Consider the following 144179-nt stretch of genomic DNA (forward strand, 5'->3'; position numbering starts at 1 on the left):
TTCTGCTGTTCCATCCATCTTTGTTCAAAGTAGTAACAAGAGAACTGAAAAGGGTTCAGGGAAGGGTGAGAAACATGATTGTAGCAAAGGAAAACTCTCATATCAAGGGAGATTGATAAGTTTGGAGTTGTTTCCCTTAGAGATGAGACAAATAAAAAGCAGACATAAAAAAGGAGACAAAATAATAAATACTCTAGAAGGACTTATCCACACACCCCTTGTGATCTGCTAAAGGACCTTTAGAGGTCCATGACAATGTAATCAAATTAAGCTGCAGCTACCTGCTTCTCCCTGCTGGCTGGCTGTACAGTCGGACTTTCTGCCCTGTGTTTCTTTTGTCTTTTGGGGTATGAAGGCTGAAAACCATTAGTATAGGGAAGGTAAGTTGGGGGCAGCTGCTGTCCCTGTTTCCCATCCATGAAAATAGGGGTAGTCACAGAAAGTCAGAGAATGTTCCAAACCAGAGAAAAGGGAGATACTTTCCCACCTAATACACAAACATCCACAGAGCCAGACAATAAATAACATTTGAAGAGACTGTGTTTTGTAACAAGACTTTCCTGCGTTATAAGAGTTCCTGGTAAAGCAGGTGTGCATGCTGGGGGAGGCTGCATGCTGGTTTCTCCATCCTGTGAACCAGGCTGGGTGTTCTGACAAGTGGTAATTAGAGGTCTACAACCTTCCCAGCCTCTTGCTGTAAATCTGCTCCTGGTTACTGCTAACAGGTATGCGTGTTTTCAACAGTTTACATCAATTGGGGTTTGGGAAGAATCTTAATGACACACATTTGTTATGCCACCTCTGCTTAATGCAGGGGATCTCATAATATCTAATGCCACCTGTCTGTCTGCTGTTGGGGTGGGACAAGGTGGGATGGACCATGGCTGCAGCTCCTGTGCTTCCTCCCGGGTCTGCATCTACCAGCACCCGTGCCATACAGCCACCCTAAATCCATACAATGAATTTCTTCCCCAATAGGGAAATAGCTCCTACCTTGACTCCAAAACCAACTATGTGTTGTCCAGAATAGAAGCTTTTGCAAATAATTTCATTTTAGGGAGGGGTCAGTGCTTTTAAAAGGGGTCCTCCTGTGCTGTTTCAGGCTCCATCCTTTCTTAATTACGTCTCATTCCTATGGCTGAGAAGACCACCCAAAACTGATTTTCAGATCAGTTAGGGCCTAATGTAACACGAAAGTCATCAAAGTTTGAAAGCCATAAATGGAAATAGGCTAAAATTGCATGACATGTATTGAACTTTTCTAGCAGCTCACTGTTTTCACTAAATGAGGGAGGGAGTGCTCTGCACGCTGCCATTCCCACCTTCACCTTCTGCCTACTGCTGGTGTTTGCCTTGAGCTCTGCTGAGCTGATGTGACTCGCCATGTGGGTGAAAACATAACATGACAAAACCAAGGAATATAATCTGCTGGGATGGTGACCTGAACTGTCTGATAGCAGTTGAAGCGAGTGATGACTGGATGCTGTTTTTAGTTGCAAGACACCCAGCTTAGGGTTTGGGGTTGGGATTTTTCTTCATGAGATAATTGAAAATCTTTTATATATCTGTCTTCTACAACCACTTGGATAAGCAGGTAGGTGATATGGCATTGTGTGATGCAACTTTCCCAGATGCAATTAGTCCAGTCTCCCTGTTTAAAATATGCATCAGTCCCAAAGGAGCACACACAGCCCAGCGCAGGCTGACTGTACCTGCTGGCTGGGGCACTCACCCAGGCTGGTAGAGGTCTAGGCTTCTGCTTCTGTGTGAGCGTTTCAATATTATACAGTAAGCTGCTTTTATTTGGATGAGCAGTTTGATAATTAATGAACTGATTAAGAATCTCTTGCTCTGTTGGCACTGCTTGCTTTCCAAGAATAGAGTCTGGACTTGCTCACTCTTTTACAGCTAGGAGTACCCTGTTTCATGCTACAGGATTATAACACGCAGCTGCAGCTGGGAAACAGGAGACTTGCCCTCTGCTGTTTTCACTGCTGAAGGAAGAGTTTATTTCTGTTAATCACCTCTCGCTTACCAAAAGCCTGTGCCAGCAGGTGGGAAGATGCCTTGCTGGTCCTGAGGGATGCACAAAGACAGGAAGGGAATGTGCTTCCCAGGGAAAGGCAAGGCTGAGATGTCTGAGGGTTCAGCCACACTGGGGAGTTAGCTGCCTGAGTCAAGCCATTACCCCGCATCATCTGAGCCGTGAGAGTCAACCTAGCATGTGTACGTACCCCGTGGTCAGTGTGGAAAGCAGTATCTCACAGAGGGATGAAAGTGGGTCAGAGTAAATGCTGTTTCTCACACATTTGCAGTAGACTGGCAGCAGAAACATGTAATAATTTACCACGGTTCAGTTGGTGTTTGGTAACGCTGGGCATGATGGTGAGATAGCATGAGACAGGTCCTAAAAACATGCCACCTCGTGCCTTTGTATTTCATAGGAAACAACCATCATAATGATCTCTGAGGACTCACTCAAACAAGTTCTCTAGCAGTTGATGATAGCGTTTGCCTTCCACAGTAAATTCAATTCTGTGTCAGTGTACGTCATTCTATGAATTTTTCATTTTTTGCTGCATGGCTTCAGCAGCAGAAGGGATGGAGAGTGCCACATCCTCAGCTTTTGCTCAGTGGTCCGCTAACAGCACACCTGGGCTTGTAACCCCACAAGCCCCAGGAATGGTAAAAATGCATCTCTCATATGGGCACTCCAGCGGGTCCCTTGCTGCCCAGCAAACACCCGCAGAGGTAGCTGCAGAGAGAAACACAGCCATTTGGGGACGGAAGGGCCAGGGCAGGTGCTGGGTCATCGGGACCCACTTGCAGGGACCAAGCCCTGGAGATGACAGTGGATCCTGCTCGCAGTCTTCTGAGAGATTTGAGTCTCTGGGGGTTTTCTTTTTAACTTCTCTTTCTTCCTTAGAGAGTCTTTGAATTCCAGGAGTTTATTCTTGTTGTAACAGAAAGGGATTTACACTGATCATTCTTGTTAACAGCTGCTAATGGGAATTTTATTCTTAAATCTCCTGTGTTTTGAAGTACCATTTCGTTTTCAAAGCAAACTCAAATTTATAAGCATTCATGGGAAGAAAAAAACTACCAGACTAGCCTCTGCACTGCTTAGCTGATGTTATACAGCCTTCTCTGATTAGCTTTTAAAAATTATTTTTAGCTTAAATATGTGTAGAGCCCTAGACACAGACCTTTATGGTGCTTATCACTTCAAACACACTATCAACAACCTCCCCCTAAAAAGAACAGAATGTAGGTGTGTAAGGGACTCCCTTTTTTCCTCCTGCAGAGAGTCTTTTAATATAAAAAGGCTCAGCTGCAGTGATTCCCCAAGCTGCTTCAGCCTGACTCCAGCCATGGCTGAGAGTACAGGTGAGCTCCCTGCAAAAACTGGGGCACCCCCCAAGTTCAAAGTGAAGCAGCTGAAGCTGGATGGGATGCACTCTGCAGACACACTTCCTTTAATTATTTTTCAAATTCCCTCTACTATATTATTTTACTGTATTTCTGTTCTATTTTTCTTCTCATTTTTCTGACCCAATTAATGTCGTTTCACTTGAAATGGTTTGTACAGTCATTAGAGGGGATTTGGGGAGAGATAGCAGCTGTAAAGTAGATGCTGGGATGCTTTATCTGATAGGCCTCTGTGACTCCCCCTCTTAGTGTTCCAAGAGGCCTTTGTACATGCTAACCTGACTTAGGTGAGTTTATCTAAGGAATTTAAGCAGTCCTAAAGATCTCGGTTTATGGGGGGTTGGGTGGATTTGAGAGCTTGTGTGAAAATTGAGTGTATATGTGGACAAAAATAATAGTAGAAGACTATGTAAAGGAATTGCCTTTCTAACACCCAGACAAAAATAACAGGTTTGTGTAACCTAAAGCAGATAGGATGAGCTTTCTGATGACTGAATGTAGGAATGCTTACTTAGGCCCCAAATTATCAGGTTGCCAGTTTTTTTTCAATTTTAATGTATGTGAAGAAGCAAAAGCTCATTTTCAAAGTCAAGTGTAGAAGTAATAACGTCATGCAACAACTACAATATTTTTTCAGGTGAACTTCTGAAATTTAGTGTTTGTATATTTTAATTTTTTTAAAGCTATAACTAAGAATTTGTAAGTTTTCCATCCTAACCTCTGGCTCACATCTATTGAGCTGATGTCTTGCATATTTCTTTTCTAGAATAAAAGTCACTTGTTTTTAGACTAAGCAAAATTTTCTCAAGGAGTCTTCAGTAGGAAAATGATAGAAAACATGGCATAATCGTCTTCATATCTTGAGATCTGCCCAACTTGGAAGATTCCTAAACCACTCTTCAGAATAGAGATGTAAAAAATTATAAAGGTATCTGGCAAATTATTTTTATAATGGCATTAGAAAACTGCCCTGCATTGCTGCAAGTGAGAAGCGAGGGCTATTTTACCACTCCTGCCGTACCAGCCAACCTCTATTATTGTGTCTGAAGAACACAAAAGAGGAAAGACAAGTGTAACTATTTGTATTTTATTAACATCCAGAGTGGGTTGCCTTTTCATGTTAATAGGCTTTTAATGATTTTGCACGGGAGAATGTCCTGTTTAAAGAAAGAGGGAACAGCTGATAAGTTCAAATATAGGAAAAATAATTTAACGTAACTCATGTAGCATGGCAGCATATTGAAATTTATAATGTGCTGCCTCAGTTGTGAAATGCCCTCATCTTTATTCCACTCCATACAGTTTAGTAGACAGCTGAAAGACTGTTGCTAATAACTGTTTATCTTTAATACCTTCACTAACAGCATTATTTTGCAGACCATTTTCAACTCACGCTGCATTTTTAGAAATAGACCCTATATTATATCACATCATAATGGCCTCTATCCCAGAGGGCAGAAATAAGCTGCTTAAATAACTTCATTATTGCCTTTGTGAATAGTTATATGGGCAATATGGAGACTTACAGCTTGTTGGACGATGGGGCTGGATTGCTGAAGTGTGGGCAGGCAGCCGTGTCTGCTCACTATTAACAGGAGCTGTGGGTCCCTGGCAGGGGGGTTTCCTTGCATACCCCTGGGGAACAGCTGCCAGCAGGACCTGCCCCACTGCCATTAGCACTGCCTCATTTGGGAATGCATTGATGGTTGACGCCAGGTTTGCGTCTGACATATAGGCAATTCTGAACTTTATTAAAGCTGCCTTTCACTTGAGCTAAAGGGAGGAAAGATTGAGAGCTGAGAGGGGGCTAAATTCACTAAAAAGGAAGCACCTAAAATCAGAAGCATGATAGATAAATGAGTACAGAAAAAATAATTCAGTTCCTGCCTTGCTCCTGTTCACCCTGTCTTTTGAAAGTGCAGTGAAACTCCATACTGCACATTTAGATGAAGAGCAGAGTGGTATGTGACTTACGGGCTTTACCTTACACAAGGAGGAATTGCTCTCCTAATCCATCAGACAGGTAAATTGCATTGCATTTAGCCAGTAAAAGGTGGATATTGGAGGAAACGGCCCATTAAATTACCATTTACTAGTCCTAGAGAGATGTTTCTGAAGAAATAGATCACAAAGGTGTGAAAGAGCAACCAATCTTTCCTGATTTTGAGTTTGGAAAAAAGACAGGAGCACCAGGCTCTGGGTGAGTCACACAGCTTAGCATAAGTCCCTTTAAAATCTTCTTATTCATTACCGCACAGATGAGAGACACGTGTGCTACACATGTTGTGCATTACGTGCAAGGGGTATCCTGGATGCTGGAGGGGACTTTTCCACAACTGAACCCCAAAAGTGCCCCCTGGTAAGCAGGGTCAGACCCAAGGACAGAGGAGAGGCTATCCCCACCCTAGAACAACCTGTGGCAAGTGCATGTGCTCTCAGGCACCCTTTCATGAGCCCTAGAAATGAAGCGGGGTTCTCCACTCTTTACGCCTATTCTTGTTTTTGTGTGTGTTTCAAATCCTAGCACAGGCTGGGTGAAGTGTGTGCGAAGGCACTGGGCGAGTCATTGCAGGAGGGCCAGAGCTGGGCTGGCAGCACAGGGCTGAGAGGTTTTGGTCCCGGGACTGCCCCGGTCCTCCAACCCTCTTGGCCTCTCCCCTGCTCCTTCTGGAACTGCTTAGTTCACCAGCACAACAGAAGACTAATCAAGCAGATTTTCCAGTTGTAGAAAAAAGAAAAACAGAATTTGGATTCTGGTTTGGGGACTCAGCCTCAGGCTGCTTCTCCCAGATGACATTGCACACTGTGCAACTGAGGGTTGTTGCAGATGAGGGTGTTGTGTGTGGGGCTAGGGCTGTCTGTCTCTGGGGACTTCAGCAGAAATCCTGCCTTCTCAAGAGAAAAAAAGATGTTTTTTTTCTTTTTCCAATTTATTCCACTTTGCTCCCACCAACAGATTTATGTTTGAGGTTTCCCTTTTGATGAACTGGTATTTTTTCCTGAAGAAAAACAGGTATTGTTGAAAAAACTCCCAGTCAGCTGTGTCCAGGATGATTGAAAAACTTCCCAGAGAGCTGGTCCTGTTAGCAGTCCAGCATGTGGTTAAAAAACCAGCTTGCAAACACGGTCCTCGGGACTGGAACAAACCTTCAGAAAGAGTTCAGAGGTGTTGCAGGTACAGTAGGTGAGCAGAGGGAAGGGAAACCCAAGAGACCAGGCTCCCACTGTCTGACAGGGAAAACTGGGGGTTCTGATGGGTTTCTGTGTCAGAGTGAGAGCAGGGAAGGGCAAATTCCAGTGCTGGGACTTGCGGCTCTGATCCTGCACATGAACGGATGCTGGCCATAAGCTGGTGATGATGAATTTGAAAGATGGGACCTTAAGTTCATAAATAAATAAATAAATAAGAGAAAATTGAAAGCTTAACTTGGGATGGCCATATCTCATGGAAAGAAATCTGGTCACTGCAGCACTCCCCTTCTGCTTTTCATCATATAAAAATGCAAGTGGCTAGTGCCATGGCTGGCTGAAGCACTGATCCCAAACCTCATCCTCAATGTGCCTTTAGGAGGAGTGGGAGCTGGCAGCCCACTCCCTCTGCAGGCACCCATACTGCTCTTCCCCACGGCAGGACCACGCTTTGCCCTGGGGCTTCCTAAAGCAGTGAGCATACTTGTGCTAGTATTAGTAAAACTGCTCTGGTTTTACAATGAAGAAAACAGGTTTTAAAGTAAATCCAGTCTTCAAAAAGCAATGCAAATCAGTACTTCATTTCATGCAGTGTCGTACATCTCATTTTATTTCTAAGCTAAAACATCAGTAACAAATGTAAACTATCAGAATATCAGAAATATCAGAAAATATTGGATACCATTGTAACTGATGTAAATATCCAAGGGTTTTTTTAAAAAAAAAAAATGCAAGATTCTTTGTGTATTGTTCTTTGTCCTATTTACAATCCTGAAAATTTGTTCAGTCACATTTGGTACATACCTAAGATCCAGATCCAAAAGCACGTAGAAGTCTTAACTAAAAATTCCTCTAACACATAAGTTTGCAAACTAGAATCTTAAAAACCACCTAGCATTTATGTAGTTTTTTTACTGACTGATACAAAACCGATGGAACTTTTTCCATCCTTCTACAAATTATAATAAACATTTAAAGTACTGATCAGGTTTTCATAAAACCTCCCAGCAAGGATCAAAACCAAACACAGGTCTTGACAGATACAGAGTGCTGAAAATCAGCCTAAAAGGGAAATGAAAACAATCTTAAAACCAACTGTTTGACAACTAATATTTTCAGTCCTAGCCGGTATCAGCTTATCTTAAAGCATATATTAATGTCACTAATGGGAAAGGGTCACATAAAATCTGGATTTTTTAATTTCAGTCTAACTGCATGACAAAGCTAGGAAAAGTTAGGCCTCTGGTATTACCTGCTCAATGTTATAGACTTAGATGTATTTTAGCAGCAATACTTCGGTCTTAGGGCTTTGTAGAATTATGTTAATTTTCACAGCATGAGATCTGTAGATCATATGAACATAGATATATATATTTGCTCATTTATGCACTTTCTATGGAGGCAATATCTTTAATTCTTTTTTTTTTTGTCATCACAAAGCTGATTAATCTAAATTGAATCTGCTAATGCAAAATATTTTTTTTTTTCTATTAACACACACAAATCCTTGCAGAGAGGTTCTTGGCTAAAGTACGGTGTTTCTGGTCCAAGCTGGGAGGAAAGACAAGGAGGAGGAGGGAAAAGAGGAGCAGGGAGGAAGATTTCTTCTCTTGCTCCCACCATGAGTGAGTGTCCGGGGGCCATCCTAGGATACTGAAGGCTTTGACTCAAACCAGAATTCCTTGGCTTCAAACTTAGCAGGACTGTGCCCAAATACTGGATGGTAGCTAGGATAAGAGTTAGCTGGGAATGACTCTCTGAGTTTCTTCTAATGAAATCTTTTTATACTGTCATTTTAGATAATTACACATTGGCATAGGGACCTCAGTCTGCTTTCCCCAAAACCCAGGTGCAAATGCTTTACTCCAGCCTTTTCCAGACTTAAATCTGTTTGTGGAAAACTTCCCAAGGTCTTTGGTTTGCCTTAGGTTGTAGAATATAAAGCAATTTGGACTCTTAGAAATCCTCTGGGGAGGGAAAATATTTCCCATTCAGCTCTAGGAAAAAACAGTTTTTTTCTTTTTTACTCAGTGTTAAAGGTACCTAAGAGATGGATAATGCATTCCTTAAAGTTGCCTTTTCATGGAGCAACTGATGTACAAATGTTAGCAGATTAAACAGACTGGTCTTGCTGTATTCGAAAGCGCTGCAGACAGCAGGCATGTAAATAGATTGAAAAGAAAAAAAATGCTGGGAAATGCTTCCCATGAAATTAATTAGGTGTTTAAATAGGAGGAGTTGATTTCTGTAAAACCAAGAGTGCTTTTTAATCTTCCAGAGAGTTTTAGAGATTCAGTCCTCAAGTGGAAGAAGTCCTAGAGGACAGCCCTAATGTGTTGGTAAGCAAAGGACACGGACAAGTGAATAGGAAGGCAATATCTGTTTTATAAATACATAGAGACAGCTTCATCTCTGTAATGTATTCATCATGCAGCAGTAAAAGCATTTTGCCCCCATGTCTTGAGAAACATTCAAGTTTTACTGTTATTGCAGTGTGTTGCATATCCTGCTTGGTGTTACTGCACACTCAACACATCTTTTGGGCTTGCAATTGGGGTGTTGGGGGTGTATTTCTTTATGTTTAAATAATCACTGGCCAGATTTTCAAGGAGTGTCAATATGTCTGGCTGCGATGGAGTCAATGTGACCAAACTCCTTTATATCAGTTAAGGATCTGGTCCTGTGTGCTTAAAAATCGCCTAATGAAGGAAGGACCCATCTACCTACTAAGATGTTTTGTGACCTACTTCTGCAGCTCTCCTCCTCATTCGGGAAGGCTCTGCTGGGCTTCTGCTTCTTCATCTCCTTGGTCTCCCCCAAATCACTCACAAAAGCAAATTCCACCAGAGAGAGAGACAGCTGCTTCTGCATATATTAATAATACACAGCTCTATAAATGATTAATAAAAGACACCACTGACTTTGAGTTATGGTGTAGTAATTCACACTTAGCTATTTAGATGGCTCTCAGCCTTCATCCTGGCATTGCACGAGGCACCTGGGATGAATGATTACCCTGTCATACAGACTGTTGTTTCTTGTTGCTTAAATTGAGCACTGCACATATCAGATGGGATCATACAGCTGATTATGGCACATGAGAGAGACCTTGCCCACCACATGGATGGTCAAAATCAAAATGATCAATTTTTCAAATTGCTTAGCAATGCATCTATGGGAACACTGCTAACCACAGACTGCAAGGGCTCTGTCTTTTGGCGTGCTGGGAACCTAGAGCTGGTCCAAAGAGGTGTTTAAACTTGTGATCGTATTTAATCACATGTGCAGACATTTTGGTGGATCCTATGATGTGCCTAGTGCAGAGTGAGGTCCTGCTGCTCCTCTGGTGATGGATGTGGTCATGTTGTCTTTTTCCAGCTGTTCACTCTACAGGAAGTCACTGCACTTTCTCTATTCTGTGGTGTTTGTATTTGTGTGAGATCTATTCCTAAAAAGGGAATACTTCATTTTTAAAAAGCTTTGCAAAGATGAGATTGTGGTTAAAAAAACCCCAAAACCCAAAAAATTGAGAAGCTAGGAGCTTAGTAAATTAAATTGTCCATCTGTGATAGAGAACAGAAGCAGAAATACAAACTTGCCTGGTCACCTGCAGACAACTGAGCCAGTTCCTGTTTACCTCCAGGTGATTCACCACATCCCAATGTCAATCAAAATGGATCAGAAGGATTATACCTGAAAAGTGACAGTTTTCCTCCATTAATTAAAAAGGGATCCTAGGGTGGCTTGCTCAGATATAGAGGTCTATGCTCCAGAGCCCTAAAACTTGGGGAGGTGAGGCTTAGCCTTTAAATCCCTGTTTTCCCCATCCTCTATCACATTCTGTTGGGGTGACAGTACACACAATGTTTATATGCTCTCCCCTTAGCACAGGCAAGTGAAAGGCCACAGTCATCACTAACATGCTGTTCATCAAATAATATTCAGTGATAAAATGCTGTAGTTAAAAAGTGACTGATGTGATCTTGTAGGGTTGTAAAATCCCCACAGAAACCTTGTCCCAGATGATGGTCTTCAAATGAGAGGTGTAAAATCTGGTTGGGTTGTCCCAGATGGAAGGATAAATTCCAAGTATTTAGATCCACAGTTGAAGCCTCCCTCTTCTTCAGAGAACAAAATGGGGCCTCAGGAAAGAGTTTGGTGCCTTTATGCTGGTTTCTGAGTGAAACAAACCTTTCAGGGGAAACAATGCTAATAGAGTCATCGCTTTGGCACATGAGCCCTGCTGGAAAGAAAGTCTGTTAATCCCCTCTATAGTCTCTCTATTTATACCCTTAGGCTGCACATAAACTGGCCAAGTACAAGAACAAAAGCTGACTAGAAATATCTCCTGTGACTGTTGTTCTCATGAGCTATTATCTCCTTTATTAAGGATCAGACTAAGAACAACCTCTGTTAAGGACAATCTTCTGCGGAGAAATGTGATTATCATGCTGATTTTGGTGAAACTTGGCCCTGTAGCTTGCCTCTCCTTCAGCCCTCACTGCCCATTTTTCTTATTGTGTTTTTAAGTGGTGGTGTCATCAGCCAGGCTGCAGGAATGTCCCTACCCCAGGCGTGTCCCTTGCTCGGGGAGTGAGCCCGAGGGCACCTGGGCTTGCACATGCACCAAGATGAGTATCAGCATAGAAGTACATTTGTCTTCCCAGCCATTACTTTAAGATATTCTTTAATATGATTTTTACAATAAAAAGGAAAAAAAAAATCTTGGACTACGTGTTTGTGTTACCTTAGAGATGGGGTCTTCTAGAGTAAGGCAAGGCATGGCGCTGTTCACCGGATCACTGGTGTCTTTTAATCGTGTTTCTTTACATACGATCATTTTTTAAATTAATGCATTTGATATTTCATTTGATTCTTTAATATATCTGTGATTTTAATATATTTTAATATATTTTAAAGTATAAAATAAATATATCAAGATTATATAAATATATTTCTATATAATAGATAAAATATATATTTATATATTGTGATTATCTTCTAACATATGTTATTATTATCTTCTCTGCGGTTTTTATTTCATGAAAATAAAAATCCATGCCAATGTCCTGTTTCACTATGACTGAATGGAGGCGTACCTTCTTGACCTGGAAGGCAGTACAGCCTTGGTTCTTTTGTGTCAGTCATATCCAAACAGGAAAATAAACCAAAGATGGCTTTTCTGACCTTTCTGCAAAGCACATTTCCAGAGACCTTTGGAGAACTCTGTGCTTCATGGAAATGCACTACCAATTGGGAAGATGCTTTGGAAATGTAGAGTGCAAACAACTCTAGTGGTTTTGCTGGAGAAAAAGGAGAGGCGGGGAATTCATCATACTTGGCTGTACTGAACATGAGCTTTCCTCTTTGGAAAGCTGTTTGTCTGCATTGAGAGTAGCTGTGATGTACCTTAGGTTCCTGCAGTTAGAATTGTTGAAAAGATTTGATTAGACTTAGCTGTAACAGTTTTACAAACTGTGACCAAATGTAATGTTTCCATTCACATATTAGAAGTATGACTGAGGATAAATCATTAGGTAATGTGGACTTAAGGACTCTATGAACTGATAGATGGAGATTCTTGAAGTAAAGTAGTAAATTACTTTTTCAGACTATGTGGTTACAATTATCTAACCCTTCCACTATTGGACAATCACTAATTTTATCTACAGGATACCCTGACCTTTCAAGTCATCTAAGGCCCGACAACAGGAATAAATGAAACCAATGCAAAGAGAGACACATTAATTTGTGGGATTTTTGTACTTGAGCTATGATACTCATTTGTGAAATGAAAGTAAGCTACTTTGGTAACAGCTTAATTATAGATAGGCCAGATGAAGTTGTTGGTATTTAAAGACAGAGGTTGTTTATATTTAAAGAGATGGAACTCCTGTCACAGTGGAAAGATAAAGCAAAAAAGGATAATGAGATAAAGAGTGGTAAGTGTTTAGGCTTATGTCTGAGGCTGACTGGGGCCAGATGTTGGACTTATATGTGGTGGTGCAGGATTCTTACAAGCAAGCTGCTGCTTTAGGATGTCAGCCTGAGAGAGCCCACCAGTGTGGGGCAGAGAACTGCCTGGATGCCTTCTTGACCATAAGCTACAAAGTGCAAGTATAGTCAGTCCTCATTTTTTTGCAAGACCAAGTGAAAAAGAGAAACAACGGGAGAAAACAAAGATTTGGGCATTTTTTCCCAAATCTGACTCATTCTGGGATTTGGAAGTGGGCCAGGTTGCACGGAGCTTTGAGCAACCTGGCCTAGTGGAAGGTGTCCCTGCCCCATGGCGGGGGTTTGGAACTAGATAATCTTTAAGGTCCCTTCCAACCCAAGTCATTATATTATATGATTCTGTGAATCAGGTATTTCTATTTTTTAGAAAAGCAAGACAAATCCAAGTATGTTTATTAGGTGTGCACAAATCAGGCAATCCTGAATCTGGAGAAGGAAAAAGCAATCCACATGAAAGTCAAAGTTGAAGCACCCTTATATCTTATTCCTGGGTGAAGAAGAGGGAAGTTGGAGAGAGCCTTTTGTCCACCATGCTGAGGACTGCCTCTTTGGGCTTGACTGTCTGAATCCACAGCTTGTCTCCTGCCCGTTAAAAGGTGAACGATCTCCAAGGAGGGTGTTGTACAGAGCCACTAACACTCATGTAGGAACTACAGTAGCAAATAGAGAAGGAGAACCAGTAGGAGTGTCCTGACTGATTATTGTAAGAACTACTTTCTCTATTAAAAAATCTATTTAAATATTTCATAAGTTTTTTCTTTTCCTGAGAATTCAGCTTTAACTGAAGAGGGATATCTGGAAAATGGAAGTGGTCTTCCTAGACCAGGTGTTTGCCAATGTTGTTAGCTTCTCTTTGTGAAGCCACTTCTGGGAATGGGCCTTCACAGGTCCTCCAGCATCTTCCTGGCCAAGCCTTGGTAGTCATTCAGCTTCCTCAGGGGGTTTGAATTCAGCTCCCTTTCTCTTTCCTTCTGGCCTTGGCTCTGCATTTTGAAGATGTGTACACTCAATTTAAGACATCACATATTGCTCACTCCTGCTCTAGCACAGACAGGGTTTAATATTAACTTTATTTACTCAACAATAAAAGTTGTATTTAATCTAAGATCTTTTAAATTTAATACTGATAAATTGAGCAATTTCTTAATGTATGCTCACATTCTGTCAGTCTATTACACGTATGCTGTACAAATGTGATGCACTGGCTTTGTAAACACACAAGACAAGGAGAAAAAAAGCATTTGCAAACCGTTACTTTTCTGTGAAGTAATGGAGCTGTGAGAACTGCAGTTCATCTCGTGCAAGACTGAGGGTGGCTGAGCTGATTGAATACATCCTTGTCCCTGAAAGGGCAGGTCTGATCCCCCAGCTTCTGCCTGTGTGCTCCCTCACCCCTTGCACTGGTTCTGGTGCTGTCTGGATCTGTAATAAGCCAGTTTGACTCACTGATCCAGAATAGAACAGAATAGGTAAAAATGCAGGTAATTTCTGCTGAGTTGGTGAGTTCAGTTATCTTCACAAAGGGCCTGAGGAATGCCGTACAGAAGTGCATGGTGAAGGTTGATGGAGAGGGGCACTGACCCTTTTGGTAGCAGGGATCTGTTAGACCTGCTCAGCTGCCTCTTTCACCTCCAGGACATGGGTCCATGAGAGTTTCAAGCAATCCAAGTGGGTCCTGCTGTCCTACCCTGCTGTGCCATGACACGATGCCCTGCTCTTTCCATGTACCAGCAATTGTGTCCATCTGGTCCCATGATGAGCTGGTTCAGTGTGCTAGACTGGCAGAAATATTCAATATTTGTATGGTTTTAGTTAGGTCTCTCCCAGTTTTGCATTCTGAGCTGGTTCTCCAGGATGTCAACTGAACACAAGTGATAGTGGAGGAATGTGCAGGAAAGCTTGCTTGGGGACATGGGAGGTGGTTGAACTATGACAGAGGTGGCTTAGATTAGTTGGAACTGTAGACTGCAGTGCTACAACATACCTGTTTCCTGCATTTCTGTTTCCCCTTTGCTTGGATGTATTTGAGGGGCACATTTACATTTTCTGTCTGACTGATTTTTCATCTGCACAAAGCCATATGTATACAATGGACCTAACTCTGATACCTGGTTTGCAAAAATCTCTCTTACTGACAGGATGCTGAGAGGAGCCTACAAGAAGGAGAATCTATCTAAAGAACAAAGGTGCATTAATAATTTTAATAAGTTCATACACAGACATGAAAAACAAAACTCGAATCTCCAACTCATGTTTGCTCATCAAAAATGACTGCAGCTCGTCCAATTAATTTGATGAGGTACAGAAATTAGCAAATAACTTCCCTTAGACTCTGATAAGGCTAAACTGGATTGTAAGAAATGGATGGAGCTGTATTTCCAGGCCCATCCATACATCAAGTCCAGCAGTGAGAAAAAGTTCCAGCGCTGTTCCCATATGTATCGTAGATCACACTTTAACTGCTTGCTACTTTGAGCATTCTTCTCATAGTAAGGGCCTCCGTACTTGATTGAGTTTGTAGTGCAGGTGATACCTTAGTGAGCTGTGCACACCTTCTGTGTGCCTGGGACTGCTAAAGGCCATTGGAGAGCTAGAGCAGTCATTGTCTTTGATTTAGTAGCAAAACCTGTTTTCATTACTTAGTCTCAAGTCCTGAGGACAGCCCAAATCCTCCAGCACTGGAGCTTTCAATAAGACATTGTTTGTTCTGCTGCACTGTCGATAAGATGTCATTACTTTAGCTGCAAGATAAGAAAGGATTTGTTAATGGCTTCTCTTGGGGAATGGTGACATTTTTTTTCCCCTTATAGATCACTGGGGAAAAAATATGGGAGCAGGCTGACAAGGAAAGAAAATCAGTTCGGCTTATTTTTTGTATTTATGCCTCCCAGTTAAAGCTTTAAGTTATGAAAAGCACAAGTGCAGCCTTTTTCTTTTATTTGTAGTCGCATGTGAAAACAGGGATATAATATGCAATGTGCATGTCATATATACCTTTGAAGAGACCAAAAAGATACTTTAGCATCTCTTTAAAAGAAAACTGCTGTGAGCTGTAACAGGTCTATAACCTATTGTTAATCTGGAAGTATGGTACTCCACAAGAGGCTGATCAGTTTTTGCTTTTCCCGGATCTAACTAAGTAGTTACTAATTAACAGCAGATATGACAAGAATTTTTCAGTCCTTGCTTTCGCATAGCTGTTAGTGCTGTAACCTGGGAGCTACATGGCTGGGGATGGAGCTGCTGTCGCCCTCGCCCGTGACCTCTGCCTCTGGCCGAAACCTCCTGCAAATACCCCTGTCTGGTGTCACCTCTGACCTCAATTGCACAGCAGGTTTCTGCAGGCTGCTGTCACAAAACTCCCTGGTTATTCTGGGGTTTCCAGAGACCAGGTGACATTTTGGCAGTCTCAGAAATAACAATGCCATATTCTTTGCAAAACCGCATTTAAGACAATGGTTAAGGGTCCGATTCTGCTAATTTTTAGCTGTCTGTATAATCTTCTATGTAGTTAAAAGTTATGAGCACCCAGAAGGCATGTCTGAACTTGAAAAATTCACTTGGCTTCAGGTGAAGCCTGAGCTCAAGGCACAATAGCTACCACTGAATAGGGATATTTAGAGGACCCAGACCAGGTGCCAAGACCAGCCCTGTCTGTTTGCAGTTGTGCAGGGGACTTTTAAAGGCACAGCCCTGCCCGTTCAGCTGGATAACCAGCTCAGGCAGGCAGGCAAGTCCCTTTTTTTTAACTCATTAAAATAATGGTGGGATGAGGGGCTGGGTTGCCTCTCTCACTGCCCCATCTCCCACTTCCCGCCCTGCAGGACCCTCTGCTGGGCTGGCCCTGCCACCACAGCCACCCGTGTGGCCACAGCCACCCATGCCAGCACAGCCACCCATTCCAGCACAGCCGCCCATGCCAGCACAGCTGCCCATGTCACTGCATTGGCCTGCTCGGCATGCAGCTGCACAAACAGAGGGGTTGGCATGAAGCAATCCCGGGGTGGCTGGGAGGAGGCAGAGCCCCTGCCTGCTTATGCTGGCAAGCCCACAGCAGTATTTTCATGGGACAAGTAACCTTAACCCCTGGCTCACCTCTTGGTAGCCAGGCTGCTCTTACCTCCATAAAACCCAAGAATGTGACAAACCAAAAGTGCCATCGGCCCTCAGTGGAGTGAATGGATGTTCAGGACTGAATGCCAGGCTGTGGGTATTGGTCACTATTCCCACTGACTTGCCAGGCTCCAGCAAGCGAAGATCCTGCAGTGCCCTTGCCACAACTCTGCTTATTCTGAGCAGCCAGACTGGTTTAGAAAATGACTGCATGAATAAGCACAATACAGCTGTAACAGGAGATCAAATGGGATCTCAGAGAATGGGGAGGTAAGGCGATAGCTGCAGATGGCTTTGGCTCCTAGCACAGCTTATTTAGCCATTTGTGGTGTGACTCCACTCAGAAGATCTTACATGGATACTACATGAATATCCATAAAAAAAAAAGATCCCTGATATGTGTTAATGCTGTCAGAGTTGGCTGTAATTTCTCTCCTGTTTCACAATTTAAGAATTTGAGTTTCTTTTTTTTTCCCCCTATAAACTCTCTCTTCATATGCTAGAGGTGACTTTTTGGTGTCCTGGCCTGTGCTCGCTGCATCATGGAACACATTGGGATTTTCTCTGTGGTCTGTGTGTTTTTTCTTATTTTCATTTATCCTCAGCATTTAGGAGGTTACCATAGCCTACATATTTATAGATAATAATATATCTTGATACAATTGGATGGAAAACTTTCTTTACTGAAAAAGAGCATCTTGCAGTGTGAGGCAGGCCAGGAGTTACGTCCTTGATAGTTGGCAGAACACTCATCAATGTGTACATTTGTGTGTGTGCTTGAAAGAGGATAGAGGATATGTGTTCACATGTGCCCTTCCATACCCCATGCTAGGACTGCCTGGAATAACCAGAGAATTGATGAATCCATTCTAAAAGCAAGAGAAGTGATTTAATTTCTTTGCGTCATCGCTGACTGATAAACTGTAACTTCAATCCCAGCAATTAGCATTGCTTTTACAGGATAGCTGTATCAGAGAATGCAATAAAAATTGTAGAAAGCAACTTTAAAAGGCTCTTGTTTTGATGCACTTCCAGCTTGTAAATAAAAACCACTTTCTTCAACTTTCCTGGAAAGACTATGCTACTATTATCAGCCTATTAAGATACATTATTTTCTTGTGGGGAAAGTATTGCCCCAAGCCATGTGGAGGTTATTTATGACTAACTACATCCATACTTTTCCAGTGTTTTGTGTACCTGTTACCATGGTTGAGGTCCATGTAAATGCAAATAAAAATAAAGCTTGTAGCCACAAGTGCTGCTCCCCTGTATAGGAAAAGCAGACTTATTTAGTAGACTGGAAATGACAGGTGGGCATACCACAGAAAAATCTAGAGTTGGTGTGAATTGCTGATATATTTGCTGACATCTCTGGTGATGTGCAGGTGGGGTGTACCAGGTAGGGCAGAGCACAGCTTGCTTTCACCCGGCTATCCAAAAGAAGCACAATTTATCTGCTCTGTGACAGAAAGAATTAAAACTAAGCAGGGACCACCAGAAGTAATATGCTACTTCGGCTACTTGTGTATTAAGCAGAAAAATACTAAAGCCTGTTCTTTGAAGGGTTTAAAATGTATCAGTGAATTTAAGAACACCATCCTCATATAGATTTGGCCTATATCCTTCTGCTTATAGGACAATGACCCTTATTATGCTTCATCACAAAGTTTCTTTTGTTCTTGCTCTGACAAAGCCAAATCAATGCAATAGTGGCAGAACAGCTTGGGTACTGGCATCAGTATGACACATAGCCCTTAGTCAGCAGAAAACAGGTTGGAAGTGGTAGGAACTCTGCTTCCACAATGATCATAAAGCTACTGAAAGCAGATCTTGGGAGTCCCTAAGGGAAATAAAACCAACACACCTCAATGCAAACAAGGTGTCTGTTTAAAATTATTCTTCAGCCTTCCTGTTCTCTAAATCTTAGGAAAGGATTTCCTTGAAGTAGAAAGAAAGAGTCAGAGCAGAAGCAGAAGAGAACTGATGGCTGGCTGGCTGGGAGAGACAGAGTGGACTGCCTGGAGGTGGGAGCAGCACAGACTCCATCCAGATGAAGAAATAAATGATGACTCTGAAACATAACACAGGGTTTATCATGACAGCAGTGAAAGGGTATAAAGACTTAAACTGTTTATTTGTATGAGAACATAATGGTCCTTGTCATCGACTTGGTGTTGAAAGGAATGACTTCCATCTAGAGGATGCAGAAAAAACAGGAGATAAATTTCAGTACTAGTAACAGTTTAATGGAAAAAGATTGAAAAAGAGGAGGAATATGGAAATTAGACAGGGATGACATTGTAAGAATTTAAATGTAGCATTTGGCAGCAGCACTATCGTTCATGGAAAAACAAACAATGCTAATCAACATCAGATGTATTGTTATTTTAAAATAGACTTTATTTAATGGCAATAAATATAAAGAAATCTTAATATTCAGAAACCAATAGCAAACATTCTTAGAAAAAATACAAAAAATACATTCTTACATTCTGAATTTTATCAACATACACAGTCTAAAACAGTGGCGATGGACTCTAATTTATGGTGCTTGTTAAGGCAATGAAATGGTCGCTGGTTTAAATTCACCCTGACTTCAAAAAATCTGTATGAAGTTAAGAGTCTGGCGTACGTATCAAGTGTAAAAAAGAGTAAAATTGATTCATAGTTTAAAACAAATGTTAATTTTCCCTTCAAGCAGATCTTTAAATATTACTAAAGTGACCTAGCCTAAAAAAAGGAAGTTACAAATACTCATATATTGGCAACTGCCCCCCCAGCATTTTGTTCTGATGCCTCTGCAGAGCTCCCTGTGTACAAGTAGAGCACGTTTCAGCAGTTGGAGGTAAAGGCTACAGAAACCGCACAGCTTAAATCAAAGAATTAAAATGCAATTATTAGGCACTCTGTTGGTTTTCCTCTTCTTTCTCATTCAGAACTATGTGGTGAATAACACTGTGTATATGGCAAAATGAACTGGATTCCCGATATAATGTTTTCTGAAATAAAATGTTACAGCTACCTTAACAAGGAGTGTGGCACTTCAGAAGGAAATCACTAGAGCAAAAAGTTGATGCCCACACAATACTCACTGCTCTCTTCAACCTAGCTCAGGTTTTGGCTTTCTGGACTAAGTGCCTGTTAGAAACCATTAGGTACATACCTAAAACCTGCCTCCTGGTTCAGTTTAAACCAAGAGGAGTCCAGTCCATGTGCCCCAAGACCAGTCTGTGATGGAAAGCACCGCCCAGAAGTAGGGACAACTGGAAGACTAGTTTCAAAAGCACGCTCTTGATCTGAACAAAAACGGTAATGTAGAAACACACTCGAACCTGATTAGGATTTTATTACGGGAGGAGTCCAAGTCATAGATACACAGGCTTTGTCGATGTAGCATGTTTTTTTTAAATCATTATTTTAAAGGAATGAACACAAACTCTCGGTGACACTGGGGGTCAACTTCCCCTTTAGGAGATGCTGCCAACTGATGTAAAAAGGGGCAACTGAGAGAGGCCACAGGAACCAAACAAGCAGCAGATGACCAGGCACTCCTGAAAATCAGCCTTAAATCTGCAACGCTCACAATATGACCCCAGGCAAGGCACTCAATTCCTTTGTTTCCTAGTCTCTTTACCTCTCAAAGAGGGCAATAAAAGCTTCCTTAAGACCAAATCATTACCTGAAATGGTCCATTTAGTGCTGCATTTCTTTTTTCCTTTATCACAGGATGTCTCCTTGCTTGCCCCAGCCTTCCAACACAGCACGTGAAAAGGTATTTAAGGCACACTGGCGCTGTGATTCCTGATGGGGGTATGAAAATGGCATCTCTCAGCTGAACACAACTGCAGATGGTGAAGGGCTAGTTCAAAACTAAAATCAAAAGCTCCAAGTCTGAAAGAATCTGACTGGCCTTTGTAACCAAACTAGTTTTGCACAGGAAAGTCCTGAGTACTTAACTAAAATTGTTCTGTGAAATAGTTCTTTGGACAAAAATTTGTTTTAAACTGAAGTTTGGTATACTATGTAGTGACAGGACCAGAGGCAATGGGCACAAACTTAAACACAGGACGTACCCTCTGAACATAAAGAAACACTTTTTCACTGTGAGGGTGACCAAGCACTGGCACAGGTTGCCCAGGGAGGTTGTGGGGTCTCCATCCTTGAAGATATTGAAAAGCCATCTGAACATGGTCCTGGGCAGCTGGCTCTGCTTGAGCAGGGGGTTGGACCAGGTGACATCCAGAAGTCCCTTCCAGCCCCAACCATCCTGTGACCCAGGGAAAAGGTCAAATCAGTAGGGGATATATTTTGATAAGAAATTCTGTCTTTAGAAACTTCTGAGTGTTTGTCCATCTGCCCAATTTATATTTGCTTCCTGGTAAATTAAAGACTTGTCACAATTCTGATAAATCAAAACAATTGGCAAAGGGTAGAATTCCCTGTGCAAAGAAGCACTGGTTCCATTGCTGCTCTGGTTGACTGTCATTTATTGTTATGGTCTATCTGTTTTTCTGTCCTGTGTGTTTTTTTGTCTTCAGGTGGTGTCTACACAAAGTTTTCTGGGCATTATAATAAGCTTTAGTCCTTCAGTGTCAGAAATGCAAGTGGTTCTCTGGAACCTGTGAGTCTCTTTCTTTCATCTTTCCTTGATTTCTGAACCAAGCTTTCCTCTCACATTCTTCCATGCAATCACACAAAGTCTTGCTGGGTGAAAGCTTGTGTATCATGACTGATGAAAGGACTTCCCTCATGTGTCTCCTGGTTTAAATGTTGCTGTTTCAAAGGACAGGCTTGAGGAACACAGCAGTCAGTATTTGGAAATTTTGCTACAGAATTCAGATGTTTGATTCCTCCTGATTACTAATGGGATAACATACATCTTATAAATGCTACTTAGTTTCTGCAAATGAACTTCTTAATATGCAAAAAAGCTATATGAATAATCTGCCTAAAAATTCTGCATATCATATTTAAGAAGAGTATGACATTACAAACACAAGAATAATCACCTGGTTTACAGAGTACAGGCATACTTTTGCTTTTTTCAACAAGATTTTGGTTTTCAGACTTTGTAGAAATTGGTCCACTAAAACTGTTCAAAAAAGAAAGCAAGTTAATAATCTGGAATATCACTGCTGCAGACACAAAGCAGAGCTCTACATACATGCTTATCTGTAATTCCCTAACTCCCAGCAGTTTGCAACTGGAGCCAAAATAGCCAAGCAGATCTGCAGCCTAATTTGAAGATGACTGATGGCTCTAGCGCATGCATCCACATCTCTAACATCCCTCCTAGTTATTTAAAGCTTCATAACATGGTTAAGGCATATTAAATGGTTTATTCTAATCTCCAGTTTCAATAGATTCATGGTCTATCTATCAGGGAAGAGCACAGTGCCTCTGGTGTCGGAGAAATGCAAAAAAGCCCTCCACAAATATTGATTTAGTACGTGAAAAGACTTTTGAACACTCATTACTGTTACAGGTAGGAGACCTTCAAGGCTATGGTCATTCAGAGCAGAATGGGCAAGTGAACAAATAAAAATACATTGACTGGGGAAAGATAAAATGCCTGAGTTTTCTAGTCACTTGGAGTGCTGTAAAGTCAGTTTGTATGCATTGATTTCAAAGGCAATTCTGTTTACACAGAGATTGATGAACAGGATGGGCTTACAGTCCTGCTGCTTCTTGTGATCCAAGTCCATGATTAATTGAAATATGTTGTTATCCATTTAAGTCTCAGTATGCATAGCTAATTCAGTGTAGCACACAACAGCGCTTGGTATGTCAATTCCAATGGCTTAACAACATCATTTTGAGTAGTATTTTCCATCTCTTTCCTTCATGTTTTGGCTTTTCCTCTTCATTTTATAGTTGGGGTTTGCATTAGCAAGTAATCAAAACTCCTTCAGAAGATGTGATGGCATTCTTACAAGAAATCATTGTTGTTCTTAAGGTTTTATTCAAGTCAAACAAGAGATCTAATAGCTGATGCCTAAATAAAGTGGAAAGCACTCTTATGTATTTGAGAATTAATCTTCATTGTCTTAAGATGATAAATAATTTTTATCTTCACATGTTAAAAAAATATGTCCTACTAGAGCTGTTAAAAAAATGCATAACTCTTATCTGAGTTGCAGTGGTTGCATTTGTCCAAGGGAAATACATAAATGAGCAGGTAACAGTTGCAAGAAACGGTGTTTAGTAAAGGGAAATAATCCAAAGTGTTTGGTTAGGTATTGGTAATATCTGGACAGGTATTAGTTGGCTAAATACTGTTATTCCATATAAAAAGTACTTATTCAGCTTTAGGTTGGAAAGTACTGTCTATTCCTTTGATAATTTTGTCAGCTATTTTCCCCATGGTTTTTTTCACAACTTTGAGATCGTTCTCATGCAAGAGTTTCTGCGTTAGATACTTCTCTCGTTTGACCTTGCTCTTGGTCTTTTGTGATACATCCGGAATTACATATGAAATAATAAACTTCACAAAGTATATGACATGCTGGGGAAGGTGAAAATGAAAAAATGTCAGTCAGGCTGAACAGGATGTTATTATTATAAATAAAATGTCATATTATCTTGTAAGACTCTGAGCTGGTTCTGTACCAGTATCTATCACAGTGGAACAGTATTTTAAAAAGCAAGACATCACTAATGAATAATTGTCTGATAAACAAGAAATTGTCATTTTCTAATCCTGATTTTAACAAGGACTTCTCTGCTTGTTTTGGGGAACCCTGGTACCCAGTGCTTCCCCCCTGCGTGGAAATATTGGTTACAGTTTCTTTTAATTGTTTTAGGTTTGTTCAAAGGACTCTGGGGCAATGGACATTTCTCTGCTGCAAGAACTCTGATCCAACCAGCTGCATGTTTCTGGTGACTTCAGTAGGCCCTGGATCAGGCCCTAGGTACATTTTATAATGAAATAGTACCTAATATTCTTCTCCTTTCACCTTGGACCAACTCCCATCTTTTGTAAGACCAGATTGTAGCTGCAGAGGAAGGAGCAATTGCTTTTTGATGCTCATCTAGAGACTCACTTCTTGCAGCAACTGTCTTTATAGACGTTACTCTGCTAATGCACATGTATTATGTATACGTATGCATGAGCCTGTGCACAAATTTTGTGTAAGTATATGTAAAAATATTTTGGTGTAACTGTCCCTTCTGATACTAAAAATAATTTTACAGTTCTTGAGAGAAGAATCTGCAAACACGTGGGGCAATACTCAGCTGATGCCATGACTTCAGAGACTTCTTATTCTAATGGTGCTACACTTAGTTTACATCTCACAAGCTCTTGCCCATGCTAGTACACATCACCAACTCTGATAGCTGTGCCTGGACAGAATGTCTTTGAAGGATTTTCTGCATGGAAGGAAGAGAAGTTTAAATAAGTAATGCTCAAACCCCCCTACACTTACCTCCATGACAATGATGAAAGCCAGCTTGGCTGCAATGACATGCCAGTAGTATATGTTATGCTCATATTGGAGCTGGTGACCAGGAGGGTAGCGAAGATCCCGGTATCTGAAAGCAATGTAGGAAAGTCAGGAACTAGTCTCAGGCATCTCTGCAGTACGGCACTGTGGCCAGAGGATGGAGCAAAACGTGTCCCTGCTTAACACATCCAGGAACAGTTAGCTACATGTAACTATAGTAATGGGTAAAATCATATCTGCAGAATAAACTATATTTACTTGAAATTTCCTTTTTTCAGCCACTGTATTAAGAATTACTTATAAAACTTTTAAAGTTCTTTTTTTTTGAAGAGTATTAATTATGAGAAAACCAAAGTAAGAATTTTCTGAGTAGCACAAACTCATCAGTAAATACTTCCACTCAGTTCTGACATTCAAAATATACTGAATTTTACTGTGTTTTAACATTTCTTACTAGATATTGATAACTGAATTAGATGATTTAGATATTAAAAAATATATTTATTTTTGTCATTGGAAAAAAATGGTTATTTGACACTTGCCTGCATGTTGTTAGGTTCCCAAACCAAGGGGAAAATGGCTTGCTTTCATTCTTGAAGTCTGATATATTGAAGACTGAAAGTGTACTGTTTATATACCCTTTCATAGTGTGACTGCTGTGACTCCCATAAGGAGGGACTGAAAAGGACCAGTAATAAACCAGACGAGGAATCATATCAGATGTAAAAGCAATGATCATAGCCTGCATTTCAGAAAAAGAAGACAAAAAAGCAGAGCAGTGTTTAAGAAATAGGCCTTAATATGCATGGCTTTGCCATATACTTAGTATCTCAAAAGTTACAGTATGAGCTAAAAATAGAAAATATGTGCTGTTCCTGTTAGTGGTTCCCTCTGTACATGAGCATGTAGTCACTCACGGGCAAAAAACAATCTCTTTCTGGAATGTGCACTCTACGGTTTTTAAATTACTCCAGCTCTGCTGGATGCCTTAAAAAAAGTTACAGTATAATACAGTTTTTCCCTCATGACCATACAGTGGAGGTCAGCAGCCAAACTCACCTTCAAGTACTCTAAGGTAACGTTCAGCAAATGTGCTTACTATCAGAGGTACTTATAAGATGCTTAAAGAAATCCTGCCTGATGAAAATCATGGAAACAATGGAATAGTTCTTCAGTAACAGAAAATTAAATTTCACCAGGAACCCTGAAGTTTGAGTAAAGGAATTAAATAAATGATATATATATAGCTGATCCATCTCTGACCCTAGAAACATCCCATTCTCTCTGAGGTGCTAGCCAGCCCAAATTAATCTTGGCAGTTGTTGCCTCATAAGTTTCAATGTCAGTACATGTGGAAACTGCTCTCGATGCCAAGATAATTTTTTTAGTAGCAGCTGTTTTTCATATGACATGACCATTTGTTTTTATCTTGCTCCCAAGAGAGTCCCTGTCCTACTCAGTCAGATAGTCACAAACTGGGTAGGAAATTGGATCTGTGGGTTTGTTGTGGTTCTTTGCTAAACTCATGAACTTCCCAAAACATCCTATTCTGGAGGACAGGTTAACTATGTTTAATACAATTTCCTCCTCTGCTATTGCAAATTCAAAGGTTCCCTGTGAGGAAGGCTTTCCACTGGCAAGATCTGGAGCTGAGTGCCTAAGCAAGAGGCTGCCTGGCCAGCTCATGACAACAGGTGCCTCTGGTGCCCAGCACCTAGGAAGGAGTGATGAGCTGCAGTCCAGGGCTGAAAGAGCAGCCTTTTGTCCCACAGCAGGGTAAAAACTGCTTGACAGCATGGATGGAAAGAACCAGGCAGAGACACTGAGGAGAAAGGTATGAAGTAGGAATCTAATGGGATCAGGGGGAAGAAAGTTTAGGCAAAAATGTATAAAAGGGGTGGAAAAAAGCCATAAGAAAGGTGTGGGACAGAGGACGGGGCAAAGTTAAGCAGCAATGGGTAACAAAGGAGAATAAGAGCTGGTTAATATTATTCTCCTTCATGCCAGTCTGTGATCCATGTAGTCTGTATTTCTTTACTTTCATGAGATGGGGCAAAAATTTTCCACCTTCGTGCAGCGTTCCCAGCAAGACAGCCCCAACCTGAGGAGGTATTTGTAACAGTTGTAGAAAAAAGGGAAGGGGAGAGAGTAGAAAGGGTGAAGAACACCTCTTCTACAGTTCCTCAAACAATGCTTTGGTGGCAGTGCTAGCTAAAACATCTACCGTCTCTCCTGCCTCTGCCCCTAGCAGTTCACTGCTGCCCTGTGCTGGCTCAGGTGTTCCTGCAGCTGGGCAGCAGATCAGATCGTGGCGCTGATCTGGCTGGGAACCCCCACTGGATCCATTCCCTGATCTGGTTCATTGTGTGTTTGCCAAAGTGCTGGTGCCAGCACAACACAAGAAACAGCAACATGGGGAAAAGACCGGGAAGGGAAAGGGCAGGGAGTTGAAAAGGGAGTTGAAATGGCAGGAAGTTGAAAAGGTTGCAAGACCCACCCGGCCTCAAGTAGCATCACTGCCAAATGATGAACACTATCCTAATGTCTTACCTTTTGAGCTGGCTTACTTTGAAGTATCTGAGAAGCTAAACTCTAGTTAAGACAAAGTTGCAGAAACGATATTTTTGAGACCAGGGTCCAAGATCTATATTTGATTCTTCAGAATATTGTTACAGTTGAGTTCAGTTGAGAGAAAGTTAATTTGACTGATAAGAAAGAAAGGCATCCTAAGACTAAAACAGACTAATTTAAAATCTTCAAGGATAAAAATTTTTTTTGTTTTGTACTGTACTCTGGCTTAAATCAAATGTAGTTGGCATGTGCTTTTAAAAACTGTTTTTAAGCATTACATGCCAGTGTGAAATGAAGTGAAAATTATGTGTTGTTTATATTTACATGCAGAGTAGGTGTTTTTGGCTGACAAGAAATATATATATTATCATGCCTTGCAGTTGCAGTGAGACAACCTCACACCTAAATTACTCTGTTTTTAAGTGAAGTACAAGCATAGAAAGTTTTAGTTAAATAAAATTTCTTTCTGTTCATTAGCTCATTCAATTAGACCATCAATGAACTAATAGCAACTGAACAGTAAGGCAAAAAAATCCCTTCTCCCTTTGGACCAAATGAGTTTGATGCTGCTTCTTTATTTTTTATTCAGAAAGATACTGAAATATGGTATTTACACAATTTAATATTTGCTCTTACTGAATATTTTTGCAAGGCCCCAGGTCTCTCATCATGCTAAATTTGAACCCTGTCTCACTCTCCTCCCTCTCTCAGAATGATCTCCAGATGTGCTCCAGAGAGCTGCAAGGACAGAAATATGAAAGCTAATCCTACGGTGTCCTTTCAAAGGAAAAACTTTTTTTCCTCCTGAATTATGGGCTGCATTTCAGAGTATTGCACCAGAGAACTACAAACAAATAGCACATTCTCTACTTCCCAAGCTCTACTGCACACAGTGTTCCATTTATACCATAACTAATTAAAATAAGTCTTCAAATCAACAACAGATGCTTTGGTATCATACAATAGCAAGTCCAGTGCCTGAGCAGCAAGTCTCAAAACTGATAGTTTTGTGCAAAAGTTGCTTGCAAGTTACTAGCAGATGTTACAAACGTAATGCATGAAGGAGAAGATGATATACTACCCAAGTCTAATCAGCTGTAATAGGTCACATAGAAGAGAAGAAACAGTTTCTGCATACGAAGGAAAAATCAAGGCAGGGATGGTAAAGGAAAGACTGATGACCTACACTAGGTCTCGGGTGTCAAACAAGAAAAAACATACTTAAAGGAAGAAAACTGCTTTTAGCATTTGCTCTGGTACATGGCTTTATAGCAAGAAATACTGATCTCTTTGAGGTCCTTACAACACCTGCAGCAGGGCCTTCTGAACCCGACAGTCTCTGGTGCTGTACCCCTTGCACACTAGTAGCCCCACTGATGTCAGTGGCAAATGCACTGCATTCACACTGACATTAACTGTATCTAGCATGTGAGACCTCCAAAAGAGTGACTCTAAAAGAAACATGCCTGCAGTTAATAGTCACATGAACATCAGGATTATTGACAGTGCCTGTCAAAGAGGACAGAGAGTAAAACCAAGCTGTAAATATAGTTTTGCACATCGAGGACTCCATGTTTTCAGTGATGCCTTGAGGTGTGTAGCATGTAAGGAGGAATTTGGAGTGAAAAAATTTGCAAAGCTCAGATTAGCCTCAGATGGGCTGTGACTGAGTAGTGACAGACACCTATTGCTGGGTCATTTTTCTGCAGAAAGCAGGGCATGAATACATTCCTAACATAAGCCTACACATGTCTGAGTCACTGCAAGGTCACCAAAGCCACTTTAACTCTGCCCTGATAATCGTAAGGACTATGACTAAGGTACTTGCAACAATATTTTAAAGTAATCTTAGGATGTCTATCCAACTTTTTATTTCATAGTGGTATTACAAGATCCAGCTGGATTGACTAGGAAAGACAGCTTATCCAATAGCATAACGTGTTTTTCTTCCAGGACACCAGAAACTTTTTTACCTTTTATTTTATAAGTTTTCTAGCAGCATCATTCAAAAGAGGATATTAATGCACCAATAATGTTGCCTCTACTCCTAGCTATGCTAGATGAAGCTATGCTTCATATGTGAATTTGCATTATCTGATGGGATTTGCATCATTTGCTATGAGAGTTATCATTAACAATTTTTTGCACAAGCACTAAACCACAAGAGCCCCAAAGCATCTCTGGTGCCACCTGATATTTCTAACAGTCTGAACATGTGTTACCAAAGTTGCTTTTTTTTTTTTTTTTTTTTTTTAAAAAATTCTAACACCAGATTTACTAGTAGGCCTTGGATGTTCACATGCCTATGGAACAGCTGGATTTATGTTTGCCTTGCCTCAGCAGAGCAGTGCAAAACAGATGGAGCATATGCTTGAGCTTGTTGTCTGTCTCCCAGATTCTCTTGTAAATTTTCCATCCTTGAGTTCTCTTTTTCTTCTGACATTTCTCTGTGCTTAATTCTCTGCCTTTATGTCATCCTGAGTCTCCTCTTTACATCCTAGTTATGTTTACCATACCTGTTGAATTGCTATAGTGCAAAATAAAGTTCCAAACAAGAATAATGGCCATCTTGGGAGACCTTCAAATACCTGAAAATACATCTGGTAGCTAAGGCTGACATAAAATTTTCCTGATCGCTGAAATCCACCCTGTGCTCCTATTTCTATATGGTACCACCCCCAGCCCTCAAAATAACAAAACCAAGCTACTGAGAAGATGATAACCCAATAGGCAGTCAGGTCATGGAAGTTCATCTATCCATTCTTCAAAACCAGCCTCATCCTTCCAGGGGAAAAACAGAGACTTCTTAAAGTGGGGGGAAAAAAGAGAGAGGAATATGCAGAGACACTCATCTGGGTGTGGGAGAAGAAGGTGCACATACTATCCCTATATTATTTCTGTAAAGCAGAACCCCTGGGGTTGAAAGCCCAGACCAGCCAAGCACCTAATGACTATAGAAGATGCTTGAGATAATGAAATGTAAGTTCATGTCCGTATTTAAATTTGAATTGCTCTTTCACTTGAAGTAAGTCCCCTAACTATCGAGTTAGTATCTATAGTAGAGTGTTCAGCTCCGCCCCTCTCCTCTTACCCTAAGTCCACCATTCTCCAAACAGGCAGAACCTCCTGTGAAAGCTTGGGCTAAGATGAACTCTTGTCTTCAAACTCAACTGTTTTCTCCAGCAACTCCTACTGAGGGCAATAAGGTACTGTTATTACAAGGACGAGGTCCTGGAGAAAGTGACTATCTTTCAGTGTGTCAGAAGGGATCCCTGATCTCACCAATAACAGTAGAAAATTATGACCTTGTTGAAAAAGGCTATTAACCATGGACAGTCTGTGGTGTTATTGTTCCTGCAGAGCAAACCAGTGGTCACTGCTCTTTTAAGAAAGGTCAGCAGTGAGAATTTTTTGAAAGATAATACATATTAGCTACCATTTAAGAATAAGCAACCAAATAATTCACAGTGGTAATGTCCAATAGGTTATTTTTCTCCCCACAATTAAGCCTATGTATAAGGTATTGGTGAATTAACGATATGGGAAATTTGAAAGGTCTGAATTTAACTGTTAGGAGTATATTCGTCAGGAAAAAAAAATTCTAAGTATTTTAAAGAAACTCTTTTAAAATGATTTTTAAATCCAACTGAAAACCAGATTAATTTGCAATTTCTCAGAAAATTAATTTTGATCTCTAAAGGTAAGTGCTGCAATTTTGATCACACATTGTATTTTCAAGTACATAAAAAAAGAAGCCGAATTCCTGTTTTAAGTGCAAGATTGCTTAAAGCCAAATTCACATATAAAGGCATGGACCGTAAGAATTGTAACAATTAGAAACAACAATCAGTTATAACTTAGCTAAACTGCAACCTATTTTTTTCAAAATTCATGCATTAGCTGTAGACTGTCCAGAAAGATCTCTGTACTATGTGCTATCATTTTAGGAAAGATGAGCTATAGTCTTCATGTGTAACAGATTTTTCTGAAGACTCTAGCAACTCTAAATAAAATTTCTTTTCTTTAGATATAATATTTCAGACAGTAGCCATATTCTGTTTCCAAAACATCTGGAAAGTAACTGAGAGCCTATTTCACAGGGGCTGAAGTCTTAAGGGACTGATGGTCGTAATTCATTTAGGATCATTTAAGTGCCTACATTGCCACACATGGCATTCCCACATTTGGATGTAACACCTGCAGTGAAGAAGGCATATTACCTTTTGCAGTTGTTGGCGCTGTACTTACATTGGTGACCACTGCCAGAATGGCTATGCCTTGCATGATGGGCTGCCAGGCACCAATGTCTTGTGCCTTCTGTGGAACCATGCGCCTGAACTGGGTCGTCAGCTTCCACGCATCCAACCGGATTTCCAACATGTTGTTAATAAGAGCCAAGAGAGGAGCCAGGGGGAATGACGCCACAAACAGAGTGACAAAGCCAAACTGTATAACTGCCAAAGGGAGAGATTACATACATCAATGAGGCTTTCACTTACTGAAGAAAGCATGCATGAGCATGTATACTTTATATACTCCAACTGTGGGAGAGGAAGACAAGGAAGGGTAGCTGAGTTCCTAGCAAACCTTCTGTATGACAAGACAGGAGCACAACAGTACTGAAAAAACCTGCTAGGTGAAGGGGACAGGAAAATGCTACAAGTCACAATACACCAAGAAGAACTATTCTGGGTATTTAAACATCCATTTCTTTCTTATGTCCTCATCATGAAGACCTGGAAATCTAATGATTATCTGTCTCAGTGATGTGCTGGAAAGCCTGAGCTAACAATTGTCTTACTAGTGTTCAGGTGCTGTGACAAGTACGCTGGCAATGCTGTGACAGAATGGATGGTGGCACCAAACCAGAGATCTGCCAGCTCCCAAGAGACAGCAACAAGACCTGATGACTACAGACCCCTGGCAGAGCAGTCTGACACAGGGCTCTGCTGTGCAACACCAGAACATGGCAGTGGCCTGCCTTCTGGACGCATTTCTCAGAGGATGGGTCAAAGAAGCAGCAGTACTCCTCCTTGTACAATCACGTGCTCTTTCCTAGTTATAAATTTGATTAAGGCTTAGCTGCTTAATAAAAACTTGCAAAGTTATCTGTAAGGGTTCATCAAAACTTGTCTTGGAAAACATTAATGTCTCCTCTGTCTATACACTTATTACACATCAATTGTTTGAAGATTTTCTTTAGAGCATGCTTGTATCCAGCACTGGTAGTGAATCCAAACTAAACTGCTACTTACCCATTTCAAGATACTCATAAAACAGTCCAAGTTTTCCAATGGGCTGCAGGTGGTAGTCCTGTTCCCAGCGTGGAACAACTTTTTCTGATCTAGCAGCTGCACAGTATCTTCCGATTAGATTCTTAACCCAACTATCAGCCAGGGAGAAAAAGACCACTAAGATTGGTAAAATAACCTAAAATGTTCAGTAAATGGAAAAAAATTGACATTTGTGCTGTTACAGCTTTGAAAAGTGGATTTAGTTATTCTTGAATTACTGAAAATTCCTTCAAACATGAGTATAATCTTCTGTTGCCCTACCCTGAAAGCAGTTATTTACAATCATAAATAAGAGTGTAAAATGGCAATGTATCAGAACCATAGTGATTTATACATACGTTGTACAGGTGAACGACCACATAAAATTCAAGGTAACAAAAAATTGAGTTAAATGTAAACCTGTGGTTAGACAGATTAATTCCTTCTGATCACAAAATCAATAGAATGGTTGAGGTTGGAAGGCACCTCTGGAGGTCATCTGACCCAACCCCTCCTTGCACAGGCAGGGCCACCTAGAGCCAGCTGCCCAGGACCATGTTCAGATGGCTTTTCAATATCTCCAAGGATGGAGACCCCACAACCTCTCTGGGCAATCTGTGCCAGTGCTTGGTCACCCTCACAGTAAAAAGGTGTTTTCTTTTGTTCAGAGGAAATGTCCTGTGCTTAAGTTTGTGCCCATTGCCTCTGGTCCTGGCACAGGGCATTAGTCACTCAGATTAGTCTGTCTCTCTCCTTTACTTGTGCTCTTCAGGTATCTGTACATATTGATGAGATCCCCCTTAGCCTTCTCTTCTCCAGGCTGAACAGTCCCAGCTCTCTCAGCCTCTGCTCATATGTGAAGTGCTCCAGTCCCTTAATCATCTTTGTGGCACTTTGCTGGACTTTCTGCAGTATGTCCATATCTCTCTTGTACTGGGGGGCCCAGGACTAGATACAGTACTCCAGGTGTGGCCTCCCCAGTGCTGAGTAGAGGGGAAGAATCACATCCCTCAACCTGCTGGCAACATTCCTTCTAATGCAGCTGAAGAGACCATTAGCCTTCTTTGCCATAACAGCACATTGCTGGATCAAGTTCAACTTGGTGTTCACCAGGACCCCCAGTTCCTTTTCTTCCAAGCTGCTTTCCAGCTGGGTGGCCCCCAGCAATACTGGTGCATGGAGTTGTTCTTCCCCAGGTGCAGCACTTTGCAATTTCCCTTGTTGAATTCCATGAGGTTCTTGTCAGCCCATTTCTCCAGCCTGTCGAAGTCCCTCTGGGTGGTAGTATAACCCTCTGACTTATCAGTTTGGTGTCATCTGCGAACTTGCTGAGGGTGCACTCTGTCCCCACAAACAGATCATTAATGATGATATTAAACAGGACGGGACCCAGTAGTGATCTCTGAGGTACACCGCTAGTGACTGGCCTCCAAGTAGACTTCATGCCACTGATCAGCACCCTCTGGGCCTGGCCATTCAGCTGGTTTTCAGTCCACCCCACTGTCTGCTCATCCAGCCCATACTTCAATAGCTTCTCTAGACTTCCCCATGCTGACTACTCCTGATGACTTTTTTGTCCTTCATGTGCCTGGAAATGGTTTCCAGGATTAGCTGCTCCTTCACCTTCCCAGGGATTGAGGTGAGGCTGATCTTCTCATCTGAAAGGCTTGCATGAGAATTTGAGAAAACTGATGAATTGGCTGTAGTCATTTTCATCAGTCAAAGAACCATATTCAAAAAAAGGCAAATGGGGGTGAATGTCTATCACAGAGAAAAAACCCAAAATGATTTTCTTTATACTTGCAGAGATGCAGAATGGGAGGGCAGTTAAGAACCATATCCAGAAGTGATACTTGGCATTTCAACACCTAAATGTTACTTGTCACCCTGGGAAGTGAATTAAAAATTCTGGTCAGATGAATATATTTCCTGTACATAGAAGGGGGAGTCAGTTGTCTAAGGCTGGAGCTGACATCTGCAGGCATGCTCAGCCTAGGGACGCTTACCCAGTAAAAGAAGACATTGAAAAGAAGGATGGGTCTACAGGTCCATCCTGCAACCAGCAGCATGTACGGATCACTGGATCCTGGAGGAACCATCTCAGCAGAGCATCCTAGCCTCAACCCTACACAGTATTTATGACACAATTTGAAGTGGTGTCACTGTGCAGCAAAAGAGCACAATTTGTGGGCTTGGAAGAACCACAGTCAGAGGGAATACAATGCTGTTGGCTAGTGCTTATGGCATTTAGGAGGGAATGAGCAAATTGGGAGTTCTGTACACTCCAAGCAACAGAACAGCCACCGATCGGCATAAAATAAAGAACAAGTCCTGGGACAAGGAACAGAGTCCTGGATAGTATCTTAATCCAAATTAAATGGAGGGCATTCGTGGTTAGCACTTTGCTTATTGTTCACATTAAAACATGACTTTCTAGAGGTTTGCTCCACTGGAAGAGAATGTATAGGCACTATGAATGCTAAATATGACTGTAAAACTAAATGAATTAAATTAGTAACTCATGCATGACTTTTAAAAGCCCAATGTAAAACAACAAATCATTCCACTCAATATTAAGCAACAGTATTTAGTTTAATATTTTCAGAGCTTCTATTGCCTCAGTTTTAAATATCCAACCTGAAACATGTTGAGTCTGATTTACAGAGGAAGGAAGCATTTCTGATTAGAACTAAATCAGTCTGAACGACAGAGACAGGAGCTCAGAGCTACCAGACTGAAAATATCCAAACTGTCTAAAAAGGCCGCAAAAGACTAGTCTTATTCTTTTAGAATACAATATGTGCCTATCAAATTTAGTGACCAAATGCCTGAATGCATCAAGCAAAAGCAGTATCTTTCAAATGTGAACGAACAGATTACTTAATAGTTTGAACTTACGGAAGCAGCACTTCTTGAATGTTGTTCCAGATTGCTTTACCTCCTACTATGATAGCAAGCTGAGTTGTGAGTTCAAGGAGACATCCTCCTGGATCACACTGAATGTTGGGAGAGACATGACAAATTTCGGAAGTTGGATAATTTTTCAGGCTGAAGCATTTAAAATGCTGCATACTTGGTTTATTATGATAACATTTCTTAAAGCAATACAAGAAGACTATTTAGGCAAACCTTTCCAATGAGGTATGCAAAAGCCAATTCCAGGCCACATATGGTCACGTATGATGGGTTGACAGGACACTAATGAAAGAGTGAAATACCAGGCGAAGTCATGCAGCTCTGTACTGTGCTGTCACCAGGTGAGGGTCACCCAGCAGAACAGGAATGCTTCTACCGATGTTCTCCCCTTCCCATGTGCCGATTCACAGATTGTTGGACCATGGGAAAAGAAGCTTGTCTGGGTACACACAATACATTTCTAAGCCCAACTGGTCTCATGTCATATTGTTGTATGTTAGGGGTTACTAAAGAGGCAATTGGCTTGGGAGACAGTCACTTTTTGAACCTTCATGTTAAGTATGTACAACTATGTTATATACTCCTAACTGCAGCAGAATACTTGGACTAATGGCTCCTGATGTTTAAAAACAAACACTATCGTACATTCTTACCTCTTCATTGCGATACTTTCCTAGCCAATACACTGGATTTCCAGGGTGACCTACAAATTTCCCCTTAAAGAAGGCTATGTAGAAGCATGAAGAATAGTAGTTGACAAACTGGAACAAGAACATCTTTGTGGTTAGACTGTTTTCATAATCAGTCTGTGTCCTTGGAAGCTCTGCAATTAAAATAAATAAATAAATTTTAAAAAGCCAACCTACAAGTTGCTTTAGAGCCTCAGCTTGCAAAGTATGTGTATGCCCTGTATTCTTCAATATGACTGAGAGTGTTATAAATTAGTTTGCACAAAATCCCCATATATACTGTAACCACTATGCTAATTCTAAAACTATATGGGTTTTAAAAAGGAAATAACTTGTTCCCTGACAATAAAGAAAAAGAACATGCAAAAATTCTGATAACTCAGGGAAAAAAAAGCACCCAAATCTAACACACTCAGGAAAGATGCAAATGTAACACTATGAACTGATGAAACAGTATTAAATGAAACTATATTAAAACACCACACTATTTCACACATCTAAAGTAAAATAGCTACTTTAATGTTGATGGCCTGGATATAAAGAATAATAATATTTGTGACTGTTTATCTATTTAATAACATGGGAATAGTATCTAGCTTTGGAACAGTGACCTTATTTCATTTATTTACAAGAAAATAGCTATTTTCCCCATAAACAAAAGCTAATGTAATTGAATGTGTTATGCGTTACTGATCTGTTTTCATAAAGCTTGGTTATTATAGTAATTTTCTTTGCTTTGTCTGTTTCACAAGCACAAAACTGTAAACAATTGATCTTTCATGCTGGTTATACAAGGAGTTTTCAGGCAAAGAGCTGAATATCATATTCTTTTGATATTGAGAAAATCTGTATTTGAAAATTTCTAGGTGGTATTGTGTGATTTGGTGGGAAAATTCTGAAATATGTGGTACAGGTGTTCATTTATTGGAATTCTTATTATACATATAAATGCTATTTTTTCTTGCTATTTCACCCCAAGTTTCTATCTGAGGTACAGCAGCAGCATACCAAAGTCAGTAATCAGGATTGCCACTTTTTCATAGACGATGTTGAGAACCATAATGACTATAAAGCTGATGAACGAAGCAGTTACTGAAGTGGCTGTCTGCGGAGTCAGGTACTTGCGGATTGCCTCCGTTCCATTAATGTGCTGTGACAACGTTGAAGAAAACACCAGGAAAACCGAGAGTCTGTAGACAATGATTCCAATAACTGAAGCAATAATCAAAAGAATCTGCCAAGGGAACGCAAGAAAGATGTTAATATTGAACCACTGGCTTTGGGAAAAAGTGAGTTTGAAATACTTTCTACAATAGGCAAAAGGAAACCTATTGTGTGCCTGTCATTCCATCACATAAGATGAGTGCAAGAGGATGCTCAAATAAGATAGAAGGCAATAAATTTAGAATCCATAAAAGAAATGTTTTTTTCATGCAGCATAGTCAATCTTCAGGAAAGAAAAGAGATGGTCTGATTTATGACTAATAACAAAGTTTGTACAGATGCGAGAGAATATAATGAGATGCATAATCAAATCTTACGCCTTGAGGCATGTGATGGAAGAAATCTCCCTCTTTTGACATTGGGCAATTGTCAGGATGGCAAATGTACTAGCAAGCCTGCAATGATTATGGAGGGGGCTGTACCTTCTCTTTCACATTATAATATTATAGACTACAGACCCCTCAAAGGAATAGACAAATTTTAAACCAAGTCATGTAATCTGCAAGAGTTGTAATAATGATCCATGTACCCCATCTTGCTTGCTATCTCCTCTCTTTCTGTTTCTCCTCCTGCTTTTATTTCTTGCTAGTTCTCTAGCTATTATTCAGATTGAGGTCCATAGAGCTGTGAATCTTTTTTTCGCTATCTCTTCAAATTGCCATGGAACCACCTACCTCCCCCTACCCTGCACGTAGTAAGAGTGCAGTAACACAAATGACAAACCCAGACCAAATCTTTTCCCTTCAACCTGAAGTCCTGCCTATTGAAATCCAACAGTAACCCAGTATTCTTTCCTTTGTGTTTCAGACGTGTTAACGTTGAGGCTCTCCTGGGCTGCCAGCCACCACTCTTATCTCTTGTCTGTCTCGAATCAGCTAGAATGAGGTCTTTTTCAGTTGCTGTTTGTGCTACAGGCGAGGAGGACATGCAGCATGCTGAACCACTGAGCTTTTCAAGGCGACCTCTTTGGGCATGCTCACCATGTTATATATTGTTTCATGGATGACTGGACTGCTTTCAAGTTTTAGTTGTAATTAAAGCAGCAGCTCTGGAAGATTAGAGAGCACCCAGCTTTGCTCTGTTAAGTGAAATGAAAAACCTGAAAGAGACCCAGGACTGTGAAACATGATGTTGAAGCAAACAGCTGGAACAAGTAGTATAGAAACTGGCAGTGAGGAGAGCATATAAACCAAAACCTTTCCCCTATTTCCCCCTCTCCCCCCCACCCAAAGCAAAGACATTTATCTTAAAATAATGAGTTAAAAAAAAAACGGACCACATTTGCAAGCATAACTCGTGAGCTACAGCTGCAGGATATTTTGATACATATTTTCTATTGACTGTGTGCTAATGAGTATTCTGTGACTACAGCTACCTTCTTCATGTGGGTCCATACCTGATGGGCTTGGTTTATGCATCAGGTGGAAATCCAACTGAACCTGTTCCATTGTTAGCTTCTGTTCGGTTCAGGAGGATTTTTTTTTAGACACTTACTAGAGAAGTGAATTCATGAGGTGAAAGAATAAGAGGAGAACTTTACCCAGAAGAAGACTGCACTTGTACAGAAAGTCATCCGTATGCACTTCCCACAGGCAGTGTATGGCACATGTTCTTCTTGCTGTAAAAGATTTTAAAAAAGATCAAGGATGCACTAAATATTTTCTTCATATTTTTTGGTGTGCTCCAATTAAACCCTTTATGATATTGAGGGCACAAAAAAGGAAAAAGTCCCTCGTTTTGTTTCCTTTCCTGCTTTGTTATCCTGGAAGTCACATTTATTCATAATTTCAAAAGTCTTGCCTGACTGCAGGTGTCTTCTTTTTCCTGCCAATTCTAAGATAAAAATGACTTCCATAGAGGCTGGGTGTCCTCAGCTCTTACTGAGTTCAGCTACAACAGGGTGCATAGTCCTTTTGAATGGACTCATCCTTCTTGGCTGATCATGGCATCCAAGGTCACTACCTTTCCAACCTCATTGGCCAAAATTAGTAAGCACTAAAATTTTGGTCCCTGATCTCTGTCTTTCTCAATTTATCCCATAGAAACAATGGGATGGCTTTCCCAAGGAAAATACCTACCTCAATATAGTGGTGTGAAAAATTCACTGAGTCTTTATAGGATCTCTGAGAATCAAAATCATTATGTTTTAGCACATTCCTCACTCTTTGAACTGTCTGAAAGGAACTTTCTAGCTATGACATCATACATTACAGGTAGCACAGGTTTATAAGCTTTTAAACAGAACCAGTTTTTTTGTAGTACAAGATATGAAAAGAAGATCTATCTAGATAGTTTAAACTATGGCAGTTAATTTTGAAACTTTTCAAGTGCCCTCTAATAAACATTAGCATAATGTGGACAGAATGTGAAAGCAATGCAAATGATCAGATAAACGCCATAGTAATATATTGACAGAGAATAATAAAGTGAAGCTGAGCTGGAGTGAGCTACAGAAGCTAAAGCTACTCAAAATGTATAATAAATAGAGATCTAAACTAAGATCTTCATAAATATTAATTCTATTTCATCGAAATGAGGATAATCCTTGTCCCTGTGAGCTTGCTGTTATTAATCGTAATTGCATCCACATGCATTTAGCAACAATACCTATTTATACATGTTTCAAACAGAAACATCTTTGGTTAAAAAAACAGTCTTGGCATGATATATAATGTAACATCTTTCCCTCTATTTCACCCTTTTTTCCTGATGCATTCTTAGGCAGAGATAGCAAATGCTCTGTGATCTTGGCCTCTGGCAGCAACACTGAATCATTTCTTGGGGGATTTAATAGAGTAGACTTAGTCTCCTAAGCTGGGGACAATGCCTACTTCTGTTTATTTATGACACAGGAACCTTAGCAGTGCAAGCTCCTCAAACAGACAACTACTTCAAGGTGCCTACGGTTAGATATAAATTCCCTCCCACGCATCTGTACTTTCTAAGTTCACTATTTCCAGGCTGGTTTATCAATTCTCCTTGAAGCACTGCTGATTTATATAACTCCAGACTAGATTCACCATTTTCATATTGTCCTCTCACAACATGTCTATTGCAGTAGCCATCACCAGTTATCAAAATATTCCTTACCTGTGTAATTTCATTCATTACTACATGAGTGCACTGAGCTTCATATTCTGGACGAACTTGTTCTTCTTGCTCTAAGTACTCAACTGTGTCCCATTCATACTCCAGTTCAGCTTGCCGTCGCTTCCAAAACTCCAAAAACAAAGTAACTATCCAGAAGATAGACAAAATGAGCAATACCATGTGAGTATTGGACACTGCTTGACCCCCTGGGCTATAACACGTGGCTCAGTGTTCCATATAGATTTCCACAGACATGGAATAAAAACCTTATTGGCTAATGTAATGGTGAAAATAACTGGATCTACTCCTTTATGCAATTATTGCTTTGGATACATAGGTACTTTAATAAGAGAAACCTGAGGTAAATGGTGGTGTAAGCACATGTTAAAGAATGTATATATATTTATTTGCTTTCTGCCTAAGGCTAGAATATGAGCACTTTGGATTTCATATTATAGACTGCTTTTGAAAAAGTTTATCATAGGATGTGTAAGAAAGCAAGCTGGTTGGATAGGTAAAGACAAAATGCTAGAGAGTGCAGGACTTCTAGAAAAGAAAAAGTCAGTATGCCAAGAATTGCCACAGGGAAAACCTCATTCATGTTTATTCAGTCTGCAATTTTTGTGTGGATAAATTAACAGTTTGCAGACTACAAGAAGCAATGATGGTTCAGGTAAAGCTGCTTGAACACATCTGTCTTTCCTCCTCTGCTAGCACAAATCTGAAGGGGCTGCAGCTCTTTTTGCATGGTATGGATCTTGGAAACTCTGGGCTGGGCCAGCAGTTTCCCTAGACTGGGTTCTTACAACTGGAAGCAGTGGGGTAGCAGGTACAGAGATGCCTAAGTGTTACTGGCTAGACATGAATCCAGCCAAATTCATTACCTTGTCCTGAGACATTATGCAGGTAGATCTGTCAGAAGAGGCAATGGTGGATCCAGCTGAGAAAGCTGGGAGGAGCTCAGGATGATGGGTGTCAGTACCATGCTGCCCAGTACACCCAGATGCTTTATTACTGAAGACAGTGCATCCTCAGATTAAATGAGTGGTGTGGCTCTGCAGTACGACCTCCAGGAGGAGTTAGTATCCCATCACTGCACTCCTCATTACTTCCATTGTCTGGGAGTAATTAACTCTCAAAATGTGGGGGTTTTTATTAGTTTGGCCCCTCATTCTGAATGATGAAACATCAGTGGCATGCAGTTATAAGTCCGAATATTAAAGGTTATTTCCAAAATCAGGTGTGGTCAATAAACCTCAAACCAAAGCATTTAAAACCCAGAAAACTTCATAGGCTGGGCTGTGAGATGACCTTGGCATCTGCACACAGGCAAAATCCCAGGAAACCCTCCTCCCCTGATTATCCAGGGGCCTCTTTCACCAGGACTTCTCCTCTACTTCACACTTAGAAGCACAAAGGCAAGTCGGCCAGATGATCACATCTGCCTTCTCTTGAAGAGCAAGGAGATTAGTCTTCCATGAACCTCGAACTGCTGCCCAACCCAAATCACAGGAAGCTACAGGCTACACAGGCTACTCCAGCTGCAAATCCAGTTGCGGATGGGGAGTCCAGAAGTGCAGGGCCTCCTGCTGTGATTGCCTCTGTGCTAATAGCAAAAGAAGGGCACATAACATGAGGACAGCTCTCTCAGCCCCAATACAAAGAAAATTTCTACTAGCTAAAATAAACCAGCAGCCAAGTTGTGTCTTTCAGAACAGGGAAGGAGCTGCTTCTGGATTTGACATTTTCCTTTTATTTTGAACCAGCATTATTTTTTAACCGTGGAAACAAATGAAGTTTCAGAATCAGGAGATCCAAGTGCTAATTCCACCTTGCGGTGTCCCCTGTCACACGTCCCTCAACGCTGCCAATCAGTATGGCCCAGGTATTCTGTGTCACCAAGAACTGAAAAGAAATGCCTCAGTTGGAGAATATTTGTTTGTTTAACTGATCTTGTTCAGGGACGGGATCCAGTGATGGCAGCAAATGAAGCGGAATCTGCTTCTTCAGGAGCTTTGCCAATCTAGTCTTGCTATCACAGGAGAAGTGGTAGAAGCACTGCTCTAGAGCTCTACTGTATAGAGGGTTAATTCCTGAGGCCAAATTCCCTGTTGTTTTATCGTGCTTTGAGATCTTTGAAGGGAATATACTAAAAAAAATACACAGGTATTAAAAAGTGTATTGATGATAATGATGCAGTAATATATCTAAAAATCTAATATTCTTTTAATTGTTTTGAACCAGGACGTCTACAAAAGTATTAGAGCAAGATGAAAATTACAGCTGGAATTGTACTAGGACCATGAGTCATTTGGATCCAGTACAATTTTGACGGAATTTCTGTAATACAATTCACCTCTTTATATAGTGGACTTCTGATAAAACTACTAATAGACCCTGCAGACATCACTATAACTATGCAGCTTAACTTTTGTAATTATTAGTCTTGGAACCATTCTTCAAAACAGGAAACACAATTTTAATTAGAAAGAAAACTGCAAGTAAATTAACTATTCAGATGTCAGGAGAAGATTACAATAGTATCAGATTTCTAATTTTCTTTTATTTAGAGAATTTCCTGATGGTATTTTGATTTTAGTGTATATTTTGAAATAAATATTATTTTCGAAATGATATGTTTCATCTTATATTTCTTAAAGCAGTAGCTATTTTGAAGCACTTTAGGTCATCATAGGATAATAAAAATACAAGATGTTTTACAAAGAAAGCAAATTATGTATTCTTGTTAGCCTACACACGAATTCAAAATGTTACATGAGTTATTTTCTCTACAGTACCCTGTATATAGACCTAACATATAACTTACTTTGGTAATTTCTGGATAAGACAGTGCAATAAAGAACAGTTAACAAAGTGGTTAATATGAAAAACCAAAACTGTTTCTGGGAAAATAAACCTTGCCTAATCCCTTAAATACAGCACCAAGTGGTTTCACCCATGGGAAACATCCTGGTTTCAGATACATTTTCTCTGCTAAAAGATAAATCTAGTGCTTGTAACTACTATACTTTTTACAATCAGTTTCCTAAATAAAGACAGGAGGAAAAAATTCCTGGGAAATACAATAAATGACTATTTTTCAATTGCCTTGCACAGTCACGCAGCTGTTAATAGGCACAGGCAGCTCCAAAACTCTGGAAAAAAAAGAGGTCCTCTGTCAGATATACTTAAGCATGTGGCTGGCTCCTGTTGGATGAACATGAAGCAGTTCTAATAACTTCTCTGGGACTTTTCTCCAAGTCAAAACAAAACAGACACTGAAGACCAACTTTTTAAGTTCTACAATTTTTCATTTTTTTATGATGCTAAAAAAAAGCTCCTGTGAATATATGTATCTTCTATGGAACTACCTACTGGTGAATTTCTGAGTGCTAGAAAATGAAGTCACTGCAAATTTATCCATGTTTTCTTGGCTGATGCTGGAGGCTTGGCCAAAATTAGATGACAAACCGCAGTTGTTGAAATTGACTTACCCCATATTCCCATAAATACTGCAAACACCAGTGTTCCAAAGCTATCAAATATACAGAGTTTCTGGAAAAATGGAAAAGAAAAAAAAGGCTTAAAATATAATTGACCATAGTTTTTCTTCTACACTGACCCAGAACAGAAGCTGCTTACTGAACATGTTGATTTTTAGCTTTTATGTAGTTTAATAAACAATCTTTATTGATAGAATTTACTCAAATTCTGTCAATGTACACCACCCTCCATTAAATTAAGAAAAATAAATGCAAAGCCCAGAATTAAAAATATAAGCCAAATATGCAGCAAGAGGGTAGTAAAATGGTATGCTACCAAACTTCCTTCCATCTGTTGCATAGGAAGAGGAAAAACAGTGCTTCTGGTCTGGGAACTCAGTATAGAGTTATGTATTTTTAATACAACCACAAAAAGGCAATGGACACATCTGGTTCTCATGAGCAGGATGACAGCAAATCAAGACAGTTTGTAAAAATACATTCTGATAAGATACTTCTGTGGTCACTATTTGACTTTTCTTTCCATCATAGCCTTTTCCCTGTATTCTTGTATCTTTTACCCTTTAAGTGCACGGAAGCAACACATTAAAGCTGAGCAAAATATTTTTGATGAATAGCTGAAAAACTGCAATTTTGGGAGTGACTGAATCTATGGAAAGGAATGACAAAAGGTTAACATTAGCCTAGTGGGAAAAGGTAATGGAGAAAGAAAGCGAGGTTCCTCTAGACAGGAACTCACAGCTATTGTCTGGCTGTGTCATGGCTAAGAGGACATGGCTGTGTCACAGCCTCTGTCATGGCCAATGTCAGCCGCTCCTTGTGCCCGTCTCCTCCTTGACAATGTGGGTCAAATTCAAGGCATGGATCCAGATAACTTCTTTTGAGAGGGAGGGGGCAGAACTTGGAAATGTCAAGACATGCTTTAAACATTTCCTTAGCAAAATTGATTTGGAGCTACTGAATCAAGACTTTAGTAATTTAATCTTTTTTTTCCCCCCAAAAGAAAGAAGTAGTCCCAAATGAAACCAAAGTGTTTAATTAAAAACCCACTTTAGTCCTGTATCAAATATTTGGCAGCTATCTAAAATAAAACAACCCATTTTTTTTCATCTTAGATCAAATTGGAGCAATTAATGTTGTTTTTACTTTTCAAAGTTCAGTTGCTGTATCAAAAGGAACAACTATTTGCACATTTCTAGCAATTCTGCAGGACATTAGTGGAGGAACATCATTTTATATGTAGTACTAGAGAGAATGCAACTAAAGATCAATAGTGTGTCTATAAACTGTAAATGTAGTTACCTTGGACGATTCACAAGTGATGGTGAGGTTCCAGTAGGTACATACTTTATCACACTGAGGGCACATTATGATATTACCTCCTATGTTGGGATCACATACTTCTTGGCTAAAAACAAAACTAGTCAGTCACTCACCAGCACTAAATTCTTTAGTCCTTTTTTGCATATGGGGACAATGCAATAATCTCAGGGAACTGAGAAATAATTTACCAGTGATCTGCTCTCAAGAATTCCCCCCACTACCCCGGCAACACATCCCCATTTCCATTCTTAGTCCTCATCTCAAAAATGGATGACATAGGAGGAAAATAATTTCCATCCCCTGTACGTGGTGGTAATTCTCAAAACTGCTCATATTAAAAAGATCGTCAAAGATCTCATACCCTTCAATAGGAAACTCACACTTGCATGCTCACACGTGCTATCATAGCAAGTCCAAGGGGAGAAGGAAGAGGACCACTGCCTACCAGAGCAAGGAATAGCTGCAGAACCAAAATGTCTACCTAGTCCCTGTGATCTAAAGAGGATCAGATTGGGAAACATGCAGAGGGGGGCTGCTAGGGTGATTCAAGGAATGGCAGAACTGTCTCCTAAGAGATTGCAGAAGAGTTGCCATCTAACTAGTACATACTAACCTAGTATGGTGGAGGTTGAAAGACAATGTAATTGCTTTCTCTGAATACATCAGTGGGGTATAACACCAGGGAGGGAGATCAGCTATTTCACTAAATTATAATACTGGCATAAAGCTAAATGGGTATAAATTGACCACAGGAGCGGAGCTCTGGAACAGCCCTTCAGAATGTTTTATAGATATAAACACCCTTCCAGAAGGGGGTATACTGTGTAATGGCCTGTAGATGATTTGGCACAATGACCCAGGCACTTTTTCCTGGGTTGTTGTGCCATGGTTGGATTTTGTCATGTTCTGATGAGAGAATCTCTGTCATGGCTATGACTGTCCTCCCTGGGCAGCTGAAGCTCCCTGTGCTGTTGCTCTTCCTCTTTTCTCTCAAAATAGAGGAAAGAAATTTTGGGGGTTTTAGCAAGGTCTTTGGATATCTCCTTTAAGGATTACCACAGTGAAAATTATGTGTTAGAGCAATTTGTATTGACTTCTGATTGTCACTCTTTGTGTTTCTATAGTAGGTGTGGTGAACTTAGTGCAAAATATAAATAAAATGATAAAATAACAAACTATCAGATGACTATTACTGTAACAGTCCATGGACATCCATTACTTTTCTTATCTCATATTTTATGCCTTTACCTTCAAATCCACAACCGTTGTTCTCAGGCCCTTTCATTTTGCCTCTTTTACTATGCAGTGCCTTTCAAACCCTGTACATTCCCCCTCTCTAGGGGACTGATCAAAATTGCACGTTATATTAAAATAGGCCTGATCAGGTACCTCCATGTGCAGTTGTTCTTTGTCAGGCATCCATACAAAAAACAGCCAGCTCCTACAACCGCAGCCACGATCAGCATATTAGTGTAAAAGCCCAGCCAAGCAAAGTAGATTCCAATTTTCTCTCCATAGTACTTCCTGTGGAGGGGAAAGTTTTTTTTTTTTCTGAAATGCAAGTAAATTCACATTTCTGTTTCAAATGGCTCTTAATTTCACACATTTTGTGCCAGCTCTTATTGTCATATTCCTCTGTTTTGAACTTTGGGATTGCAGGAGTATTGCAGTTGGGTATTTCTATCACTACCTTTGATACTTTTATAAGAGGATAGAAAGGGGAGAAAAAAAAGGGAAAAGAGAGAAAGATCATACCTCACAAAGAAAAATTTTAAGTGGTTGCCTTTTCATGAATTGGCTTATGAAACCAAGCTCAAAGTATGCTCCCATGTATGAGCTGATACAGGTGTATGTATCTGCCCTCAGAACTGAGCTGTGGTTCTTTGACATCCCCAAAACCAGACCTGTTATGCAAATTCCTAGTTCCCTCTGCATTAGTCCAGCCCCAGTCACACCAACCTGATGAAATCCAGGGGTTGCAGTTTGAAAATGTTTTTAGGATGAGCCCATTCTCTGTAGAGAAGATATCGTTCACTTGGGCAGTTGGGATCAGTCGACATGTGCCTAAAACTAGACTGCAAAACAGAAAGAGCATGAGAAGAAGATACGATTAATCTAACCAGCACAGATCAGCTCTTATCTCCGCAGACACTACGCCATGAAGCCAGAGCCTGGAACAGCCTTTTTGCCCAGTCTCACTGCAAGCCAGGAAAAGGAGCAAGAAGGCAGCTCTGGGAGTGCACCAGGATTCAGGATAGAAGGCTGTCAGATAGGCACTGAATACTAAAGCAAATGCTTTACACTTGTGAGCTGAAAATAACTGAGGCTCATTATGAACTTAAATCTAAGCACATGTCAGTGTCTTGGCACTTAGGCACAGAAAATAGAAAAGGATTCATTCTAATTAGAGCACAGGACTAAATTAAAATTGATTTTAAGTAGCTCTAACATGCTAACATGCTTTGCTTCAAAATAATATTGTACTGGAATGAGGGCTGGAAAGTCTGAGGGATAAATTCAGGGCTTCTAGTCTCTGTTTTAAATTTAAAAGAGAGTTCACATGGAGATAAACCTTGTGTTTTTTACTAGGTTGTTTGGAAACCTATTTCAATAAAGCTTATTTGAGGGAATTTTCCATTCTATCTATCCATCCACATCTATCTGTGATGCACAAGACAAGTGACATTTGTAGAAATCTATAGGCTACTTTTGATTTTCAGAGTAGCTGTGATGTATAATTTTAATTGTATAAAAAGACAGTCATTAATTACTAGGCATACTGAGTCCAAATTCCCCATGCCATGATAGAAATAGCCTGCAAGGCAGGTTTTAAATCTTTAAAAGGAAAACTTAAAAATGGATAGTCACGATGATATTAATTCTATCCTGTAAAGCTTTGGGTTACTTACAAGAAACATGATTTATCTTGATTCTGCCTTAAAGATTTCCTTGAAATCCTTGGAGACCTCCTGAATATTTTAAGCAGAGTCCACACAGCTGAAGCAGTTACCATTCCTGACCTCCCAGGTTCTTAGTGTCTTCTAAACAGAACACACCTCGGACACAGAATGGTGGCTCTGATATAGAGGAGGTGTGGGGGGATGGGTATATAATAGATATAATGCAGAAAATCAGCCCTCAGTCTTTGTTTACTGTATCCCATTTGCAGCCTCACATGGAATTTTTCCTTAGTAAAATACTATGAAATCTGATATTTTCTCCTTAATTTTCTTTTTCTCTGCTATTGCTAGCCTTTGTATGCAAAGCAATTTTCAGTATAACTTTATTATTTGAATTATATAATTTTAAAAGTTTTGGAAGTGTAGCTACAAAACCTAGATTTCTTATTATTGCAAGGTGAAAAATTCAACCCAGTTAAGCTTGGCCCTGACATCACTGACATTGACTGCATGACTCTGACATCACCTGTGAGGTGTCAGACTGGCTGGACAGAGCCTTCCTGCAGAAACCCAAGTTTCCCTGCATGTATGTCACAAAGTTTGGGAACTGTGGGAATGTTTCTCACTGTGTGAGACTGCCATGCATCCTAAGATGAGATTTGTAGTCTACATCTTTATTAACAATGATGGTATTTGATAGGAATTTTAATACTTTAAAATTGAATACTAAAAAAAGGGACAATATTAAAATTGATTTAGAACTGATGATACAGTGCATCATGGGAACTATCACTCAGGCCAGGCACTTTACTGAACTACATCTCCCAGAGAATATAAATTTAATACCTCCTAAACGAAATATATTGTTTTTCAGTTATGGAGCTACATTTTTAACCAACAGTACTTTGGAAGAAAATCTCTGTAGCCAAAATATGTCCTATTCTACTGTGTGGATATAATAACCAGTCAAGGAGTAAAGGCAATCAATAGTGCTTGTATCTTTTGCTATAAACCCCACAGATGTGGTTGAGACCTCTATTTAGTAACATATTTTAGTTACAAACACTGGACTTACGTCATGCAGGGGAAATGCTGCTTTGTAGATTCCAGTGTCCAGTAATTTGTTAATGCCAAACTTCTTCACATTGCTTTTGGTTGCATATTCCACACGGGACAGGATAAAATGAACCTGAAATTTATAAAATATTTTTGTGTCTCTTGCAACCTGAAAGTAATCATACACAGCTATACCTGCCTTAGCAGATAAATGAGTTAGGAAAGGGTAAGCAGTGCAGACAAAACTAATTGCACAGGGTATAGGAACCATTCAAATCCCTCCTTTAAATTCAGATGGAACAGAAATGGGACAAATGTAGGGAATGTTTTCCTTCTGGATTGTCCAGGCTGTTTCATAAATGACACAGGATTATTGCATCCCAAATACTTCTAATTTTTCAGGATGCTTTCATGAAGGAAATTGCACTGATTTGATTAAAGGAATCTTTTCTTTTTAAGATTAAATGCTAGAAAAACTCCATAGACTTACAATTCGGCTTCTAGTTGCAGGATTGAAAAATGTGAGTTTGTCTTGTATATAAAAGTTGGACAAATGTTCCTTTTGAAACGGGGCAGTGAAAAACTCTTGCTCAGGTTTGATGATATTTTCATTCACTCTGAAGAGTTTGCTAAACCAGTTGAAAGCTGAGTCTCGGGTTTTCAGGTCATTGGGTTGCAGAGGCAATTTGATGTGCATAACCTCGGCGTATGTGCACAGCACTTCCCAAGGTGCATGCACTTTCACAAAAATAAGTTTTTCATCCAAAACCTGAAATGGAAGAATATTAAAAATATGTGTGTAAGAAAATGAAAGCAAAGAACTTTTCATAATACTTCTTAAACTATCCAGAATTTTCTTTCTCTTTACAGCTCATAAATGACCTACTAAAAGTCGTGTTCGTTGTCCATCTTAGTAAAATATTATTAGCTTCTGTAAAAGCACTGACATGAGGTGGAAACACTCAGCATATAAAGGCATATAAAAAAAGACAGCTAAATGTTCTCTTAATGCTTAATGTTTACATCTCTGCAAAGTATTTTAGAAAGCAATTCAAGTTTAGCAACGCTTCCCCCATACGGGTTCATTAGAAGTGTTTGTACACGTAGCCTGGCATGGCAGCTGTGGCTTTGGAGCTGTCAGTGACGCCCCAGCAGCTCAAGTACAATCTCAGGGTGACGTGACTAGATGGAAGCAGGCTAGACACCCATGGGTGCTCCTGGGAAACATGAATTCCCAGCTTCATAGGGAGAATAGGGAGAGAGAAAGGGAAATCAGCTGAGACTGCTGAGAAAGACAGCACGGGGCACACTTGCTCCCAGTTGCACGTCTAAACCAGCACCAGTATGCAGTGGGAACCCTGACAGCCACTCTTGTCTCCTGTCTACACATCGACTGTAGACCTTCTATTGATGCCCTGCATTAGTGAGCCTCAGACACATAAAATTACATTATGCAGCTCATTGGCTCAGGAACATTGGTCAGATATCTGGTCTAGCCTGGGGAGAGTTCCAGTTTCAAAAGCTTTTCAGTCATGATCATGGCAGAACTACTGAAAACTGGAACATGTAAGTATAGCAAGAGGGCCATGTCAGACTTCCAGCAAGTGGTTACTTTCTTATGAATGTGAAAAGGCAGACTGCATCCTTGGACATACAGCGGGAGCCCTCACAGCAGAAATCAAATAGATACTGTGATGTCATGGATTCTGAGCCCAATTTGGGAGGTAGGGGCAAACCAACCTTTTCTGGAGCTCACTGTAGACTACCAAACAACAACAAATTTAGACTGGAAGTGATTATCCTGGATGGGGAGACCCAGACAGAGTGCTGCAGCCCTGTAGGGCAGGAAGGAAAGGGGCTCTGAGGGGCTCTAACCCTCCATGCAAAAGACAGCACCTCCGGCAGCTGCTATGCATTATCACAGTGCTCTTGAACTGCCTGCAGGAGACATTGGAGCCTAAAAATATACAAAACCTGATAGATATAACCACTTGCACCATGACAGGCCTTGTGAGCAGCAGGGTGACACGCAGGAGCCCTGTGCTGCTCTTCTGGCAGAGGCATTCTGCCCTGGACAGCCACTGGCTTCCCATACATCCTACACAGCCAGAGTAGGTGGAGAACCTCTCCTCAGAGTATAGTGAGTAATTTTAATTGACCTCTGTAATCTCTTAGCTTCCCATCTTTCATTTTGCAGAGGAAGGAATGTACACAAAGCTTAAAAGAGTTCACATCAGATCACAGAGACACTTCTGACAGAAAAAAGGTGGGCCTTTTTCTCCTGAGAGAAATGTTATAGTAAGTTCATATATCCAGCTTCCTTGTTCTCATAGGGCCAGCTTTGCTCTCAGACACGGCCATTCACACAGAAAAAAGCACTCACCGATCTTGTTGCTTCAAGTTGCAAGCCATTGTTTATCAGGTTTGATTCATATACTTGTCTCTTCCTCTGTTAAAAAGTTTTGAACACTGTAAGACATCTGCTCCAAAATTCAAAAATGCGTATGCATAAAAGAATGGAATTGCCTCCCAAAATGAAGAATCATTGGGTTGTTATCTCTATAGCCCACTTGACAGCTACTGTGATGATAGGTACAGTCTTACCTACTAATCCTGATCAGGTTTTTTGGTCTTATATGCAATATTACCCTCAAATGCAATTGTGGAGAATTCATTCTCTCAGTTTTTAGTGCATTACAGAAGTAAAAATGTGCCCCAAATTTTGAATTTTGAGAGCAACCACGCTGAAACTTGTAATCTTCTTCACATTTAGACACTAATTGAACTACTGACAGTAGCCTCCCTCCCCCCATTAATCTGCTCTTTAAAAAGTCTGCATGCCAAGGGCTTTCCATTCCACTTCCCTTCCAGTAACCTGTAACTTTATTCTTCTTTCACAATAACCATATGAGTTCACACAGTTGTTCAAACAGCCCTCTACATTTCAGTCCATAGCTGAGCATCCCCAAAGGAAGAAGCTGAGAGCTGTAGCACTCGTAGAGTCAGTGGTGCTATTCTAGGAGCTTTCAATGTCCCCAGAAGGACACGACAAGTTTTCCACAGCAAAGATGAAATTCATGGTTCATTTTAATTTCACTTCACAGTTACCAGCACTTGGCAGGTGGTGAGTTACAAAAAATCTGGAATGTCTTTGCAATCTTGAATTTCTTGAATTTGCTTCTCCACACACATGACCTCCCCCACTGCCAAACACCCAGAGACAAACAGCCCCTCTCCTCTCAAAATACAAAATATACAACTATATAAACAAAATATACAACTCCATAAGGGATCTATAAGAAATTTTGAAACTTCATGTGAAATAATAAAATTTAAAAGCTATCTGCATCAACTGGATAGTTCCCCAGTGAGCTGTTTTTTTATGTAAGTCAACGGTAGCCAGCTCTGCCTAGCCTACAGAGTGCATGTCAAAATATCAGCATGAGTAAGGGGGGGCAGCTGTAGGCAGCTGGGGATGGGGGGGAGGCTTCTGTGAGCAGTTTCTCAGAAAGACATGACATTAACGCACTGGGGACTGATGGCTTTATTCCTGAACCAGGCTAGGCTAGGCATACACCGAGGTTCTCGGAGTGTCTTGGTGATACTACTTTCTTACTCCCAGATTGCTTTCAAGTCACTGACCAATTTTTTTTGTTGTTTATATGCCCTGTGTTCTAAGGATTCTGCACCTACCACTACAGGAACTTAAAAGAAGAATGGCCTAATGGTTTCTGTGGCTTGGTTCTCTATAGCCAGACTAACTGCCTTAAGATCTATGTTTAAGATCCAGGCCTGTTGCTACTGTGGAGGACCAGAGTCAATGAATGACCCTTTAGATAAAATCTTAGGAACTTTGATAGGTACATGGAAAGTGGTCTTCAGGACTAGACCCAAGACCTACTTACTCTAGGGGGCAAAAACCAGATGCTTCAGCAAAAAGGGCAAAAATCTTCAGCATTTCCACAGGAACAGGTCAGTTGTATCTCTACATAAATTTCATCCAGTTCTTTAATATTTAAAGACTGTTGTAAGTCCCCAAAGCAGAAAAAAATATTTTCCCCAAACTCTAGCAAGTCTTGGAATTAATAATTATAAAACTGAATAATACTATAAACAGCCTACCCCATTTACACTTTGTTAGTTCTCAGCTGCAGCACCTGTGTGTGGCAATGGCCATGATGGACTGATTTCATAATTTGTTAAAAGGTATTTATTTTATCTGTTTCGGGTTTTCTGCCTTTTATTCCAGTGAATATCACCTTCTTCTCAGGTTAGGGACAGGAACAGCCAGATCTTTCAATCTGTTTTCTTCTTTCATCAATACTTACCACACTTCTCCTTATTCCTCTCTTCTCAGGATAAAACCACAATCCTGAACTTTGATAGCACTCTTCCTGGAGGTATCTCTCCATGTCCCATTAATCCACTTGCTTATTGGTGACAGTATAACGCTCTTTATATTTTTTAATTGTGTATATAACATGTGTATATATATATATATGTACTATGCACATTTATAATATATTGTATATATATAATCTAATACTTTCCATTATCTAGAATTTTGATGGTAGCTGAACCTGAAGAGAACACTTGTTTCCTACAACATCTAAGTTTCTTCCTTGTATTAACAGTGCTAACTTAGAATCTCAAATGTGAATGAGTTTTTTCTTTGCAGTAATATATTTCCTTGCGTTTTTCAGCATTTCAAAGGTAATAGTGCTCTCCATTCTCCTTCAAAGCTAAAGGTTCACAGTCGTCTTGGCTTCTGAGTAAACTACATAATGATTTCCTCAGCAATTTTTGTTATATCATAATTCAATCCCCTTACCAGATCATTAATGTATGTAGTACACAACACAGGAGTTGTTTGTTACTCCACTATTAACTCCTCTTCCATTTCATCCTACCTCTTTGCTTCTTACATATTCATGTGATTCTTTGTAAGGTGAATACGGAATCATGAAAATATTTCAACCTGAGTTTTGGTTTGTTTCAGCAAATAGAAAAGGCAGAGGGCTAAATACCTTTCATTTGTTCCTAAATAGCACAAAGATGGATGTAGGGCAATTCTCATTTGTGGAAGTCTATTTTTTTTTTTTCAGATTGCTTTAATAATTTATTATGGCAAGGAGTTCCCCAAATTAATTTTACCCTCAAAATCTTAGAGTAATGTTGACAATGCATTAATGCAAGTAGTGAGAAACAAAGCCCCCGGGAGGCTTTGCTAATTAGGGGCTTTGCTATTTTATATAAATGACTGAATTATGGATATGATATCTATGGAGGAGCTAGACTTCTACCCAGAGGAGTCTATAGTGGTTTTGCATTGATTGGGGAATACAGTATAAAGATATGATAGCTTATAAGCCTGGAAGGTGGACACTATCCGAAGTTTATTTTAGTATCTGGCATCTTGCTCAGCTACCTGCAAGGCTAAGTTTTAATAATAATGCAGTCATGGTAATGCTGCTGATTTAAACCTGACATAGATTTTGATGACTGAATGGCTAGCCAATAGACTAAGACACTGTGGGATGCATAACTATATACAATCTTAAGAAAGTGAAAGCACAGTATAAGTAAATGCCAAGTATTACAGGCATGTGGAAGGGTTACCTCTTGGGAGCTGCTTTTTCACCATAATGCTTTCAGTGTCGGGTGATTTTGCCAAGCTGAGGAGACTAGCAAGATTGTTGGTCTGGAAATTGGTAGCGGACCACTAGCAGTTTTTTTCTCAGTGTTTTGTAAATGGTAGGAAGCACTTGCTTTGATTACAGTGACAGAAGAATGACAACTCATATCATTTCATAGTTTCTTTTGTGCAAAAAGAAAAGTTCCCCACAGCAATATCCATGTGGCTTCAGGGGAAAAATCCTAACAAGGAAGGAAGGAGTGCTTGAATAGCCACCTCTGCCTTACCTGACAGCAACAGATAAATCACAGTCAATAAGAGAGAGAACATGGGGCCCAAAGCCTCCCCCATGGAAATCAGCTAAAGGGAGTGGAGAGGATTACACTATCAATATTAGCTGCCAACTCTCAGTTTCTCTGATGGTATTTGGAAGCCTTCCTGAAAGTCTCAGCTGTCAGCATCAGGAAATTAATTGATTGAGGAGCTCTGCTTCTGTAAGCTTCTTTTCCTTATGTTTGAAGATACTTATAAAAATGTGAAGCAGAATAGCTATAAAGGCTGACACAAAAAAAGTAAACCCAAAGAACTCCAAATACATATTTTCTGAGATACCCTCTGATTTTAAGCCAGCCTTGTGATTTTCTGAAACCTGATTCATGACCACACGGAACTGGCAATACTGCAATCTAGCCCTGCTCTCAACAGTGGCGTCTAGTCACCCTGTTTGGAAACACCCGTTTCTGGTCCTATGAATGTATGCAGTAACTTCAGAGTAACTCCCTCCTTCCATTCGTCTTCCCATCCTTCTGTCATCCTTCCATCCATTAGGCAATGAAGTAAAATTTGGGTTTGGGGTTGCCTCAGGAACAGAGATTTCAGTGAGCTCCTGCTTCAAAACCAATCCATCCAGCAGAGACCAGGGCAGGTGTGGTCACCCTCCCCCCACTGTCAAAGGTCTCTTTCATCCCTGTTACAGACCTCCTTGGCAGGTCAGCTGAGCACGCCATAGGCATGTAGAGCCTGCCATCTTCTACTGCCTCAAATCACTGCATAAAATGGCACCGAGGTACCCTTCTTTCTGTAAATCCAAGTATTGTTCTCTCACCGCAGGTATGACACATGCTAAACAACGGGAGAAGTACAATTAGTTTTTGAAAAGTTATCCAAGCTTTTTTTTTTGTTATCTAAAGTAAACAAGTCTAGAGGCAGGAACTGTTCATTGTTTGCTTATGAAGACAAAATTCTCTAGCCCTGCTGAAGTTCTCTGTGAGACCGTACTTAAAAAAAAGATGTATGTAATATTCTCTGTGAATTATAGTTTTCACTTAATTTGAAAAAAATGAAAAATCTGTCTATATCTGCGAAGCACAGATTACTTCATGGATGGAAATGAAGGTTTTGCCCACATTCCTACTTAAATTACTGACAGTCTTTCTGTTTATTTCTGTTGGGGGGAAGCAGATGGACTAGAATGACATTCTGCATCGATTTATTTTGAATTCACCTTTCTGGCACTGACCCCTTTAACTTTCAACAATGAGATCCTTGAGAACCCCAACAGATAAAACTGGCATTTTTGAGCATTCCTGGAAAGACTGATGATATTTAATTTCTATTCTGATGGTAACCTATGCTGACAAATAGGGTACATAAATTGTATGTTTAAAAAGCATGCTTTGGGCAGGAATTTCAATTGCTTGCAAGGTACAGTTTCTGGAATCTGCTCCTGACAGTTTGATTTTTGCTAGTGCTTGCAAAATTAATTGTATACCAACTTACAAAGCTTTGGAGTTCAAATTGAGTTGGATATATAAACCTTACCTGCTAACTTTTGGATCTGTAAATTATGTTAGAAACTTCATGAGGATGTCATTTCATTAATTTGACTTTGCCTCCTTTAAACCATATTTCAGAAACACATGAAAATGAGGGAAGCACAGCACCACTGCACATCTTCAAGAGCTCCAGATTCCCATATTTTTGTTCCTTCTATCCAAATCACCCCCATGTTTTTAGTTAAGTTATTTCCTTCTGTCCTCTGAGACGTTTTCCCAAGAAAACTGCTTATTAATATAAGTGAATGCTGGGTCATTTTCTCAGTTACACTCATGCAATTCATTTGAAAAAGGACAGAAAGCCATTCAAATCAAATATAACGATGGTCCCAGGACCCGATTCCTCTCTTGCTGCAGAAGAATAGATGGATCTGTGCCCCATTTCTCTGAATCCAGTAAATTGGATACCTAGGTTGAGGTCTAATTTTCAGATCCTTCTGACTAAATTCAGTAAGAATTTGGGAACTTTTCTACCCTCAGTATCATACAAAACGACCCAGTGCAGCACCCAAAACTTTTCACTTCAGAAATGTAGATCTATAGATGTCCACTAATAATTTAAATTTTGCCCCAAATTCCACATTATGCAATCAGGTGGGGTGCTCTGCACATCAGACAGAATTTGTCCCAGTGACTACACTCCTGGTCCCTACATTTCACAGACCTGTAACGTGGTACATGGCCACTGGAGACCCTGCTGCGGACCTCGGTGGGGTGAGGATTTCACCCTACAAGAACAGACTTCTCTGGAGCTGCTATTCTTGAATAAGCTGGAGTTTCCAAATTCTGTGAACAATAAAGCTCTGGATAATAGCACTATAAAACTGTCAGGGGAGTCAAAGAAAGAGTAGCGTGAGCAGAGAACCTATTCAGGCTTAAAGCACCTTGAATTACACAAGATACTGCTTATAAAATTTGGTATTTTCAGCTGATCATTGATCAGAGACAGGCAGAAATGTATGCAGTATTTAAAGCTGATAGTAAATGGCAATACTAATTTTTGTTGTATTTCATCACAAGGGTAGAAGTTATTTGTCCCAGAAAAAAACCCCAACCAAATAAACAATGGTGTCAGTAAAGACAAGCTATCAAGTAGGTTTTATGCCAGCACTGATGAAACCTGTAAGTATCTTGCACAGCAACGTCCCCACACCATTCTGGGAACTGTGGCAGGCCAAAATAGAATTATGTCCCTGGAATTCCAAGGATGCAAAACTGTACCATAAATGTCATATTCCTTTTCATCTCAGATGTAAGGTATATGTGCTTTGTTTCTTCTTTTCAAATATTCTATTCACATTTATTTCTTTGTTATTTCTCAGTTTCTCTCCTTTTACTCCTAGTATGAGTTTGAGGTAGGTCCCGAGCAGCGTCCCGCATCCCGCATGGGACGTGGTATAAGAGGAAAAATGTTACCAGTGCTGCCGATTCCTGCACAGTATTTGCTTAGGGAATAAAGATTTGCAGCACATTCAGCTTCCTCCACTTGCATAGCAAGTGAACTCAAGTGAGACAAAGGACCTCTCTGTCTTTGAGATGACTAAAGTGTTTGTGTGCTTGGAGGTGACCTGCACCTATCCCACCTTAAAAAGTTAGAAAGCTTACATCTATTCACATTTTAAAAGACTGTTCCTCCAACAGTAGATGCAGGAAACGTGTTTCTAAACTGATGACATCTGTATGTGAGTCATTAGAGAGAGGGAGGAAGTACTTCTGAGTTGCATCACAGGAATTTGGTTATGACCCTGTGACTCATTTCAGCTTATGTGACAGACTCATTTGAAGAAAATCCTCTCCTCATTCCCTCTTCTCCTTCTTCAACCTTTCATTGCCCTCTGATATTTTACCCTATGTGTAATGCTTTGTCTGATTCGTGGCCAGCTTTGGATTTTTTCATTAGTTCTCCAGCTCAGTGTCATCCCACTTGTATCCTTTGTTCTTGTCCTTGGAATTCCTCTGTAACTGCCACTTCTTCATCCTTGTCTCTTTCTATGCTTTCTACTTCCCTTTCCGCACCATATGTGTTCCCAGTATCAAAATTCTTGTCTATGCCTTCCACAGTACCTCTACAGCTTCAGATTCTCCCTGTCCATGGAGATCCCGGCTCTGAAAACTGCTATCAATCACCACTGTTTTCAGTTTCCTTCTGAAACATCCACGTCACCCCAGTCACATGTCTCAATCTCCTGGCCATGCTTCTGTCCGTACAGCCTGTGTTGGCTACTTTGCTGCCAGGTCACACAGCTGGCTCTTGTTCAGCTTGCTGTCCCCAAAGACCATGAGGGCCTCTTCCACAGAGCTGCTCCCCAGACACTCAGTCTTCACCTTATCTGATCATTCGTCTCATTCTTACATCTGTTGCACGCAGGTAGCCTGCTTCCTCTTCCTCAGCACACCACAGATTCAGTGTGGTTGCAGGTCTTTGTAGGACTGAGATCTTTGAAGGTAAACTTCTTCTGCAAGCATCTAGCACATTACCCACAGTCTCCTGGTCTAATTATTCATGGTTTCATTCTGGCTAATGTCCTAACATTAATGCTGCACTAAAAATACTACTCCATTTCTCACATTTAATTTCCATCACTGTTTGGAAAAGATGCTCATATTTTTAAGTACATTTGGGCAATGGCCAAATATTACAAACATAAATGTACAATGCTAATTGATAAAAACAATTGTTTCCAAAGGGGCAGCTTTTTGTTTCTAATTACCTCTTTCAATTAATTTTTATCACTGATCCTGTGATCATGTGTAATGCAACATCCACCCGCTGCAGGACTGCCTGTTAATCCCAATGACAACACTGTGTAATGAATATCAACCAATTCAGCTACAGGTCTTTTTACTCCTACTCTTCTCCTTCCTAACTGCAAATCATTATTTGTACATGAGCTGCTTTCAGCGATATCTTTGGCCTTGCCTGTCTCTACCAGAGGCTGCTGCTGGAACATGAAGAGTTGCTAAATCACAGAAGCAAGCAGGTGGGTGGGAGAGGGCAGATGCCAGGGGGCTATAATCCTGTGGATGGACATTTCTCAGGCAGTTCACAATTAAAATAGCTCAGTGGCATGGTTGAGTTTGTTTTTGTGGCCCTGGGTGCCATAATGAATGTAGTCCACTGATAGAACTACTTAAATAATTAACAAATAATAGTTAAAAATAATCTATGATTGTTGTTCATAGCTGCTAAGGAGCATCAAGCAGTCAATGGCTTGAGTCTGAAATTTTTTGCAAGGTCTCTAGGGAGGGTCAAGCTGTTGAAGTGTCAAGGGAAGGAGTAGTACAGGGAGAAATTCTGGTGGCAAAGTGACGTACAATTATTTCCCATAAACAACTTTGGTACTTTATTAGGCAGAATGTCGGCAACTATGTTCATAACTGTGATCTGGAGCACCTGGTTAGCTGCCTCCTTCAATGGGTTCCTCTGAATACCCTGATTTTAATACCAAAGTGCACTAGGGGTCTAATTCAATCACTGTAGGTACAGAAAATTGCCCTAGTCTGAATATCAGGGTGTCTAATTCTAACTGAGAACCTGATACGAGCATTTTTCTGCTCATATCTCCTGAAGGGTTCCCTCCTAGGACGATGCTCTGAGGTCACCCAGCACACACTGACAGACACGATGTGCAGTGCTCTGCCCATTTACACAGCACTCTGCTGGTTTGAGCTCAGTCCTGTTCCCTGTTCAGCTTGATGGGCTTTACTCTCCCAGCTCCCAAGAGTACTCCTAGGACAGGACAATGCAATTGCTGTTCTGGGTAAGGGCACTGTCCTTTCTGTCAACTGCTCTTAACGTCCAACAAATGATTCAGATTTATACCGATAATAACTTACCTTTTGCTTTTTATGATCACTTCTCTTATGAGTAATTTTTTTGCTTTCATCTTCATACACCAAAATGAAGTCAATTCTTCGCTGCCCATCGTTGAAGAACAAGGAGTCAGGCTTATTGTCAAAATCAGCCTGGAAGGCATGTAGGATAGGTTAATATGAAGAACTTTACTTGGTTCCTTACTTGCTTCCTGTTACACAGTATTTCAGCGAACAGAGAAATTCAACATGTCAGGCTCATATAACAAAAAGACCGAAGTGACAACAAAAGTAGCATGGAGTAGATTGGATTAAAAAAGGTTTGGAAGGTCTCTGCATGATATAAGAACATCAGAACTTTAACCCAATTTTGTAGTTAAAAATAGCATATTAGCTTTTGGCAATGGGAGGAGCATTGGGATGAATCACCATTCCTGAATAACACATCTGTCAAATAATTTGCATGCCATCATGGATACAGTGTTAGTCTGTCTTCAAGATAATGTTGTTGTGTGATGGGAGTCTCAGAATTAGTGCATTCCCATCTGTCCCCTTACCTGCCAGAAGTTTAAGCATCTCTGCAATTAAAAAAACCCCACAAACCAAAACCCCAGTAGTGTCATGCACCCTAATACCCAAACCTACCTTTGCCCAGAGAACAGAGAACATGCCCAGGCTGCAGATGAACTCTCAAAATGGACACATCTTATGTGGATTTATTTCTCTTTTAATTCACTACATCTCAGCAAGCAAAAAACTTTGTTGTATGCCACACATCCATCACATTACAATATATGCCAAAATCAAAAGGATTAATATATCCATAAGCCATTATCCAGTCCCCAGAGAAAAGTAGGATAGATTGTCATATCCACTAACATCTTAATGTGTTATTTCATGTGTGAAACAATACAGACACATTGATGACAGGGGAACCTGAATCCTCAAGTAATAATTTTGTAGTTTCTCAGAGTACTCTGAGGGCACTATCACATGTAATAACCCTTTCAGGTAATATATAGCTGTAATGTTATCAGAATTGTCATGTAATGTGCACCAAACTCCCAGGTACTTGGCCAAATCCATCCACGGAGTTAATAAGGGCAGTGCCACTGAAGTTGATAGATATCAAATGTCTGAGATGGAACTCAGCATTGCATTAGAGATGGTAAAATCTCCAAAGCTGGCAAGATTTCCATACAGAACCACTTGGCCCCCAGATGACTGGGCATGTAGGGTGGCCCAGGGCAGGATCAGGCCAGGCAAAATGACCCAGAATAATCTCTTGAACATGCTGTGCCTTTGAGGACACGGAAAAGATTCCCAGAGTCCTATCCTTAAAATTTCCCTGCCAGTGCAGACCAAACTTCATGAAGGATGTCAGGTCCAGTTTTGGGAGCTCTGGGATGTCTGGTCCACAGAAAGGCACATGGAAATGTGGTTATGGTGTCAGAGACCCCTTAAGTGCAGACCGAAATGGTTATTCTTTGACTGTGATAAAACTGAGAAGAATGCCAGTCTTCAGTCAGTAGCACCCCAGTTCCAGGGAGCATTCAGTGTTTTAGGAACCACATGTGTCAGTGTTTCCAAAACAAAATTTCCCAGGAGTTTTATTCTAAACCTCTCCCTGTAGACTATTTTGTTACTGTTTATTGGCTGAGTCAAAACAGCCAACCAAGATGTGTCTCCCCGTAATTATGACAAAATTTCCATATTTTAAATAAACTCAGGGGAGTTTAAACTCACTATTTTTTTAATGTTGTATGTGCAAAGGCTAGGACCTGCTGCAAAGAGGTCCTGTTAACTTAGCTGCTTCAAACAGTCTGAGCAGATTCTTGGTTAGAACAGTTTTCTTTGAATCTCACCTAGAGATCTGTGACAAACCTGACAGCAAGCAGCTGCTGACATACATACTTGCATATATATATATATACAGATATATCTGCTGACATAGGGCCAATATACACATATATTCTATGTTAGTTTCACAACCTGGCCTAGGATTCAGAAACAGGTACCTAGGCAGTCACCAAATCAACGTACAACTGCACACTGTAAATAAAGTTTTAGGAAAAAAAATGCTTTAAACTCTCATACGACATCACCAGACCACAATGACACTGAGTATCTCTACCACCCAAAGCAAGTCACAGATGTGAATTTCTAAATTCTTGAGAGCTAGAGCTGGCATAGTCCCATCAAGCAATCAAACTTGACCCTGACAAGTTTTCCTCCCGCTGAGGACTAGCCATGGATGTAAAATGCAGCCCTGCTGCGATCATTTCCAGTCCCATTTAAACCATAATCATGATGATTTCATGTTGACTAGATTCCCATCAGGAGGAAAGCATTGACAACAGCCAACAGCCCCTGTTAGGAGACAGCTTGGGAGGTGCTGGGGCAGCAGCAGAAGAGAAGGCATGGGGACCTGAGCCCAGGCAGGCAGAGCCTGGCGCTGCAGCCTCTAATCTCCCTCGGGGCGCCAGCAGGCTCTGGCAGGGGCTAAAATTGCTCCGTGTTGCAATGCTGGAAACTCAGAGCCCAAACATGTGATAATGAATAAGGAGGGGGATGTGTTGCCACCGCATAAACCAGAATTTTTTTTTAATTGGGCTTCTCATCTTTTGAGTCTTAGAAACAGCATTATAATAACTTCTGTTTAAAGAGACAGTTTAGTTGTGAAATTCAAGTACTTGAAAGCATAAAAGTAGTAATAGCTTTGAGGTTTTTTCACTACAGCTTTTAGCTCTTTTTCCTAAATGACCTATCCACAGGACAGAAAAGAAAGAAATGACAGACAGCAAACATCAGATCAAGTTTTAAACTAACAAGCTTTGATCATAATTTGTGACTGCATAACTTTACCATTTAAATATTTTTCCTTTAAACGTAGTCTCCTTTAAACTTATAAAACTAGTATGTAACTTAGCAATAACTGGTTTAACTGGATTGTCAATAACCAGATGCAAAGATTGCCTGTTAATCAGTATTCTGACTCATATACATACCATTACCATATATACACACCTTTCTCTCTATATATCAAACTATGCATATATATAATGGAATATAACTGAAAGATTAATCAATATTGGACTACATGAATCCAGATACACAGAAGTTCATACTTTTGAAGCCAACTTCTTAAATGTAATCTCTATTGCTTTTAATCACGAGGGCATTGTTCAATTGACCTATCCATAGACACGTTATATATCAATAAAATAATAAAGAATTGACTCATTAAGCCTGAATACTTAAGAGATCAAGATTAAGACCCACACAAATACACCGTAATGTAACATTAAGTGCTGCTCAATTAAAAGTAAGAAGTAAAATGCAAATGGGAATGTAATAGTTAAGGTTCCGACAGCCACATTAACTGAGATATGTGGTGTATCTTGTAATCCCTACTGGATAGTTTGTAATGAAAAATCACATATTATTCAACATAATTACCAGGGGAAAAACAAGAGTGGAAACCAAAAAGATGTGCTGTACTCTATAGTTAATAATTCCTTTGAGACAATGTTTGTTTTTTTAAAAATATGCAATATTATTTGACAGTATTACAAATGTTATTATCATACAAATGCACACAAGCTTGTATGCATAGACACATAAGTTAATGGGGCTGAAATTCCAATACGTAATTTTTCTTAAGTATCAGTAGCAAATTATAACCCAAAATAATGAACAGGCCCATTGATACCTCTTTGTTTTGGAAGAAACAAACGCAGGGTCTATTTACTGCACTCTCTAATTTTCTTAGCCTCAGCATAATCACATTTTAAGTACTGACAGAGGCAATCAGTTGTGCACTCTAATGTTATAATAATACCCTAGTTGAGAGCAGGTTAATATTGATTAACATCATTAATAAATAAAAAAAAAGTAATACACTTAGCTGTAAAATACTAATTATATTTAGGATGTATTCCACAGCGCTTCTGAACTCTCCAAGTGCTGTACAACCAACCACTTGCCTACCACTGAGAGATGGGGAACTATTAGCTGCTTTATTAACAGAAGGAATCTGAAGGAGAGGAGGGCCTGGCCATGGATAAAGCTTTTTGGAACACTTAGGTTACACATGCGGGCTAGTCTAGAGGCAGCATGGCCACATTCATGTGGGTGTACCTCTGCGTTTCTGTTCAGAGCAGGGTCAGATCAGGTGAGTATCAGCGGCTCTTCACTCCAAAGAATGAGACTGGAGGTAGCCTGCTGTAACAAAAAGCCCAGAAACATGTATAATGCAGACGCCACCTCCTCAGCACCAAATGCCTTGTTCTACACAACTCACTGCTTGAGTCCTCACTACCAGCAGACGTACACACAGCTGGTGGGATCCTGCTGGAGCTGGGAAGTGCTGCACTGATGCAATCACACTGAAGGTCCCCAGCCAGCCCTGAGCAGCCCTCTGCCATGCACACCCCATCACTTACATGCCTTCTATTCATCCTTCATGATTCCGTCCCCCACAGCCACCTTGGCAAAGGAATAAGGAGCTTCCTGTGCTCTTTGTTAATCCAGCATAAGCAGTCATTGGTAAACAGCATCTGCTCTACCACCCCCTGGGACAGAGTGGCACTTGGAGGAGGGACAAGTGGGACGTGAAGACAAGCTTGCCCCTCCACACAGGGCTGTAAAGGCTGAGGTAACCGGTCTGGCTTCAAGTGGCCATATGATGGAACCGACCCTCATCCCCTTGACTCAGAGCTCCTCAGGAGGGAGACTACCATGTGTTCCTCTGCACCTATAACCAGGCTTGTCAGTACCTAAGCTGAGTTGCCATGTCTTACTCTTGAGACCGTTCCTGTAGTCATGGCTACATGTGATGCCTGCAGCAGAAGGTGAAAGGACACCACTGTAGTGGAAAGCTCCCTTCAGCAACAGCGACACTCCATGCCAGGGGAGGAAAAACAGTGGTGTTGCAAAGAAAGCTGTCTTTGCTTTTCCAGGCTCCTCTGGGCATTATATTGTTAAAGAGTCAGTGGGGATAATGGTGGGAAGGGCAGCATGGAGACAAGCATAAAGAAAAATATGTGCACAGGAATTGCAGTTATTTATTGTTTACTACATTCTGAACAAGCACAGTATTGTAAACTGATTTTTTTCTAAATAACAAGAGATTCTGCAGGAATGACTTATCTAACTGGAAGGATAAAAGAAGTGCTTTATTTTGTCTGCATGAGCCTTTGGTGTGACTGTCAATAGCACCAAATGTAATCATTACTGGAGGGATAAACTACTTATCTGTGACCTCACATAATTTTCAGATACGCTTCAAAATAGCTTCCTGCAGCATGCCAGGGAATAAATCAGTACTGGGAAACAAGAGAGCAGAGCAGAGCCGAGCCTGTGTAACATCACCTCTGCTGACAGGCACCTGCAAAAAATCCTCCTGCCGGAGCACAGCAACAGTCCTGTGGGGGACTCGCAGGTTATACTTCAGCTGTGGGTTTTACGTAGGTGAAAATTTCAGAGTGCCTGTTCAGAAGCACAGTCATTTCTCTCTACAGGCCTCAGGAAACTTCAACTCAAGTAAATAAAAAGGAAACAAATTATATTACCAGGATATCACGAAACAATTATTTGTAAAGGGCGTTGAGATCATCTGAAGAAAACGTTACAGAACTATAAAGTTCTTCTCACTATCACAGCTATATAACAAGATCTTTTACTACTTTATGTTCTAAGTGACCAGTAGAGACAAGTTTCTGACATTAAGACCAACACAAGCATCTACTTCTGGAAGATATAAAATATATATAAGATACTTCTGGAAGATAGAAGTTTATTTGCATATCACATTCTAATGTTGGTCTGTCTCCATAGGGCTATAAAACTGTTGTGCCTTTAACATTTTCCCTTGTGACTCATATTTGCTAATAACAACAGAGGACTGTTTTAGCTCTGTTTTTAGCAACAATGACACTATTAGTGAGCACTTAATCAAAAGAAGATTTTTTTTTTTCATTTCCTCAACATGCAAAGAAATTTTTGTTATGCAATGAACTGAAACAAACCGAGACTAAAGACAAAGTAGAAAAATACGGGGAGTCATTACAGTCTTACATTTCTGTCAGCAGAAAGCAGTTGGTAACTGGCCAGGCATCGGGATGCCTCGTCCCCTGAGCTAAGTTTGGACCAGACACCCACTTGACTTCCTGTCTGAGCGTCAGGTCGCTGCTGGCTGCAGAAGGAATTCCAGTCACTCCTGATTAGAGAGAGACCAAACGGCCTTACTTTTAAAGAAAGGTGACGACAGTACTCTGCTGAAAACCTGCTTTTCAGCACCTCCCATCTTTCTTGAGATGCAGGAGCTGGGAAATTCACTCTTCCGGACTTCTCTGAATCCTTCTCGCTGCAGTAATTGTATTTGAGGGGCAGCAGTAATAGACAATTCGAGGAAGTTATCCTCCCCTCTGCAGATGTTGACTCTCAAAAAAAAATCCTACTGTTGCATCTAAACTCAATCTATCTACCTATAAGGCAGATAAGACTGCAAAATGAAACACCTGAGAGCTGGAAAAGGCTTAAATTAATGCTGTCTATGCAGTTTTGTCTTCCTTGTACGTACTAATGATACATGACTTAATTGCACAACCACATGCCACACTTCTACCCTCCTTGTAGTAGTTACGGAATACTCCTTATTATCTTCTTTATTCAATGTCTTTTTTTTTGTTACACCTCATCTAAATAGCCTGAACACTTAAAATAGGGATTTCCTTCTGACTATACCTGTGGTACTCTCCTCATAGAATCTCAATGTTCTACAAGTGTTGAAAAATTTAATTTTACAAGGTCCCCCAGGAGAGAAAGTAACAGTATCACCCTCATGTGGTAATCACATAAGGCATCTAGAGATCAGTGCCAAAACCTGTTGACTGTCTCCTAAATTTGGAGTTCCAGCTCGAGACATCAGGAGTGACCTCTTTCCACAGAGCTCAGCAATTCTCTCTCTTCAAAGAGCAATACATTCACTTTCAGGTCCTTAAGTGGCTATTTTGAACTAATGCAGACAGGGCCCCAGATGTTCCTCTTTGATACTCAGGAAATAAACAAAGGCTGGATGTGACTTTGCAAGTCTTGCGCAGAAACCCTGTACAGGACCAGGGATAAAATCCATTATCTAGGACCGAACTCAGTTTCTCTAATCGTAAGAGCCTTCCATTTCTATCCTGCAATTTCCTGCCACATTTACACCTTCCTGAAGTACTACAAACAACATCCTCACACAATTTGGGCTTTTTAGAGATTAATGTCCTGCTCATGTCACAGATAAGGCAGGGATCTTGTAGCAAACTTAGCATGTGATCCTCTAATTAGAGACAGCACCGTAAGAACAGAACCATTTTTATGAGCCAATAACTTACTCAGTTTTGGTTACTTCAGGACAACTTGCAAAATCAAACCAAATTTCCAGAATACTTCCAGCTGCAAAGCACGATCTAAGTTTAGACAACAAGTGTAGTACTTCCCTTCTATCCAATTGCTTAAGGTTAGGCTTCCTATTCAGTTTCCATTTCTAGCTACAATTAGCATTCATTCATTTCACAGACAGGCTCAGCAGATCTCAATATTATCTTTCTGGCCCCTCCAACCCACTGAAACTGCCCAGTGGCCAACAAGGAGGAACTGACACAGAAGCAGCCATACAGAAAAGATGCTGCTAAAACTGAGCAGAAATTACAACTGCTGGTAAACATGGGTAACCAAAAATAAAAATTGATTTTAACAGTTGATTTTCAGCAGAAATAAAAATAAATTCTACCAAGACTGCTCGGAGGAGACTGTTCTAACCACAAGGTATATGACATTCCAGCTGTTCTGATGCTATTTCACTTCATAGAAATACATAAAAAAAATTTCATTGAACCACAAAGAGCGTCTAAGAAGGATTTTTATAACATCCTAGTCAGGACACTCAGTTAGGAAATGGAAGCTCTTGGTTCCACCTCATGCTCCAAAAAATGTTTCAATATTTTTCCAGAGACCAAAGCAGCTTCAAACAAAGAACACTGCCCCAAAATGCTGGGGCAGGGGCAGGGGAGGCGAGGGTATCCAGCTCCCAAAAGGAAACTAATTTTCTGGTACTTCAGGTATTTGTTTCCTACAGCAGAGACAAGAACAAACTCCCCTGACCCATAACTATGATATGTACTTTTCCAGCTAAGCTGCTAAAGCAGCTTCCCAAGGCTCTGGTGCACCTTGATACAATGAAGACTGAATGAAGACTGAATCTCTCCATTTACACTGATTTCAAAATGCACTACCACTATGGAAATCCCTTCCCTCTTTCTTTTATATTTCTGTTTCCCATTTCAGTTTGATAAGAATCAAAATAGCTTTCAGTCATAATACCTACAGGTAAAACAGGGCAGACTTAATTCAACTCCCTGAATTTGAATGCTTGATTTGCATCTTTTAAATTTTTAGCTCATTTTTCACTATGTTGTATGTTCTCCTAGTCATATAAAGAAAACAACAGATTTCCTTATAGGCAGAGAAGTCAGCAGGACCTAGACCTCCACAGTCATAACAGACCTCCTCTGTGCAAGCTAAAGGGATAACTGGTAGCAGCGGTAACGGGCTGTTGTTCCTGGAGTAGGATCTAGTAGACAGCAATAAAGAAATACACAGGTACGTTCAGTTATTTGTAAATAGCTCAGAGTTTAAATGTCAATGGCTAGGGCAGGGCTGACTGGGAACCAGCTCCAGCTCTCATTACTTGGTGACACCATTACAGTACTTTCTTGAATGATTTCTCTATGTGAAAACCATCATAAAGTTCTTAGGTGCTCAAAATTAATTGGTCCAACAAGCAACTCTTGACACTGTTGAACCTCTTTCTTTACACCTTGTTCTCCTGGAACACTGATCCACTTGTAGAGGTAGCTTAACTAGAAAAGCCAACTTATACACATCCAAAGCCACTGACACTTACCTCTGTCATTAGAGTAACGAAACACAGCAGGCTTTTTTGATTTATATGGAGCTGCTCTATTAGCTTTAGTATATGATTTTACACCTTTTTTAATCCAAGCTTATAGCTATCTACTTGTGCAACTGCAGACCACACTTGTACCTTTCTAGAGGAAAAAATAAAACTGGACTTATCAGCATGTCAGTTGGGCATCAGATTGGCAAAGCATGTGCCATGGCAGGACTTGTTGGGGTTAACTAGCCAGCCCTTAGAGATAAATAATATCTAGGGCAGGGGATCTTGAGCTAGAGCCAGAAGCCTGTTAGCTGCAGAAAACATTAGGCAAGCTGGGGAACTTGAACTTTGGATAAAGGAAATGGACAATGCCAGGTCTTTTTTCCTCTTTCCTTTTGTCCTCTTGATTGGAGTAAGGAACATCTTGGTGTCTCCAAGATTTCTATAAAAATGAATCCTGAACTCACATGTTGGCCAACTAATACCGGGGTTTGTATGAATCTATAGGGTATGCGTGTTTATATGTAGGGTGTGTTCGTAACTTTATCCTTGTATACACACAGAGAAATTCTATACACACTTGTAGAAAATTATATATAGAGAGGAGGTGTATGTGCTTGTATCAGCTTACAACGAATATATATTGGTCACTTTTAACTGAGTCCAGTGCCTGTGTCAACCTGCACTTTCACAGCCGAGTCAATGAATTCACATACCTTTAGGGAAACAGAGATACAGCAACTCAGATTCAGTCACACAGATGACCTGCATGTGCTGCAAATGCAAAGGAATGCTAGTCTTCTGAAAGAGCTACTGACTGTTGTGTATCTATATGAGAAAAAAATACAGGAAGTCATAGTTAAAGTAAAGAAATACCCACCCATTCAGGAGTATTAAGGTTTTGCTGAGCTGGCACAGTTCCGTAAGTTGGAATAATCACCTGGTTCAGTTCCAAGACTAAAAATAAACATAAAAAATTAAAACATTTTAGCATTTTGTGTGATAGGTGTTTTGGGGGTTTTTTTTACATTTTATTACTGGTTTGTGGAGAAGCCACTTTATTGCACTTTATTTAGTGTTTCAGGAACAAAATGTTTGTGTCTCACACTTCAGTTATAATCAGCAGGTGGCAAAAGAGCAAAACATAAATTTTACCAGTATGACAAGCTAATGCTAAGAGAGCATCCTGACCAAGCAACAGTGATGTAATGCATCCCTTTGCTAGTATGTGTTATTTAGTGTTTCAGAAACTCTATCCACACTCTAGCAGTAGTTATGTTTTTCAATGAATAAGGGTACCAGAACTGGCTCCACCTGCACAAATAACCCTTGCTCATGCTGACTGTCAGGCAATAACAACAGTACCAGGGAATTATTCAGAAATCCTGGAATGGGTGTGATACAGGAAGTGATGCTGTAACATTCACTCTATAACAGGAATGATTTTCACATAAACTAATAACACACCTACAAGTTCAATGTGTATTGATGCCCCAGTTACTCCTCACACATTTCTCCAATACCTGTTAAAAAACAACAACTTGCAAACTGAATTGGTTTCCTGAAAATACAGCATAAAATAAAAATGATCTTGTGAAGTATGCTACTCCATGATACCATTATCAAGCACACTGGGAAAACTGGCCACCAGATCAAGCACTGGATAACACACAAATTCATCCTAATAAAGCTGCTGGAAATGTTACACAAGCTCTACAATCACTGCAAGGTACTGGCTTTAGTTTCTTAAATATTTTTGGTCTTAAGAAGAAGCCAGATAACATGCTGAGGCTGAAGGTAACATCAAGTAGCTGAAGGGAGAAGGCTGCTTTCTGCCTATGCATGGCAGGCAGATGGACACCATGTGTTATTTTTAGATCCTTAAAATAGAGAGGTGTCTTGGTTAAGTCTGTCCTGCACTGAAGAAAACGTCATGGATATCAATGGTACCTAAATGCCAGTGTTGTCTGGAAAGGATAGCCTCAACTTATGAAAAAATACTACAATACTAAAAGAAAATCCCCAAACTCTAAAATAATCTAATCTATAGTACTCCTAGGATAGTTAAACACCCATTATATACAATGTCAAGATAAACATAACTGATACGCCTAGTGTGGTTTGGTTTGGGGTTTTTTTTGGCTTAAAGACTTCATTGATATGTGGCCAAACACTCAAGAATTTTTAAGAAGCTTTTTTTCACTGATGATGCTCATTTATACCAGCTGAAGATATGTCAAAATGCTTAGAGAACAACAAGACTGCTCTTTACAAGTCAACATAATTCTCTCATGGCCTCTAAGTAGCTGAATTCTCTAGTTTAAATACTCTTTCACAGAGTTTGGTAGGGACCTAATTCCAGATGTTGAGCTGTCAGTTTCCAGATCTCTACTGCGGTGATAGTATATACTCTAGGGAGGAGACAAAAACAAGTCCACGAATTTTTCCATCAACATCGCTTCAGAAATTTGAGTCATAACCCAAAGGTTGGCCCAGTTGAATAATCAAAGTCCGTGAGCTCTCAAAACCATTAATGTCTTTAGAAACGTTTCCTCTCATTTAAAAAAAGAACAGAAAAATGTGGACTAGTGCAGCACACAAATGGTGAGATCATAATATGAGGACTCAGAAAACATGAGCATATCTCAGCTGCTACTGCAAGATTGCTGTGCACATCATTGTATTTTAATGGGTTCAGCTCAGACTACTGTGAGAAGGGTAAATATATATTCTTGATGCCAGTGTAATGGGCATCACCCTACATTCCTTAGGGCATTCTTTATTCTCTATCTGGACACAAAGATATCCAGATACAAAGGGCTTCTGAAAACCCACAGAAAAGGGAATGTTTCTGCCCACATATAATGGGCAGAATGAAGGAGAAATATAAGCATCTTGCTTTGAAATATAAACATCTGCTCTGAAACTCTGTGTGCCATTACACGAAACAAGCAGATGTGAACACAGACACCAAGACTTCTGCCAGTCATGAGTTAAAAAGGCCTTTTTGCTAAGTCCTCACAATGTGTAACTACACACCCCTCATCGGTGCTGTCTAGAAATCCCTTCAGCCAGAACTGAAGAGAAGGGGGAAACATGGCATTCACAGCAGGAAGGATAACTCCAGTTCTCCCAAATCCTGATGGATCTGGAGGTGGCCAGGAGTATCCTCTGTAGAAATATATACATGAGTAAAATTTGCTTCTGCCACAGTGTCTCTGGCCAGCATATCTTCCCCACAATATGGTGAGTGTCATGCACACTTTAGAATTTTATCAATACTTAACATCTTAACGCATTTTTACTTGAAATACTGCTCAGTACAGTCCCTGGGTCATTGGTCCAATGAAAGGATTTATTCAAAAGGGACCTGCCACTCTCACTTTTTATGGGACATTAGCCCCAAACTTCTCTCAAATTAAATACAGATTAATGTTTGTGTGAAGCCAAAAATACAAAGCCCTGATGCTACCTGAATGTGTACTTAGATAAGATTTGTTGTGGCAGTGGTTTGCAAGGACAACTGTGCCAATTGTGCATTTTTTAACTGGAAAAGACCATTCTAGTCTCTCAGAAATACAAAAATGGTACCTGCAAAAACTCAGCTTTGCCAGAAAAAGCTGCACCCACACAAAGTGCTTTTCCTACCCCCAAATTCACTTCATTTATTTCTCCCACCTCCCCTCCAGCATTATGGTAATGTCAGTTTTAAGTATGGAGGACAAGAAAGAAAATTGCAGTACAAAAGTTTGGGGCTGGACATTAGGAATAACTTTCTAACAGTGAGAACAGTAGAAGAAACTGCCTGGGAAGGCAGGTGAGGTCATGTGAGGTCTTCAACATCAGAGATTCTCCAGTACAGATTAATTAAATATCCTTGAACAATCTAGGCCAAGTTGAATCTGGTGTGAACCTTAGGAGGATGGCCTAGATGAGCTTTTGGGGTCCTTTCCAGACCCAGTTTCCTCTGAGTGTAAGTCTGGTCATAGTGTTCTCATAGTTATGTCCAAAAAGACCACTGGGCTGAGATTTTATATTAACATAATAGTTCTGCTAACCCATTTCTTCTTCAGAAGCATTATCACTCCTATTAAGGTTTGGGTCAGAGCACATCAAGTGTAGATGCTTATGTTCTACACTCACTCAAGTAAAGCAAAGAAGTTGTAAGGGAACTAAGAAATCTACTGGATTTGTGTTGGCATACTCTGGTTTTAGTTGACTGATACATCAAGTTCTATCTTCAAGCAATCCTGGCAACATATGCTTTTGTCAGAACTTTTTATCTGATTTCTTTGAATTGTAATCATAGATTTTGAGTTCCTGCTCGGTAATATCAGATGGTCTTTCATCTCGTCCTTACAAAAGATGCTGTTGTAAAAATTTCAAGTACTGAATATGTACATGTCACTTTACAAGAACATCTCAGTGATACCTGAGCTGCCAATATATCAGCAGTATTTCCAGCTGCCCAGAAATTGTTCTGCCATCCAGGACACTGAATTGTGCTGTCAACATTTCACACTTTACCTCAAATATGTCTATACACACGTACTAAGAAGTCTGTGTTAATCCCAAGCTGATTCTTTATAACCTGTGTACATCCCATGCTTTGGGCCAGGCCATGGCAGATGAATCCTGCTGTTCCATCTACCAGTGACTGTTTTATGAGCCTTCTCTATAGCTTTGCTTTCTCACAGGTTGGCCAGGATTTCTGACTGGATTGAATAAAGATCCTAAAATTCCTTGAGAGCCAACGTAAAATGTTCAGTCTTTTCATTAGTTAATTGGTATTAACAGTGAAGACTGGTTTTGTAAGTTCAGTGATCTTCTCATTGAATAATTCAATTTTAAAGGCTTTCATGAACATTGTTACTAGCAATCTCTACCTATTGCTATGGCAGAGGTGAGAGGCTATGGCACACTGATAGGCATGGAAGCTGCTCTCCCTATGGAATAAATATAAAGAAGAATTAAACCTTTCCTTGGAGTCTGAAGAGTGAAATAATAGACGCTGCCCAAAGCACAGGCAGTAGGGATGAAACAGTTTTTTTGAGACTGTAAATTAAGAGGCTGAGAATGGAAAGAAAGCAGTATTCAGAAGTGAAAAGAAAGATGCTGTCTAAAAAAACATTAATGACAAGAAAACCACAAAGATTGGATAAGCTGCTGTTTGAAAAAACCACTGGTCTTGGCTCTATAAGCAAGGACATTGTCAAACATGCCTGAAGTTGCCAAACTTTTTGTACCAAAGAAATTCTTGACTACCATTGATTTCCTCTCTAATGGAAATAATCAAAGGTGAAAAAGGGCAGCAGCACTCTTTAAGCTTGTAAATCACCTACATAAGCCAAATTAACAGGCACAGAATTATTCTGAGAAGCCAAAAGGTTTTACAACACATTCATAGTACCTGGTACTTCACTTCCCTCAACAAACCTGTGAGACATTGCAAAGGACAAGATCTCAGCCCTGGCACTGCACATGGTACCTCATGAGCAATCATAAATGTAAAGCCAGGAAGCGATGCCTGGAATCCCCAGGCATTGTTGCTTTGCTATAGATATCATATTGCCTCTCACTTCCCTCAGAGTATTTTGTAACAGTACTGACTGTCTGTCACAGAGTTTTAAAAAAGTGGAAGTCCAAATCCTGGTCTTACAGGTGGAAAAATAAATTTATAGAATATTGTGCTCTCAAGTACAAAACTGATGTGTCTCGAGAATATCTGCTCAGACACTCCGTGGATTTGCCTGCTGCATAGAGTGCCTCCTCCATATGCAGGGAACTTTACAGTATGGTTACAGAAAAGAAGTTGTTGCAAAACTAGACAGCAGTGCTGGGGCACATCAACTTACTTGTGTTACTTGGCTGCATGATGCTGTCCCACAGCAAATGCAGGTGGAAAGCACGGGCGGAAAGGGCAGCAGGTATTTACCAAAGGAGAACACTGACTAGATGGCGTGCTTCAAACCCACACTCTAGCTTAGCTCACAGCACTGCCCTCATGTAGCCGTGCCTTAGACAACAACATTCACTGCATATAGAAATGTAGAAACGTAAGTACACAATTAGATACACTTAGGGCTTTTAGCCCTTAAATAGATTGTGAAGAAAATAAATGTAATAACAAAATACTTCACTGACTGGAAAATACCAGGAAATATTTACATGCAATTTTTATCCAAATCGACACATTCTCTGAAATGTTTGTTTGGTAGCCCTGTCACCACATCAGAACAGGAAAACTAGTCATTAGTAAAGTCTATCTGTTCTAATGAAAATCAAATGAAAAGATCATATCAGGTTTGCCACTGTGAGACTCAGAGAATTCGATGGAGTCAGATTGTTCCCATCTGCTGGGATAAACAAGAAGATCCAAAGACAGTGGGCTTTGCCCAGATACTGCTTTCTAAGTAGAGCTGATCCTGCATCACACACTTCCTCAGAAAACAGACCAACACTGTGGTAGTATCTCCCCATCTTGGCAGGCTGCAGTCATGCTAGCAGAAGATCAGTTTTGTGATACCATAACGCATTACACCCAGGAGGCAACCAAGCAAAAGTCCCACCTCACAGGTACTGTCTCAGAAGCCATGAGAAGGCATGAGGTAAAATACTGGATATGAACTGAGTCCTGGAATGAATAAAAACTACTCTGAAGCGCATCATGTAATCAAGTCAAATTACTTTCACCTTATTTCATAATAAAGAACAAACCACTGTTGTCTGTAATAAAACTAATGTTTCAGAGAGATTAATCTTCTCAAAAAGGATATTGACATATCCAAGACAGGGTACCATGTGAAGAAATGGCAATCACTTTATCATAATTGTGGAAATAAGAATAAGGGGAGAGCATCATTAGCAGGTGAATCAGTCTGCAGATCCAGAGTCACCTTGAATATGAGCTGGGGACTGTAGCAAAGCCACTGTCCTGAAAGAGACTTTATGTAGATAGCAGCTTCCTTAAGAATGTCCAGCCAGTCTCTTGGTCCAAAATCAATAAAATTATGGTACTGAAGTATATGATTCTGTCCCGGCTTTTGGGGAGAGATTTATGCCATGTTGTTTTAAATGCCCCAGAAGATCAAAAAAGGTGGAGAACTGATAATACAAAGGAGTTTCCCTCCTTTGTATTTGTTAAGATTATGCTTTTCCAAATCTTAACACTTACGCAGAAAGTAAAGACATTGTTATAAACATGACAACAAGCTCTGGGGCTATGAACAAAGAAAACTTTGAAAATATGCTATTTAGACTAGACAAAACAACTGCTGTCCTTCCTGTTAATTTATATCAGATTATATATATTAATATACTAATTTTATATATGTATAAAATTAATCTAAGAGTAATTACTAAAAAAAGCCTATCAGAACAGATCACAATCTGTTTTATGGGCTGATCATAGACCAAGTATTTTTTTCAGTTAAATGTAAACTATTCAAACCATATGAAATCTGAAGTTGAATTTTTCTGGAAACAGAAACTGTTGGACTGATATACTGTTTTTTGACAGCCACAATCTCTTTTGCTAGTGCAGAATATTTATTTATTGTAGTTTATTTCGTATGTTCAATTCATTGTATAGGAGTACTCTCAGAGCTAAGAAACTATTTAGGAGTTGAAAAAGCAAGAATATATATTTTCCTTTTTAAATATATTAATGAAAGGAAGAAAAGAGACAATGAGATCCATAGCTCCAAAACAAAAATAATCAAGGCCATTAAGTTCCTTGAGCTACTTCCTTTGTTAAAAATATCCGTTTCAAAGGTAAAATATCATTGATGATCTTGTTCCTTATATATCAAGCCATATAGAAAATAGTAGCATTTCATCACCTAAACAATTTTAAATAAAAAAAAACCCCAAAATCCTCCTTAGCTAGGATGATATGTTAACCTAATTTCTTTCACTTCACAGAATAAATGAAAAAACACAAAGAGTTAAGGATGTCTTAGGGTAATCTGCCAAAATGTAGTCTGATCTTTTTACCTTGCTCCTTGCTAGGTGGAGACATTATTATCGGGATGGTTAAGGGTCTGTCTGGGTTGAAGTGACTTTTCCAGATTAGCTCTTTTCTGGGATACAGTCTTTTCTTCACTCACATATGAGGGCAGTCATTATGATCACAAATTATCAATGGTTTCACCTCATTCTACTGGCTTGCATTTATTAAGTTCAGTTATTTGATTGGTATGTGTTTAAATTAGTTTTATTTCATACCTGTAGACCCTATTTGAAGAATGCATGCTACTAAATGCCATAGTCTTCACTTTCTGAAAAGTTATGTATCTGAAGTGAAATTGAATTATTTTTATTGTAAACTATACTTTATTACATATTATTTACAGTTAATAAGAGATCTAGATATCTGCCTTCCATGTGAAAATCTTGTTCTCTTCTTATGGTCATCTGCAGTCTTACAGCACATGAGAAAACTGATGACAACTAGTAATATCAAAATGGCTTTCCAAAGCTGCAAATAAGTTACATTCTTTGTGCACTCACATAGAGCAGATCAGCAAGTATCATCAACCCAAAACCTAATCTATGCCACATAATAAGAAAAACATTGATTTTAATTTCAGATGCCCAAGCATACCCAATATGAAGCTACAGATGCTGTTGGATCACAAAGGAACTGAAATGGCTGTCTTGGAAGATGATTCTTTCTTGTTTGCAAGACTATTCTTTCCATTAAGTTATCTTCTCTTACAGCTGTGCAAACAAAGAATTGGGAACATGTGGTATGACTTTCAAAAATAAATATTCTTTCATGACTAACCCTAAACAGGAAAACACTCAGTTGGAAATACAATACAGAGTATTGCTAGTGTAACACCCCATGTCCTGAAACAGCCATCTCAGAGTCAGGATAGCTCACCAAACATAATAAAGTAATTAGCAGGCGGCTATAGAACAAGAAATTAGACTTTGTTGAAATGATTCTGCTGATAGCAGTGCCTACATATTTAAGAGGCACTGAATTGGAAGGTTTAAGGGGCTCAGTAACCAAATCGTCAAACAGTTCTTATGTGTTCAGAGCTCAAAGTGGGACACTTGCCCAAAAACTGTGGCAAAAATCCTGAAGCATTTCAGTGAGACCTGGAATAGCCCCAACTTCAGTTTCAAAAACAAACACCGGGCTAATGGCTTTTTAGTTACAATTCTGTGAATCCAGAGTAATCCACTGAAATGCAAATGCTGGCTCCTGGTTTTCACTGCTGCAATGTACGCCAGAACCAACCTGTCTGCATCCAGTCTGCACATCAGACACCAGTTGACTGTAAATCACTGCTGAAATTCAGTTGCTAATTAGACTATTCTAAATGCTTTTTCTGAAGCTAAACAATTTACCCACCTTCAGCTGAAATGGTTGTCACAAAGAATTATTTTGGCTCTCATCCATCAATAGGCCATATATAGATATAGAAACATTTTTTGGGTTTAGAATGTATTAACACACCTACCTGCTATAATTTTAAACAATATATGGTATAGTTTTTGGTTGTACACTGAATGCATACATGTCAAACAGCTAGCTAGCTTTGTCAGAATACAAAATAATGTAATAAACTGATTAAGTCAGAAGGCTTCAGAGTGGTAATCTTCAGACATTAACCTCATGTTGGAATATAGGCTTGAATTATTCTCTCTTTGCCACAAACACTTTCTTATAATCTATTAAGTAATTTAAATATATTAAAATGATGCAACAAATGATCCTTCTTAAGTTTTTTAATTAAGGGCTGTTTTGTTTTAATTGTATATGGAGTCAGGTAGAAAACTGTTGTAATGTTGACTGCCACATGAGCCTGTTTCATGATTGATTCAACTTATATCACATTGTTACAAACTGAGGCACACATACATATATACCTTATTTCTTTAATTTTTAATAGTAGTGCAAACATTGTCATTTCTGCTATCAAAAATGCAAGTTCTTGGTTTCTAGGATGAAGAAAAATAACTACTTTGGTCACATTCAGAACATAAGACATAAGGGATCAGCTGGGTCACTGAATCCAGCAGCAGTTTACAGACAACTTTGATTTTTAGTTTTGTTAGTAAATTGAGAGAAAATTTTCTTTTCTTGGAATAATCTGTTTAACTCTGAAAAGGGGATCAAGAAGACCAGACTGCTGTTTTTCTCTTGCAGTAAATAAAATCCAGGTGGCAGAATATGAGATCCACTAATTGTAAAAACCCAGAGGGTCTTAGGACAGATTTGCAGAAGGTGTTAGGCATATAAAGTTACAGATAAATTCCTGCTGGGGTATTCAAAAGTGTCCGAGCAGATTGACAGTTTTTATGCCAAATTATATCAAACACAGTGTATGGTCCTTAGTGACCAGAATTAATCCCTCAATTTCATTAATCAATCCATCAATTTCATTAACTACAGTTAATGTTTCCTTTGCTTAATAGATTATTTTAAATGCAAAATGTTTTATGAATGTACTTTCTTCTTAAGTATACAGCATATTTAAGATAGCTAATAAACATGTTGGCACGTTGTTTTTCTCTACGGTTAATTAACTCTACTAACAAGATGCATCTAAATACAAGTTCAGAGTAAATAGTTATTATCTAGTAGATAAGAGAGAAGTCATTCAACAACAAATTAAAAATCAGAGTAAGTGTGCATTCTGCTATACACTTGCTGAAATGAATGTGTGTCTATGGAGTTAAAGAAGGGTTGTAGGCACCTAAAACAGGATTTGGGAGTAACCAAAACATTCAGGTCCAGAAGTACAAACCAAAAACACAGCTGTGCAGTTGCTGGCTAACAGGAGCCACCTGCCTCACTGTCATGCACTGCGGACATTTCCTCTGGGGGTCACCAGGGACTGGGATGGGGGGTAGCCCCTGTGGTGCCCTCAGCAATGTCATTACTCAGCAGAACACAACGGGTTTACTGTCTTAGCTGCTCTACCAATCAACAAGAAAAACCTCTTTTCTCTTAGAAAGCCTTTAAAATACAAATTCAAAACATGATTGAAAACTCTATACAGGTTACTACTTATTATGACCTGTAAATGAAATCACTAACTTCAGTTGTTCCACTTTGGTTAATACTGCTCTACTTCGTAGAATATGGTTTTCAGGGCTCTTCAAAAAAATAGAAATTTACAGCCAAACGTGGCAAGTGAGCAGATCAATGAGACTCCAAACTCAAACTCACAAACACTGAAATAGTGCTGGTTCAAGACTGTCTGTCATCACTGACGCTTATTTTAAAGAAGACAAAGGAAGGGAGTAGATGTCAGTCTTCCCATTTCAAAAGTGGTTCTTACTACGTAAAAGGTAAAAGGTACACAGCAATACCACTTGATCTAGCACAGGAGATGCTGGTGGATTTTAAAGCAAAGTAAGTAATTTTTCAATATAAAGCCCAAATTGTTACTCTTTTTTCTTGAGGACCCTACCTCCTTTTGTATACAAGATGGGTCTGCAATGAGGATGACTCCAGGTTTGGCCAAGGAAAAGAACTTGTCTGTCTAGACCTTTAACTTGTTTTTGCAGAACATGGATAGGATATAGAGACTATAGGAAGATTGAAAGGAAGAAAGATTATCTGATTGTCAAAGAATTTGCGTGAGGCCTTAGAGAAGTGGCCTATGCCCTAGCTTCGGGATCTAATACACGTGATGCTGAGCAAGCTACTTGAACAAAGTTTTGCCCAGCTTTCCACAGCACAGTTTTCAAGCTAACTGCCCAGGGTGTTACAGCTGGAAAGCTCAGCACTTTTACAGCAGAGCTAGGCATTTGTCATGAAGTTAGCTAGAGAAATATGGTGCAGTACTTGGAATAGCAAGATTGGGAAATGCTCTTATTTCTGAAAAATCAGTTCCAAAGCTTCTGTGATTGGTGAACATATTTTGGATAACTTTGTGTGAAATGCAGTGAGTTTATCAACATAAACCCAGAATGGTGTTAAGACCTGATTGTACAAAAGTGGCTGAAAATGACGAGTTTTCTCACAGCCCTGCAGTAGACATGTTCTAGGGAGGCCTGCTAGTGGTATGTGGGTGTCTCTGTTCAGCGTCTTGTCTTCGCACAACCCATTCAGAAATGTTTCACATTCCCCACATCTTATCACTTCAGCAGCCTGCATACCTATCATGGGGTCTGGATTCCTGAAACTCCAGTTCTCCCTAAAAAGAGAGTTAGGCAACCTGACACTCTCATTCCTGTTGGATATAACGCTCAGATGTGGTAAAAGCACCACAGAAACACAGAGGAGGAAAGGAATGAAAATGTATGTTGTGAGAGGCTTGGATAATTTGAGTTAAACAAGGCTTGGAGCCATGCTCTTAATGAGGAAGACAAAAAGAAATCTGCAATTACTACCAGTTTACTGAATGAGCCAGTGGACTTAAAGGAAAAAAAGAACAGTGAGTGTGTAATTTAAAACTGTAACATGCATGCAAACAAATGGCAGGGAAATTGAAGTTGCCTGGGCAACGTTAATGCTCACATTGCCCAACTTCTAAGTCCTTGACTTTGTAACCTTAATGTTAACATTTTTCAGACATAATATATAATTAGCCACAGCCAATTAGTGATGCTATGGCTCCTGTTGGTAACCAGTAATATTTGCATTTAAATATGGAGAAAGATTACTGTTGGCTATACTGTATTATTTAATTATAAAGTCAGTTTAGAATGAAATTATATCTGAATCATTTGAGAGATTCCCTTGAGCTGAAGTGATGGAACAATTACTACTGCAGTTTGGCCTGAGGAAACTTTGCTGAAAGTCTAGAATTTCACCTAAACAGACAATTTGATTAGCTGTCCATGTGTAGGAGCACTCTGCACTGCTGATGAGTAATTTAAAAATGCAGTTTAAGAAAAGAAATCATAACAACTATGGACACTTCTTAGCAACTCGCATATCAAATTTATTAAGTTTTAAAAGTCAGTTCAGAATAATGCAATTAGTGTAAATTCAGGACCATGATGGAAAAAAAACCCAGTGTGTTTTAGCTGATTACAATCACTATGAATAAAAAGTTCTGGTTTCTGCTGACAATTCATGATGCCCAGCCACTACAGCTGGGCAAGGTCTGACAGCTTCATGCCAAACAGCTGTGGCTTTGAAGACACAGAGGTTTCTAAATTACTTTCTGGAAAAAGAGGTATTAACAAGAAGGATGCATGAGTGCATGCAGCTTTCTAGTAATGTGGGCAGACTGATGGAAAATAAGAATATGCTGTCTCTGCCTGGCATTGGAAAGTCGACTATACAACTGAAGGAAAAAAATAGATGCATGTGAAAATACCAACTTGAGAAACTTATACACAAACACATCTGGAAAATAGGAAGGCAATAAAAACAAACTCCAGAGTGATCACAAACATTTTTCCCTGGACTTTGAGAACCTGGAAGTAGGAGGAGGTAAGATCTCAACAGTCATTACAGTTCTCTTACAAGACAAGGATGGAAAACTGGATTTCTTTGGAGAAAGAATGCTGTACTGAAGGTCATGGTCATTTCAGTCACTGGTAAAGACCCCCCAGCTTTAGGTGACGTGAATGCACAGATCAGGCATTGCACATTTACCAGAGCAAGCCAATGCAGGGTGGTAATCTACTAGCTTTCTAAGGTAATGACACCGTCAGAGCGCACCTTTGGCTGCAATCAGCCTCTTGTTGGATGGGTGAGCTGTGATCTCGCTTGTGAGCCTGACTGGTGGCTTGTCCTTACTATGAGGTGTAAGAAGAAAATTCACCACTCACCTGTGGTGATTCAGCTGCAGGCCTTAGAGCTAGCTCCTGGCCTTAGAGCTAGCTCCTGGCTTTTGTCCTTGGACAGATCGCCTGCTCCCAGTCCTCAACTTTATGTTATAATGGAGTCTTTGACCTATAGTCTGTCTTCTGTCCATGTTCTTGCCTTGCTTTTTGACTGTAAGGCTCTTCACCAGTTTTGCACAAGGTCAGTGACTTTTAAGAAACAGTGTGTGCACAGCTAAAGAAGAACAAGGGCACGTAAGAACACAAGAATGTGCTTATGGATTATCTCAGTGGTCCACCTAGCCCAGCCTACTGTCCCCAAGAGTAACCAATGCCGCTCTGGGCCAAAACCACCATTCAGTGTTCTGAAGTGTAAGATGAGGGCATGGAGGCAGTGAAACTCCTGTGGTATATGATCAGACAGAAGCAGTATCTTTTTTTTTAGATCATTTTATAGCTTTTTAATTAATTAATTTCTCTCTACACCTTTTGAACCTGCAACTTTCTTACACTTCTTTGCACTGGGAAGAGTGAGGACCAGTAAGTTTTGATTCTCCTCCACTCCATGAAGTGGCACAATAGAAATCTTCTCAGATATATTACGTATTACTACACACTCTGAGGCAGACACTATAGATAGCCAAGGAAAAGCATCAACAGTGTTGCACACGGATAGCAAGAGCTTTTTGAGTTCTTGATTGTGCAATGATGTTAATAATGTATTGAGTATCTAGATATATTTGTGCTTATAAGCAACATATATAGAGGGATCACTCCTTGGGTTATGTCATACTTCATATTTCAGCATGGTCACCCACCACCTTTGTGAATATGTCTTTCAGATTGGGAACAGTGGACACAGCTTTAGACCCACTAAAGTAAGCATATGATAGTGTGGAATAAAGTGTCATTTCTAGACTTCTCTAACAATTGTGGCACCTTCCTAGAAGATTAGCCATCCCACAGTGAGTATATTCAGTCTAACAACTCATCAGGAAAGAATGCAGATGAATTTTAAAGTACAAGTCTCCTTTTGATTGGCAGGTAGCATAAAATGTGGAAAATAGGTATTTTCATAGCTTATCTCAGGAGAAAGCAAGAAGAATTCAGGGCTATACACTAATGAGGCTGATGAAAAATGACTGGTTTTGAATCTTAGGTATTGTTCAGCTATAACAAAACCAAACAGCAAGAATAATGAGAAGTAAAAAGCCAAACAGAAATTCTTTTGTTTTCCTCCTGTCTCACCTATACCACAGTGTAATTCCACAAAATCTTAAAAAAAGCCCACAAAAGGGGAGGAGCAAGCTTTGCTTTGGAAAGCATGGAAAGAGATTTTACTTCGGTGTCTACAGAGTCCTGCTAAACTGTTTTACAATGTTATGAACATATCAGATGGCAGTAACACAGGAATAACCATGGGACTTGCTCATTTCATACCACATTGCAGATCTTCATGAAACCAAACAGTGCCAAGGGACCCAGACATACCCCTCTTCACAAACTCATTTCCACTGAGATTCCCCATTTCTTCAAAACAGTACAAATGAGAGGATGTAAAAAAACCAGTTTTCAGATTAAAGAAAAAAACCAAGCAGCCTCTACAGAGTTGTTTTTCATTTAAGCTTGGGTAAGATTGCTTACACGTCTCATTATAACTGTAGGGAAAAAGAAAGTGTGATGGGCTGTTAGGAGGCTAGTCATAATCCCTTGATATTGGCTATGCTGAGTTTTGTTTTATTTTTAAGAGGAGACCAGAGTGGCTTTCCTGCAGATTCAATTTTTTGCATGGCAGGGAAGAAAAATGACCTTTTGAAATGTGTGAATCCAGCTCACAGACTGTAACACAAGAAGGTACCAATGAGGTCATCCAGTCTGATCCCTGTAACACAAACCAGAGAATCTCACCTCCTACTTCTTGTGTCAACTCCAACTTCTGGCGGAAGGCAAATAAACTTCTCCATTCCAAAGATATTACTAAACTGCAGCCTGATAGAATGAAATCAAGGAGGTCTCTTAAAACAGATAACAAATCAGGGTCCAGTAAATCCATCAAGAAAATCTTCTCTTTACACTTTATCTTAAGTATGGCCTTCACAAATCAGTAACTTGACATAAGGATATACTTGTTTATAACTCACTGAAGAACCACACAAGCTATGAAAGAAATGCTGCAAGCAAACATACAGAAACAGAAGAATCCAAAGACACACCAATATCCACTTTCTCTATACATTTTTTTAGACCTACCTGTATTTATAAACCAAAACTCACAGTGCCATTATGTTTAGAGCTATAAGTTTAAATGCAAACTAATTTTGGAGGGATTTAGCACTCAGCCCTTCTAACTGATTATTAGTTTTCTTGAAAGGCCTTAGAGTAACAGGTTGATGGAGATGTTGCAGCACATGAACTGATCTCAGAATCTTCTGCTAGAACAGTGAAAACATTACATTCTGCTCTCCCTTCACATGGTGGAGGTGGGATGGAGAAGGAGGAGGAGAAGAGGGCTTCAGGAGTAGCAAACACCAAAAAGAAACATCAAATAGGTGACAGTGTTAGTTGTGCCAGACACTCTTTAATGTAGTCACACACTGAGGGGACTATGAGGGGCCTCTCTGGTGGCCTCACCTCTGAGCCTTTAATAAAAACCAAAAATATCACACATTTGAGGAATATTTAAAGTGGGACAGCTAAATTCCAAGCCATATTTTTGTTACTGAAAAACTACTGTTAATGCCTGGAATGAACAATGCAAAACATCTCCACTGATTCCAATAGCAAGGTACATTCTAAAAACCAGGGATATGCATTTGAGACCAAAACCTTTAGCTGAGATTTGGCTTGCCTGACTTATTGTCTCTGTCAAGGGGATATGTTAGACAAGGGTCCACAAATATGGAAAAACCCACATTTAGAAAAGTACTGGCACTTTTGTTTCCCTTGTATTATGAAATGAAGCAATCACATTCAGTTAAAAAAAGAGAAGTGGAAAATTCTACTCATATACTTTCAGAGACAAAAAGAAAAAGCGCAGTGCTGCTCCCCAGCAACACGTATAAATCAACATTTCAACCTCCCTGAAAGTAAACTTTGCTCACTAGACTGCATGGAATTTTTTTAATATCAAACATACATTTTCTCACTTCTGCAGACTTCAGTTCCCTACATTAGCACAGTTAGAAAGCTGTCCGACCACGTAAAAGGAAAGCTTTTTAATCTTACTTACTGTCATATTTTTGACCTGCATTCTACACAGACAAAACCTGAAAGGTTGTAAGTGCTTCCTGTATCAGTCCCTGCTGCACATAGCACTGATGGGGTATGTTCCTGCTGAACTCACACAGCTAGGATTTCAGTGGTCACCTTTCTAAAGTCACAAACTTTGGTTTAGTTTAGTATCTGCAAAGTGGAGCAATCCTGAAACATGAAATGACCACACGACTCCTCTCCCTGTTTGCTGCAGGTTGGCACTTTGGCTGTGCAGTTTAGACCCTGAGAACACCTTTGTCACTTCCGAGTGATATTTCTCTTCAGCAAGAGCCATATCTGCTCATACAGAGTCAAACTTTGCACTCCAAAGGCCAAGATAATCACTGACTCTAAAGGTGACACAATAAAATGGTGAAGTAAATAGTGAAAGAGATGAAAAAGAACTGAAAGACTTTTTCTTAGGAACATCCTGTTGAGGAGAACAGCCACTGGGTTTGTTCAGTGAGACGCAGAGATTCAGAGAATCACAGAATCACAGAATTGTCTAGGTTGGAAAAGACCTTGAAGATCATTCAGTCCAACCATCAACCCAAAATTAAGAGTTCCCAACTACACCATATCCCTCAGTGCTATGTCGACCCTACTCTTAAACACCTTCAGGGATGGGGACTCCACCACCTCCCTGGGCAGCCCATTCCAACGCCTAACGTCGGGTTCTGTAATGAAATGCTTCCTTATATCTAGCCTAAACCTTCCCTGGCGCAACTTGAGGCCATTACCTCTTGTTCTATCGCTTGTTACTTGGTTAAAGAGAGATGCAAAAACTCCTCTGATGGACACATTTGGTCTTATCTTAAAGTGCAAGATAAACATCTATCCCCAAAACATGTAATTAAACTCAGAGGAAACAAAGAAAAAAAGAAAGACCAGGATACATCAGTCACAACTGATAAATGGAGTACTGTTGTTTAGACAGGTATTTATGCTGCCATCACGAATAGCTTTGAAAGATAAACCACTGAAAAAAAACCAATGCTGAAAAAACCCCACTCTGAACAGCAATATACAGTCTCTGGGGGCTGAGACTGCAACATTTACACACTTAAATAACTTTATGGATGCTGATGGTTCCACTTAAAAGGATTGTTCTCATGTTTGTGTAATGTTTGGCTTGTAATATGTCCCTACACGGACTGGTGAGCAGAGATGAGCAGCAGCCTGCTACCTCAGAATTTTTATGCTGTTGGGTGAGTATGTATAGGAGCAAGCTGCAGGTAATCCTGTAAAAATCAGGATTCCTACCGTGGGCTGAAAGGAGTATGTGAAATTGTGGCAATGTAACAACTATCAGAAGCACTACACTACTTGGGTCCAAACATCATAAAATGTCGTTGTTTTTATGTGTTTTATTTCCCCAAGAAATTTCAGAGGAGTTGTTAGTGAGATCTGACTTAAATCAGCTCCGTTAAATCACAATATTGCTAATATGTTAAGAGGTACAAAGGATAAAATAAATAAGCAGTGCAAGCTGTTTATCCTTTTTGTATAAGTACTGTACCTTCCGTGCCCAGATCACAGGCATGCCCAGAACCTGGTCTAATAAACATGCATATCTCTGAAGGCTGATTTGCTGCAGGACTGTGACCTAACACTTTCGTGAGGACTGTAGAATTAACCTTCTGGTCAAGAGTATGATAAGCCGTTTTTATACCTACTTCACCGCTGAAGCACATCATTGCACAAATGCCCCTGGACTTCTGCCAGTCCCTGAGCGTCTTCTTGAATCTGAAGGGGTTTTCTTCGTTGCTTAAAATAATGCAAGTGCTTTTTTTTTTTTTTTTTAATGCCAGAACAACTAACCAAAATCAGCTGTCTTTAGGTAGGAAACAAAGAAAACAAGCCACTTTTGCCATGAGACAGACTTGCCAAGATCAACCCCAAGCATACTGTCAAAATTACTGCCCAACTACAAGGGGAACAAGTGTACCCTGCCTTCAGTACGTTTTACAGGAGGGCAGCCCATGCACAGAAGTTGCCCCAAGCTACAAACATAGCTTTTTCAGCAGCCAAGCTGATCCCATGGTGTTCCTCACTAATGCCAAGCCTCCAGGCAGTTGTGGAGCTTTTTCATTGGGAAGTGAAATGATTAACCAAATTGTAATTGCAGATCGCTGTTTGGTTAGACTTCAATGCCTATGGATCAATGAGCTATCTAATTAGAAATCTTAAGTTTGAAACATGTTTGTAAAATTATACCCATTGCTATTAAATTTACATGTCTCGAAGGAGATATATTTGAAATTCTGTAATAAGTTTCTCAGCATGTTTGCTTTAAAGTATTTCCTACACTCAGCTGTTATACAGTGTGTTTACAGGAGGGTCCCAAAAAGATACTTTTAATTACTTTGACTATGAAAATACTAAGTTTAAAGTCAAAACCTACAGGCATTTTTGAGCTACTCTGTGTGTGTAGGTGAAAAGGCTCACATCTGTAAGCATTCCCAATGTTGGATCCAGAGTTTAGAAATAAACTGTATACTTTTGTTTCCTAATCAGGAAATACTTCATAGTTTTAGCAACTGAAGGACTCTTCAGAATTTTTTTCTAACAGTTGCAGCTTAATAACCAACTTCTACCTAAAAACACCTTCTTCCGTGAATAAGAGGGCTAAAAGAGAGCTTTGCTCTTCTTGCAAACACCAATAAACTTATAAAAATATCTGAAGCTCTATTTGGCCAGACTGCATCACCCTTGAAGTTTTTTCTCTCTTTACTATCAGGAAGGAACAAGTTAAAAAGAAATCCAGCATTGACTCATTTATTCTTCAGGTCATATTGATTTCTTCTTCTTTTTTTTTTTTTTTTTTTTTTTTTTTTAAATAATACATTACATGTTTAAGTCTTACCAAATATTGTAGGAGTTTTTGCTGGGCTGTTTGTCTTAAGCACAGCCATCAGTTTATAGATTAAACTGTGCTTTTGTGCAAATTCCTTCTTGTCTTTTATAGACAGCAGAATAATTAAATGAATGTAATTATTTTTCCTAGAATAAATCAGTATATACAGAGATGATGAAAGATTTAATAAAGATATTTCCTTCATTAGGGACTAGTTCTGCATTTTCTACTATGAATAGCATTTACAAAAATAATGCTATTCCCACTCTAGTCAATAGGACTGCTCACAAGGGTAAAGTGTGCATTGTTTGACCTCATCCTTGTTCATTAATGCCTATAAAAAAATCCATTAGACTACTTAAGGAAAAAACACATAGAAAGAGAACACTGATAATTTTACTAATGTTGCACAAAAAATTAATAAAATTCTCTGGCAATGCTAGAGCCCTCTGGATTATCATCTCAGCCTTGTTTTATTAAATGTTATTATCTCTAACTGCAGTGCCAAACCTAGAGCAGTGGAAATTTTTTGCAAATAATTAATGGTATAAAGATAGCCTTTTTTTTCCCCGCTGGATAAATTACCTGTGAATACATTGTGATTTTTCCTATATATTAAAAACATGCATGAAAACACCACAGATTAATTATTTCAATTCACTGCACCCACAGTTATATTACCTTAGTCCCTTGCTGTAACTTATTTTCCTGATGAACTGACTTGGAAGAATCTTTATGCCACTGCTTAGTTCCTGACGAGATAAACAGGTGAATAGCTGTGCTGATCAGGTTTACCTTTATGAATACTGTCAAGAGTTCTTCCTCTTTCCCTTTTACTTACTTTTTTCTTATTCTGTACCCAGGTCTCAACAGATGTTTTGCCCTTACTTCCATCTCCTTACTCTTTCCATCTCTTCAACAATTCTTATTTTACCAGACCCTTCAGTCAAGACCTGGGTCTATGCTACAGAAGTCTCTCCACTGATCTAAATTCAAGTCTTTGGTGCTTATCTCAGGCTCCCTCCACTGCCAGCACAGACCCCAGCTTCTCCACAGGCAGGACATGGATCTTCAACTCCTCCACTGTGCCAGATCACAGAAGTATGTCCTTGGATTATTAATATCTGTACCAGCATCTTTAGCAGGGTTGCTACATCGACAACATTTTATAATGATCTCTCACACTTTCCACCCTGAGTTGCAATCCAGATAACATTTTCTAGTTAAATATTCCTCCCACAAAGGAAGAAAAGAACCCACAAACTTTCCCCCACTGAAGTCACTAATCTCATCCCCTTCCCCTGACCAAAATACATTAGCACCACCACAGCATAGGAGACAATGCATCTCAACACAAGCGCTTCACTCCCACTCTTCATTCCAAATTCTCTTCCCTACCCAGTGAAGATGTGTCACCTGTCTGTAATTTCCCTAAGTAGTAACATTCGAGGGACAGGTCACAGGTCTCTGCTGCAGCAGTGGAGCAAGAACCAAGATCTTCCTGTAGACACTGTGAAAGTCAGATGCCTTACAAAAGATCCAACCAAGCTAGAAGCCCACAGGACAGAAACATACCATGGACACTCAAGCTATCAGACATTTAGCCTGCTGCAGCAACTGCTCTCAAACAACACTTTAACAGAACAGAGGTGGTGGCTGTTTCCTTCAGAAAAACACTGGCACAGCAGCTCATTCTGATGACTGTACTGTAAGCAGTCTCCTATGCAAATATTTAATGTCCCATGATAAATTACATCTAAAAAATGCTGGGGAACCTGACTAACCAGATTAATGGGGTCAGGGGAAATCCATCAATAAAAAACTGAAAGGAAGGGAAACTATAAAAGCAAAGCAAAATCTGCTATTGGTGGCAGTTCCTACAAAACTTCGATTTTCAGTTATGTCTAAAGAATATTGATGATTAGTGGTTTAGTTGGAAATTATTTAATGCAAACACTAAATTGAAGGGTTCAATCTTATTCAGTCATTATACAATATTTTGAAACTAAGCTGCAGTTTCTACCACATGAGGCATAAAATGAATTAAAGAATGTTTATGCTCCAGCAGACTTGTAACTACACTGCTTAAAGTTCAGTTTGTGTTTTCGTGTATTTTTGTTAATTTTCCAATCTGAATGTAGTATTCATTAAAGATGTTTAAATGTGGTCTCTTTCCAAAACCATTTGATCTTGCTGGTTCTTCCTGCTAATGGGGTCTATGCTGGTCCAAATCTTACCCTTTTACAAACATAACACACACATTTTATTAATATGGCTATTTCCATTAGCAAAACTATCTAGGCTATGCCTGTTTTGCATTCAGTAATATTATGCCCTTCAAAAGGTCAATTGCTGCATAGGACACAGACCATCTATATTGAAAAGGTTTGGTACTGAAAGACTTGTGAAGAGGAAGCTGCTCTGACATGGATGCAGTATAGAAATGGGAAAAAGGGATTATAGTCCTGTTTGATGGTGTCATGCGATGGAAGAGTATGTGCCAGCCTGCCCGATGCTAATGAAAGAGCAAGTCTTCTCCTTTCCTCGCCCTTTGCCACTCAGCAGTCCATCCCTGATAAATCAACAATTGCGTTAGGTGAGTTATCTTCTCACAGGCAGAGTAGAAACCATGTATATACAAACGTGGGGCCTGAGCACACCTCTTGACTTCCTTGGGGAAGGTATCCCATGTGTACGTAATGAAGTTGGGGAGTGATTTTGAATCCTGCAGAGGAGTGGGGCCTGCTCAAAGATTAAATCAGGCCACCTTGAGGTTAAGGACTTTTTTTTTAATTAGCTGTAATAATGCTTCAGGATCACACTTCTGAAGTCCATGCAGGGAACCATGCCTACATGTCTACTGTTGTTATCAAACACTTGAGTCTGGGATAGGTGAGAACAACAGTTAGAGATAATTCCACTGAATCAAGCAAAAATATATTTCAGATGCCTGTATAATTCCTCAAAAAGCAATCAAGACACTCCTCCTGTCACAAAGCCTTCAGAGAGATGTGGGACACCTGAGTAAAGTGTGAGAGGTGGAGAAGACAAAGGATTCAGTGCTCAGATGTTTGCATTCTTAGGCTGACTATCAAACAAAATCTATTGTTTGATGATGATTTGCATGACTGCCAGTTTTCATTTCCCACAGACACTGGCAATAAGAAGATAAAGGGTCCAGTGTCCTTCTTTACAGCTTTGCATTCCTATCATGCTGCCACTGATATACCCCAATGACAAATAAGGCCAAAATTCCATGAAGACTTAAGCTGATGCTGTAAGGTGGTTGTGGAGGGAATACGTCTTTTGGTAGCCAAGCCAATGTGTGCTGGCTTGACATGTTTGTGACATTATGGCCTACGGCTTTCGTTTCAACTTCCAGATTCATCAGACCTGAACACTAACACAAAATGTTAACAATGTCCTAGTGGACTCTCATCGTGACCAGTGCAGAAGATGAACACGTATGCTCTTCAGTGGGAAAACTGTTCCACCTACATGCACAGTGAGCCTGGATTTGAATCAAAATCCCCTAAAAAGTTACATTAGGCTCATGTCTTGGTGAATATTTTTTAAAATTTTTTATTAAAAATATCAATCAAATGTCAGTTTAATAACAGATATAGAGCAAAACTTCAGAAGGATCTGTTAGAAAGGATCATGCCAGGGCCACACACAGTAGCAATAGTGACAGTCCAGCAAAAGCAACTTGATTTTTTCTATTCGTTAGGATATAGAGCTCAGCACTTGCATAGTATTTCTATCCCCACCTTTGTTTCCTGAATATAAGAACAATCCACAATCCAACCCATGGCACCATTCTTCAGTGCCCTCCTCCTTGACATTCACACCCTGTTAAACTGCACACCCCGCACGATCTTGTTAAACACACAACTGCAGCAGCTCCATATGCTTAAGGCCTGCAGCACCTTTTTAAAAGATCTTTGCATGTCAAGCACAAGATAGTTAGTTTTATTATTTGTGCATTATTTATAAAGCACAAAAATGAGGAACTCTTTTTCCTGACCTATTCCAGTTAATCCTAAACTTAGACTAATGCTTCTTTATTTGGCTTTATTATCTCAAACTAAAAAAAACCCTAAACAATAAAAAAAAAAAATCCTTTGTTCTTTATAAGGGATAAGCCGGAAGGCATTCCAAAGACTATTTAATTTATGACAGGTAATTGCTCTCATACAAAAGCACCCTTGTGTTTGGTTTTTTTTGTTGTTTTTTTTTCTTTACCACAGCAGAAAACATCTGGTTTAGTATCAGTTCCCCCTTGGGGTTTGCCACATGTCTCGTGGCAAACTAGACCTTTATTCCACAGCATGCAACCCATCATTTCCTAGGAAATGGCAGGTACCAAGAAATACTAGGATGAGGTGATTTAAATGGTAACAACTTTATTGAACTTTCCATGCATATAGTAACAGATCTTATTCATAATTCTTCTCTAATGACTTTTGAAAGATCCATTTGTGTGAAAACACGATGTCTGTTATGGCATGCATGCATCACCCCTTCCCTATCTGTGGTCTCCTGAAATTCACGCTCTCTACCTGCAATTTGATATACTGCATAAACTGCAAATCAGCTGATACTAGGACATTTTTTGCGAGTTTTTGATTGAATTACTTTTAATAACTGTAACACTATGGTACTACTGGAGTTCTGTACCATGTAACAAAAGCCTGGCTGGTTCATACATACCTATTTTAATAAGTTTTCTTTTTTACAAATGATAATGCTTGAGCAGTCATTTAAAAAATCCAAGACGTTGAGCATAAACGTGCACAGCATATTTTTCCTTTTAAAAGAACTTGCGGGTTATGTAAATAGAGGAAAAACTTTAAGGAATGACCTGTGATAAATATCCAACATAAAATTAATGACTTAATACCCGGAAAAGAAACAAAACGGTTACTATAAAAGTTGTGCAAATGGCACAAGTTGATGCAATGGCAGATAACAAGTCTTCCTACAGATTGTAGGCTTATCTATAAAGAGCACTCATATGTTCAGTACAGCTAAATCCAAAATATAGGAACAAAGAATACTTTCAAATTACAGGAAGTTTTTAGTGGACAACTGGAAATTCTGGAATAGTAGAAAAACTTTAAAAAGGTAAATATGTGAAGTTTATCAGTTTGCTAAATTGCTGCCTGATCCTTGAAATACTCTGATCTCCTCCAGAGTTTATGAATTACAAATAGCTGCAAAACTGTAATTAGATTGTAGTTAAATATTTATACTCTCACTATTTGTTATTTAGTAGTTTTGTAGAAAAATCATAGAATCACAATTAAAAAGTGAGTGGTATCAGCAGTGTACTGTTCAAATGCAACCATACTCAGTGACAAGGCTGTTACTCCCACATGGCTTGGATTCGGTGAAAGTGAAGTGGGGGGAAAGTTGGAAAATAAAATTACTGAAGTAAGAAGAGAGGAAGAAATGTAGGTAAACCATCAGGGTAACAGTTATAAGAGGAAGGACATGAAGGCATGAAAGGATGTTTAAATTCTGACCAGTATTACAGGCCAGTGTTTCCTGGACCTGTTCAAGTCCCAGTTCACCATGAAGAGTCTCTTGCTGCCTCAATAGCAAACAGAATAAATGAGACCATGTGTTTACATTCCTGCTTGCTCCTCTTCCTCGTCTCACAGATGCACACATACAAGAACAGTGTCACAAATGGAGCACCGAATTGGGGAGCAGAAATTCTTGACTCTCAGCTCATCAGACATAGCCATCCCACAGTCTTCTTCAGGACGGTGGGTCACTGAAATGTGCCCCAATAATTTTTAGGCTGATTACAAGGCAGAGAAGAAAAAGGGACGAAAACCAGGTGTGGTAACAGTGGACTGGGGTAGTCTTACTCATTACTGCAAGTAGACTGAAAAGCAAGACATTACCCTTTCGGAAACAGCACTACATTTTTTTCAAAGAATCTGCTTATAAAGCCTTGCATATTATAAAATTACCAGATCTGATCCCTGTACCTACTGCCAAGTAGACAACTTTTAAATTTCCCACAGTGCGGGGATTACAGTTAATAAATTGCAGGACAAAGCCACACTTTTCAATCAAGGAATCTAACTGTTCAGACTTTCCATCGCCTTTAGAAGACTTCTATAGAGAACTGACCATTTCACAGGATCATGAAGACAAACACTGGACTAATTTGTAGGACACTGTTAGTATACTGTACATTCATACTGGAGTACAGTACATGTTATCAATAATATTTGTAGGGTCATATGAGAAGTCATATGTAGGGTCATTGCAGGGTCAAGTTAATGAAGCTGTTGAATAGGAAAAAATAGAAGCTCTAGGCAGGCAATTTGATAAAATTCAGTATATGCCATTAGGACACAAGCAGAGAACAGAACAGCGAGCAGAAGTAATGAGGTGAAGAATAGCTATGCCTGCTCTTCACCATTTGGATTACATCACCTCTTAGGACAGGGTTCCAGTTGTACAGGGGGCTGCACAAAACTGGTTATTTTAGGCTGCGGCTCCACAAATAATGTTGTTTGAATAAGCCAGTACTGTTGTGCATTTTTATTGTGGTTGGTTAAAAACGTGTGCTGAACAACAGCATGAAATCCTTTTCAGATAAAAGAGCTGGAATCCTCATCAGCACACTGTGTGACAAGAAAAAGGTTAATATATGAACATCCATTTCTTGGTCATCTATAAAGGATGGCTTGATGACTACAGCAGCAGTGAAGGTATTGTACACTCAGGGCTCAAGGAACAACTAGGAGATATATTTGAGCAAAATCAAGACAACAAAGAGTGAGCAAGATGCTAATGTATCCCAACGAAGAGAAAAGTATTTTGTGCAGGATGGTTAGTCAGAGTGGATGCCCCTGGATATTGTCTGCAGAAGTTAATTTTTCTGGAAAGCACACTCAGATATTCTGTAAATCCCCAGGCACAAGCGAACTAATTTAGATATGGCATGAGGTTTGGCACCAGGGAAAGAAAAACTTTACAGCGTGTGGAACTGTCTGACAGTTTCTAGGCAGAAAATAATGGGTTTGGAGAATTTTAAATGCTGTGACAACCGCAGGTCAGTGTCATTCCCACCATTTCTGCCTGGTAACAAGATATCTCAGAAACAAATTCATGCCACTAATGTAACAATCCTCTTGAAAACAGTGTGACTCCAAAAGAAAAAGTTGTCCATCTTTAAGCCCTGGAAAAAAAGCATTTCAACTTGTCAAGAAGGCCTAACCTTAGGACAAGACTTTCTTCCTTAAGCACAAGTCTGAAACAATCCACTTCAAAGCTATGTATGGCCGGCAGCATGGCTGTGGTACCTTCCTGTGGATTGGGACTCATGAGCCCAACTCTTTCTTTGGAGTTCTGCCTAAGTCTGCTTCTGACATGGGTGGTTTGCTAGTCATCAGTGTGGATAACCAAAACCAACTGTATGCCAATATGAATCAGAGCACTCCCTTTATGTGCCATGACTACAAACTTTGATATTAATGCTATATTAATGCTTTCCTGATGAGCTATAAACACTTGGGATTGATCTTGAATAGTACTGGAAAGAGTTCAGAAGTCCTGCTTGCTTACTAAAGCAGGGATGGCTTTCTCAGGAAAAAAATGCAGATGTAAGTAGTACAATAAAACTGGAGGTAAATGGATGATTTACAAGTTTCTCAGACTAATAAAATAGCTCTCCTGTAATTATACCTAACGTAAAAACCTCGAGACTGTTATGCATGCATTTTGCAATGCAGACCAACAAACGTGACAGAGCTGGGCACTGCATAACAGGCTTTGCGTAACAACCCATGAAATCACCACTGCTCAATTTTTAGTCAGTTTTGCCACATAACATGTGTTTTTCTAAACTGCTGTATCCTGCAAGCAGAACATGCAGCTCATGATTTGCTGGCTCTGGGAGCTGAACTAACCTCCAATTTGATAGAGACTCATGAGTAGGAAACAATTTAGTTGTTCTCTGGGGTGAAGAATGGAAAGAAGAAGGCATGTGTTGATTAATACATTGCATTGCTGATCCACCCTTTAATTCGTGGAGTGGAGTCAAACAATTCCTCTGCCTTGCTTCATAAGGAAAAACTGAATTTGTCTTTGGACTTTTACTGTAAAGCAAGGGATACTCCCACAGCATCTGAAACAAAGGCTAGGAATGTTGGAGGAAAGACATTGCCTGATTTCCACAGACATTGGGTGAGGCTCAAACTTTATACACTTTTGGAGTGAGCTAACTGAATAAATGATGCAAACTGTACTGGCCATTATTAAGGATTAGTATTTAGAGGCAACAAGAGTATTAGAGTTAATGTCACTAGGACTTTTTACAAATGTAGTCCTGGTATTAAAAAATTACCAGAATTCTGTACTTCTCAGTAAAAACATTCACAACCTTTTGATCAACAATAATGAGCAGGAAACTTTTTATTTGATAAAATTTGTATATACAAATCTGTCTTCTACTTGCTTGTCTAACTGACATTTGTCTGCATTCCTTGTTTGTTAGATTCATTTTAACCAGTTCAGTAGAAATAAAAGACTTCAGAATTATCTGGGGCACTGCAGCTGAAACCAGCTTCTGAACCGAAGTAAATCTGTGTCTCTTAGTGAAATGAATAGACCCCTTCAGTCTGAACCAGCTGAGAACCAGTCCCTTTTGGGCTGTTTTCTGGAAACACTTTAATAGAACTCATTCCCACAGTAAGTACAAATGTCATTTTCCTGGGTGGCTGCTGTTGGGACGAGGCTAACATACGCTGTCTTTGAATTTAAAACTCTCTGGTCGTTTTACTGTCTGCAGATACAGTATGTTTTTTTCTTTTTTTTCCAGGAAAATTACTATCTTTCTATACTTTGCCAGTTTTCCCCCCTACGTTTTTTGGTTTGGGTTTTTTGGGGTCATTTCCCCCCTCCTTTCCTTGGCTGTCAAACTAAGGCACTCCCGCGGGGCAGGGCGAGGCGAGCTGGCCGCTGTCCCCCGGAGCTGGTGGCAGCCGCAGGGCTCGGCCGGGGGCCGCTGCCGGGCCGGGGCCGTGCGGAGCCGGCGGCGTTGTGTTTTCCAGGGGAAATATTTTCCGTTATTCTATTTTCCAGGGGAGCGCGGCAGCCCGGCTCCGGCTGCGCCCGTGCTGGGAGATCCCCGGGACCCCAAAGGTCTCCAGCACCGCGCTCGCTGCCGAGCGCTGCTTCTGCGCCGCCTGGCGCGTTTCCCTGCCGGGGGAGGCAGGAGCAGGTAAAGTTTTTGGTGCCTCTCTGGAAACTCGCCGGGGCCGGTGCTGCGGCGGCGGGGAGCGCGGCGGCGCCGCTGCTTCACGGGGAAGCCCCGCCTGGCACACACCGCAGCGCGGACAAAGGGGTCGCGTATTTTCCACGGGAAAAGCATCAGAAGTTGTGGCAGGAGGAGGCGAGCTGCGGTGGAAGCACCCTGCCCGCCAGCCCCCCGGGGCGCGGCGCCAGCAGGTGCCCTCCCCACCCGCGACACCGGCTCCGCGAGGAACGTCCCCTGGGGGCTTCCCCCGCTGTCCCGGGGGGACCCTCCCCGCGCCAGCCCCCTACTCACCGGTCTCCCCATCATCATCATCATCACCTTCCTCTTCCTCTTCTCCCTCCTCCTCCCCTTCCAGATCCAGCAGCACATCTTGGTTCTCCGCATTCATCTTCCCCAAGTTGCGGCCCCCCCGCACCCCGCAGCCGCTCTCCCGCCGCCGCCGGGGAGGCGAGACCGCCCCGAGCCCTCCCTGCCCCGGGGGCGGGGCGGCGGCGGCGGGTCCGCCCCGGGCCGGGCGGGCTGGGCGCCGGGCTGGCGGGCACAGCCCCGCCTGTTGCTCCAGCCTTGCCCAGCACCCGCCCGGACCCGGCGCACCCCGGGAGAGATGGGCTGGAGGTGGGCTCCGGGGCCGGCGGCGGTGCAGCTCCGTAGTCCCCGCATCGTTATCAGCTTCTAGCGGGAGACTTGCGGGAGCTGCCGGAGCGGGGAGAAGGCACCTCCTGACCTTTGGGCAGAGAGAGGCAGAGAGCATGAACAAAGCCGTGCTCTGCAAGCAGCCACATTGACGTACTTCGTTAATAGCGTCCTGAATTATTAAAAGGGGAAGCTGGGAAAACATTATATTAATCATTGTGTGGTTTGTTCTGTTTTTTGCAGTTGGCTGTATCACAGAGTTCATATTCATGATCATACCATAAACTGACCAAGCGCCATCTTAAAACTAATTAGGGAACAATTTTCCGACAGGACCCAGGATAAAGATTTTACAGAGATTTCTCTGGTTTCGTCCATATGTTTAACCTTTGAAAACTGGGTCGGGAGTGAAACCCCTGGGTCTTCTTAAAGTATGTCAAATTATGCACCCAAGCATTGAAGAACACACCATTGCTAAATACTTCTGAAAATGTAAAGCCCACATGCTTAAAAAATCTTAAACCGGTAAGTATTGGGAGAGTTATTTGGAGAAGGTCACAGAAGTTGGAGAGGGAAGGCTCAAGAACTGAATAAACAGCCCATCTTTGGAGCTACACTGAGGTATTCAACTCAGTTGACTGTTTCACAAGTGAGAGGTTGTCCTCATGTCCATTTTAGTCTATAGATACAAACTAGGAGAATTTTGTAACACAAGGAATGAAGAATTGTCACTATGCAGAAATGCTGTGAAGGCAGAAGTGGTCATAAAACGGGATTTGCGTGCTCAGCAATATACCAATCTACTCACATGTATTGGTTCCAGGAGGAAAGTGGATGGTTCCTAAAACTGAAAGGCTTCTGGAGGAGTGCCCAGGGAGGAACTGGACTGAGCTTGAATCGTGGGAAGAAATGGAAATAATACTGGAAAAATGGATTGAAGAAACAGGGGAGTCCTGTTTGGGGAAAGGAGAAGATAAGAAGAAAAGAGCAAGATAACCTCTTTTTTGTCTGCATAAAGCATTAAATACCCTATAAGCAATCTATTTTCAATCTCTAGTCTATTGCTGATACCAAAATGGCCCACAGGACCCAAGATGTCTAAAGTGTACAAACAAGAATCTGGATGAAAAGCCATTTGTCAGATAAGCTTGTCGCCTGCTAGTATGGTTATCTGTTGTCAAGCAGCTGTGGTTTAGAGTCACAGTAGGGCCTGGCATTACAGCAAGTCTAAGTGCAAGCAATTTCAGACAAAAATGAGTTGAGAAATTTAATTGGGAAGTTTTGGAAGAACGCTGCTTAGCAAAGACCCCCTCTCACTGATTGCTTGAAGAGAGAAGTGGTCTGCAGGAGTATAAGTGAAATCATCAGAACAGAAAATACCTTATTGATGCCAGCACTGGTATTAGCAAACGAGTGTTATCTGCATCATCTGACCCTGAGCATTTTTCTCACTCTGTTAGATAAAGAAAGCCTCACAGAATATGATGGGGAGATACCCAGTAAGGGGTAACCCAGTAAGGGGTAATGATGCAGGGTAAGATGCGTTTTCTTGTGTCCCAAGTTAGAAATCTGGTGTGCTGCCCTGTGACACAGCCAGTCTGCCTCTGACCATCTCAGCATCTGCCTTACTCACCCTCATCACCACTTGTCAGGTTTTACACATAGTGAGGTTACAAGGAGAGAGCACATTACCCCAAGCAGGAGTGTTTGCTCCAGGCTGACTCAGCCGCAGACACTGCATGGTTTCAATGTGTCCAGCAGACAGTTTCAGTGACATCTTTTTATATATACCTATATATTTCTATACCTGTATTATGTAATATTTAACTGCCTCCTTCCTTGTGGGTCCTCCAAAATGTGGTCCTGCTGGTGAGATCTTATTTTGTAAATGATAGGAGGAGAGCAGGGATTGTTACAGACAAGGTACAACTTTGGTTTAGGACTGTGATATGAGATTTGTGTACTCTTCGATACGCACCAGGGACATCATTGTTACCTTGGTTACGTACTTCCCATTTTCACATTTCATGAATGAAGATGTAATCAAAAAGCTGCAAAGTAAAAAAAAAAAAAAAGTGTACAAAAGAGCAGCATTTCAAAAACAGGCTATACAAAATGTGGTTTTTTTAACTTGATCCTACTAAAAATACAGGTAGAGGATCTACCTCTTCAGTCCTGTTCTCACTGTAAGATTTCTCCCAGCAATTGCAGAACATGATGGTTTTGTAGGCTTCATTCAGCCTTCAATACCTGAATGTTTAATGTCACGGATTAGTTCAGACCCAAGTTTTGAAGTTATCTGAAAAGGCAGCAGAAATACTGTGTCTAAAATTCCCATAAAACTTTTTTTGAAAATGCATAGCTATTTGTTTTTTAACTTTATACCTGATGCAAATGTTTCCATTGTACTTTTGATAAAGCACCAAAGCTTCAAAAGCTAGGTTTTGTTACTCCTGAAAATCAGATATTTAAAAACCATAGCAAATTGAGAGAAAAACGCAACAGCACCACCCTGCTGCCATCTCTTTGTCAGACGGGTAATAACAAAATATCTGCTCAAAGAACTGCGGTTGTGTAACCTCTAGCTGACAGAGTTTTTCAAAAGTCAGCTGAAATGAAAAAGTTAGGCTAAACCAAATTATTTTTCCACCCCAGTTCAAGCATGTCTGTTTTCAATTTTATTGAAGAAGAAATAAAAATATTTTAACATTCCTGGTAGTGAGAAACAGAGCAAAAGTCTGTGGAGCCGGTGGAAAAATTGCTTCCATGGGTAAGGGTTTCATAGCAACAATGACAACATAGTTCAGGAAGAGAGACTAAAAGGGATTGTTTAGTCCAGCGGTTACAAAACTTTGGCACAGGCACCAAGACTCTGACATGGATCTGGGCTGGCACGAGGGTCTCTGAGTCACAGGGCCTTTGACGATGAATCTGGCACTGAACATCAGAAATATGCTGTCGATCGCTAGTCTTGTCCAGCCCCCAGCAGTAAGACAGGTTTGAACGTATCCAGACATTCATGCCAAATATTTGCCGGTCATGTGCTTCACAGTCTCCGGTGAGGAGTCCATGAGGTCCCCAGGTAAGGTCTTGCCAGAGTTTCACTCCTGTTGATACACAGCCAAAATGATTTTGCAGCAATCAAAGCTGTTTTCTTCTTGTCCTTCTCCCAGCATCCATGAGAACAGCTATTTAATAATAACATATTGCATATGGCAAATTATCACCTTAATGCCTCTGAAGCTTTTCTTGTCCAGAGTACCCAAACCCAGGTCTTTCAGCCTTCCAGCATGTAACACTGTCTGTGCTTTCCTTTCTGCTAAGATGTTAGTGTAAAAAACTCAGTATGAGACTCCATGGAAGGAGAAGGTGACATTATTTTACAAAATCTCTTAAGTAAATTGGCTTTACCCCCTCACAGTCCTTTTCCCAATCATCTCATTCACTTACTCTCTCACACCCACAGGAACCAAGATGTAAGTGTTCAGGTGGTCTGGCCAGGGTCACTTGTGCAACACAGAGGACAAGGGGGCCATGGAGTCTCCATCCTTGGAGATATTCAAAAGCTGTCTGGACACAGTCCTGGGCAACCTGCTCTAGGTGGCTCTGCTTGATGACCTTGATGACCTCCAGAGGTCCCTTCCAACCTCAATCATTCTGTGATTCTGTGAACAGATGCCAGATATCAGGTCCTCATTACATATGTTAAGCAATGACAAACTAATTTTTTGACAAGTCTTTTATACTCAAGAGCCAAAAATCATTATGGCATAATTCTTTTGCATCAGAGTTTTGCTTATTTCCACCTCCATGAGTTTTAGGCAAGTCTGCTCAAAGTTCCTTAAGGCCACAGTCTGTATTCAAGCAGAGCTGAAAGGAAAAGGAATGGCATATGTGATGTGCTGCTACCTTCATTCCATCTTCCCCTTGTTAGAGGGCAGGGTCTTCTGCTGACAGGTAGACTGTGGTTGGTTTCACTGGAGTGCAGGCCTCCTGGGCTTAACACAGGCAACAGTCCTTAATTTTACTGTTGTGGTCTATGTCCTTCTTTATGAATATGGTCCATTTTTTACATTGTTCTGCTGTTTCTTCTCATGCTTATGCAGCTATATCCACTCATACTTCATTTCTTCCATCTTAATATTTCCATTACAAGTCAGTAACTCTATACACCTTATTTCATTGCCTAATCCTTTATTTTAAAGTATAGCACCCAAAAAACATATACTGTATTCCAGGTAACAACTCACCCACAGTGAATACAATTGTTGTACCATTTTGAATGTGATGCTCCTTCTAATATATCCCAGAGCGACAATTAATTTTTTTGCAGTAGTATCACATTGTCAACTCATATTTCTATTGCAGTCTGCAATAACTCCTAGATTAATTTCTTCACTTGAGTTCTTTGTCAGGCTATTTCCCCTTTTGTATTTCTGTAGTTGATTTTCTTCTTCTAAGTGGACATTTTTTCCCCTTGTTTTTATTATATTTCTTTATTTGATCAACCCTGTCTCATTTTTCAAGATGATTTTGAATTCGAGTGTTGTCTTTTACAGTGCTTGCGAACTGCTGGGGCACAAAATCCATACTGCTTAAACCACAGTCATAGCAAAATAAAGACCATGAACATCAAGGAAGCAGACAGCAAATGTGGAGGACTGGTAGGTCAAGCGTACTTAAAAAAAAAAACTTGGAGGGAAAGAGTTTTGTGGGAAAGATATCGATTATTTAAAGATACTGTATTAAGGCTGCTACAGCAAATTATATCAGTGAAGACAAAATTTGGGAAGAATAGCAGGAGACAAGTATCACTTCATGAGGAATTCTTTAAGGATACAAAGGTCAAAATAGTCCATCCCTGTGGGATTCATTGCAGAGCAGAGAACACAGCTGTCTTTCTGTTCTGCATTCTTAGGTAGAATGAAGGAAGCCATTATCCTGGAGACCAAACAAAGTCTATTATTTCACATTTCATAAAACATAAGGCTTTTTAATAACTGCTGGGATATTGTCCCTTTGTGTCTGAAAGCAGGTGAATTTTAAAGCATTACTGAAACTGTTTGAAACTCAGTAACAGAAAAGAGACCATTTGAAACACTTTATTAGACAGCCTGCAAAGCCCCTCTTCTAATGGAAAAATAAAATCAGAGAGAAAATAAAAACAAATAAATTGTCATTCCCCACAAGAAATTCCCTTAAGTGCACTGAATTATTCAGAAATTTGCTGCTTTAAAAGTCAGCAAAAGAAAATGTAGAGGAATGTACTTCCAGTTCACCAAACCATGTGTTTTCCCTGGTACTGTTAGATTAGTGCTTATAATCTGTTCAAGACTAGAGAAAAATGACTGTGAAGAGTTTGGAGTTCATTTTGTTTCACCAAGCTCTTGTGTTTATTTCAGTATGATTCACAGATAGGGAGAGCAGTCAAGCATTAAGGGAAATTAAAACTACCCAAAACCTGTACAGCTCTAATATTTTTCCTTTACTTTGGTCATGTCTCCACTTGTATGTAAACCTCCCAGATTTCTTAATTCTCACTCTTGCATGCAACCTCCAGTCTGAGATGACAACTTCAGACTCTTTTGCCCTCTATTGAAGTGAACTGGTAATAACAATTGCCAATAAAATGAGAGCTACAATATATAAAAGGGGATATAAATAATTGATATCAGACCAGTAGTGTGTGTAATTATTTTATGTAGAAGTCTTGTGAGTGCTGCCAAGTCTTCTGTTGGCTCCTACTTATGTGTTCATTTTACCTTCTTTCACTAGCTCTCCTTAGTATGGGATGTGGACATGGTAATCATATGGCAAACTTTTTGTCTGATATTTCTAACCTGTTTAATACAAAGATTTTAATTCTTAGGAAAGGTCTATACATGGCCAATGGATATCTTAAAATAATAGACTCAGAGTTCAAATAGTTTTATTTTCTAACACGAATGTCTCACCTCAAATAGTTCAACATATTTAAATATGAGGAAGTTAATGGGGTTATTTCACCAGGTGAATTATGAACAATTGCATACAATAATTTCATTTGCAGTGTGCCATACTAGTTTTATGATATTTTAATTGCACTTACAGAAAATCAGTTTAGTCCCATATCTGTCTGGATATCCCCAAGTCACAGGAAATGACTGTAGCAAATCTTACTCATGCTTCAAGAGAGGACATGTTCTCAGTTATCCTGGTTTACCCTGCAAGCATTCAGTAGACTATAGGTAGGTGTTATGGAAGGCAGTCACCCACATGGGTTAGTTACTTGAGGTATGGTACATTACTAACGTGACTAGTCCTTTCAAGGGTGGTGCTAGTACCTCTGCATGTTGCTGCCCTTTCAATGGGGATATACCAAGGTCCTCCAAGTTATTTGCAGTATCTGGGTGTCATGTTCAGCTGATGGAGAAGATATGTCCCACACTTGTGAGATTGCAAACAGATTTGGTATTAGTCTCTGAGAAGATGCAAAGATCTACATTTAGTACTGAGCTGAACCCCATGGCAATTGTTAAACTAATTTGAGTAGTGTAGTGCAGCATTCCTGTGTCCAAGTGCAGGTACAGACTGGATGGGAAAGTAAAGGAGAGGAGTACACACAACGATGTTGTATAACTGAGCGTTCAGACTACACTGGGCAGTGCTATCAGTGGGATATATATTCTTGGAGTAAAAACCTTGCCTTGTGACAAATACGCATGTGGGAGTTTATCGATGATAAGGCCAGATAGGGTTGTCTTGGCACAGTCAGACTAACTCGTGTAGGTTACACCCCCTTCCCTCATTGTCACTGTCTCCCATTACCGTGGTGGCCGATGCATCCCACACTGCAGCTAGTGTTCATTTTTACTGTACTTCCAGTGGAATAAGCAAGTGCTCCCTTTGCATGCTTTCAGAAAGGCTCTGTGAGGCTCTGTGTTTGTGGTAAGCAAAGTGCTTTCAGTGACTGCTGTTGTGCATCTCCTCTACCACTTGCAAGCACAGATTTTCCATTAAAAGTTGAAGAGAGAGGAAGAAAGAGGAATTCTGGAATCAACCGCACAATTAGAGAACTGAAGATTTAATGTCAAAATACTTCACAGCACTTTTAAGAATAATTTGGTTCTATCCTGTGGCCATGAAACAATCTTAAAATAACTTGTCAATAACTGTATCCTGCAGGGATAGAATAGGACTTTCCGGCTTTAATGAAAAACCTGGCAATCAAGCTTCATAAGCTTTACTTATAGCTGAAAGCATGAATATAAACGCACAAGAAAACACTTAGCAACAGTTTGATTCATGCTTGCAATTTTGATACTCAGATACAACCAACAGGTAGAGAGAAGCTTCAAACACCTTTGGCTCCTTCTCTTCCAGCAGAAAGGAAACAGCTTTCTGCTATTTCTGGATCAGACATTTTATATCCTATCTTTCCTGCTGGGGCTGGTCTTAATTTGCAACAGTCCCAGATCTAATCTTCAGTAACATCCCTGTTGCTGGCTTGTTCTGCCATTAGATGCTATGTCTGTATTTGCTTGTGGTCATGTAACTGGTGTACATCAGTAGACTCCGCAATTCATGGTGTGAGAGCGTTCTGTGACAGGCTTTAATGCTTGTCCAGCAGTTAGAGAAGAACATATTTCTGTATGTGTGTCTCAACTGCCCTTCCTCTCTGCTGCAAAATGAAAAGGTCTTGTCACCAGTCCTCCCTCTTTCTCCACTCCATTGTGCCATGTTGCACCTCACCGTATTCCACCTGTACTCCAGGAAGGAATTATGCTGATAGGTGAATAAGGAGAGTCCTGGTCCTCCTGAAAGATGTGGAAGGAGGGGTTCTGCCATACGCTGGTTTGGAGCCCCAGGAGGAATACTGATGTGCTCTGTAAAGTCTCTTCATTGCACTTGAAAGAGAAATTGATCCTTTTTCACATATCTTCCATGCCTTGCAAAAGGCAAGATAGAAAACCAATCTTAGTTACTACTATGAACCATTAAAAAATATGTATATCTAGAGTGTGAGAACTTCCTAACCTGAAGCTATGAGTTAGTTTTAAGCAGCTTCTTTTTTCTTCCCCTGTGTCATTTTTCTCTTTTATCTTCCACTGAAAGTAAGTTTATATGCGCCTTAAAATGTTAGTTGGATAAGACCAATATCATTCACCAGATAGAAACAGGAAAAGAAAAAGATAAATGTGTGAGGAAACTAGGACCACAGACCGAGTTACCCATCCTTTGCCATGTGTTTGACACCTACGGTGATTTTAAAGTGAGGAGATTGCTCTGTTTGTCTCTGTGGCTTTGGCCTCCTCAGTGCAGGCTGCTGCATCGCCAGGAATGTGGATGCTTTCTGCTGCCCGGGATCCTGTTTTGTTACTGCTTCCTCCTTCGGCCACTTGCCAGAAAATCACCTTGGAAACCCAGGCACCAGTTTCCATGGTCACTTGGAGGAGCATGTGTTTCCTTACATTGTATTGGCTATTAGGAAGAGGAAACCCACAAGCTTTTTTTGCCAGAGTAGGTTTGGTGGGATTGGACTCAAAGAGCTGCATCCCGACCTTATTTCCTCCATCAAACCCCCAGCAAAACCACCAGAGCTGCAGAGTGTAAACAAGGGCAGAATGTGGCTTTACGTGAATGTGCTCACAACTGAGCTGTGAAATGATGTCTTACAAACAACTTACCTCTGACTTATCACCAACCAAGAAAATCCTAATAGTGAGATAAACAGAAATAAAATGAAACCTTGTTCTCCCCCAGATGCAGGCACATAAAATTCCACGAGCAAGAAATAAAAGCCTTTGAAAGCACCCACATGATGGTTAAGGTGAAAATCAGCAGTAGCTGGTCAAACTAAAGGTATGACTGTGCCAGTATCCTATACCCAGAAATGAGCTGGGACTGGTTGTGAAAAAAAGTGCAAGAAATAGCACGAGCATTTTTCCTGACTCCCAGGTTCCTGAAATCAGCTAGTTGGGTTCAAGCACTGTAGGATCAAAGGCTAACCACGAAGATGAGGAACTTATTGACTTCCTCTAAGGAAAACCAGAAATGTTCCTCAGGCTGGTGTGTGAAGACCTAAAGCTCCTCTCTGTTGTGAGCACATAGGCTGCAGCAGAAACATCCTCACATCAGGTATTGTAATCAGGCCAGGGGAAATACAGCAAATACAGAATGCTCTTCTGTGGCTTGAACTTTTCTAGGTAAAGGTTTTCACCATTCCCCTTCCATCTCAAAGCTAGTTTTCTTCTGAAAGGTGCTATACCCATCTAGTTCCTTATAGAAACAAGGTGCCTAATGACAGGGTCCAGGATGCTGACGAACTGGTAGATCACAAAGTGATCAAGGCCATACTGTGATCCTGCAGAGTACCAGAAGATCTATTTAACACTTTACAGCAGTTTTCCAGATCGCAATTTGAAGCCATGGTGATTGCTTTGTGAACAGTAACTCTGCTTGTTGCAATTGGAAATTAATGTTTCAAAGCAAGAAGTCTTCCTCCCTGTTTACAGATGTGACCATTCTCAAATGTGGGTCTGAGACACCGAATTGCTACAGCTTCTTCTTCTTCATTCTTACTTTTCTCAACCTTCCATTATGAAGGAAAACTATTAGGGAAACAGCAAATCCAAAGTCAAATGCCACAAGAATAATTTCTGTTAAATTCAACATTTCAGTATGGGGATGTGAGTGGAGACACATCACTGCCAATGCACAGAAGGGTGTGAACAGATTTGAGCTTATTTTGCCCAAGCTATGAGCTGACTAGATGCCAGCCAGCCAGTCCAGAAGCTACATAAACATGGTAGCATGCCTGATGTGTTGCTATCTCTGTCTAAGCCAATATGCCCTTGCAACCCAAAATAGCCCTGCATATTATTTTCTACATTATATTGAAGTATGCAGAAACTAAATTATACGATTGCTGTGGCCCCTTCAAAAGCAGTTTAAATAGAATCAGTTCAGTAAATTCAGGTTGTTTGGGGCACATTTTGTCGACACTATATAGCCTGTTAAATCATGCTAACTCTTACAGCAACACATTTGTGGAAGCTACTGTTGAATGATCAGTTGGTTCCCCGTTATTTGATAACCCCTCAGAACACCTGGGATGCTTTTACTGTATTTGTATTGCCATCAGCAACTTTGATTCCCCTGAAAGCAGCTGATGGTTTTCAGTAGCCACAGCTCAAGTGAAGAGTTCACATCTTCACTGATCGATTTTGTGCGTACCCTGCAGAGTCATGGATAGAGTTACAGCCTTTTACTGCTAAAAAATGAGAAGAAAATCAACTCTGCCTATATCAACTTGCAAGTTCACTTCAGAAACATCTATCTGTACCTTCACTTCCTACTTATTTGCAATTTCACCACCATGTTTTTGTACTGCATCAATTATGATGTTCAGTTTCTAAACAGGTACAGTAAATTTGCAGAAATACTGCAGCACAGCCTTCTTTTTATCATGGGTAGGCTGCAACGAGAATTGGACACTTCCCCACACCTCAAGACCCTCCAAGAGGTTGTGTTCACTTTTGTGATTTTTTTGTTGGCCATACACTCCAATTGCCCTGTACATGAACTGTTCCAGCAAAGTCCAATATTAGGCGTGGCTCACTAAACTTTATTTACTTATTTGCTAAGAGATTACCTTTTTTCTGATTATCCATGCCTAAACTGCAAACATCAGCTTCTCTTAAGCTCCCTCCCTCATCTGGACAAGTCTAATATTAATTCTGTTAAAGTTAATTTCTGCTAAAATTGTTTTCAATAATCCATTATTTTCTGGTGCAGTTATTTAAGCAGGAGCAGTTTAGCTTGTCTGTATGAATGTGGCATGGTAAACTACTTCATTTGTCACTCTTTCTAAAATAACATTAAAAATAAACAACATTAAATAACTGCAATATTAATTGAGAAGAATTTAGGAAATGACAAAATTTCTGTCTACACATCCTTAGTGAGTTTATCCAGTGTATGTACTTTAGTTTACACTACATAAAGCAGCATCCTGTTACTTTTTTCCTGTAAGTCTTATGGGAAAAAAAGTAACAACAATAATAATAACAACATAATTACATATAATCATTATGTGAACAAAAAGGTCCATGTAATAACTATTGCTCTCAGGAATGGAGCCTAAGCTAGCTAAAATAAGATCATATTAGAGCCCTGCCATGGGAAGGCTTATGAATAAGTGCTTGTGACAGAGTCACTTCAGAGAAGGAATGTCAGCGCAGAGCCCCTGGGAAAGTTAGTTGAACGCAGCCCTGCACACAGACCATGGTAAATGCAGGATAATGTGACTATAGCAAAACACCAAACAGTTTCTTTGAGCGCATCCCATATTCTGCCCAATGGGCGAAGCAAGGGTCCTGTGGTGAAAATAGTATTTTATAATGTAACTGCAGTTAGGGTCAAAATATAAGTTGCAAAAGCCTTTTTGAACTTGGACATCCCTAACCTTACAACTTCCAAGTTTTTTCAACAGCAGCGTTTGTGCTTGTGTAATACAAACCAGTTTATATTATCCATACAGTATTTACATCATTTACAACAGAGAAGGAGACTTCTATAAAATAATTTCCCTGATTGTTTCTGTGAGTGATGGATCTTTGCCAGTGAAATGCCACAGAATATATTGTATCCAGTTTTATTCTCAGCCACTAGATATAAATGTCTTGCTCCATGTTGAACTTGGTTGCATCTGCATGGTGATTTTTCTGCTTCCAAATGCGACTGGCAGCTCTTGCAAAGTCTCATTGAAAAATGCACCCATGCTGCAGCTCCCTGTGGATGCAGCGCTGTTAATTTCTCTTGCATTTCACAATGCATGTTTATGTTTTGATGGTTGATAAGACCTTTTTAACACAAGGTCACGCATTAGAGAAGGACATGGAATTTTAACCAGGCACACAGACCAGCAGTAGGCTGCCTTGGCAGTGACCTACCCTTTGCGTTTGCAGCAAGAAGTTCCTACCGAACACACACGCAGTCTCCAGACCATCTCAGCACAGATAAAATGGATTTTGATTTGTTTGTTGGGCTTGCTTTAAGACACAGGAGGTTGTACAAGCCAGAAAGCAAGCACGCCATTGCTCTAGTCTGGAGGGCTGTGAACAGCACTCCAATATTTCAGGTAGAAGATGAGGATTTTAAACCTTCCCACACAATTCCTGGGGAATGTGGGAATCCATCCATCTCTCTGTTAGCAGGGGTAGAGGAGTTGGGCAGCCCTTAGTGGGGCTCACCTCTACGCTGGTGTGAGGGAAATCTGATCCCTTTCCAGCCCTTCCATGCATGCCTCTCTGCTCAGGACCCTGGAGATCATCCTTCATAGGTTTGTGATGCTTCTTCCCTTGGAGATACACCTCTCCTTGTCCCACAAAGGGCCCTGAACATGCTTTTTCCCAGATGTTTCTGGGGATCATCCTCCTGGTGTGGCTTTCCAGGGATAATGAACAGTGATGCTCTGTGACATGCAAAAGACATCTGAGTGTGCAGGTGAGATGTAAGCGACATCAGACAGCACTGCTCTTTAAAATTACAGCCAGGCATACCTGGTTGTGAGCAGAGACTGATTCGCTGATGGGTTGGTTGATGGTGGAAGGAGTCCAGTGCAAGACAAGAGTCTTCTGTGGTCATGAGGGGAATAAACTTAGGTGCTGAGCTACCCCTAGCTATATGCCTGGAATTCCCACACTGGCTGCAATGTCTGCCTTGCAGTAACACAATACCGTATTTTGGTCTGGTTTTATATTTCTTTTTGTTGAAGAACATTTCTGACTCTATAGTCTGAACTTTCAACTTTGATATATCCAATTAGTGCAAGAAGTTTTCTCTAGGAATCTCAGACCTTTGTAAAGGTCAAATCTCAAAGTCAGAATTTCATTCTGAAAGATGGTTTCAGTGAGGGTTAGGGTGCATTAGGCTAGGGCTTGGACAAAATCTCCTTGTAGCTGTTGGTCATAACATCTGGTTTTCATTCAGAATAAAATGCAAGAAACAGTAAAGCTCCTTCATGGAATTAGATAGCTAAAACAAAAAGAGCTATTGCCAAGAACATAGCAGTATATATTGTAAGGATCCCAGATAAAAGAGAAGGTTTTCTTCGGGCTGAATACAAATGCAGAGGTGTGGGCACTGTTTGATGAAGCTAGATGTGAAGGCAAGCAGGAAAACTATCACAGGTTGACACAGAAACATGAGAAAAGCAAGGAGATAACCATAGCAAGTATTAGGCATGTGGTCTCATGAAAAATCTATAGCCAGAGACATCTTTCCATGAGAGCTCTGCAGAAAGGATTTTGAAATTGAGAATAAGGTGCTTGCCCTTTTTTGATAACTTCATTATTAGTCTTTGTATGTAAAAAGAACAAAAGTCAGAAAAAGATCTTACTTTAATATTAGTTCTTTTTCCTGAAGGAAACTTCCAGTAAGACTCCAAACACTGAATAGCAGTTCATATCCAAAAAGGAAAAGCATCTGTTAAGTGTTGGAAGCGTGAAAAAAGCAAAACAGTGAGAAATCTGTAACACACACATTTCCTTGACACAGGGTGCCCAGAGCAAGCACAGGATGGGATGGAGGTCCAGTGATTTGTGTTCGTCGTGGCGCCAAGGAGGAATGCGAAGTGAGGTGTAGGCCACACGGTCCCATTCTTTCACTTATCTCAAGGATTTTTGCAGCAGCCAGCCGGCCTTGCTTCTCATCCTCCCTCTTTTTCCCACAAAAAACAGCTGTACCCCTCGCACCAAGGAAAGTACCGTGTCGTTACTCAAAAGATAATGGCTTGACTACAGTCCCACCCACTCACACATACGTACTAAGAAAAATACTACCCCAAGTTTGTGTCTAACTCGGAGGCATGATAATCCAACACCAAGTTGGAGGGACAGATCGATGGGTTTGTGCTCCTCACCCTCCCTCCAGAAGGGACACCTTTTGGTAAGATTTGAGCCCTCGGCTGCGCCAAGTGATTACCCGGGAACTAAGTGTGTGTGATTGCAATCCTTTTCCTTTTCTGTAGTGCTCTATAGCCAAACTGCAGTTTGTGCATTTATCGTAGGCAATCTCAAAGAATCTGTAGATGTTGCATGAAAATAAACCGTACTATTTGTGAACCTGACTGCTTCTCTTGAATGCAACCAGACCTACAGCATACAGGCTCTTCATGCATCCGGGTCAGACCTATAGTCACGGCAATAACTGACATACCTATTAAGAGATAAGTCCAGCCACCCCTAGCCCCTCTAATCTCTGAGGACTGGCTAGAACACAAGGGGATTCATCTCTTGCCAAATTAATTCATCACCTTAAATGCAATAACATGTCTCCTCAGAACTTTGCCACTGTTACAGCAGGCTCCGTCTGGGAGGTGGGTGTCCTGCCAGGCAGAGGGGAATTCAGATTGTAACCGTTTTAAAAAAAGTAAAAAAATTAAATTTTAACTGTTTAAAAAAATGTGAAACTCCTTCAATATACCATGCTATGAATAATTGATAGGACAGTAACAAGAGCAACAGATAAACATCATGATAGCCTCTGCTTGTTTTGTACCTCAAGTAGAAGGTCTCCATCCCTCCTCCCCTACTTTCACACCGAGCTAGGAAAGATCAAGTGGGAAGTGGTAGCACCTCTTCACAGAGATGTGCTGTGCCCAGCCAGCAGGAGTTGGGTGTCTCGCCCAGGTGTTCCTACTTCGGTCAGCCTCAAGGAATCTCCATCTGTCCCTCACTGGGAAGAGTAATGCTGTTTCCAGACTAACTGGCTTCAAGTAGCACTTGGAGCCTTGAATGCCAGGAATAGATTTTCTTTCTGGGCTCACAAGGAGCTATAGTGGGTCATGGAAGCAGTAGGGAAGGCCAGACACTAGGTCTGTGTTTGAGCATTAGATTCTCCTTCTTCGATGGGTGTCTTGCCTGTGCAGTAGCTTGGGCTTCCTTGAGGAAAGCCTCTTCCTACACAATCAGCAAAGCTTCCTCATAGCTTCCTCAGATGAGAAAAATCTTCCTTTTCTGTGAGGTCAAAGGGCCAGCACCCATGGACCATCATTTTGACTCAACCGGTCAAAGTTTAAAGAGACTCTATACACCACGATGTATAAAAAAAGGAAGGGGTGGTTGTAGCAGAAGGCCTTTGGGGGGTTGTGCAGACAAAATGAGTCACCAAGGGAAACTGTGTATTAAAGTGAAAGTAGGTAGGAAGCTCAAGCCTGGAAGCACAGACTGGCAGCAGCTCCTCTGAAGTTTGTTTGTGCATTCGTAGACTGAGCCTTGTGGGACTAGTTAGTTCTTTAGTGAATTTCCATTTCCTAGAGCTCATTGAAACTTTCTGTAGTTGCACTCATCCCTGAAAAGCCAAGCTAGGCTTAGTATTTAAAATGTATTTATCATTTTTGAAGTGTAAAACATGGGGAGAGGGTGCTGACACTAACAGCATACAGACAGAAAACAAAGAAAAATTATAATTTTCTAAACATATGCTTTCATTAAGAATGAATTACCAGGTGGTCCTGGCTCCTTTAGTTATGGCCAGTGGTAGAACGGACTCACAAATTCAAGGGACAGCCACTATGTCTTGTGAATAGAACAGCTTAGTAGAGGAAATAAATCACAGAATTATCTAGGTTGGAAAAGACCTTGAAGATCATCCAGTCCAACCATTAACCTAACACTGACCATTCCCAACTACACCATATCCCTAAGCGCTATGTCAACCCGACTCTTAAACACCTCCAGGGATGGGGACTCCATCACCTCCCTGGGCAGCCCATTCCAATGCCTAACAACACGTTCTGTAAAGAAATGCTTCCTAATATCCAGTCTAAACCTTCCCTGGTGCAACTTGAGGCCATTCCCTCTTGTCCTATCACTTGTTACTTGGTTAAAGAGACTCATCCCCAGTTCTCTGCAACCTCCTTTCAGGTAGCTGTAGAGGGCGATGAGGTCTCCCCTCAGCCTCCTCTTCTCCAGACTAAACAACCCCAGTTCCCTCAGCCGCTCCTCGTACGACATGTGCTCCAGACCCTTCACCAGCTTCGTTGCCCTTCTCTGGACACGCTCGAGTAATTCAATGTCCTTTTTGTAGTGAGGGGCCCAAAACTGAACACAGTAATCGAGGCGCGGCCTCACCAGTGCCGAGTACAGGGGCAAGATCACTTCCCTGTCCCTGCTGGCCACACTATTTCTGATACAAGCCAGGATGCCATTGGCCTTCTTGGCCACCTGGGCACGCTGCTGGCTCCTGTTCAGCCGGCTGTCAGTCAACACCCGCAGGTCCCTCTCTGACTGGCAGCTCTCCAGCCACTCCTCCCCAAGCCTGTAGCGCTGCTGGGGGTTGTTGTGGCCCAAGTGCAGCACCCGGCATTTGGTCTTATTGAAACTCATCCAGTTGGCCTGAGCCCATCGCTCCAGCCTGTCCGGATCTCTCTGCAGAGCCTCCCTACCCTCGAGCAGATCAACACTGCCACCCAACTTGGTGTCATCTGCAAATTTACTGAGGGTGCACTCGATCCCCTAGTCTAGATCATCAATAAAGATGTTAAACAGGAGTGGCCCAAAAACCGAGGACACCACTCGTGACCGGCCGCCAACTGGATTTAACTCCGTTCACCACAACTCTTTGGGCCCGGCCATCCAGCCAGTTTTTTTATCCAGCGAAGTGTGTGCCCATCCAAGCCTCGAGCATCCAGTTTTGCCAGGAGAATGCTGTGGGAAACGGTGTCAAAGGCCTTGCTAAAGTCAAGGTAGACAACATCCACAGCTTTTCCTTCATCCACTAAGCGGGTCACCCTGTTGTAGAAGGAGATCAGGTTTATCAAGCAGGACCTGCCTTTCATAAACCCATGCTGACTGGGCCTGATCATCTGGTTGTCCCGCATGTGTTGTATGATGGTACTCAGGATGATCTGCTCCATCACCTTCCCTGGCACCGACGTCAAGCTGACAGGCCTGTAATTTCCCGGATCATCCTTCTGACCCTTCTTATAGATGGGCATCACATTGGCCAATTTCCAATCTGTCGGGACCTCCCTGGTCAGCCAGGACTGCTGGTAAATGATGGAAAGCGGCTTGGCAAGCACCCCAGCCAGCTCCTTCAGCACCCTCAGGTGTATCCCATCTGGTCCCATAGACTTGTGTGTGTCTATGTGATGCAGTAGGTCACTGACTATCTCCTCCTGGATTGTGGGGGGGTTGTTCTCCCAGTCTCTGTCTTCTGGCTGAAGAGACTGGATTCCCTCAGTGCAACTAGGTTTGTTAGTAAAGACTGAGGCAAAGAAGGCATTAAGCACCTCAGCCTTTTCCTCATCACTCATTACCATGTTTTCTCCTGCATCTAGCAGGGGATGGAGTCTCTCCCTGGTCTTTCTTTTGCTGTTGACATACTTATAGAAATATTTCTTGTTATCTTTGTCTGCTGAAGCCAGATTAATTTCTAGCTGGGCTTTAGACCTCCTGATTTCCACCCTGCATAGCCTCACAGCATCTTTGTAATCATTGTGAGTGTCTAGCCCCTTCTTCCAAAGGCTGTAAAGTCTCCTTTTCTAACTGAGTTGCAGCTAAAGCACAACTCAACACCAAAGCTGAGTTCAGCCAGGGTGGCCTTCTCTGCTGCTGGCTTCTCTTACAGCACCTGGGGACAGCCTGCTCCTGAGCCATTAACACTTCCTTCTTAAAGAGTGTCCAGCCTTCCTGGATGCCTATAACCTTCAGGACTGTCTCCCAAGGGATTCTGTCAAGCAGGTGCCTAAACAAGTCAAAGCCAGCCCTTTAGAAGTCCAGGATGTCAGTTCTGCTGCCCCCTCTCCTGGCCTCTCTAAGAATAGAGAACTTTATTTCATGATTGCTGTACCCTAGTCGGCCTCCAATCGCCACATCATCCACCAGTCCTTCTCTGTTCACAAAGAGGAGATCCAGCAGGGCACCTTCTCTGGTCAGTTCTGTCACCAGCTGCATCAGGAAGTTATCTGCCACACATTCCAGGAATCTCCGGGACTGGTCCCGCTCTGCTGTGTTGTATTTCCAGCAGATGTCTGGGAAGTTAAAGTCTCCCACAAGAACAAGGGCAAGTGATCATGAGATTTCTCCTAAGTGCCTATAGAAAATTTCATCCACCTCTCTGTCCTGGTTAGGTGGCCTATAATAGACTCCCACTACAACATCTGCCCTGTTGGCCTTCCCCCTGATTCTAACGCAAAGACACCCCACCCTGTCTTCACTACACTTGTGCTCAAAGCAATCATAACAGTCCCTAACATACAGCGCCACCCCACCGCCTCTCCTTCCTTGTCTATCCCTTCTAAAGAGCTTGTAGCCATCACTTGGTGCACTCCAGTCATGGGAGACATCCCACCATGCTTCTGTGATAGTCACTACATCATAATTTTCCTGCTGCATCATGGCTTCAAGCTCCTCCTATTTGTTACCCATGCTGTGTGCATTGGTATAGATGCACTTCAGCTGGGCTGATGTTCCCAGCACCTTTTTGCATTTAGAGGTCCTAAGTCCGGCCTGAGCTTTCACAGGTGTTACCACGGTTACTGATCCATCAGTAGCCCTTGCATCTTTGTTGTGCTGCATGTGTCCATCCCTTGTCTCCACTGAGATGGCAGGGTGAGGGTCATCACTGGCACAATAGCCCATAAACTCTGGTAATCTACCCTGTGGCTTATGTCTGGGAGTTCCAGTTTTGTCCCTTCCCCCTTCAAATCTAGTTTAAAGCTCTCTCAATGAGCCCAGCTACCTCCTGCTCCAAGATCCTTTTCTCCCTCTGGGACAGGTGCATCCCATCTGATGCCAAAAAAGTCTGGCGTCCTGTATACCAACCCATGATTGAAAAATCCAAAGTCCTGCCGGTAACACCAGTCTTGGAGCCACAAGTTCATCTGCTGAGTTCAACTGTAATCTTCTTCATCCATCCCTGCAACTGAAGGGATGGAGGAGAACACAGTTTATGTCCCCGACCCTTTAATCACTTTCCCCAAGGCCCTGAAATCTCTCTTCATTGATTTTGGACTTCTCCTGGTAATATCATCGCTACCCACCTGAAAAACCAAGAGAGGGTAGTAGTCCTTGGGTCTCACTAGAATGGGGAGTTTTACTGTGAGGTCCTTTACCCGAGCCCCAGGGAGGCAGCAGACTTCCCTATGAAGTGGGTCCCATCTGCATATGGGGCCTTCGGTACCCCTCAGAATGGAGTCACCCACTACAATGACCTTTCTGGGGTTCTTTTTAGAATTGGTTCTAATACATCGTCTAGAGCAACCCAGCCTTGGTGGACCTTCACCTTCCTCCTTATTTGACTCATTCTCTTCATTCTTCTCTGCTTCATTCACAAGTTCCACAGCCCCATATCTTGTGAAGGGGCACCATGGAAGATGAGGGAGGTTGGGAGGGGATTTTCCTGCCTCCCTGAGCAGGGAATAAATGCTACCAGTACAAAAGAAAAAAAAGCTGCCCATTAGTTCCTAATAAAACTAGAAAATAGGTGATTGTTTTAAAGAAAATAGAGTGGTCCTTGAAATTTGGCTGCTCCTATTTACATTTTGAAATAGATAAGGCCATAAGGCAGAGTCAGTAAGCCAAACTGCTGGGATCTGTCTGGATTTTGGGAAGGGTGTGGGAAGGCAGAACTATGGGCACAGGCAAACCAGGTCTTCTGGCTGCTTTTGGGAGCTCGGGGCCCTTCAGTCGTGCCTGTCAGCACACAGGAACATTATGCAGCTGTCCCCATTTCCCGCTCACACATCATACACCTTCAGATGGTCTGTGTTCAGTGAAGGAGCCTACTGTCTACTTGATATTATGGATATTTGAATGTTTTAAGGGGCCTAGATGAATCGTATTGCTAATCAGAACTACAGTTGAGCCCTTTCTCCAGTCATACTGGGGCTGGCTTTTCATGGAAACATAGGTAATTTATTAACTAGTGTTCATTAGGATCTACAAAATGGTGTGTGCAATAATGGCACTGAGATGGGATGTGTGAAAATGGCATTTGTAAGCTGCTTCACCCCTGTAATGTCACTTACCACTGTCAGAAGCAAGCTGTGACTAGAAAGCCTCAGCAGATATTACTGCACTCTCTGGGGGATGCCATTAGGCATTTCAGCTGGAAGGAAAGGCCATTATGCTTCAGAACTCCTTTCCAGCTCCACAGAGGTTAATAATTCCCAATGGTTATTTAGTTGATCTTGATCTAAGGGTTACAAGACACCACTAGGCTAAAAACCTCTATCAAGATCACAGGACAAATCACTGATAGGCCAAGGAACAGCAATGGAAAGAATCCAGACTCACAGATGAGTAAAGACAAATATGTTTTATTTACAGAGTACTTGTGCCTGCCTGTAAAGAGGATCTTTATGGAAAAGGTTAGCTGAATAGTCCAGTACTGGACAGTTAGGTTCTCTAGAAAAAAGAAAACTTCTGATTAGCTTTGGATAAAATATATTTTTGATGTATAAATTTTTCCACAAATAACATTAAATAAATTATCAGAGACTGTGAGGGCAGTGTGTAGCTGTAGTACCAGCATTTTTCTATGGAGAAATTATTAGGGAAAGCTCTTCAACTGGTATGTACTGAGGTAGCTCCAGTGACTCCAATTGCATTAAGAGACTTACACCTGCCCGGTATGTATATCTCTGTAACCTAGAAATATACTTAAATTGCTACCAAAAGTAACTGGAAAAAAAAATCGTAATACAAATATAATGTTTTACTAATAAGATTAATAATACCAAATTGTTATGATCTTGTAAGAAAGAGGACATAGTTATTTCATCTGGGTACTTCTGAGTTTCCCAGTTTTGGTTTGAAAGAGTCACCACTAGCGTGGAGTGATTTCCAGTGCTGCATGTAGCAGTATGTGGCAGTCATGTTAGTGCAATTAAACACACATTCACTCATGCATGCCCAGTGTAGGCACTAATAGCCACTTAACTAAAGTCACTTTTAGCCATAATTTATATGCAGCCCGAGGGTAGCTCGTTAGCTCTCTCTCATTGCTATTTATATACCCACGAGCCTTGTCAAAGAGCTGGGGGTTGTTTATAGCTACCTTTGAAGCAGAAGGCAAGCCACTGGAGTGAAACCCAGAGCAAGCCAGTCGGCCTCCTGGTGGCAGCATGCTCTCATTTACCACCACAGCTAGAACCGTTCACTAGCCCTCCGCTGCGACGAGCAGAGAAGCGGCAGCAGTTATCGGGGGTGGGAGGGGGGGGGGGGTGTGGTGTTAGAGAGGAGAAGGAAAAGGAAAAAAAAAAAAAAGAGAGAGAGAAAACAGTAAAAACAGAGAAAATCAGAAAAGAAGAAAAAAAAAAACAAAACCCCAAACCAAAACCCCAAAAAACCCAACAAAAAACAGGGAGAGAGAAGAACAAAGAGAAAACCAGAAAAAGAGAAAACCAGAAAAAGAGGCTTGTTATACTAACAGGTTGGAGTTTGGAAGTGTTAGTAAAGAGCAGGTTAGGTGACATTTCTCTAAGAAGATAAAACTGTATTTAATTATTGTTTTAAATCTTTGGCAGCCTTTAAACAATTAAAAAACATTAGCCATCTGTTGGCATTTTCATGTAAATTTGGCCACACACAATGTAAACAGGAAAATATTTTGTATGCTTTATGCAATATACGGATGTATTTCCCCTGTATGTAAGTTTCTTTAGTAAACAGGATTTGACTCATAATTTACACTGAATAAGAATGCTTTGGTATCTTTAACCATGCAGAGGATTAATACACATGAAAATACAAAAGTGCTGGTCAGATTTTGCCTCCCAGTTACTTATTTCAGTGCCTAGTAGATGATTTTTCAAAGGAAAGAAATGCCTTCACTTGCACAAATGAACTTGTAGTACTGAAAATTTAGGTTTGCCAACCCAGCATGGGGGGCAAAACATGGAACAGCAGTCCTGTTCACTACACAAGAATCTGAGAAACAGAGTTCTGGAAAACTGATCCCCACAATAGGTGGTGTTGGTGTCAGGGAGTCCTTTCTTGAAAGCAAACCCGCAACAAGGAGAAGCTGTCCTGGTGCAGTGTGCTCATAGAATTTCCATCCATTCCTCCTGCAGATCTTCATACAAAGAATTAAAACATAAGTCAAAATTTAACAAAGAGAAAATAAAGAGTGAAATCCTGAACATTTTAGTCAACTTCGAATTTCTTTTTTTAGATTTACCTTCTTCCCTTTCCAACTTTAGCCCACCAAATCCACCCTGCCAAAGAGAAAAAGGCATTAACCCATGTTTTGCTTTTTGTTTTTTGGGGTTTTTTAGTTACATTCTTTTTTTTTTTTTTTTTTTTTTTTCAGCTGGGCCACTGTAAGTTTCGTTCAGTACAGCTGAGTAGGAGATGGAGGATATAGGAGAAGCTGTCAGGAATCCTATAGTAATTCCTTGAGTTTCATTCAGTTAATGCCATTAGAAACCCATGTTCAGAGACAGGCATGTCCCATCTTGTCTTGCTAAAGCAAGGTCTGTCTGGACCTCTCGTCAGTGGAAAACCAGTAGTGAAGTTCTAGTTTGCCACATCTAGTTACTCTCAGTGCCCGGTAAGCTCCTTCCTCGACCCTGACATGCCCATTTCCCCTCTTCAGCAAAGAAATCCCAGGTGCAGACAGCAAAGCAGCAGGTTTCACCAGCTGGATCTCAATGCAGGTTGATTTCACAGAGAGGGAAGGAACCTCTAGCATGCAGAGCCACCAAGGTAAAGTAATAGTAAATGAACTCCTACAGGAACTTTCCTTTAGCAACAGATAAGGAAGCAGACTATGCAATAACTTAAGCAGAAGCAGTTGCCTTAATTCAGAGAAGAAATAGGTCCCTACAGGACCTACTATGGGACCCCATTTCGCTGTGAAAGTAATTTCCCCAAGTTCTGTGTGCTGACGTAAAGTAACTGAATTCAAAGTGTTTGTATTTTACAGTCTTTTTCCTCTACTCTCAGCCACGTGAGGTGCGTTATCTCTGTTTTCACTGTGACAGACTGGTACTTCATCTGACTCACTAGACTGCAGATCCATTTGTAAATAAAAGGAATTCAGACAGGATGCAACCATTATGCAGGAGTGATTCAGATGTTTGATTTTGCCTACAAGGGAAATGATGTCTCACGGGCTATAAAAAAAAGGAAAGTTATTGGTGCTCACATGTCCTATGTTGTCTCTCAGAGTCCTGACAAGACTTCCCCCCAACACAATACAAACCAGAGATGATACATTGATGTGATTCTGCTTCAAGTGTAGAAGTAAGAGACCCTTCTGTATTTAATTGGATGGGAAAATATTTGTTGTCACACATTTTGCACCTTCATGCTAGGAAGAGAAGATCCATTATTCCAATCATTCGAGTGTAAAGTTTCGAGGATTTGCCTTGGTTTGAGACTGGAGTATTTATTCTTCACTTTGTCATTGGTTTTAATTCTGTCTAAGCAAATAACTGTTAGTTTACAATTACTGGAGAGACAATCTAAGCCCAGGACACTGACTATTGAACAGGCAGGCTCTCCCCTCAGGTTACCTATACTCTTGGAAACATTTTGTGGGCAGAGCTCTTGCTACCATTGCTATACTGAAAAATGCCATTTCTTCATGATGAAAGAACAGACTCCAGATTTCCAGGAAAGGAATGATATTGCTGATTTCATTGTTAACATTAGAACTTTCAGCAGATGCAATTTTGGCGTCACACCTACTTGTACTCTTGACTGTTACGAGTTGAGTTTGAAGTAAGTTGAGTTAGCCTTAGCATACCTATTCTTCTCCACCTGGCAGATGCAGTCCAGGATTTTAGCGGCAGTTGGGTAAGAAACCTGGCCACAGCTCTGAATGGTTTTTTGACAGCTGACTTGTCTGTTGGCATTAGTGCAGCCAAAGCCTGTTACTGGAAATGCATTTACTGAGCTCTGTCGCTGCAAAGGAATGTAACAGGATAAGAGGTTATCACTGTATTTTTCTTCTGTCATCTTTGTCGGGGAGAAGATTGTATTATGTTTGCTGTCAGACTATTGCAAAATGGCATATGTTATTAATCTAAGTATATAAATATGGTAACATATACTAGACATGACATCATTCCTGAGTAAGGCTTCCTACAAAGGCAGAATTTTGTGGCAATGGCTTTTACATCCCATTTCGGTTCTCTCCATCACCAGAATTGAGATATATCACCTCTGATAAGATCTGTTCTGGACTCAGTGAACACTTTTAAGTGTAGCAGCACTTATAGTACATCTTTGACTGCCAAGAGTGAGAAAAAATTCAGGTAAAAGCTAAGTGATACATGAAATAATACATTATTGGAATGAATATTTACAATCTAAATACAAGAGACTTCAAGATCCAAGATATACAGCACTGCATGTTCCAGAGAGTTTGGTCCACTTGCTCAGAGTTTGCTAGATCGCTCTCATTTATTTGTAACAGTGTAAACCCAAGTAAACAATAGGGTTTTCTGATTTACAGTGAAGCAAGATGGAGCAACATCTGGATGAGTGACTATTTTATTACTAGTAGTAGTAGTATAAATGTTAAAATATAATTCAGAAGTTATACAGCTCCTGAGAGAGAAAAAGCATTATGAAAGCACATTCCTTACCTACAAATGGGACCTTCTGCTTCTGTTCTGCAAGAGACTCCAGGTGTGTTTATACTCATGCTCTTCAGAGCCCTGCATAATATAATAGATTTTCAAAATTACTAGTTCCTTTTCAAAACTTGCACAGACACATAGGTCAAGCCCTCATATCTAGGCAGAGAGATATAAACTAGAATAAAACTTACTATGTATAAACTTCAGATTCCTGTATTTTGCAAGGTTTATTATTTTTTTTGTTGTGTTTTTTTTTAAATACACACTCACACATATATATACACATGTATATATGCACACGTTGTTCTTACTCCTTAGGAGGGATTTTTATTCCTCATAGAGAAGCTGTGAGACAGACAAAACAGTATCTGGAGTCACCTCTTCTGGAGTTCATGATTTTTATATTTTGAGTGCAAGTCTGCTGCATGCTAGACCGATGTCCAGTCGAGTCATGCCTCTGAGTATATATTGTACTTTCTTATTGAGTTAGAAAACCTGGGACACATGGTTTTCTCTGGAAAACACCAATGTCTTCAGGCCAAATGCGAACAGTAAGAATCCATATACCATGCTAGCCTGAGGAGCCTCATGATTAAGTAAGCTACATGGTATGAAATAGCAAACAAATGAACTTGGCTGGCCACAGTTCTAACTCACATGTTCCAAAGACTGTACAATCTGAAGATGTTATCTTTCTCCTTACCTACTGCAACATCTACAGCACACTTCATGAGACATGTGGTCTGAGCCAGATTCTCAAAAATCAAAGCATAGCTCCCCATTCAATAACTGCATCTCAAACCCGTTACCTGAAATCACACCTGAAAAGTTATCTCGAAGACCTAAATGACGAGCAGCAAGCTTTCTAAGCTTAACCAGTGGAAAACACAAGATAGAAAAGCCTAACCCCTCTGCTTGCCTCTTTAGCTAAGGCATGTTTAATATACTTGTATATACTCATATTTCAGTACTTCACATACCACTTGTTTGAGAACCGAGAGAGCAGCTTTCAAGTCTTCCTCTGAGTTTGTGTTACATAAATTCATGATTTAATGCACACAGTGTTTCCTTGGTGATTTCATCTACTGCTCAAAATAATTTGTAACTTCATAACATTTTATTTATACAATAATTACTTTGATTCTCATTAAGGGCTTGATTCATAACTGAATTGTATCATTGTAGTTAGTTTCCCTAAATTTAGAATAGTTTGGTTCAGATTTTAATTAACTTTGAATTGCTAGTTTCATAATTTTTCAATAAAAAGCTTAATCCTGCACAGTTGTTGTTTTCTTTCAAGGCTGAAACATATGTGTGAAGTAACCTCACATGATAAACTTGAAAGTTGCTTTGTTCTCCTGTTCTGACAGTCTCTGGTCATTTTGCTCACATTGCGGCAGGGAAAAAGGCACCTACTGTCCTGGATCTCTGAGTATGGGCTCATTGACAGATGGAGGAAATTGGGTTTTTAAGTGCCTGCGTCAAATTCAAAATGGAATAGAGTCCTAAGTCATGGAAAATGTTTTGAAGATATTACTTTAATTTCACTAAGTGCTGATAAAATTTAAGCTCATAATTCATGCAAACATGCATACCCCTGCACTAGAGTTGCATTTCCATCCAGCGTGGTCGTCTAGCAAAGCCTCACCTTCTTGACTATGATTTTCGTGGCCTTGTTCTTGAGGTAACTTGGCAGAGGTGCTGCTACTGGAAAATGTCGGGTTCAGGCAGGTAGGGCTTCTTCATGCAAAACTTTGAGCTGTACCAAAGTCTGGGACATTATATTAGAATACATGGGTTCAAAGAGCTTTCCTTCTCTACTCAAGAGCACAGAGTTCAAAGTATTAAAACACAGAAAACCATTTTTTTCCAAATAATTTAAGAATAATGATTAATATTTAAAGGATTATGTTTTATGGTGTTTTAATGATTAAATGAAATGTTAAACCACTAACTTTCAAAAATGGAGGATAAGCACCAAATACTTCTGTGGGAGTAAAGTCAGTAATATTAACCCTCTTTGGGTGTCCCGACAATTACCTTGGTTGCCCATCTTTCTCTAGCAGCCACAAGAGAGAGGTCAGTGAAGCAATTTGTCTCTGCTTTTCATGGCCTTCTCTTCCATTGTATAGCGTGGCTTGCTGTGCAGGCCTGAGAGGTCTGGAAATGTGGGCAGTATTAGAATAGAATAGAATAGAATAGAATAGAATAGAATAGAATAGAATAGAATAGAATAGAATAGAATAGAATAGAATAGAATAGAATAGAATAGAATAGAATAGAATAGAATATTTCAGTTGGAAGGGACCTACATGATCACCTAGTCCTACTGCCTGACCACTTCAGGGCTAACCAGAAGTTAAAGCATGTTATTAAGGGCATTGTCCAAAAGCCTCTTAAACACTGACAAGCTTGGGGCATTGACCACCTCTCTGGGAAGACTGTTCCAGTGTTTGACCACCCTCTCAGTAAAGAAATGCTTCCTCATGTCCAGTCTAAGCCGCCCCTGGTGCAGCTTTGAACCCCATTTCCTATCACTGGATACCAGGGGGAAGAGATCAGCACCTCCCTCTCTACTTTTTCTCCTCAGGAAGCTGTATAGAGAAAAGAAGTTGCCCTTCATCCTCCTTTTCTCCAAACTAGACAAGCTGCTCCTCATAGGACATGCCTTCCAGCCCTTTTACCAGCCTTTGTTGCCCTCCTCTGGACACATTCAAGGACCTTCACATCCTTCTTAAATTGCTGGGCCCAGAACTGCACACAGCACCCAAGGTGAGGCAGCACCAATGCTGAATACAGTGGGATAATCACCAATTTTGCCCGGCTGGTTATGCTGTGTTTGATGCACCCCAGGATGCAGTTTGCCCTCCTGGCTGCCAGGGCACTCTGCTGGCTCATATGGAACCTCTGTCAACCAGCACCCCCAGATCCCTTTCTGCAGAGCTGCTCTTCAGCCACTCCTCTCCCATTAGTCATTGCCCAATGCTCCAATCTATCTAAATCCCTCTGCAAGGCCTCTTGTTCCACAAAAGAATCAACAGCACCTCCCAGTTTGGTATCATCAGCAAACTTGCTAATGGTACATTCAACTCCTGCATCCAGATCGTTGATAAAGATATTGAACAGAACTGGCCCTGAGAATTGAGCCCCGAGGAACACCACTCGTGACTGGTCACCAGTCAGAGATAGCCCCATTCACTATAACCATCTGAGCTCTGCCCTTCAGCCAGTTCTTCACCCAGTGCACTGTGAACCTGCTCATCCCACAGTTGGACAACCTGTCCAGAAGGATACTGTGAAGGGAAGTATCAAAAGCCTTATTAAAATCCAGAAAACCTACATCCACTGCCTTTCCTTCATCCACTAGGCAGGTGATCTTATCATAGAAGGATATCAAGTTAGTTGAACAAGACTTTCCCTTTGTGAACCCTTGTTGACTGCACCTCATGATGGCATTGTTCTTTAAATGCCTTTCAGTAGTACTCATTATAATCTTCTCCATAATTTTTCCAGGAACTGAGGTTAGACTAACAAATAAAGTTGGCTTTAGAAACATGACTGCTGTGGGCTCAGTTTTAGTGCTGGACAGGGAGGTCTCCACTGGAGTCCCCCAGCGAGACAACCATGGCTTTGTGGTTTCTACTGCCACCTCCAGATGTTGGGCCTGCCCAGCTCAGCGTCTCCTGCCATCTCCCTGGACAACTCAGGGAAAGCTCAGTAGCGTGTGAGTTTCTACATAAAGTCTCCCAGAAGAGGACCCATTCTCATTCTACCCATCAACCTTTAATTGCTCTCAGAAGGAAAAAAAAATCTATGTTTTAGACAACCTGTTTGCAACTGTCCTATGGCAGAAAAAGAGATAATGCTGCTCCATTATTTTCATTTGCTCACCAAGAGAAGAGACCAGCCCTCCTGCCCTTCTGGAGTCCCCAGGCAGGTGGAGGCCATTCTTTGTTCCATCACCTGCAAGAACATACTGGTGAATGCCAGGTCAGAATGACATAAGGCATCTATATATGCGGAATTTTCTTTTTTTCAAAGCAAAAAGAATTTTTTATTTTTGTCAAATTAAATATAATTACTAACTTTACCAATATTTGTTTTGCTTATTTTTCTGTTTTCCATTTCAAGCACCATATGTCTGTGTGGGGCCTTATTTCAAAGGGACAGTACACACTCCTCATAGAGTAGCTGCTGCTTGAAGTATATTTTTGGAAAGTATATGCTCTCAGTCAGTCATTAAAAGAGAAAGTAACCTCTGCCCAATGAAAAATCTTTTTTTAAAATGCCTTTTTGCCATTTTCAGAAAGCTCACCAAATCACTATTTATATCTACATTTTAATTCTTTTAACAGTACAAAGTGGAGACAATAAAAGCTCCTTATCTACAAATAAAGTTTAATATAGGGCTTTTTCAAATACAGTGTTAAGCAGTTGTGGGCTTACAAATGTATGTCTATGAAAAATAATTAATAATTATAAAAAATAATAATTATTAAGTAGACTGTTGAATTGCTGACCCCCGGTGTTCCTATAAATCTGCATTCTTTCTTTTGCTTTAATTAGCACATGCTACTTTATTGTTTTATATTAAAATAAATGTTAGAGTCACAAAGGCTCAGGCACTATATTGATTCATAACTTAGCATGAGTTATCATTTAGCTTCGTTAATCAGGTGAAACATTATTTGTACAAATAAACATTTCAGGGCTAAACTACAGCTGAGAAATCTCATTCACTTTCCAATAAAATTGTTGATCTGCCAGTACTGGAATCTCAGCCACCGAATGAACAAACTTCTTCTCATATGCAAATATTCTCTTACTATGATCTGATAGAGAGGTTTTCTTACATGTAGGTTCTTCAAGATCCAAGATTAACAAGCAGTTCTGATGAATACTATTGGCTAGATATGACATTTAACACACATTAATGTAATTAATCATTTAGGGCATGTAGGTATATTGTGGTGTTTATAATACAAGGATGCATTGCAAAGTTATTTCATACATGGGGGATTTTCAAAGTCCCGCATGATGACATTGATATAGTGCTACTACTCTGTTATAATCTTTGTATATTATTTAAGTGTAACAAATACTTCATTCATTGCCTGCCCTAAACTTTGCATTTGGTGACATTCTTGCTGCTGTGTTAATATCAGGTCTATTAAGCTGGACCTCATGGTCCATTACCCTTTCTTTAGGCCTGACCCCATGAAGTTTAAGGGTCTTGAGCACAGTGTGAAAAAGCAAAGGGTTTCACTCTCACCCAAGGAGCTCATTAGGACTTTATAGAAACACAAAAAATACTCACACAGTACCAACATTTGCACTGAGGGATACTCACCAGACAAACAGCCTGGTGTCAGGAGGTATTCATTGTTCTCTTTTTCCAGGCCTGCACACCAATTTAGCAGTCTAACTAAAGGGATCGTTCATTTGTAATCCCCCATTTCAGCCTTTGTAGCAGAGATTCATTTGCCAGCATCTTTTAACTTTGCTTCCTTGAAATTCCTGTTTCACTTAGGACAGTGTATTTGAAATGAACTGAAATACGCTGGGTAGGATTACACTTGCCAATTGCTATTGTGGGATTTGGAGGTTGTCTTTGTTTGCTGCCTCAAGGCAAGTAAACAGTCATTCACAGTACGTTTTTAAAAGACCTTTCAGCAAATCACTTATTGACCAAGGGCCAGGTTCTGCTCTGTTTACCTGCCTTGAATAATGCTCCTTTTCTCCTGGATTGCAGTTGGGTTACTGAAGGAGTAAAGCACTAAAAAAGCTGCAGAAGGTTGTCAGAGTCTGACCCTAACCAAGATAAGACTAAAGAACTGCTCTTCTGCCATTAACAAAACAAGTTTGCTCTTCTTGGGCCGTAGTCCACCTGTCTACCTGTCTCCACAAAGTGTCAGCATCTTTGGTAAATATCCTGTGTGCCATTAGTGGACAATAACACAGTTCACTATGACTTTGGGTTCAGTATAAAATATCTCCCTATATAAAACACTGGATTGTTAAGGCTTTTGCAGCATTCAGCCTCTGAGCACAATGATGTAGGTAGTGTCTTGACCGTATTTTAAACTGTTTGGGGTTTTTTTATTTAAGACTCTGACATGAAAACCCGAAGTACTGATTCTTAAACCGTTTTTCTTTCTTTGAAAGCTGGTGCTCATTGCCTTGGGCAGTAACAGGCAGCTCACTGAGCAGCAGCCTCCAGTATCATTTTCAGAATTTCCACACTTTCTGTAGACAGTAACAACAGATTTGCAAAACAAAGGGACCCACTTTACATCAAACCCTAAGGGCTTTTAATTTTTCAGAGAACCAGGAAAATTGTATAGATGATTTTGTTTGGCAAAGATTCCTTTCAGTATTTCACAATAAGGTATCTTTCCATCAGGAGAAGCTATTTAGATTCCTGGCCATTTCCCACATTCACTGTGTGAGGTTTTGCTCCAAGAAAGGGTGACTGGCATTAAAATAACTACAGCTTTAGGTTTGGCCAGGTGTGGGAAGCTGAAGTAAAAAATTGTTGTCTGCACATAAATGGCATCTGGGTGGGGTATTCTTCTTATGCCCTTATGTTGATATACATTATGTTATGAAATCAGTGGAGAAACATATGGCAAGTATTTGTTATTCTGTTTTAATATATCAGCAACACAAAAGTAGCGCTGCATGACACCCGTATATCTTCACTGTGAGTAAAACTAGTTTTGTTAGTCAATGTGGAAATTTTCCACTTTAAAAAGAGCTATGTGTAAGTCAATTTGGTGCTGTCAGTGGATGCAATGTAAAATAAATACAAAAAACCTCAGTCTGCTAAAGAAATATCAAATCCTTTCTGACTCACCAGAATGGATTTGGGTCACTGGCGCAGTGCAGGAATGCTGTACATTTGCTGACAAACAAGTTCATAGTCAATTCTTGGTCAATGAACCCTGCCTGGCAAATCAGGTGTGATTTATTCACAACCACTGTCTAACATAAAAAAGCCTGTGCCCTGTGCCTGTTTGGGAGCCAAAACTAAGCAAAATCCTGGGATTTCTACAGCCAGTTTGGGTTTTTTTTAGCTTCTATGCTATCTCTGTATAGTTGCCTCAACTCATAGATTACAACTCTTGGGGTTCCTTATCTCCAGCCCTCAACTGTTTCATCTCAGCTTACCTTTAATTAAGCCAAAATAGTTAATATAGTTTTGAAAGGCATTACAAGGTAGAGGAAGAGGCCATTGGAAAATTCTGTGCCTCATTCAAGGGCAATTAAAAGAGTGAAGGGAGATGCTGAGAAGGGTGCAATTAGGTGAGGGGGTAGAAAAGCAAAAGAACCACTGGTCTTCTGGGTCACATGCATTATAAATGGCGCATTTTGAAGATAACGCCACCTACAACTTCACAGTACCTTCAGCAAGTGGGAGAAGGCCAAAGAACAAAACATGAAACCAGTTAACATCAATTTCAACATAGTCTCAAACAGCAGCGTGTCCAAAACGACTCATCTGAGGAATCATACTGTCTTCATTGCAAAGTCACTGAGTTTATCTTAACAGCTTTTCACAGCTGATTAAATTTATCTGATACTGCTGATATTTTGGTTCAGGAAGATGCAGAGACACACATTCTATTTTGGCATCTCTACTTTGGGGATGCAGAGAAAGGGGGCATGGGGGGGCAGTGGCATTTAAACAAGCGCTGTCATTTCTGCAGTGAATGTCTGATTGTGGCCTATGATTTTGGCCTTTGGTCTCCAAATATATTTAATCTGAGACATGGTCAAGACACTGTAGACAAGAGAGGTCCTCAAGGTATCACATCAATAACCTGGGATTTTCACTTTGTTCTCTCAGAAGCAGAGCAAACAAACAAATGCAGAAACTGTTCTTTCAGCTGCTGTTGTTTTTAATTACAATGGAGAGGAAAAGTTAAGTCAGCAGTTAATTGAACTGAGTCCACTAAAAGTCATTGCTCTTTAACAGCAAAATTATATGGCTTGAAGGCTTGTTAGATAAATTGTAGCATAAAAATCACCAGTAGGTCATTGATGATTTTAATGTTTCCTGTATGGATTTATTGGCTTCTTAAACAGGCAGAGGCTGTGTGTAACATTATTCTTTCAGGATAATATTTTTGTATTTGATGAAATTGTTACTTGGAATAAGCTGCATCTTTACTCTGGGTTCTGTTGTGTTCACCAGAATTTCTCTCCCAGAGAGAGGGAAAAGTCCTTGGTGAGGCTGGAGAAGCTAAAAACCAGAGTCTGCTGCACACCACCACAGGTGCAAGAAATAAAGCAATAATGTATTAGAGTCTTACCAATAGCATGGGACTCTCACTGCTGCATTTCAAAGGTCCGTGGTCTATCTGATAGTACTGCTCAACCTCAAAGTTTTCTTCAGTCTTACTTGAAATAGAAGCTGAGGTTTCTGAGTGCTATCAGTCAATGGTCATAATGTACCTACAGCTAAATAAAACTCATACCGATTTTTATACCTGCATAGACAGCTCTTTGCACAATGGAACATGAATAGCTGATCTCTAGACTTTCCAATTACATTACCACTAATAATGTAAAATAGTAAGTATATTAACAGTAATTAGGATAACTAACAGGACAACTAGAATAGGTGTAAAATAAATTGATGCTTTCCACTGTTACCTTTATAAAAAATAAACTGTATGTACAGCACCTATAAAGGATCATACATGAAATTCAGCAGAACCCCGTACAATGGTATGATCCCGTACAATGATATAAGAGTAGCAGGCCTTCTAAAGTGGTATCAAATGGCAAAAAAAATCATAAAGGCAGGTTTAACTAAGACCAAAGAAAAGGGTGATTGCATGAGATCTGAAAAGGAGAGATTTATTGTATGAGGTGCAAAGGTTGGGCAGAGGTCTAATAAGGGCAGATGACGCTAGAATACTACAAACGAGTCTTCAAGAAGAGTTATGAAAATAAAGTACAGTTATGGGTTTATTATCTAGGAAAAAACAGAGGTAACTGGACTTTGAATCAAAACAGAGTATCATTTTTGTAAGTTAGACACAACAGTATGAAAAAACTCAAGTTGTCAGCAGTTGATAAGGTACTGCATGTAAGTGTCAAAGAGAAGATCCTGTAGTGGTGATCAGCAATATTATATTTCAAGTAGCTTGAGAATAAAAAACGGTCCTCCCATCCCATTGAGGCTGGCATGAGGACAGTCAGAAAACCTCATAGCCATAAACCCTGCAAGTAATCTATTTCATGATCACTTCTGACCTTTTGAAATTGCATTCCCAACTAGAATAATAACTTGGGACATTATAATTTCCTACAAAGGGAAATTTCAGGTAAGTGTTGCCTCTGAAACATGTAGCTGATTTTACTGTTTCATTTTGATGAGTGATTACCAAGTGCTGATAGTAACAAAATACAAGTTTTCAGTTTTGTTAATGCGCTTCTAGACAAAAATGATTGTGGTATTTTCAAACAAGTGTTTTCCAACCAAAAACATTTTGTCAGCAAGTGTTTAACTAGCTGTAATGACTTTTAATAATGAAAAGTGAATGGTTCTTACATGGCACCATTGAGCTGTTATTCATTCTTTTGCAGAGTAAAAAAATGAGACATTTAAATTACTTGAGTGCATGGGGAAAAAAGAAGAGAAGAAGTAATTATATACAAGGGAGTAGGTGCTATGCAAATACCTGGCTAGATTACAATCTACTTTGAGTAATTGATCACATCCTTTAAACTTCTACCCCAATGAGCTGAGAAAAGGGGTTAAATAGGGGTTACGGTGTGCAGTAATGTGCTTATAGATGGCTAATGCAGAATCAAAGTCTATGTACCTAGGACAGACAGGCTGACAAACAGTGACAGGTTAAATAACACATGGTAAACATGTCAGAGGGCCATTCCCTGGCAATTACATCTCTGCAACATTAGGATATCTCCTAATGGGGGGATATCTCCCTGTTGACCCAGTGTCTCAGTTAACTGATCTTCTCCCAAACACATGCTACCTAGGTATGATTTGTATATTAAAAAAAAAAAGCCACAAAAAATTGTTTCAGCAATTATTTGGAAAGATAACTGGGAAACATATGAACAGATACGCACTAGTCAGAATGGATATATAAAGGGAAAATTGTGTTTAACTAACGTGATTAACTTTTTCATGGGAAAGACAATGAAAACCGACAGGTGTGAAGCAGGAGACATCTGAAGTCGACTACAAAGAGGCTTTTTGATTTAGCATCACATAAAAGACTGATATGTAACATCATTAAATTCAGTATTGATGGTGACATTTTACACTGGGGAAAAATTGTTCCTTAAATGAAATAAGAGAGCTGTATTAAATGGATATAAATTGAGGGATGTCATAAGAATTGTAATTAGGTATAGCATTTTTTCCAGTAATATATAAACACTTCATAACAGATGTGTATTTGTGCAAAGCAGAAAAAAATTAAGGCTGAATTTTAGTGAAGAGAGAATGAATGGTTGAAAGTATTGAAAAAGGTAGATAATTTATAGTAATGAATCTTAGATCACATTTATTGTCAAAATTTATTCTCGCATTTCTGTGAAAATAATCAGAAAAAGGGTTTTAGAGTAATAACAGCAATTCAAATACATTGCTTGATACTTGTAAAAATTTGGGAAAGGAGATAGCTTCTTTGCTATTTGTTTGCTTGGAAAGCAACATGTAAATGAACATCTACAACTTGGTATGCTAATTTGGCCCCACATTAAAAGCAGACAAGTTAGAATGCAAAAGACACCAAGCGTAGGTAATGACAGAGTGTATCTCACATCTGAGGAGCTTCTAATCTACAGCAACAATAATTCTTTCCATGTTAGCCTGCAAGCAATGAAAAGAAGAAAAAGAGGATTTGTTATATGCAGTCCTGTATTTTTACCACAGCGCAGTTTTATGCATACAGCCTTGTACCCCATGATACTCTGAATCCCATCACTCTTAAAATATTTAAGGGATAACCTCAATCTTAAGTGAAAGCTTAACAGTATTAACACATGCTTGAAATAGTGTTCCATGTCAGGAAAAAGCCATCAGTACACCAAGACAATGAACCTTATTCTAATTTGAAAAGAAGAATTCCTAATATAGATAATGATCTTTTCACTAATTTTGACTTATGAGTTCTGTAAGTCAAATGCCCAAATTGGGTAAGACACAAAACAAAGGTGAGATAGAACTTTCATTTTTATATTTGACTTCATAAAACTTCTGTAACTCTATGGTTAGGACCAAAAATACTAATGTTGGTTCATACTGCTTATAAAATAGTTAATTTCCAAAGATGTGGGTACCTTCCTACTGATTATAATAATTCTAACTACAATTAGCTCCAACAGAAACCCTCAGAAATTTTAATCATATGGTTTCAGCCAGATCCTCCTCAGACATAACCTTCAAAGTAGAATTACAGGCCCCTGCATCTATGGCATTGACCCAACCAGACTTCTCACCAGCTTTTGGGCAACTACAAAACCTGTATTTTCAACAGTTAAATGCTGCATGGCCTCTGAGTTCTCCCATGGCCCACAGGAGTCAGTCACCCCCCAAGGCAGAGGTCAGCACCCCAGTGTCCATTCTATGCCTAAGCCTTCACTGAAGCTCACACATGGGTTTGGCTTTGCCAACATCTCTGGTTGGGCCCATTTTGTTCACAGAATCTGTGTGTGTATAATGGATGGAAAACCTTAAGATTAAATACAGCAGTTAGGGCCTCTTTTAGCCAAAATACATTCAGTGACAAAGATGATACCAATTTTTTATGCTTTAGCCAGGTGTACAGCTAGGCAGCCTTGGGTCAGCTGATGCAAAACCTAGAAGCAATCCTGCAGCAGAATGCAAGGACTCATCCCCAGGTCACAGAGTGGGTCTTTTCTTAATGCCCTCTCTCCTGCCCCACAGACGTCCTAGTCCTCACTGTGCTCAGCTTAGGTGCCATGGCCTGTGATACACAAAATAAAACCCCCAGTATATAGGTCTAAAAATGGGTATCTGCAAAAATAGGAGCTTATAATCTTTACCCAGAAGATGCCTAAATACAGAAGGACTTGAGGTTTTGTGGATACTAGTCTTACCCCAGTATAAGGGCCTGTAAGTAAGGGCTGTAGATGTTCCTCTGAAAGATCTAGGAATATTATTTCTTCATCACCTTCTCTCAACTCAGGCAACTCTCCCTCAAGATCCAATACACATTATAAAGCCTATTACATGGAAAATTCCCAGTCACAACATTATTAAGAATTGGTTTGATGTTGCAGAGTAGTTTACACGGAGCTGTTGTCAGGAACTTCGTTCCTGAATACCAGAATCAACTCATAGGATAATTCAGGCTGGAAAGATCTCGGGAGGTCTCTAGTCCAACCTCCTGCTCAAAGTAGGGTCACTTCTGAGCTCAGACAAGGTTGCTCAGGGCTTTATCCAGTTGGGTCTTGAAAACCTCCATGGACAGAGACTGCACAACCTCTCTGGGCAGCCTCTCCCACTGACCGACTGTCCTCATGGGAAAATTTTTTTTTCCTTCTATCCAGTCTGAATCCCTTGTTTCAATTTACACCTATTGCCTCTTGTTCTATCTCCATGCTCTGCTGTGGAGAGCCTGACTCGATCTTCTTGTTAATCTCCCCATAGGTAGTGGGAGGTTGTTGGTTGCCCCTGAAGCTGTGTCTGTTTCAGGATTAATAAACCCAGTTCCTCCAGTTTCTCCTCACTGGGCAAGTGCTCCAATCCCGGACCAGCTTGGAGGCCTCTGCTGAACTCACTCCAGTTTGTCAATCTCTTTCTTGCATTGGTGGGCTCAAAATTTGCTGCAGTATCTAGATGTGGACTAACAAGTGTTGAGAAATGGGGAACGATCCCTTCCCACAGTCCAAAGGCTGCACCCCTGTTCACACCGGAGGCAGGTGACTGTCCTTGCTGCCAGGGCACACAGCTGCCCACTGACCCTCAGGGTGAGCCATTCCCGCAGACCTGCTCCCCAGCCTGGGCTGCTGCAGGGGTGCTGCCCTCCTGGGGACAGCAATTCGCATTTGTCCTTGCTGAATCTCACCAGGTCCCCTTAATTCTTGTAGTTCCCTAGCTTGTCCTTTTTGGGAAGGGGTGCAACATTTGCTTTTCTCCAGTTGTTAGGGACCTCTAAGTCTCTGGGACGTTTCAAAGATGACAGATAATACAGAATCATGTTTTATACATGAAGACATAGTTAAATACAATTTGCTCCTATTTGTTACAGGAAAAAAAAATGCTTTAGCAACGTTAGGGAAACATCATTTTTTTCAGAGACCTCAAATGCAGTGGGTGAAACCTCAAATGCAGTGGGTGAAACCTCAAATGCAGTGGGTGAAATCTTAGCTCCCTGGAAGTCTCTGACAAAGTTTCTGTTGCATCCAGAGGGAAATGTAAAGGCATTTATAGTTCAGTCAGAACTTGGGTTTCCTTGCTCTGAAGCTGCTTTTGTCAAAGTAATGGAAAGTAACTTTTATTTTTTGAAATGTACCTGTGTTTGCTCTAAGCGTGACTCAAAGACCACTGTCAATGAAAAGACTATAATTTTTAGTGTACATTAGATCAGATATTTAATATGAAAATTTCTGTAATTTCAGAATCAAGCTAATCAAGGGAAAAATAAAAAATCTGCAGGGAGCTTCTAGCTGCTGTACAAAGTTAAGAGGATTAGCACTGCTGTACTGTGCTCTATAGATCTCTGCTATTTTGCATTATTTTAATTGCAAGAACAGAGGAAATTTTCAGAAGAGATTAAATTGATGCAACAGGTCATTTTTTCTAATTAATCTTAGGAAACTATACAGATTTCATTGCTGCAGGAATGCTTGGGCTAACCATATTTATTTTACTTTGTCCAAATCTAAAAGTTACTTTATTTGAAATTGTCTTTCTACCTGACAATCAAAGAAATCATGGGTTCCTGTAGGGATTAAGTCAGGAAGCAGTTTTTAACAACAACAAATTGAAACGTTTACACAAGGAAGTGCTGCTTTTATAAGTGATGGGAAACTTCAAATTTGATTACAAGCAACCTTTGGCTTCCTATCTGTTCAACAATAGGCCATGTTGTTAAGGGCAATTTCCATGCACAGCATGTGGGTCCCATTTTTCCATCCTTAGACATGGTTGTTTACTGTTCAGAACTGTTTATGCATTTTAATCAGGCTTATTCAGCGGCCCTTAATAAATCACCACTAAGTGAATGTACCAAAACAAGCACTATTATACAGGATTTGTTCCCCTTATGCAGTATTTGCCGCCCTCAGGTTCCACTGGATATAAAAATAAAGAGTAAATGGGTAACTGAGTCAAAAGAATAATTATAAGACATATGATTTTAATGCCTTTTGCTGAGCCGTTGCCTCCAGCAACTTCCGCTAGCTAGAGGAGCCTGCCTTTAAATTCAGCCTGGGCCAGAATGACTTAACAATTGGAACCTGCCTTCAGCTCATGGCACTGGGCAGGCTTTTTGATGGGATGAAGCTGACAGCCCAGTTCCTGCCTGGCAGACGTTCACATGAGACAAGGCTGAAGTCATATAGATAACCACTTAAACATTCAGGTATCTTGGGCTCTGGAAACAACAGAGGAGAGCACTGTTGGTAAGAAATTGGTACACAGAAGTAAATACATCTTTCTGGTTATTCATATCGGGAATAACCAGAAAAACATTTTTTTTCTGTAGTCTGGTGAACAAAAAATTTCCAGAGAAATTTTAATAAATGCTAATGGTTGCTCTGATAACTCTAGTTCATAAATAGAAAAAATTTCCAGAAATGAAGTTATTTAATTTTCAATAAAGGAGTATTTAATCTTGAAATATTTTTCCAATCCTGCTTTAATGGATTTTACTGGATTACTATCCCTTCCTGTGAAAAACAGGGGAATTTTATAGACCTATAGATCATGTGCAGGAAAGATGTGACACACATGGCATGGTGCCCCACACATCAAAGAGTTATGTCTGGGAAAAACAAAACACAACAACAAAAAAGGCTTGTACCATGTAGGGGAGAGTTCCCCAGAAACTACTACTGAAATGCAAAATAGCATTTTGGAGATTATTTAGCAGAATCCTTGCCTCAGTCTGTCAGTTTGCCTCACTAAAGCCACTAGGGGAAATTAAGGTGGGTAGATTTGAACTCTATTCTCTTTGCTTGCAGAAATCCTGCTTTCCTTTGGGCCAGTGTGCTCAGTCAGGCTGCCCAGTCCCCATGCTCATAGCAATAAAAGCTTTGTCCGGCAGTCAGGAGCTGTGCAAGATTCCCCACCTACTCTCCTGCTGGACCATAATCCCTACTGCAGCTTCACAGACCTTTTCTTCTCACCCCCCACCCCTCAAATTGTTTGTGAAGCATTTATGTTTGTTTCCTAAGAAGCAGGATATTTGGAGGTTTTGCTTCAATCTGTTATTGTTTACCATGATAACGAAAGGTTCCTTTGTGAGCAGAAAAATTGCCACAACATAGCAAAACTCTATAGTGAGATTTCCTTTGGGATATTATAAGGCCCAGTTCTCCAAAAGCCTAATATGAATAGTCATCTTGACTTTAGTGGTTGGTGCTCAGCTACCATGATCAGCATGGAATGTAACCTTTCAGCTAGCTGGATCAGGTAGGCTTGAACCTTTCAAGAATGCCACACTGAAATACTACTGTTTTCTTCAGTAACACCTTGGCTAGACCTACACAAAAGATGGTCCCTGAATTGTGCAAAGTGCTCAATTACTAATATCAAACTGGCAATTGCACCATTCTTCCTTTGAAAATAGATTACAGTCATTCCACCTGCAGAAAGAGAAAGGATGTTGTCCTTGGATAAATGAATGGCTATATTCAACAACAATGCTGTTTTATTTAATTGTTTGTTATTAAGCAAAACATGGCCAAAACTGTTTCTTGTGCACCATTTGCAAAGCATGTCCAGATTAGACCACATTGTCCTCATTGCTCTGAATTTAGATTTCTTTTTTGTTGTTGTGGTAACAGCCTTGCTTCTCTCAGTGAAAAAAATAAAATCTCCATGATGTTTTATGATGGTGTGCAGTGAAGAGAAACTGCCACAGGAAATCAGTCCAGTGCTTTCTATGCAGTGTTACCTGAGTGGGACTTTTGCTTGACTGACAGACCATGTAATTGTATTGTAAATGTTGCATTGAGACCTAGCTGTCAAGATTTTATTTCTTTCACAACTGCAGAAGCTATTTGTGTTTTTCTTTGCCTTGAAATTTCATTATACTACCTAACACTTCAGTTAGGAAGTGCCAGAGTCATCCAAGCCAGCCATTTGGGACCTAGACAAACTGTGAACTTTCACTCCTTGAGGGTAAAATACTTCTGAATGCAGTAAGCCACTTCATGTGCTCCCCTGCATTACGTTACAAAGTTTAAAATAAATTAATGATGTCAATATCTGGGCAAATAGTCTCTTTTTCATACACCCTCCCCATTTGATTTTCTGCTATTTTTTGGGAAACAATTACTTCTAATGTTTAAGGAACAATGTTTAAAAAAATAACTGAAGTTGTTCTTTTCAAAGGATGCATGAAGAGGGTATGCACCCTCTGATATGATGGTGACTGATACCTCTTTTAATAGCATTATCTGCATGTGTCTTATTGTAGGGTCCTTCTAGGTACAGTAAAGAAACTAGTACAGTGATTGAAACATATGTAGGGCATAGAAAAAGACTATCCATCTGTCCCAGTTATTTTGAGACAGACTCACCCATGCTGGAGCAGTGCAGCAGCATGCTGTACCCTCTGACCTGAAGATGTTAAAGCTTTGGAAACTGTGGCAGCAGCCGTAAAATAGGAAATAGGGGGAAGATGGGCCATGGGAGAGAATGGACAGAGGAAGCCTCCTGGAAAGGGAGGTAAATAAAGAAAACTGTGAGCCTCTCACCTTCTTTAAACTACTTAAATCTATAAATTGTTAGAAGGACATTTAATAATTTAGTTTTTTGCTAAAAATACAGTCTGAAATTATGATCTGTGAGAGGATCACAGTGCTCTGACCATAGAAATAGCTGGTACTTTTGAGCACTACATGGATTTCAGCTGGTTAATCCACTATTGAAAAACATTCCTTAAAACAATTACACAAGTCTCTAACACCATCACTTTCCCAAGAGGACAAAGGTACACAACAGAAGTTGTGTGAAATACCCAAGACATTCAGAAAACACGTTGATCTGGTTTTTATATCACCAGATGCCTCAAGTATCAACACTGCTGTAAATCATACCAAGGTATAGAAGATGATGCTGGACAGACTATCGGATAAGCTCTGTATTTCACATCAGCAAAGTTGTAAGTGTAATTTATTCTTAGGAATATAAGTCATCTTCTGAGAAATCACTGTATGTTTTATATACTGCCTTCTGAATCCTTTGTATCAGACTGGGAGCAGTAGATCTTGCTACTGTCTAATTAAATGTGAATTACAAGTTCCATTATATAAGCTCTCTTTCACATGCTCCACTTTATTCCCAATATGTCACAGAGGTGAAAAAAAATCCAAACTATGAAAATGAAATTTCCAAGTAAAATCCTGTAGGACCGAAGTTTTCCATGTGTGGTTTCTGCAGGGAGAAGCATAGTTTTAAAAGTCCATGTCACATCCATATAGATAGCTTTCAACATGTGTTGAAATCATGCACAAAAGTCAGGGTATATGCTGCAGTAAGATTTTGTTCACATCTGCAACATAACTTGACAGGGAATCAATTTCTTTTTACACTTCAACATTTCACTTCTGTGTATTTTTTTGCAACTTGCTGAGATCTAATGCCAAGCCAGATTTGACGGAAATGACTTCAGTCATTTGAAACTGAGCTCTTGAAGCTTTTTATGGAACTGGATTGAAAGAATGCTAATTCCATCTGTGTTTGTTCAGAATGATGGTGATTCCTAAGCATAGCAGAGTTTCCTGGTGAATGGTTAAGTTCAGTCAAGAGTGCTGTGAAATGCTTTAGCTAAATCTAGACTTCTCAAAAGCCTGACTAACCTGGCAAAGTTTATATTGCTTTCAAGGATGTCAGGACTGAAAAAAAAAAACCCAGCAGGAGGTAGGAAGAGAAGTAAGTGTCAAGGCAAAGTGCCTCCTCAGAAATTAAAATGGCAACAACAGGGTGCCCCAAATCTTCTAATGTTGTGGGCTGGATGCCAGTTTTGCTCCTCCCTCATAAGGCAGCTGTGGCATGCAAGGATTTGGGAGGCTTGCAAGTGGCTTGTGTGGGCAGCTACAGCGGAAGCCCATATCCAGTGCAAGCCCACCCAGGCTCTCCTTGAGGCTGTCCCTTGCTGCTGCAGGCAGAGCAAGACAGCAGAGTCGTTTCCTACTCTGTTTTCTGAATACTGCCTATGTCACCCAATGCACAGAAAGTATTTCCAAGCAAAATGGAGAACTGTGACCGGACCCCAGCCTGGCCAGAGTGCACAAATCTAATTTTCCTCTCCTTCCACACCCTGCTCTTTACTGGAAACAGATACCAAAGGCTTCCTCAAGCTGCCTGTGGGAGTCCCAGTCATAAAGAGGTGCAGGTAACATCCTGAAAGTCTGCACAGTGCAATTCACTGCAATATGTTTTGGTGTAAGCCACGCTTAAGAAGTCAGCTTATAACAGATTCATGCCTCACATCATGCAGGTGCCATACTTCTTATTTGAACTGTGTCCTAAGCTTCATGGTACACAAAGCAACAGGTGTAAGCCAGAATAGTTTGGGGATGGCACAAGAAAATAGAAATAAAATTACAGTCAAAACTTAAATCTCTCCTGCAGAGCTGGAGCTTTGCTCCTAGTTTGCTGGGTACCTGTGCTACTTCTATCACTGCTGTTCTGTGGTTTCTCTGGGTTGGAGCTAACCAGGGTGGTTTGCACCCAGGTTAGCATAACCTGACAGTGAGTTGCTTTCTCTGGTCAGGACACCCAACCTCCCCATATATGATCATCACCAAAATGGCAAGGGAGCTATTTTTAAGTGGGGAGAGGAAATTTAGAGCAAAATCTGCCTAAAAGTCTACAGCAGCTCTGTAGTGATGACACTGCTCAGCCTGAGCTTGCCGAGCTTGGTATTATTTTGAAGAATGTACTTTTGCAGACTGTTGTCTACCATGCTTGGGTCAGACGAAACAGTGTGAGACATCTATGTCCAAGAGTGTGAAAAATGCATCTTACTTAGAAAATGGCAGATAATTATGTTACTAGAAGTTAATTTTTGATGCCTAAGTCCAGGGCATTTTTTGCCAGAGAACTTCAGGATCAGTCTCAAGAAGTGCATGTACACTCTGATATGATTCGTGTATTATTCCTTTGGCTAGAATATGTCACTCTGAAGCTTACAAGCAGAAAAGCAGAGAGCATGGCATTATTTTTGCTGGAAAAGCAAGGTTGGAAATAATTAATAACTGAGTTCAAATAGACATCTCTAAAGTGTCATACACAGAATCCAGTAAAATTATGACTGGGTAGAGCTGCCTTTATCACGCCTGAGCAAAGAGAGCATTAGAAAAGACCTGTATTCAATTACCTCATCTCTGTCTCCTGCAAGCATGCAACTGTTTCCATATCAAGATCCTCATTCTTGGCTATATGGAATAAAATGGCAGTAACACAGTTTGAGCATCTGAGGCTGCCAAAGAGGAACATTATTTGGAAGCATGGAGGCAGATGGGTCACATCACGTGAGGTCTTCAGACATGGCAAGTGTGCTGAAGTTTTTGCATATCTGATTTTAATAAAATGTAAAGAGTATTCAGACGACTAATTTCTCTTCTTAAATCACTTTTAGGCATTTTATCCATGCTGATTGGAGGTGCCTTTGGGAAAACCTGCAGTCAGGAACAGCACAGTGTGAATTTGTCCTGGGCTACGTAGGGCTTTCCCCCCTATTTACATGCTGCTTTTGAATTACAAGGCTTTTCATCTGCTACTGTCACAAGGTCTTGGAAAATACATCTTCTCCTGAGATACCTATGCTACTGGTTTCCAACACAGCCTATGCAGTAAAATAAAGGAGCCTCACCATTATCCTTTGGATACCTGGGAGTAATTTACTAGAGCGCAGAGCTAAACCTTAGCTGGTTAAACCTTAAGCAGCTGTCTTAGCCAGGTAGGTTCTCCTTGTCAAAAAGTGCTTGCAGAAAAATTACATCTGGCAAATAATGTAGATGCTGATTGAATCTGGGAGAGTGTAAAATAAGGAAATTAATAAAAGAATTGTTTCTGTTGTTTGGATTTTGTGGTTGACTGCTGCAGTTTGTGACTAGTCATGTATTTGGTGGCTTTAGAAGAAAGTAAGGAAAATGTCAAGAAGTTAGTGAGAAATTACTGTAAAGAAAGTTAAGAGGAACATCTGATGGCTAATATGCACACTTCCCCTTAAGCAATGGGTTTGTAAGAAAAGTTTGAACTAATGGCAGGATTCAGCATAATGTGAATTGCTAATGGAAGAAGCTGCAAGGGAGAGATCCCCCAGCTCAAGGATGGAAATGCCATCTGAAAAAGGGCAGAGCTGATGCAGAGGAGGGATCATTAGGGAGACTTTGATTTAGTTGCACAGATCTTATGCATGATATGTTAAATAAATTGTCTGTCTTGGCAGTAAGACTGTACCCAGGTTCTCCCAGTGGGAAAGGCATAACAGAGTGCTAAACATTTCATGTATGTTCCATTTTTTAAGGTCTGCAACCCAAGAAGTGTATCTTCATGTTTTCCAATCACCTGATGCAATCCAAGATATCCAGTTAAGGCAAACTTTCTTCTTTAGTCTGGTTAATGTAAAAGTAAATTAATAAATTGGCAAAATACAAATACAGAGTAAGTATCTTCAAAGT

At 40.4% G+C, this 144179-nt stretch overlaps 1 protein-coding gene across 5 annotated transcripts; it reads right to left on the reverse strand.

Moving 5' to 3' along the window:
• Positions 1-18856: 18856 nt before the first annotated feature.
• Positions 18857-98531, reverse strand: ANO6 (anoctamin 6). Of its 5 annotated transcripts, none has more exons than XR_012623600.1 (21): positions 98393-98531; positions 69847-69923; positions 60044-60172; positions 51120-51185; positions 49227-49505; positions 48756-48869; positions 46740-46855; positions 46170-46304; positions 44760-44865; positions 43449-43509; positions 39955-40100; positions 38405-38482; positions 36649-36874; positions 35605-35774; positions 34934-35031; positions 32018-32148; positions 31011-31216; positions 24734-24933; positions 24174-24279; positions 21756-21838; positions 18857-18940 (listed from the first exon to the last, which is right to left on the reverse strand). XR_012623600.1 is itself a non-coding variant. In XM_074827402.1 (20 exons), exons 1-20 carry the CDS (start codon positions 98487-98489, stop codon positions 21833-21835), a joined length of 2547 nt encoding a protein of 848 aa, XP_074683503.1. In that variant the 5' UTR covers positions 98490-98531; the 3' UTR covers positions 19124-21832. The 5 variants fall into 5 exon arrangements, 3 of the variants coding, with proteins under 3 accessions (XP_074683503.1, XP_074683502.1, XP_074683501.1); XR_012623599.1 differs by having other exon boundaries at positions 21756-23251; XM_074827402.1 differs by lacking the exon at positions 18857-18940 and having other exon boundaries at positions 19124-21838.
• Between the last annotated feature and the right edge of the window lie 45648 nt (positions 98532-144179).

Source organism: Strix aluco, chromosome 5 (genome assembly GCF_031877795.1).
Source record: "Strix aluco isolate bStrAlu1 chromosome 5, bStrAlu1.hap1, whole genome shotgun sequence".
Lineage (NCBI taxonomy): Eukaryota > Metazoa > Chordata > Aves > Strigiformes > Strigidae > Strix > Strix aluco.

What these genes read in the sequence shown, in the direction of transcription:
- ANO6 (XM_074827400.1), bottom strand. Translation starts at nt 98,489, where the DNA reads ATGAATGCGGAGAACCAAGATGTGCTGCTGGATCTGGAAGGGGAGGAG. An exon ending in CTGCAACTAGAAGCCGAATT is followed by an intron (nt 48,870 to 49,226) that starts GTAAGTCTATGG and finishes TATAAATTTCAG; the next exon opens with GTTCATTTTATCCTGTCCCG. An exon ending in TAATGAATGAAATTACACAG is followed by an intron (nt 38,483 to 39,954) that starts GTAAGGAATATT and finishes AATCTTTTACAG; the next exon opens with CAAGAAGAACATGTGCCATA.